At 45.0% G+C, this 144,179-nt stretch overlaps 1 protein-coding gene across 1 annotated transcript; it reads right to left on the bottom strand.

Moving 5' to 3' along the window:
• Nucleotides 1–25,977: 25,977 nt before the first annotated feature.
• LOC146782743 (extracellular calcium-sensing receptor-like) lies at nucleotides 25,978–96,204 on the bottom strand. The gene is made up of 7 exons (XM_085639979.1): nucleotides 96,059–96,204; nucleotides 91,090–91,431; nucleotides 84,311–84,602; nucleotides 72,396–73,220; nucleotides 44,027–44,248; nucleotides 27,690–27,813; nucleotides 25,978–27,600 (listed from the first exon to the last, which is right to left on the bottom strand). The coding sequence occupies exons 2-7, from the start codon at nucleotides 91,332–91,334 to the stop codon at nucleotides 26,684–26,686; spliced, it is 2,625 nt and encodes an 874-aa protein (XP_085496105.1). The 5' UTR covers nucleotides 91,335–91,431; nucleotides 96,059–96,204; the 3' UTR covers nucleotides 25,978–26,683.
• Nucleotides 96,205–144,179: the final 47,975 nt, after the last annotated feature.

Below are 144,179 nucleotides of genomic sequence, written 5' to 3'. Positions count from 1 at the left end.
TATAAAAAATGTAAAATAAAAACATATTGTAGAATTTTAAAAATTTAACCATAGTCTTTAAAAAAGGATAGAAAATTAAAATAAAAATATGTAAAAAAAAAAGAAGAAAAAAAAAAAAATTAGCATTTAAAAAACCTTGCAAATTCACTGAAAAAACCATGGGTTTCACACACGTTATAGTTAGGAATTAGCATTTAAAAAACCTTTGAAATTCACTGAAAAAACCATGGGTTTCACACACGTTATAGTTAGGAATTAGCATTTAAAAACCTTAGAAATTCAATGAAAAAACCAAAGGTTTCACACATGTTATAGTTAGCTGGACATTTCACTCGTAAAAAACCAATGAAATTCCCCCGTTATAGTTAGTTCAGCTAACTATAACTCGCGCGCCCGCAATGCAGTACTGATGACGTCACATATTACATCACTCATGACATGGTCAGTGACATCACTCATGACATCACTGATGACATCTCAAATGACATCACTGATGACATTATCCTTGTGACAGAGTGGTAGACCTCCTCTCACCCTAATATAACCTTTGATACAAACATTCAAAAATAGAGACTAAAATTTTCAAAAAAATGGACATACCAATAACAGTTACAACAACCTATTCAGTAATTCTAAGATCCACATACACATCCACTCATCCACCAACAATCCTATACAGTCACTCATACATGTACTCACACATCATATGTACTCATACACCTAAACATTCTGTAACACAATGCCACTCATTCATAGAGTTACTCACACATAGTCACTCATGCTTATAAAGAATCAAACATCCATTTACCTGCATATACAGTTATACACACACCACCACACTTACTTTTACAGAAACTTACACATACTTAGTCTTTTAAATAATCACTTATAGAAACACATACTTATTCATACAGGCACTCTTCCAATCTCTCACTCGCACATATACTTACTTATATACACCAATAGTCATATATACTAGTTTAAAAAATATGTAGTTACTCATAAAGACACTATTGAGACAGTCATTCACTCACTAACACACCCATACACACACTCATCCACCCATACGGTCCTACACACATGCTGTCTTCAACACATACAAACAGTGAGTCACTCATTCATGCACCTATGCACTACATAATAACCCCCACCGAACCATGAAGACACTCAGACACTCATACTGATACTCAAAAAACCAACTAATAACCTATATAGACACTCATGTAGCTACTCACCAACCCATACAGCCACTTATATACAAAGTGAGAGACTGATACAGGTATTTACACATTTAAACATTACTCACTTAGCCATGTATTCATAAAGATACACTTAATCAGTCAGTTACACAATCAATTTTCAAAAAACAAATCATCAATTTAGACACTTATATACTCATTTATTCTTCCATCGACCTTGAGATATACATATATTAAACTTTTTTAATTTTCAGAAAAACACACATTCACTGGATGATGTCATCAGTGATGTCATTTGAGATGTCATCAGTGATGTCATGAGTGATGTCACTGACCATGTTATGAGTGATGTAATATGTGACGTCATCAGTACTGCATTGCGGGCGCGCGAGTTATAGTTAGCTGAACTAACTATAACGGGGGAATTTCATTGGTTTTTTACGAGTGAAATGTCCAGCTAACTATAACATGTGTGAAACCTTTGGTTTTTTCATTGAATTTCTAAGGTTTTTTAAATGCTAATTCCTAACTATAACGTGTGTGAAACCCATGGTTTTTTCAGTGAATATATATATATATTAGCTCCAAACCAGGTTCCATGCATTCGAATCAGGCACCGACTCCGTGGGATGATTCTTAAAGAAATGCTTTATTTCAAAAAAGCTGTGGCTCAGACGTGTTTCGGCGAACGAGTCCGCCTTGCTCACTGTGTCAGACCCAGTTCACATACACTGCTTATAAGCTGATTACGTGCACATGATACACACACCCCGATTACTTGGCAACCAATCACAAAAAATTAACATGAAAGAAATACTGTTGTCAAACAAGTCTTTCCTCAGACAAGTGTCACTTTGAAAAATATAGCGATACAAAGTATTCAAAAAAGTGGCACATCAGTCCATCATTATTCGTATTGATGCGGGAAAAATTCCCAAAGAAACAGTGCATTATCAATAAACATTTGAAATAAAGCCCAAGTGGGCATTCATAAAGCACTGTATAGGAAATCTAGTATTGATGACCAAAAACAATGAAGCCACATGGTATTTATCTATAGTTGCCATGTATTAACATAGGGGGACTTACTGAGCACGTATTAAACAATTTAGCTAAACCAATAAACAAAAAAACTGGATTAAGACTCAAAGGATTGTTACAAGGATTTTTTGAAGAAGCAGTTTGGATTTTATAGATGAACACTTAATGCTTCGTCGGCATTCAAGCCATTAGGAATCTTACAATCTAATTGAATTATGTATCGTGACTCCAACTTTCTTAGTGCAAGTTGTCTATTTCCACCCCTGACATTTTTCTTAATACTGTCAGCCACAAAATATACCAAATCTTCTGCTTTACCATCATGTACTCTGTTGATATGTTGAGCAACTGGGTATGTCGGGTCTTTGTTATTAATTGCCCTTAAATGTTGCAGAATTCTGACATGTGCCGGGTGAATGGTGCTACCGACGTACATCTTGTTGCATGTACAGCGTAGTACGTACACCGCAAATTCAGTTTTGCACGTGAAGTGCTCCCTGATCTCAATGGGAGTTTTTCTTAGAGGGGTCACGATGGATTTAGTATTGATTCCGAACTGGCAGGCTTTGCACTTTGTGCATTTAAAGAATCCTCTTTGGGTTTTTAGCCAGCTGGTACCTTTGTCAGATACAGGAGCATTTGATACAAGTTCCTGTTTCATGGACTTAGCTCTCCTGAAAGTTAACTGGGGGAACTTAGCACATGAAGGACCTATAACAGGGTCACATCTTACTATCGGCCAATGTCTGTAAAGAATTTGTCTAAATCTCTGATGGAAACTGTTATAGCCAAAAATTAGCCTGGGTGTCTGTTGGGCTGTTTCCCCTAAGGTTAGTTTTGGGCCCTTGTTCTTGAAAAGAAGATCTTTTCCTTCGATATTTTGACACTTCTCTTTGTCTAGTTTAAGAGTCTTTTCATTGTAGCCTCTATTCTTGAGTCTTGTACACAAATTGTTTGTTGCTAAAGTAAGGCTCTCAGTGGTGCTACAGTTCCTCTTCATACGGAGGCATTCGGCAAAGGGAATGCTTTCAATGAGTTTTACAGGGTGAAAACTCTGAGCATGTAAGATGGCATTCCCTGATGTCGGTTTGCGGTGTGTACGTGTGTGTATACGGTTTCTCATGGTGTAAAGTTCTAAATCAAGAAACACAATGGACTGTTTATCTATAGTGCCTGTGAACTTAAGGTTTAAATCATTGGTATTGATCACATTCACAAAATCAATGGCACTCGACTCACTGCCCTTCCAAACGATAAAGATGTCATCAATATAACGTTGATATAAAACGACTTTTTCACACATTTGAGTATTGCACTGTGTCATGAGTACTTGCTCCTCCCACCAGCCCATATGCAAATTCGCATAGCTGGGGGCAAAGCAAGTACCCATGGCTGTACCTTGAACCTGTTTATATACAAGCCTATCAAACAAAAAAATGTTGTTGGTTAAACACCACTCCACCATATTTAACAACATCACTGTATGTTTGTGTAAACTTGAATCTCTTTTGTCCAAGTAATGTTTGGTAGCTCTCATGCCGTCCTGATGTCGTATACTAGTATACAAACTCTGTACATCTAGTGTAACAAACAAATAATCCTCTTGCCATTTAAAATCAAAAATCTTGGTAAGAAAATCGCCAGTATCTTTGATATAAGCTGGTAAAGTACGTACAAAAGGCTGCAGAAAAAAGTCTATGAACTTGCTGGTATTTTCAAATAAACTCCCAATGGCAGATATGATTGGCCTGCCGGGAGGACACTCTGCATTTTTATGAATTTTTGGTAGCAAATATAATTGCGGTGTCACAGGATGGTCATTCTTTAAAAAATCAAGTTCATTTTTAGTTATTAACCCATTCCGTTTCCATTCATATAAACATCCATGGAATCTTTCTTTAGTACTGATGATATTGGTGGCACTGGTCCGTACATAACAGTTCGTGTCTGAAAGTTGATTCAAAGCTTCCTTGTTGTACATATCAAGGGGCCAAAGTACGATATTCCCTCCTTTGTCGGACCAACGTACCACGATGTCAGAACGTGCTTTGATTTTTTGCATTGTCTTTGAATATCCAGCTGGTTCTTTGTTTTTCAACATGTTAAATGTATTGCTACTCTCAATTGCCAAAACTCTGAGTTCCTGTATCATTTTATCTGCAAAAATATCAATATTGTCCCTTGGCATAAGAGGATTAAAAATAGATTTGGGCCGAAAAGGTGTTGACACAGATGTAGATACATTGTAATCCAAAATTGCTCCTGTTATATCCGAGCTAGGTACCTGTGTTAAACATTCCTGCTCGAGTTCCGCCATGTCTTTGAAGAAGGCTGCATCTGCTACAGATAGATTCTCTGATTCTTGCTCAATACTTGCTCCTAGGTCTTGCGTAATCATTTTCTCCTTAGTATTAAAGAAATGTTTACGCAATTTCAATTTTCGTGTAAATTGATAAAGGTCTATTCTTGCTTGGGTGTAATCAAAATTGGTTGTCTTGCAATACGAGAATCCTAAAGCAAGAATGGTTTCTTCATCCGGAGTCAAAGCCATGTCGGTTAAATTTACAACTGTGTTTTCTGGTTCTCCTTTGTTATTTGTCATTTCCTCTTGTTCCGTCTGTATACGTTTTTTTGCTGAGTTTTGTTTGCCCCATCGGCGATTTTTCCTCCTTCTGTTCCTTGATTTTTAGCCCTGTTTGATGAGTACGTCTGTCTCTGGGGTCTTGGGCGTAGACTCATCAAACGCTCGACTCGTAAAAAACCGAGTTCTTGAATAGGTGTGGGCACCTGATGTCCTTGTTCTTTGGTGCCACTTGCTTCAGTTTCGGATTCGACTTCTGAACTCAAATCCGTATCACTCGGTACTCGTTGACTTGAAGGGCCCGCCAAGGTTTTCGATAACTCCTGGCGACGTATATTTTCGAAACGTCTCGAGAAAGTGTAAATTCTACCATGTAAGTAGTCGTTTCTGTCACGCCGAAACTTACTGGCTTTTCTTTCTTTGATTATTTGTTCATATTTCAAAACACGGTTTTTTAATTCCGCTAGACCTTTATTAACTTCATCTTGGTTGATTACCTCTTCAAGCTCTTTGTATATCTCGTTAATCCGTATGAGAATTTTCTCTCTGTCCGTTGTAGCGAATTTGATGAGGATTTGTAACATGTTGCGAGATGATTGAGCACTATTATCAGCCCACTCCTGTAGCATGGCGGGATCTGGATTTTCGTAAGTTGGCGCTACTAAAATCCTTAAACCCCTCGGAATACGATTCACTTCGAGGTATTTTTTCAATGATGTGCATTCCCACCATTTGGCTATTTCATGTCTCCGAAGCTTCTCTAATTCACTGAGTAATTTTTTCGTATTGTTCGCACCTGTCGGCGATTGCGTTTTGCCGCTAGTTGACGGCGTTTCATCTTGGCTTTCCTTTTCGCTAAAAATATCAAGAGCTGTCTCCTCGCGGTCCTTGATCCAATCCTCGGCCATTGCTTATTGAAATAATTGTTGTCTTTAACACCCACAGCCCGTAGATAACAACCTACAGGACTACCTTTCCCATCAGCCACCTGTGGGAGTCTGAGATACCGCAGTGAATCACACAATGGGCTTACCTGTATCCCGGTCCCGGTCTGCCCTCCGACATCCACGAGAAACAGGACACTCCCACTTAAGCAATCCAACCGCGTACCAAACTCCGAGATTCCGGCTGCGGGGGGCTCTCCGTTTTCCTTGCACACAAAGACACTCCAAACTTGACTCCGGCAACGGAAAGCGCCAAACAATGGTGGGTCAGTGTAAGAGGCACCGGAACGCCTCTAATATTAGCTCCAAACCAGGTTCCATGCATTCGAATCAGGCACCGACTCCGTGGGATGATTCTTAAAGAAATGCTTTATTTCAAAAAAGCTGTGGCTCAGACGCGTTTCGGCGAACGAGTCCGCCTTGCTCACTGTGTCAGACCCAGTTCACATACACTGCTTATAAGCTGATTACGTGCACATGATACACACCCCCCGATTACTTGGCAACCAATCACAAACAATTAACATGAAAGAAATACTGTTGTCAAACAAGTCTTTCCTCAGACAAGTGTCACTTTGAAAAATATAGCGATACAAAGTATTCAAAAAAGAGGCACATCAGTCCATCATTATTCGTATTGATGCGGAAAAAATTCCCAAAGAAACAGTGCATTATCAATAAACATTTGAAATAAAGCCCAAGTATATATATATATTACCTACTGGCAGTTGGTACTTATAGTTAGGACCTATTATCCATAGGAAATCCGCGACATTCTATTTGGAATAACTTTGGCGCCGGTTGACGAATCTTCGCGAAATGTTCAAAACTCGTGGCCTGCTCCGGTCCACTCCTATCCTGAAAGTCTCGGGGTGATTCGTCAAGTATAAGTATAAAGAAGTTTCTAAAGCGCTCTAATACCGGAGGTGTCTTGGCGCTGTGGTGTGTGTAGTGAGGCAGGAGAGCAAATCAAATTACGGTTGGGTTTTGAATAGGTGATGTTTTAGCATTTTCCTGAAGAGGGCATAATCAGGTTGAAGCCGTAGTTCCAGAGGCTGAAGGTTCCACAAACTGGCTGCACGCCTACCAAATGAGCGACCGCCCCATCTAGCCAATTTAAACCTGGAGATACAGATAAAGCCCTGATTGGCAGACCGCAGGGCACGGGACGGGAGATAAGGTTTAAATCTCTCTCTTCCATCATTGGCACCACCCCCAAAAAAAGCCCGGTGAACCAGACAGAGGGCCTTAAACTCTATCCTCTGCTGGACCAGAAGCCAGTGCAAGGATTTCCTCCCTTCAGAGGTAGGGCAGCCCCTAGGTAAATTAAGGATGACTCGAACAGCGGCGTTCTGTAGGGACTGGATCTTTCCCACCTGAAACTTGTCTATCCCCAAGAACATGGCATTGCAGTAGTCCAGTTTAGACATAAACAAAGCAGCCATCACAGTCTTTTGCAGCGTCTGAGGGATGTAAGGGAGAATTTTCCGGAGCGTTTTTAGCAAATAAAAACATGATGATGTTAGGCTGTTAATCTGGGCAGACATATCCAGTTTTTCGTCCAAAATCACACCCAGATTCCTTACCTTCGTGACTGGAAGGGGGCATTGTCCAGCCGCCGCTGGCCACCAAAGGGAGTTCCAGATAGAGGGACCCTTTCCAAACTCCATCACTTCGGTCTTTTCAGTATTAATTTTTAGGAAACTCCGGCGCATCCAATCCATCACGTCAATCAGGCAAGCATGAAACTTGGCTGCTGTTTGGTCGGGGTGATCAACAGTTGATATTACTAACTGCGAATCATCCGCATAAGATACCAGCGTGAAGCCGTGACGTCGGACCAGACTAGCCAGAGGTCTAACATAAATATTAAAAAGGGTCGGGGACAACGCTGACCCCTGCAGAACACCGCACGGAAGGGAGAAATTGGTCGAACGTAACCCTGACCATTGTAGGCTTTGTGTCCGATTGTCTAAGAAGGACGCGAAAAGGGCCACACACACGATCCACAATCCCAACTCCCTTCAGACGCTGGAGCAACACCTCATGATTGACGGTATCGAATGCAGCGGACAGGTCTAGGAGGACGAGCACCGCTCGTCCCCCTGCGTCCACTGCATCCCTAATCCCCTCGGCTGTGGTAATAAGAGCCGATTCCGTGGAATGTCTAGGACGGAAGCCATGCTGGGACCTATCCAATATATCGTTCTTATCGAGGTATTGCATCAGACTCTGATTTATGGCCTTCTCAGCGATTTTTGCCACTAAAGGAAGGCCGGAAATGGGACGATAACTAGAAAATTTTGCAGGATCAAGTGAGGATTTCTTCAAAAGGGGTTTTACGCTCGCCGTTTTCCACATGCTAGTGTAGTGTCCAGCGGCTAATACTTGATTGATCAGAACCGTAAGAGTAGGTATGATCTTATCAGCGGCCAGGAGTAGGATATGAGGTGGACAGGGGTCTGATGCGGCTCCCGATTTTATAGAGCCCAAAAAGGTCTCAACCTGAACACAAGACAAGGGAGGGATAGTTGACAGACTGCAACTGGATATCTCATGAGGGGGAGACGGGGGACCTACAGTGTTAAGTAGATCAGCATAGATGTTAGTAACCTTGTTTTTGAAGAAATCGGCTAGCTGATCACAAAACAACTGATCCGGTCTGAACTGGCTCGTCTGCTGGGAAAGCGCCAAGAAAGATACTGTTTTAAACAGTTCCTTGGACGAGTTGCCTGCCTCCGAGATTTTCCGAGAGAAGTACTCCCTCTTAGCATTCTGAATGGCGAGTTTGTAATTAGTCAATGCCAGACCATAGGCCTGCTTACAGATCCTGTCATAGCTTACTCTCCACAACCGTTCCTGCCGCCTACATTCCACCTTGAGTCGTTTCAGCTCTGGGCCGTACTAAGGGGCAGCCGAGGGACGTCTGTTCTGAGAAGCTACCTGAAGAGGGGCGACCTGATTAACAGCGTTCGTGATCCAATCAGTAAACTGCGCAGCGGCTGTGTCATTGTCAGTGTCCAGGGTAGGGGGAGGAGTACCTAAAGTCTCAAGAAGGAAAGAGTGTGTAATTCTATTCCATCTCCTGAACATAATTTTGGCAGGTCTCTGCGGACCTCCTCCAGATCTGACCTTAACTCCAACACTAAAAAGCACAGCCCGATGGTCGGTCCACGGAATTACTTCAGTTCCTAGATATAAAAGATCAGGATGGCTGGAAAAAAGACCATCCAACGTATGTCCCCCAATATGGGTCGGATCAGAGACCAACTGCCTGAGACCATATCCCTCCATACTATCCACTCTAGCAGTGTCCGAGAGATTCTTAGCCTCCAAATGAAAATTGAAGTCCCCAAGAATAATGTACGACCCGAACTTAGTGCAGGACTCCAGATGTTTTTGGAGGGCCCCCAAAAAGACGGCCCTTGGTCCAGGTGGTCTGTAGACTAATAGCCCATGGGAGACAATAATATCTTTGAAAAAAATACTAAATTGTAGTGCTTCCGCGTCCAAATTTTCAACCACCTCAACCTGTAACTTCAGGTGGTCCCTATAGATAATAGCTAAACCGCCCCCTCTGCCATCCTTCCTATCCTGGCAATGTAGCTCATAGCCTGGGGGTAGGGCCGAATTCCAATCCGGGCAGGAGGCCACATTGGTCCACGTTTCTGTGATAAACACCAGGTCAGGGGAGAGAGCCGTTAGCAGCAGTTCCAATTCTACCTGATGTTTAACCACAGAGCGTGCGTTAAGGAGAATCCCTAGCAGGTGATTATCTAGTTGTGCCTGTGAGGTGAGGATAAACGCTCGGCTCTGTGTGTCGTGTGGAGCAGTCTCCGATCCACCCTCCACCCTTGTTATATCCCCAATCGTACCTTGGTTCACACTCGTGCCTTTTGCTTAAATGGTGTAAATCCGTTCAGTAGTTCCTGAGAAAATCAAAAGTAAAATCATAGATATATCTATGGGCGCTGTGGATCCATGAACCCTGCCGAGCACGAGCTGTATGCTAATTGGCTGTCAACACTCCAAACCAGGAAGTGTTGGCAGCCATCTTGTGCCTTGGTAGAACCGAGGCACAAGAAAAGAGAATTAGGGGGATTAGGGACCACCCCCCACGGCCCCCAACAGAGAGGGACAACCCTGGGGGATGGGGTCCCCGGGGCTATTAGTGGTCCGGGAGGGGGGCCACATGGCCCCCCTCCCCAAAAAAAAGAAATAAAAAAAAATAAAAACATTAGAAAGGCAGGCCCCGGGGGATGGGGTCCCCGGGGCTGATTAAGGCCTCGGGAGGGGGGCTACGCGGCCCCTTCCCAAATTATTATTATTTTTTTTTAAATTAGGGAGCAGGACCTGGGGGATGAGGTCCCCAGGGCCAAAAAATAAGAAAAAGAAGGGGGCCCCCCTTTAAAAAAATAAATAAAAATAAATACCGGCATAGCACTCTGCAAACGCGCCCCCTGGTGTGTTTGCGGATGGAGAACGAATTCCCCTCGAATACTGGGGGTCCCTGGGGACCAACTGGCCCACCAGGACCTCTAGTACGCGCCAGGGGGCTGCGTTGCAGAGAGGTGTTCTGTCGCCATGCCCATTTTTACACCTCTCTGCAACGCAGCTCTGTGGCGCTTAATGGAGGTAGCTTGTGGGGTAGTTGCACCCCAGGGACCCTCAGGATTCAAGAGGGTGTAATCCCCCAACTTAAAACGCGCCACGGGGCGCGTTTGCACAGTGGTGAAGGGAGGGGGCGGGGCCTGTGGTGATATGTGTGCAAACACGCCCTGTGGCACGTTTTAAGTTCAGGAATTAATTCCTCTTCAACCCGGAGGGTTCCTTGGGGCCAACTAGCCCATCAGGTACCTCCAGTAAGTGCCACTGAGCTGCGTTGCAGAGTGTTCTGAAAAGGGGTGTGGCCTCTGAACACCTCTCTGCAAGGCAGCTCTCTGGCACATACTGGAGCTATCTGGTGGGTTGGTTGGCCCCCAGGGACCCTCAGGATTGAGGAGGAATTAATTCCCCAACTTAAACCGCGCCACAGGGTGTGTTTGCAGACATGTCACTTCGGGCCATGCAAACATCAACCGTTGACTGCAGTATATTTGTACATTTGAGAGAAGGTCAAGTAATGGGCCACATGAACAAGTTGCGCTGGTATGTTTGACTTACCTGACTGCAAGCAATACAGGCACTGCCTTTTCTCCAGGAGGCTGCGCCTGCCTCCCTAAAGTATGTGCTCGCTGGCACTACACCACCACTAGATCCTCAGCAAGCGGAGCGGAGTGAGAACTGGCACTCAAGGTTTTTAAGCTCGGGGAGACGCCACAGTTGCCAACCAAGATGGAGGTGGGGTCGAGGATGTTGGGGTCATCTGCAGTCTAACCCAAGGCTAATACTGGAGACAGAGTGGGGTGAAACTATGTCACACTCACTGTATGCATGCTTGCACTTCTGTCAATGTTTCAAAGTGGCCATCTCAAAGGCATTTGGGTATTTATTCCCTTGTGTTTCATAGTGTCTTTATTAGTCAATCAAAATACTTTGTTGCTGCAGCCGGGACCTTGATACAAAACTTGTGAACACCTTAGAGACAATTTAACATTTCCATGAAGTATACTTTAGACAATAGAATCTGAACACAGAGAAGTATTCCAAGGATACATTGTCATATTTGGAGAAATGTACTTTGATACATTGAAGTACTGAATCTGAACTATCTTGAAAAAATTAAAACCTTATTATCTGTTTATGTGGTTGCGGAACCACACGTGATTCAGCAACCAGTGCCTACAGCAAGTGGGGAGGGAACATCCCTGAGGATTACCTCTAAATTTCCTTATGGGACCAGTCATCCATTCTCAACAATAGCCTTGTTTAGCGTTATAATATGCAGAGTCAACTCTTCCATATAGTCTTCATAGATCTCAGAGGTGAGTCAGTCTGCATGGGCCGTATCCTTTTGGTGTGCTACGAATGACTTGTTTAATCTTTTTGGGAGACAGTGGCATTAGTAAGTAGTCTCTGTATTCATTATTCATCCATGTCATTGGTAGTTCTTCAAGATATGTATTCATATCCACATGCAGGGTTGTGCATTTAGAGGTATATAGTTCCTCATTAGATTGTCTGAAGTGTCAACTATGTGAGAGGAGTCTTACAATGGTTCAGCCTGTGAGATCTGTATACATATCACCATCCCATCAGTCCATTCGGAGTGCAAACGTCTGGCAAGGTTTCTAACAGGACATCCACCTTCTCCACATACCCTTGCCTCCACATATTTTCCAATCTGTAGACTTCTCATTCCGTGGTCTCACTGTCTTCAAAAAGCTTACTTTGTATAGAGTGTAACACTAGTGGATCATGTGTTCACTTATGTGCTTTTTGCAGCCACCTATCTTGCATTACAACTGTGTTAAGTTCTGGCGTATAGATTGCAGAACTCCCACATGCTTGGCTATGTTTCCTCCCCTTATATAAGGTATACATGCCTCCCAAATCATTCATTCAAACATACCTACATTGGTGTTAACATATTCTTCTATGGCCTCTGCTATCTCCATTCTAAATATCATAATAATAGCAACATTTTGAGGGAAACTGCCATGAGAAACTGGTAGGGTGTCGATTCAGAATATCCAGTTCTACCAATATTAGGTAGCGGTCTCCCACAATGCAGCGTTTCTGGACATCAATACATAGTTTATGTAAGAGTGCATGTTATGCACCACTAAATAGAAAGAAAAGCTGTGAATTGCAAGATTTCTGTCTTCCAGAAGTCAATCTATTGTTCTTCTTGCATTATTTTATTAATGGTATGTGCTTCAGGTTATAACTTCCTGGGAGGGTCAGGGGATCTTTCAAGTATCAGGTGTAGAATACACTTAAAATCAACTCTACAAATAATTATATCACATTGAAATCTGGTTATAGTATGCTGTAAGTGACTGAAAAATTGTGGGTTAGTATAACTAGGTCCATAGGTGTTCCCCAGTACCATCCTTCAGCTATCAATTGTACGCAGGAGCATTATATATCTACCATCTTCTGCAATGATTGAATCCAGTGTCCTCATGTCACAATCCCTACTGATCCAAATTAGGACACCTTTAACACGTGTACTAAATGAGGTGAGACTGCCAGCATCTATTTGTGACGGATGTATCTCCTGTGAAAGTCTTTTTAAATAGGCCTGTACCTTGCACGTTCTACAATGGTAATTTGGGAGTCAAACATCCCAGCTCATCAACTTAAGGGGAATTTTACAATCCTTATGTGATGTGCTCATCAGTAGAATTAATCCTCAATCTATCTTTTGGTTTTCAGGTACACAAATGTTGCCTAGAACATTTTACAATATGTCTTCCCTTCCCTGCCTCCTCCCTCACACTGAAGACCCCTTCTATCAGTGAGATACATCCCACCTTGTCCTTCCCCAACAAAAGAAAAATATACAAATGCTCAACCTATGGTGGAGTACACATGAAGTGGAACACAGTGTGCTTCAACAACCATCTAGGGAGGATAGTCGAGGTGGCCACTACTAGGTAATGGCAGCTCATATTTATCAGCTTTAAGCACACTACCACCTCTACTGTAGTACATGAAATGTTGGTATACAATTGAATTTAACTATGAAAGCAACATTATTGTGATTATTTATTGATAGCAGACAAATGATTGTATTCTAGTGTTCCGCTACTGGTCATATAGAGGGAAAGAAAATCACAAAACTGTAAGTCATGTTCCTCTATAGTAGAGCATGCTGTCACATCTTCTGCATCACAGCTCACCCAGGGCACTGTGATCCATATGATATGACAACACATTGATCTTGCTGTCAACTGTATGCAAGCTCAGTTGCATTTTCCTCAGTATGACACACAGGTCACCCTCCTCTGTGTAGAGCGCAGGCCTCTCTTTGTGTATGTGATGGGACTTCACTCTCTCTTAAGTTGTCATTTTTTGCAACAAAAGTGAGCTTCGATTGCGTGCAGTCCATCTTTCCCATCATGCACACTTGTACATTGTGCCAGGATAAGAAGAGTATCAGCAGGACTTAATTTGAGTCTATTTACACAAGCTAGGACATAGAACCACCATCACCCGATAAGTCATCTAGTCAAGAATCAAGGCAAGTCACTCTACAATCACTGTACAGCCAGCAGCACCATACATGCAGCACAGTGAGTACAGTTCTTATATATAAGTCCTCTGTAGTGAGATTAATATAGAGTGAGGATTCACAGTAATTGGCACAACTGGAAATCAGGGTGATGCATAACTCACCTCCAGAGAATCCAATGATAGTGTTGGAAAGAGCAATGGACAGAGGTAGTCCAGCCATCTTCAGTTCCGCACATCCAGCCAGGGGCGCACCTTGCTTTCAACTACATCGAGGTTGCCCCCATGGGGCTGGAGCACATTCATGGACCATTTAAAGGAGGTTAATAATTCCCTTCACAGGCATGCAGGGCCCCCGTCAATGTGGGCAACACTCTCCTCAGCTGACAGAGACCCGGTGGCCTCCAGTTAACTCCGCAACAGAAGTCCCTCAGGAGCAGCGGCCCCTCCTGGCCCAGGAAGATCATAGGGAACTGGAAAGGAGTACAGGGAGGCCACTACATGGAACCGCAGCATAGCCCACTGCCTTTCAGTGACCCACTCACTGACTGTCAGGCCCTCGGCTCTGTGTTGGCACAGCAGCTTCACTTCCCTCACCAAACAGTGCAGCAGCAGTCACCTATTGGGCACCAGTGGTGTAAAAAGAATTAGAGCCCCCCCCTGCAAAGTGTATGGAGGGGGCCCCAAGGTTCAGACACAGTATGGAGCTCTCAGGCTAGGGGCCCGCTGCCTGTGCGCAGTTTCGGAAGGGGGCGCCCAGGAGCTACAGACCTTACAAGGAGAAATATCTTTACTTCTTCTTCTTGTTTCCTTATTCTAAGAGTGCTGCATTCTGCAGCACTTATAGCAAGAGAAAAATGCCTCTGAGGATAGTTTTTGTGCACAAAGAAATCCTGCATCTAATGCAGGTACCCTTGCACCATTGCACACCAGTTCAGACAGAGAGCAGGACTGTGCCGTATAATGTTAAATATGGAGCATTCCTACCCTCTCCCTATCATGCAGCGCAGCAAGGTGGCTTGCTTCGCTGGGCGAAGGTTTCATAGCGACATTTTATGACAAAGTATGCCAATTATGCATTGCTTTTTGTTAATTTATTTTGATGTATAATTGCATCTTAGTATGTCACTTAAGTCTGAGGCCCTGTTGCAGGTAAGAATCAGAGTGAAAAAGTTGTCACCCTACAATAGAATATGTTCAACATTTGGTAAATGGTTAAATATTGACAGTTGAATAAAGGCTTGCAATCTAATTACTAACTGAAGTACAAATACATATTTGCTCCGTGACCCGCTGGATGTTCTTTACAATATACATTTATAGGGATTTCCTTCCAAAGGTCTTCCTTGATCTAGCCCCCCACCTCTATATAGGATTAAAATATCAGCATGACTAATTGCCCCTTGCTTTAGTATAATAATAATAATATATTTTCGTTTACTATTTCAGACCATTTTGTATTTATTTTGTATTAATGTTATCACAATACAATATGCCATCACATCATTATATTTATTTAAATACACAACTCAGTTCCTCAGTGATAAAATTAGATAAATGCCACATTAATCTAGTTCACTCTATGGTTAAAAAGTGGTTACTAGGTGGTTAGTAAAAATATGTTCCCATTCCAAAATAGATGAACTATTCCACCACATCCCGGAGGGTCTGGCAGAACAGCAGTGGTTGTGAGTAGCACAATGTAGCACATGGAGGGAAATCATTCCCAGTGAGTAAGTTTAGCCACAGAGATCAGGCTTTGTTCTGAATGCAGTGAAGGGAGCTCTCTGAGGGTGACCAGGTTATTGGGGTTACCAAGACATGAGGTAGCATTCTCAGTGTCAGAGAGCCACCAGCAGACAACATTGAAGAGTGCTCCTGCCAGAGAATGGTCAGGACTAGTAGTTGGAAAACGAGAAAGTGAAAGCATGACAATATGGAGTCTAGGGTGTGGAACCTGAGCAAAGGTTAGAAAGCAGTGCCATGGAGGACGTAAGTCAGTTTCTAAGATGGAGCCAACTGGCGGGGGCCAATGCAGGCCTTGAATGTTGGTGTTCATAAATGAGTAAAGTATGCAGGAAGGAGCTGACTGTCTAGAGCAGAGATGATCCTGGCGAATCTAGCACTTGGAGTCCCCAGGAACAGATGTTACTATGAATCTAGACAGTCTGCTGCAGCTCTGAGCTGGCTTTGTCTAACAACATAAGGGGCATTAAGGCCTTGATCCAGTACACTGTGGTTGTATGGGTAAAACAGTCAGAGTACCAATTACCTGATTTAGTAGAGTCTAATCAAGCTAACAATAGGTGTCAACCTAATGAAAATCTGCCTCATTTGTTCATCCATGAATAGCAGTTTCCTAGGATCTTATGGGTTGCTAAATTCCACAGGACACCATTTCATTAGATATTGTTGAGAAGGCGGAATGACCAACATGTTGGATTAAAAATGTTATGTGACATGAACATTGTGTCAAAAATATCATGATTTCCAAAACATCGTGGAACAGAACATCTATGGAAAGTATATTACTTTAAAAAAAATATAATGTCCTTTTTTGTAATACTGTTGTATTTAATACGGTTTACTTTCATGTAATGTAATGTAATTTATATTTATAGAGCGTGTTATCACCAACCGGTCTCTAAGCGCTTTCAGAGAGCGTACCTATCAGTGTAGTGGAGGAATGGCAGAGGTTACAAAATGCCCCATGCTTCTGAGAAGAGAACTGTTTTCAGCTTTTTCCTAAAAAGGAGGAGGTTCTCTTCCTTTTGTAGGTTTACCGGCAGACTATTCCACACCTGGGGGATGGATGTGGAGAAAGCTCTGCCTCCGACGGTGGATAGGTTGAAACAGGGACAGACTAAAAGACTGGCCTTTGCTGAACGGAGCACCCTACTAGGGACATAATTGGCTAGACGGTCATTGATGTACCTCGGTGCTTGGCCATACATAGATTTATGTACGATGCAGAGACCTTTGAACTTGATTCTCTGTTTAACCGGAAGCCAGTGTAGCTTGTGCAGCAAAGGGGTGGCGTCGGCTTGCCGCGGCAGTCTGTAGCTAAGTCTGGCCGTGTCGTTCATGACAACCGGTAGTCTGGCCAACAGTTGCTGTGGGAGGCCAGTATAAAGGGCGTTGCCATAGTCCAGACGCGACAGTATCATTGCCGTGACCGCCAGTCTAAGGGTAGGTGAGGTGAGGTGAGGAGGGGGGCCAGTTGATGCAATTGTCTCAACAGGCCCACACAGGTACCCACAACTGCCGATACCTGCTGAATCATGGATAGCTTGGCATCAATTTTGATGCCCAGGCTTTTCACCGCCCTGGCTGGTTCCGGAAAAGAACCAAGTTCTTGCGGCCAAAATAGATCATTCCAAGGATTGGACTCTGTGGTGACGGCCAGTACCTCTGTCTTGTCTGGACTGAATTTAAGAGAGTTGGCCGACATCCAATTAACAGTGAATTTTAAAATGTTTTGCATCCTTAGGTAGGTCATTGGTGAACTATCAATCTGGATGATGATCTGGGTGTCATCAGCACAGTTGTAGATCTGGCACTCCATCTGGTTTAGAGCAGATATTAAGGGCTGAAGGTAGGCATTAAAAAGGAGAGGTGATAGTGCCAAGCCCTGGGGTACCCCACATGAGAGAGAGCCTGGCTTGGACACCAAATGCGCTAATTGGATTCTTTGTGAGCGGTCTTTAAGAAAGGAAGTAATCCAGGCCAGGGCCGTGCCCTGGATTCCTAGATCCGAAATCCATGACAGTAGTCGGTCATGATTGAGTGTGTCGAATGCCGCGGACAGGTCCAACAAAACCAGGGCACATGGCATCTTCTTGTCTGCCCTCAATCTCAGTTCATCCAGCACGGAGAGCATGACAAGTTCTGTGCTGTGGTTAGCCCTAAACCCTGACTGATTCGGTTCCAAGAGGTTATTGTCTTCAAGGTGGCGCAAGAGGGAGAGCAGTAAATGCTGTTCCAGTACTTTTGCGAGGAACGGTAGCTGTGAGATTCGCCTAAAGTTTTTTAGATTCTTGACATCTGCCCCCAGTTTCTTTAGGAGCGGGATGACGCAGGCCTCCTTAAAGTTGGCCGGGACAAACCTAGTTTCCAAGGACTGGTTGAGAAGTGAAAGCACCTCGCCATCAATTAAAGGGAAGGCCATCTTAAAGATCTTTGGCGGACAAGGATCAGTCGGTGATCCAGATTTCACCCGGCCGATTAGGAGTGACAGGGACTCCTTTGTGAGTAGTGGCAAAGTGTTAAGAGGGTTGGCGAACGAGGGGGATGTAGAGGTAATTCCTGTGAAGTAGGGTAGGGTTGGGGTAGCATGTATTTCCGTCAGGAGGTCCTTTATTTTCTTGGTAAAAAAAGCCTGGAATTTGTGGCAGTCTTCCTGACAGAAAGAGGGTGTCTGACCCTTATTCTTTCTTAACTCGTTCAAGATCTGAAAGATCTCCTTCTGAGGATTTGCTGCCGCAGCAATTTTACCTTCGTAAAATTCTGCCTTCCTAGACAAAATGGACTTTTTATAGGAGGTAAACAGAGAGACGTAATCTGCCCGGGCACAGGGTTCATACTCTTTCCGCCAGGCTCTTTCGCACTGGCGGAGGGTTTGTTTCATTTTTCTAAGTGCGTCATTGAACCAGGGAGCCCCTTTGCCTTTGTCCTTAGTTCTTTTCCTGCGTGCAGGGGCAACCCTGTCCATTGCGTTTCTAAGCCTTGTCGATTGGAACTATCGGCATCCAGGTCTCCCAGAGGAGTTGTTGATGTGGCAGTGTGTAGAAGGGTTGTTACTAGATCGTCAGCATTGATCGAGTTCCAGCTCCGCAGTACTTTCCACTCCGGAGGCGGAGTTGCTATTAGGTTGGTAAGGGAAAGTCGGTCGCAAATTAAATAGTGGTCCGACCATATAGTTGTAATCTATATTGTTCTTTAATAATTCAATATATATTAATTAGTATATTACCTTTACTACTAGGATTATTACAATCATTGCAATTATTGTTTTAAATATAGTTTCTAATTTCAAATTTTTTTAAAAACTAATTAGTAATTTATAATTAAGGCTCCCTGTTTTCCATTTTTACTGATTTTTACAGATAAATAAAGGCAGAAAACCATTTATTTTCTTGTCTGTATTTATTTTGAGTGATTCTAAATACACTTTGCCATGACTGCCAGGCCAATAACTGTGGATTGATAGGTAAGAGGGTTAAAAAAGGAAGGATTTTTAGTAAAAATAATTTAACTGCAGTATATATGCACAAGGCTGATACTGAAATGTGCATATTTTCATGTAAGTGCATTGAGTTATCTTCTGCAGGTATTCATATCGCCAAAACCTGCCAGGCATTCAAGCGTGACTGCATATTTATTGGTTAAATAAATGCCGAAATATACCAGTTTCAGCTTTATTTTTTTCACAAAACCCATAATAAATATGAATAAATACAGATAAAGTTGACAAAAAATAAATATGGATAAATACAGAGGGAAATGTCAAAAAAATAAATACCATAAAACCGTTTATAATGTAGTAGTGAGTTGTTAGGTATAATATTTAATTGATTGATAATGTGTTATTTTATTTGTTTAAGTTTAATTTAATAATGTTAATTTTATTTTTAATTTTTTAATTTATGTTAATCATTTATATTTTAGAAGCAGGTTGCTGGGTTTCTAGTGGAACTGGGTGGGCAGGCAATTAAATTATCATTCATTTAATTTATATGTTAATTTAATTTGAATCTAAATTAAATATCTAATTGATTAATATATTTTAAATTGTTTAATTATTAAAGTTTGATTAAATGTATTCCTATGTAATTTATAAATTATAATATATATATTTTAATTTGTATACTTTTGCTAGTAATTTAATTTATATTTTAGTAGTGATTTGTATGGGAATAGGGTGGGAAATTGTTCAAAATATATATATATATATTTTTTTTAAATTATTTTTATATTTAATTTGTATTGATAATTACTTATACATATTTTCAATTGTCTATTTAATATTTAAATGATGTATTGTATTTGATTTATTGTTTAATGTATTGTTACTTGTGTTTAATATTAATATTTGTGACTTTTCTTACATTTGATAACGGATTTTATTTGTTTAATTCAAGTTATTTCATTTAGATATGTTTTTATTTTTTGTGGGTGTTTTGGTTTTTTGGAATTGTAGGAGGGTTGTGAATTTATTTTTCATTTTTACATTATAGTGCATTTTAATGTTTACAAGTTTATTTTGTGTACATTTGTTATATAAAATGTGATTAAAAAATGAATTTTTATTTTTTTTACATTTATAGAGCGCAGGAATCACTCCAGTCGGGGTATCTCCGCGCTGTAGCAGCCCTTGGGAACATCCATATTAGGTGGTTCAGAACAGTGAAGTTTTTAACATTTTTCTAAATGACAGGTAGTTGTTACAGAGTCGGATGTCCCTGGGTAGTTGGTTCCAGAGTTGGGAGGCTAGGTAAGTAAAGGATTTGCCTCCTAATCTGGTTTGTTTTATGCGTGGTACGACTAGGAGATCTTTGAACCCTGACCGGAGAATTCGGGGGGGGGGGTGTATCTAATCAACTTGTCTGACAGGTATCTGGGTCCCATATTATTTAAGGCTTGCAAACCTTGAATGTTATTCTTTTGCGTATGGGCAGCCAGTGTAGTTTGCGGAGAAGGGGGAGTAAAGCTGTTCTGGGGGGGAGCACTGATCACTAAGCGGGCAGCCGTATTCTGGACTACTTGCAGTCGTTTTCAGGGAGGTTTCTTTAGCTGAGATCAGCAGGGCATTACAGTAGTCCAGACGGCACAGGACCAGTGCTTGAACCAGGGTTTTACGTGTGGAGGATAAGAGTAGGGGGAAGACTCTGCGAAGCAGTCTTAATACATGGAAGCAGGCCCTAGAGTTGTAGTAGCATGCTCCTCCAGGCTTAGTTTGTGGTCGATTTGGACCCCTAGGTTCTTAACCACTTGTTTTAGGGATGGGGCTGGGCCCTGTTCATCGGGCCACCAGTTGGGTGACCATCTAGCTACTGCATCTTTGAATAACATAATTTCAGTTTGTTCTGCATTCAACTGAAGTAAGTTGCTTCTCATCCATTCGGTGATGGTTTTCATGCCCTCCGAGAAGGTGGCCTTAATGTTTGTGGAGCTTTTGTCGAAGGAGAGGAGTAGCTGCATGTCGTCAGCGTAGGATATTGGTATGAACCCTAAGTTTCTCAGTAGTGATGCGAGTGGGGTGACATAAATGTGAAACAGAGTGGGGCTTAAGCATGAGCCCTGGGGTACGCCCTTGGAAACCGTGGTGGTCTGAGATTTAAAAGGACCAAGGTTGACTGTTTGGGTTCTCTCCTTCAGAAAATCAGTCAACCATCTTAGTGCATTGTCCTGAATGCCTATGGCTCTTAGTCTCTCTAGCAGGATCTGGTGTGAGATGGTATCGAATGCTGCGGACAGGTCAGGCAGTATGAGAATCACTGCTCGGCCGCCGTCCGCAAGCAATCGGATGTTGTCTGTGACTGTTACCAGAGCCGATTCCATGCTATGTCTAGGGCGGAAGCCTTGCTGTGAATGGTCGAGGCAGTCGGAGGATTCAATGAATGTCGACAGGTGAGTGTTGATGTGTTTCTCAAGTAATTTGCTTTGGAGTGAGCAGTGAGATGGGTCGGTAGTTCGAAATAATGTCTGGGGGCAGGACCGGTTTTGCCCTAGCTGGAGCTCATCAGCAAGGTAAAGCTTGGTTCCAGTGGCACAGTGTGCATTGGACTCACATCTGGACATACCCATCCCACTTAGGGCAACACATTAAAGTAGGCAAAAAATGATGGACGGAATGCTTGAATTATTCTCAGCCACTGGTAATTACTCGGGCACATCCAAGTCTATTGTTATTTTGCACCCCACGCCATTTCAGTTTGGACCTATCCATATGCAAATAAGACTTGGCCCTGCTACACTGTGAACATTGCAACCCGAACTGTCAGGCCATAACCGGAACACCAACACTTTCCCTACTTTGCTTAGATTGGAATGGGAATTGAAAATACTAACCCCATCCGAAGTCCAACACTTTCCCTACTGTTGCTTAGACTGGAGTGGAAATAGTAACTCTACCCTTCTGAAGTTTAACTGTTTCCCTATGTTGCTTAGACTGAAGTGGGAATTGTACATCTAACCCTTCTGAAGTCCAACGCTTTGCCTACTGATGCTTTGACTAGAGTGTGAATAATAAACAAACCTCTCTGAAGTCCAACACTTTCCCAACTGTTTTTATGTTTTTATTTTACAGAGTTTTATATAGAGCGAACTTGACCTGAATCGGGTCTCAGAGCGCTTCACATAGCACCAGATGCGTTACATGAGGACACATTCATTTTTGTTAGGCACGGGGAGATTAAGTGATTTGCCCAGAATCACAGAATGTTCAGCGTCATTTTTTTTTTTTACACAAATTTTTTAGGCATTTAGGTGAACCATCAGTACATACGATATGGTAAATGTTCATAGTTGTTCATATATCAACAAATATTTTGTACGATCCGTTTCAAGCATCATAACTAGATATTGACCAATGTTACCATACATTCTTACATAGCAATTGTGTTTAATCCAAATATAAAGCAGTTGCAGAGCTGAAGATTATGTTGCCTGAAAGCCAGTCTGACCCACCCACCCCAACCCAACTGTACCAAACACATAACTTAAAAAAAAGAAAAACAAAAACAAAAAAAAACCGCCGCTGTGATGGAATCTTGATAGATCCCGGTGATATATGCCAGGTGTGAATCATAGCCAAAAGCCATTAGGGAGGAGAAGGGGGGCAAGAAGGGGGCAATAGGCAGGGGGAACAAGAGAGGGGAGAGGAGGAAACAAGCCCCCACCACTTAATATAAACATCTAGCATGGGTCCCACCATAATGGGGGTAGGAATCAAACCAGCGCCATGTCATCAGCCCGTGGAGTCTGAGAGCCCAACGAAGCTCCCTCTGTGTCGGGCCTAAGTAGTTCCACCAAGTGCGGAATGTTCAGCGTCCTTGCCGAGACTCAAACCCAGTTCCCCAGATTCGAGGTCGACTGCACTAGCCATTAGGCCAACTCCTCTCCCCAACTGTTACTTAGACTGGATTGGGAATAGTAAATCTAAACCCTCCGCTATCCAATACTTTCCCTTCTGTTGCTGGGACTGGAGTGTAAATAGTAAATCTAACTCCTCCGAAGTCTGACACTTTCCCTACTGTTGCTTAAACTGAAGTGGGAATTGTAAATCAAAAGCGTCAGAGCTCTAACAGCTTCCCTAAAGATGGTTAGATTGGATTCATATTATTTTTAATATTGCTGTTTAATTTTATTGCATTTTTGAATATTTAGTTTTTTAAAATGTTTACATTCTGTTTAGAAAAATGTTTTTAATTATTGTTGCATATTTATTGTATTACTGTAAATAATCTCTCTCTATACCTCTTGCCTCTCTCTATCTCTCGCTGTCTTTCTCCCTACTATATCAGTTTATTTTTTGTTTGTGCTAATGGTATTTTTGTTAATTGTTAAAATATTATCATGTTATGTTTTGAATAACTGTATGTGCTTTTATATCTATATTTAGTTTAGAGTAATAGATAAAACTATTTTTATGTTTTTATAATATTATATGAATTAGGTTAGATATTTTTGTTGATTGCATGTGTTTTTGCAAATTTTGGGGCTGATTAGCATGGCGGGCGGACATTGTCTGCCCGCCATAGCCCCGGGAAATGTGACCGCCCGCTATGCATGCGGCGGTCCCGCATGTGCAATTTGGATGCGCCCACCACACAGGTGGGCGCATCCCACATTTCTAACATTGCGGCGGGCGGTGCTGCCAGCAAGGTTAGAAATGCAAGTTGTGCATTTGAATGCTCAACATGACAGGCACCGTGCGGTGCCTGTCACCTTGTGCATGCAAATGCAGGGGGTACCCCCCATGTGCACCCCCCCCCCCCCGAACACCCTGGGGGCCCGCAACAGGTCCCCAAAGACAAAACTGCCTGCCTTTCCATGGCAGAGTCTCCGCCATGGAAAGGCAGTTCACTGCCATGATTATAATATGGATGGCGGTGCCTGCAAGGCACCGCCACCATATTCCTGGGCTTTTTCACCCGGTAGGCAATCGGGCAGATTGCATACCGGCGGAAAACCGGCGGATGGTCTTCCCATCTGTCGGGGTCCCACCCACCATCGTAATGTGGCGGGGGGGAAAGTCATGCGGGCGGTAGGTTTTGGCGGGTGGATCGCCACCGCCATACGGGCGGTGGCGATCCGCCCGCTATCATAATGACCCCCTTTGGTTTTTTTTAACTATTAATCTTTAAAATGAAGGCTCAGATTTATTAAGCCTTTGCATTGTCCATGCAAGGTAATGCAAGGACAATGCTAAGGCTTCACTAAAATTCACAAAGGCACACAAGGGGTTTGAATTTAAGCCTCAGATTTATCAATCCCTTAAATTGTCCTTGCTTCAAACAAGGTAATGCAAGGGCAACACTAAGGCTTCACTATTAGTCACAAAGCCACATGAGGTGTGATTTGCGCAGCCTTGCATGGCTTTGTAAAGAAATATGTTATGTTACATTTCAATTTGGGAGGCATTCCATGGCATTCTGCAGCACAAATGGAAAAAGGAATATGCCTCCAAGGATTTCTATTATGCAGGAAGGTATGCCTTCATGCACTAAAACGATTCTGCCTGTAACGGAAGGCCCTTGCACTATGGTGCAAGGGTGCCTGCATTGGCACTAGGCAGCCCACGGAGAGAGCCAAAATGCTCCCTATCTTTGTAAATATGGAGAATGTCTGCTCTCGCCGTTTCATGCAACTTGGCTTGCTGCCCTTCATTTCCATAGAAAATGGATTTTTTGTGATGCTAATAACTTTGGCATTAGTTGATGAATCACCAAGAAACTTTCCAAAAAAGTGCTCTTTGTTTGCCTAAATTTGTGCATGGAAAGTTTAGGGGTGGTCCGTCAAGCAGGGGCCAAGAAAAAATGGGGGTCCTAAAACATAAAATTCCCATTAATTTTCTTTAGGCAGGGCTACAGCAAAAACTGCTCAACAGGACGACACCAAATTTGGCAAGAAGCTAGATCTTGGTGTGCAGATTGTGCTTTGTGATGCTTTTTGTAATTTGGTGGAAATCCATTCAGTAGTTTTTGAGAAATGAAGGTACAAAACAAATTGTGTATCTGGTCAGTTTGGTCCGTGAGAGGTTCAAGAGACTCTTGCAGGAGCGCCAATTTAAAATTGGAGCATTCTGATTTGTCCAGGGAGCTTTGTTTCCATTGGGCCAATTTGCTCCCATGCCCAATTGCTAAACCCCCTGCTGTGCAGGGCCAATGGCAATGTGGGCTTGGCTGCCTGTAAAAATCCTAGAGATTCACTGAACAAATACAAAGATTAAAGTAACTTTATAGTTAGGTGTGATAAAAAGATCTGTTTTTGGTGCCATCAATGATGTAATTTGACATTTTATTAGTAATGTCATAAATTATGTCATTGATCATGTCATGAGAGTTGTAGTATGTGAGGTCATAAGCAGTGCATTGAGGAGCCCAAGTTATAGTTAACTCTGCTAACCATAAGTGGTAAATGTCTGTGACTCTTTTAATTAAAAAAGTTAATGTTGTCACTAACATATTCACCTAACTATACCATTACTTTAACCTTTGTTTAAAAAAAATGAAAACATATATTTTTCTCACACCTAATTAAAACGTTACTTTAACCTTTTTTTAGTGATATAAATACACAAATATATATGTTTTATATTTATATAATAAATATATATACCTAATATATATATATACATTTAATAAATAATTAAATCTCTTTATTTAACATCATGTTATTTTTAACTAATTAATTACTTTAAATAAATGACTTTAAAGTCTATATCTGGTAAAAAGCTATATGCTTAATTGTTTCTGGTGGATGTTCTCTCCCACAATACTTTTGCCACAATATTTTGGTTGTTCCCATTATAAGTGTAGGAACACAATATTTTGCTAGACAATATTTTTGACACAATCTTTTTGTCTTTCGATATTTTTATTCACAGTATTCTGTCAGACAGCCAACCAATACTCTATCATGGAAGTAAGTGAAACATTGGACTATGGAAGAGAATACATCATTTTAATGGGTTGATAAAGGAACAAAATGCATGTATTTCGCTTGAATGTGAGTCAGTGATGTGGAAGATCACTGCAGAGTAAATTGCTAACACAAAACAGTTTGCACATTGCTGATAGGCAAGTGTTTTTTATTTTGTTAGCATACAGGTGTATCAATGCTAGACAAAATGTATGTGGTTTGGTTGTATCAGAATTATATTGACTATTGTACTAGCAAAAACCCATACCCACCCAGCGTATGACACTTTCTAATGGTCATGATAAGTATTGCTGGTGCAAGAAATCCCAGAATATGTTTGAGAGATTAAACCTAGGGCCAGACTGAGATGCAAAAGGAGGCTTCCTGGAGTAAAGAGAAAATAATAACCAACAAAATGCCATGGTCAGGAGATTCAGTGTTGTCACTAACAGACTGGTAACTTGAACATAGTAACAATTAAAAAAAAATCATATAGACTCACACTCTTCTTAAGCCCACGCCATGTGCTATGTTCAAAAATCTAATTTTGTTCCACTTTTTTTGGTGCTGTATAAAGTTTTTTGTTCCACATCTTTATTCTATCTTATGGAGATGACAAAGAACCTAACATTAGCTTACTGAATTGCTTTATGTTTTTACCTGCTTCTGTGACCTGCCCCCCTACCTATTAAATGCTCCTTTGTATTCATCTCTGGTTTTAGAAGTATTATGTAACATTTTGGGAAAAATATACAGAAAAGCAAACCAAAACTAGATGACAAAATGGCAAATATCTCCATGGCTACCATGTACTTGCCTTTAGTGCTGAGATAAGCTGGAATAAATGAAAACCAGACACTGAGGAAGGCGAGCATGCTGAAGGTGATAAACTTTGCCTCATTAAAACTGTCCGGCAGTTTTCGGGACAGGAAAGCTACAATGAAACTTATGGTTGCTAGAAGCCCAAGATATCCTAACATGCACCAGAAAGCAAAAGGAGACCCTTCATTGCATTCAAATATTATCTTGCCAGGCTGTGAGTGGATGTTGTATACAGAAAATGGTGAAGAGATGCTTAGCCAAGAGATACACAGAATAAATTGGAGCAATGTACATACACTGATTAATGTATATGACAACTGGGGTCCCACCCATCTTCTTAAGATACTGTTGGGTTTGGTAGCATTGAAGGCGATAACCACCATGATGGTTTTTGCTAAGATGCAAGACACACAGAGAGCAAAACTGATACCAAAGGCAGCCTGACGCACAAGACATTTGTCTGCTGTCGGAAAACCAATGAAAGTCAAAGAGCAGAGGAAGCAGACGGTGAGCGAGATGAGCAGGAGGTAGCTGAGGGAGCGGTTGTTGGCCTTGACAATAGCTGTGTCTTTGTGACATATAAAGATCCCCAGGATTGCAATAGGAATAGATGAGGAAAGAACGCTGATTGTTGCCAACACTGCACCAAGAGGTTCTTTGTAGGACAGAAATTCAGTAGTCTTTGGTAGACATAAGTCTTGTTCTGCATTTGGCCATTGGTCCCAGGGGCACGTGAAACACTCAATAGAATCTGAAAGAGAAAATTTAGAGGGAGATTGAAGAGCTCATTTAACATTTTATTTGAATTATTTTTCAATGGATTTTTTTAGACTAACTCACCAGTGTGATTGGAAATTTCTCCTTGGGAACACATAACACATTGGAAGCAGCAGATAGGCTCTCCTTCTTTGGATGCTTTCCTAAAACCATATCGACAGCTAGAGCTGCACACAGAGGGCGGTACCTAGAGACAAGGGAAAATATAGATATGTGTGGGGTTTAATTTTCACAGTGATGTTTGCTTCAGACAAACATAAAGGGCTTTCTGGTTAAGTATTCTTAGATTGGACACTTTTTTATCCCACTACTTGCAACATTTTATAGCTCATGAATGGGAGGATAATTATGAAACATGTAAATAAACACCCAGAGGTTTTGGAACCAGTACTTCAGGAAATGTTTGGTTCGTTTAACTACTCAGTAGGCCAATTTTAATTAGTGTCAGTTAAAATCCATAACAAACCTTTAATACATACACTATAAATAAATTGTTATGAAAAAGAAGGATATATCAAACCATAACACTAATAACACAGAACAATATGCAATTAATACGAATCAACTTGAGATAAAAGTTTTCAGTTCATAAATTACATGTAATTAACATAAATATACTATTCTAAATTGAAATATTTTTTCTCATTTTGAACTAAAAAGTAAATTCCCACCTATAGTAAAAATATATTTTATTGATTATATATTAATATTTATTAAAAGTGATGTGTTAAATTATTTCAAAATTTCAGAATTTAAAAATCTTTTTACCTGTTTTTAACATTAAATTATATGTATGATTATTATATGTATTACTTAATTTAAATTAAAATTAATTCCTATGGGATTTACATTTAAGTCCCTGTCTCCATTATTTTCTATGGTGGTGCAGTAACAATGAATGGCCATGTGTGGTGTTGGACTTACTACTGTTTTTTTAGAAGCAACTTACATTTGTATATTTTGTACCACACCCTTTTTCAGGGAGTTGAAATGTGTACGTATAAACTTTTGAGTTACTTTATACTCCTATTTTGTGAATAGCCAAATGTAGTAAAGTTACTCAAAAGTGTAAGAGTAACGTTACATGTATAAATTGCTCACAAGTGTAAGTTCCCTTTGCAAATAGTCCTGTATATGTGCAAGTAACTTCCAAGTATAAAATTCGATCTCAGTAATCGTCGAGCGGCCAAGTTATAGGAGCTACCGTATACAATAAAAATGACACAAAGGTCCAATAATAAAGGTCTGAGGCATCAACATGCTGAAAAGGAGGATCAATCACTTCTTTTTTTTTGTTTTGATTTTTTTTTGGGATAATCAGGTATCAAGTTATTCATTTCTAAACATTCCGGTTAGCACATTGATTTGAATCAATTACAGGGCAAAAATGCATACGAGAAGTGCAAAGAGTTTGGTCGCTTGCCTTATTCTACCTCTTCAAGGGGGACAGGTTGGGGACCTTCAGGGAGAATTGATTTCAACTCATACATTATTCCAAATATCCTTGATTTTTTTCAGTGCACCCACACTTAGGGGCCTATTAGGATGGCGGGTGGATTTCGTCTGCCCGCCACCCTAGCGGTGTTGGGACCTGGCCCCCAGTGGTGCAGCGGTACTGCACCGGCAATTAGGATGCCACGTCACGGTGGCGGTGGCATCCCGCATACATTGCATTTTGGCGGGCGGTGCTGAAAGCAGCACCCGCCACAATGCAATATATGCATGTAACGCATTTGCATGCACAATGTGGCTGGCACATAGGTACTTAGGTACCCCCCATGTGCACCCCCCCAACCACCCAACACACTGGGGGCCCGCAACGGACCCCCAACTGAGAGGACCGCATACCTATCCGCGTGCTTCCCGCTGCCATAGTAATATGGATGGGGGTGACTAGCAGACACTGCCACCATATGGAACCCTTTTCCGCCTGGTCGACGAGTACCCGCAACAAAAGCATATCACCAATCTGGCTGGGAACATATGCTGCAAGCAGTTCGGGGTATAATAAAATCCCCATTTAGAATAGAAGGCCATTCTTTTGAAGTTTCAGTGACGGCTCCTCTGATCAAAATGAAAAATAAAATGATAATAACTATTGTTATTTTTCCTATAGCTGTCAGTGGCTCTTGGGCGGGCCAGGACTGACAGAGCAGGTAGAGGAGCGGTTTACACCCCTGAAGTGCGCACAACTGCTTGGCCGGCCCAAACAGTCATGTGCACGTTGCATGTTTCCCACCAGCCTGCATTACACAGCCTGGTGAGGAAAATGCATAGCCTCCCTATCCCTGTCTGAGCACCGATTGTGCTCGGTGATTGACTCAGGGAAGCTTGGGAGAAGGGTGCTTCATGCTGCTGGCTGGGAGTCTGCCGGAAGATGATGGAGGACGCAAGAGAGTCGGCGGCCGGCCAGCCGGCGGTTCCAGGTAAGTGGGTTTTTTATTTTTTATTTTTCCTTCTGTCCTTCGACCCCCCTTCAACCTCCCTCCTGCCCCATGACCCGGATCCCGTAGCAGCCACTACTGTGAAGTTTCCTCAGAACGTCTTGTGCACCATTAGATTGTAACAGCCCCAGAAAGTGAGATCCATTTTGCTCTCTATGCATTGTTAATTTGAGGCAAATGCTACTGGATTGACAGTTTCAAATAGGAAGAAATACAGTTCCGGAAACCAATTGCCAGTCCAGTGAGCTTACTCATTAAATGGTCTTGACTAATTTGCTCTTTAGCTACACTAGATACACTTGTATAAAAGTGTGCATAATTGCTCATTTGGAAATAGGAGAGTGCAACGCCAGAAAATATATTGGTATTACCCGCAGTCATCTGATACCAAGATTTTCTGTGCCTAGCAAATAAGAAATTGCTGAACTAAGAATACCCTGCTCTTTCCCATTTTTCGATAATACTCTGTTTAAAGGGTAAGCCTAAAAACCTGCACTCTCTCAATGGCATCGAAGGGTGTAGTAAGGGAAACTGATACTCATCTTGGAGTTGCACAAAATTACTAACCACCATATGCAGGAACTTATATCAAGAGAGTTTTCACAGTTTCAGTTTTTTTAAACAAGACTGGAAGCTGGACATCCACCTCACTAAGCATGCACTGCCACAGTACCATTTAACCAGTCCAGGAAGGTGGCTTGACAATACTTCCTTATATCTGGAAGGGCCAAACCTCCATCCTGTATGTTGACCTGGGTTGCAGTAAGTTTAGCCCGGGCCGTCCTCGCTTGCCATAAAAAATGGCACAAATTAGGTCAATCTCAATAAAAATGTTTACCGAATTTTGACCAAAAATTTGAAAAGACAAAGCTAAACAGGGTAAGGAATGATTTATGATTTAGGAGTTATTGTTAATCCCTGCACTGCGTGGCAGGCACTGCACGGTGCCTGCCACTCGGTGCAGGGATTGACAGTGGGGCACCATATGTGCCCCCCCCAGGCCTCTAACTAGATCCTGCTGTTGCAAGGGAGCCCTGCTAGAGGTCCCCAAAGTTGCTTTCCAACAGGCTTTTCATGTTAGAAAGCCCTACATGAAAAGCCTGCGGGAAACCGACATTGTAATCCCAACAGCGGAAACACTGTTCTTAAGGAACTACGTGCCAGCTCCGACTGGCCGACGGGCTCTGTGAGCCCATCAGAAGCCAGCCGGAATAACCAGCCGGTTTCAATTCCGACCGCCATGTTCATAATATGGCGGTCGAAATTGAAACCGATGATGTCGGTCGGAGGCTTTCCGACTAACATCAAACTCATGGCCTTAGTGTCATTGATCTCCCAGACAAGAATCCATTTGGTCACCGTGTACTCCCGAGAGTGCAGCATTAGCTACGCTTAACATCATAATTTTGGTGAACAGTTTGTAATTGCAATTTAAAAGGTTAATGGGACCTTACGAACCGAGTTGTTCAGGAGATGTGTCCTTTTTAAGGAAGCTTACAATAACTGCCTCAGTAAACTTCTTAAGGATTTTGCATCCTTCCAGTATTACATTGAATAGTACAGATAAAACGTTCACTAGCTACACTGCGAAATGTTTATAAATTTGGCCTGTAGGCTGTCATTGCAGAAGTCCTTTGCAGTGGACAAGAGTTTGATGGTGTCTTTGGTTTCTGTGGTCGTAATAGGGGCCCCCACCGTTTTTTGAAGCTCACTATTCGGTGAAGGTAGCTTTATCGGGTGTGCTCTAATTGACCTAGGCAAGGGGTTGATAGTAGAATCATTGAGATCTGCATAGTAATCTAAGAACACCCTGTCAATCTGATCAGCATCCGTCACAGTGCAATTCTGCTTCTCATCAAAGATTGCTTTAATGGCTCCCTGGTTCAGTTTCATTTTAGCCGACCATGCCAAGAAGCACCCTGCATTTCCCTCTCTTTGTAGAGTTCCTGGAAGCAGGACTTCTGTTGACCAAATCTCTGGAGGTGAAGAAGTCTTTGAGTCTTTGACTTGCTGACATAATATTAGCTTTGGACTCAGCAGTGTGAAAAACTGAGTCCTCCCTGCTAGCTTGCTCTAAATCCTGTTGCAAGCAGAGATTTCCTCTAGTCTCAATTTGTTAACTTGAGCTGTATGGTAGATCGATTGTCCCCAAATGATGGCCTTACAGGCCCCCCTAACAGTAAAGCTGAAGTCTGTGCCAATGTTTCTCTGTAAAGATCCCTCTAATGCCACACGCATGACTGCAATCCAACCCTCCTACATTAATAAGGATTTATCTAATGACCACCATGTTCACTCTTTTGAAGGGATGCTTAGTCTTAGATCTAAAAAAGGAACAGAGTGGTCAGAGAAGGGTTCAAGATTATATTGGATCTAGCTCTTCCCCAATTATGCTAAGAAAAAATAAATATGTGACACTGAATGAAGACGTCTGGAGAAACAGTTATATACTCACCCGTGGGGTGGTCAGTGTGCCAGGGATCTAACAAAGCAAGATCTCGTAACAGATTAGCCAGAGCCCAAACTAGTTTTGGCTTACTCTGATGCTTATTGTGATGGGAGTAGTGCCATATTACATCCTGGAGTACATCAAATTGTCTCTAATTAGGACACGTCCTGTAAGGAGCACAATAACATTGTAGACCTCCTCTAAGGGGGCCACCTTTTCCTCTATGAGTCGATAAAAGCTAACCAGATAAATGGTTTGATTATAAACCTGTAGGCTTAGCAGTATCCACCTAGCTTTGGGATCCAAAACCACCTGAATTATTTTGCCGGGAAAGTTATGAATCAACAAAATAGCCCCCTCGCCCGACCGCCAGGTTTGAAGATGCATAAAAAGCCTGAGAGACAAATTTGAACATTATTGGTTGCTTAGCAAAAGCTTTCAAATGCGTTTCCTGAAGCAAAATTATTTGAGCTCCGGCCGGCTTAAGCTATGATAAAATAGATCTAAACTTGCTATGGTTATTAATTCCATTTGTGTTACAGGAAATAACCCTAATAAGTTCAACTCTAGTCCCAGGGCAGATCATAATAGCTTATTCAATTGCATTGCCTTGGTGCCAGCTCCTGGCAATGAGCCAGAGATCTCAGATTCCCTGCCAATCTTGCATTGAGTAGACTGTACAAAGCATAGCATGACCCCTAGGTCCCTAGACTTTTGTAGTTGTGCTGATATCAGTAGAACTATGTGAAGAATTTCTACCTGATGAACATTTTGATGATTACCCCCTGCCCTAAACCCTAACCAAGTGCCACACTCTCACCCTCGAGCTCCCTCCATCCTTGGAGTCCACCCTGCCTGGGGCCCACCCAACAGCTCCATCTCCCACCACCCCTGTGCAATACCGCCCCGGTTCCTCATCCCCATAACCTATAAATGCCCCCAAGAAACCACTACATGGTACATGGTGCCTTGACATGGTATCTGGAGGTTGCCTGGGCCCCTGTGAGTGTTGTTGTGGACATACAAAGATTAACTTGGTAGAATTACTGAGAGCTATGGCAAACATTAAATATTTCAAGCTATTCTAGGATTACAATTGCTTGTCCTGGCCCCGCTCTCCCCACCCTTCCTCTGGGCTGATGGACAAAAAGTCCTGTGCTTGCTTCATCGACTGAAAGATATGTGACTGGACCTTGTCGAGAATGTTCAGTCTGAACTGCTGAACAATTCCAGCTGGGGCACAGAGATTCTGGAAGATACTGATCATGCCTTTAAACTCTTTGCATTGCCATGTAGAAAATACTGACATATCAGAAAACATCTTAAAAGAATAATTCTCTGAAGTCTGATATATTTTGTCTCTAATGGCATTGGCAAAAAATGCACTCCTTAATCTAACAGTCAACAAAGTTGACAAAGATCATCCGTGGATATTGTGCATTGGGAGAGTGGACCACCAGTATGAGAGGAGCTCACGTGAATTTTAAATCCATATTTTGAGCAGCAGCTTCAGGATACACGTGTTTGGAAATGACATCCGTTATGAAACTAACAACTGTCTGACCATTCTCGCACCCTTCAGGTATCCCAGTGAATCTTAGGATAGGCCGGTGAGATCCATTCTCAGTGTCAATGATCTTAATCTGGAGCTCTGCCAGTTCAGACTGTAACTTATCAGCTAGGGATTCCTAATGAGGTCTAGCATCTTCTAAATTGGAAACTCCTTTTCAACATTGGAGATCCTTGTAGTAAGCTGCTGTATTTCGGTGTGGATTAGTTTTACTTGCTGTTCCGTTCTTTTATGCGCCTTGTCCTTAAGTCACTGTCTTTAATTCACCTAAATCTGGTGAAGGAGCATGTTCATAGATGAAACCTGGGATTTCCCTGCCTCAAACGTTTGCGCTTGCACTTGTGTTTGTAGGGGCTCAGATGTCAAAGTCATTGTTCGTGGAGCACCACTATTAATCGCCTACAGACTTTCCCAAACCATGGGTGAAGCAGGGGCAATGGATGCTTGCTGACGATACACGGCACTTCACTGGATGCCTGTGGTTCAATTACAACTGTTGTGATCCATACTGGGTTAGTTATGCTCCAGTGTCGGGTGCCCCCCTTTTTTATTGCTCATCGATACCAGCGTTAGAGAACAAGGGGTACTTTTGCTGCTTCTTAATCCCTGAAGTACTGTTTGGCGGATAGCTTTGCCCTCTTTCGCCTACTTCAGAGGAATCCAGTGTTCTCTCAGCTGTAATCACACTAGGCCATTTACCCTTTGCTGCGTGGTTACGGTGCAGTGTTTCTGGGGTTAAGGATCCATTCTGTTTAGCTTCCATGGATAATGTGGGCTCTTTTTCCTGAACAGAATCACTCATTACGGGTTCGAGAACTGACCCGTCCTTTTCCTGAGCTACTTGGTCCGATAATCTATCTGGTGATATTGTCTGCAGCTCTATCCCAGGAAATCTAAGTCTGGCTCCCCTAGTAAAGGAGGTATGACTGCGAAGTTTAGTATTGGTAGAGGATCGGTCATTCTCCATGGTTGAGGCTGCTTGGGGAGGTCGGAGGGTGTTTCCATCATAGCATCTCTCAGCCCACTGGTTTGGTCTGGCCCATAAAAGGGATTCATTCCTGTAACCTGGTCCGTAGCAGCTGCAGCGGGGGTCTGATACCAGAGCAGGCAGATTCATACGCCAGCACTTCGTCCGGCATGGAATCTGGAACCGCAGGCTGCCTAGTGATTAGCTGAAGCTGTTGGGATCATAAGGCACCAGGCCGCCCTCTTCTCACTCTCTCATCTCCACTCCTACCTCCATACTAAAGCCTCTGCTGGTCTCTCGAGCCCCTAATCAGGCCAATTCAACTCAACAGAACTGGCAAACTGCTGCATTTGGGTAAGACTCACATGCACCGCAGTGCACATGCCATTTATTCCTGACTGTTTTTTTTAAAAAAAAATCTATTGTCTGTTGATGAAGTTTGCTCAAAAAAGGCCTCTCTGCGCAGTTCTGAATTGGAAGGCAGATGGGGCATCTCTCTCTTATGCACTTGGAGCAGAGCAGGAAGTCTGGCACTCAACACCACATTAGCCTTCACAGCTTGTCTAAGTACTTTCCAGTTAGATATTTGCAGCTGAGCTAAATAAGGACGACGTCTTCCACTGGGAAAAGGCAAGCAGTCAAGCATGCACAGAGACAGGGGAGAAAAGGGGATTCCAGACATTGCTGTGTCTTGAAGTGTTTTGCAGTGATATCCAGCCACACTTGGGGGCATATCAGCAACAAGACAATATCAAATTATCGCCGCTTTTGCGTCCGTTTTCGGGCGAAAAGCGGCGATAATTTTATCGCCCAATTAGCAAGGTCACGCTATCGCGTGAAACCTTGCATTAGCTCCCGGATTCTTAACGCCCATCTTTGCATCTCTAATGAGATGCAAAGTGGGCGTTCCTGACCTGACATGACTGGAGAAATGTCGCTAAGCGACACTTCTCCTATCATCAAGCCCCACGCTATGAAGCATAGCGGCAAGAAAAGTAGCGATAACCCCTGTTATCGCTACTTTCCTTACGCCTGCTTCAGGACTGACTTAGCCATGATATCCCATGGAAGGTGGATATCATAGCTAAGTGTGTGAGGCCCTATCATCAAGCTAACGCCAAACTTCGTGAGATAATCGCTGGGTTTCCAGCAATAATCTCACGTTTGGCAGTTAGCGCTAGGACTTTTATTGCTTTTGAGATAAGAGTTGCTAATAGCACGCTACCTCAGCGATAAAAATCCACGTTAGCCGGCGATAATTATCCTAGTGCAAATGCGCTTAGCGATAATTATCGCCGGTTGTTGCTGATATGCCCCTATGCCTGGCCAATACACGAAATTGAGAGCCTCAGAGCATGTTTTGCTGATCAGATATCTACAGCCGGCAGGTGGACTCGCAACTTAGGGAGTGCAATAGGCTTTCCTCTGGGTGGAGAAAGGTCACAGGACTGTTGCAGAGGTGGCTTATGCAGTGACTGATGTGGCTTGTAACTTCCACAGGCATTTTCCAGCGCTGGTCTTAAAGTACAATCTAGCGGCTCACAAGGGATCTTGGAACGAGAATTCAGTCTGCTACTAATCCCGTATGCAATACTAAACATTGGATCAATCACTTCTTGTGAATAGAAGTTTGTCATCTATATTATGTTTGTAGCTAAAATATATATAAAACAAAGATCCATACTAGATTGAATAGAGAAGTTTCCTTGTCCTGCTTAACTAAAAAGACACAATGGTGTAATGGAAGGACTATTTGCCTGATACAATGTCACATTTCTTTGGTTTTACATTCCAAAGATTAGAAAATGTTTACCACAAAGTACTTGTGAACATTATCAGGATTTTAAAGTTCACTGCCTCATTCTAACAAAACAACTGGAGTCACCGTTACTTCTTGAACCACCATGGAGTCCAACCCACTACAGTACTTCTCCGTAATTCAGCACAGGTGTGAAACCCAATTAGGATGGTACTCTGCTGCTTCATAAATGAGTCAACCAAAACAAACATTGATGCAAATAGAAACATACACAAATTTCAAGATTTGTAATATCAGGAGTCAAACAAAATACCCAGTCAGAAGGATCAACCAAGACCAAGCAAGCTAGTTGAACAGTATAATTGCCATTTAATTTAACCATGCAACACTCAGGCTCAGAAGACAACATCTTTCTTCAGGATCATGACCTCAATTAGGGTACCGACTCTGTATTCAACGATATGAGACTCATGAAAGTCAATGGTCCAACCTGACATTGCATCAAACCAACCAATTACGTAACTGTCATAAATCTTTTCCCTTCTAAATAATTCAGATATTTAAAATTAGGATCCATTCCTTGTTGATTCAGTCCACCTCTAAATTCCCTTCACTTTAGACATTTAACTATGAAACCCACAGGTCAACCCAAGGGACAAACACACTAGGTCAAACACTGAAGCAGACCTGCTAGAAAATCTTGTGGTGCTCACTCAGCAACCATGAACGACCACTAACCTGAGAAGGACTCCAATACTCAATATACTAATTAAACTGGTCCTATCAACATTGGCAAGGAAAAGGTAAAAACATCTATTGAAGGTTCTTAATCAATCAATCAATCATGACATTTGTAAAGTGCACTACATACCCGTGAGGGTCTCAAGGCACTGGGGGTTGGGGGATGCCGCTACTGCTTAAAGAGCCAGGTCTTGAGGAGTCTTCTGAAGGTCAGCAGGTCTTGGGTCTGCCGTAGGTGGGCGGGGAAAGTGTTCCAGGTCTTGGCGGCGAGGTGGGAGAACGATCTGCCGCCGGAGGTCGCTCTTCCGATGTGGGGGACTGTGGTGAGGGCGAGGTCGGCGGAGTGGAGCTGGCGGGTGGGGGTGTAGAAGCTGAGTCGTCTGTTGAGGTACGCTTGTCCGGTGTTGTGGAGTAGCTTTGTGTGCGTGTGTGAGGAGCTTGAAGGTTATCCTTTTGTTGACAGGGAGCCAGTGCAGGTCTCTCAGGTGGGGTGTGATGTGGCTGCGGCGAGGGATGTCGAGGATCAGGCGTGCAGAGGTGTTCTGGATGCGTTGCAGCCGTCTCAGGAGTTTGGCCGAGGCTCCTGCATAGAGGGCCTTTCCGTAGTCCAGTCTGCTGCTGATGAGGGCCTGGGTGACCGTTCTTCTCGTTTCGGTGGGGATCCACTTGTAGATCCTGCGAAGAATGCGGAGGGTGTTGAAGCATGAGGAAGAGACGGCGTTGACCTGTTTAGTCATGGAGAGGGTGGAGTCGAGGATGACCCCTAGGTTGTGTGCGTGGTCGGTGGGTGTCGGGGCTGTTCCCAGTGCGGTCAGCCACCAGGAGTCGTCCCAGGCCGAGGGGATGGTTCCGAGGATGAGGACCTCCGCCATGTCCGAGTTCAGCTTCAGTCGGCTGTTCCTCATCCATTCAGCGACAGCCTTCATTCTTTCGTGGAGGTTGGTTTTGGCGGTGTGGGGGTCTTTAGTGAGGGAGAGGATCAGATGGGCGCCATCTGCATAGGAGATGATGTTGAGGTCATGCAGTCGGTCGACGTGGGTGAGTGGTGCCATGTAGATGTTGAACAGCGTTGGGCTGAGGGATGAGCCCTGGGGTATGCCGCAGGTGATCTCAGTGGCTTCGGAGCAGAAGGGGGGAAGGCGAACGCTCTGTGTCCTGCCAGAGAGGAAGGAGGTGGTCCAGTCCAGGGCCTTCTCTTGGATCCCGGAGTCATGGAGGCGTGTTTGTAGTGTGTAGTGGCAGACCGTGTCGAAGGTGGCTGACAGGTCTAGAAGGATGAGGGCCACTGTTTCTCCGTTGTCTAGCAGGATCCTGATGTCATCGGCAGCGGCGATGAGGGCAGTTTCGGTGCTGTGGTTGCTGCGGAACCCAGACTGGGAAGGGTCCAGGATGCAGTTCTCCTCAAGGTAGAAGGTCAGTTGTTTGTTGTCGGTCTTCTCAATGACCTTCGCCAGGAACGGGAGCAGGGAGATGGGCCGTAAGTTCTTGAGGTCCTTGGGGTCCGCCTTGGGTTTCTTGAGTAAGGCGTTGATCTCGGCATGCTTCCAGCTCTCCGGTAAGGTTGCTGTCTCAAAGGAGATGTTGATGACTTTCCGGAGATGGGGTGTGATGGCTGTGCTGGCTTTGTTGAAGATGTGGTGTGGGCATGGGTCTGACGGAGATCCAGAGTGGATGGTGTTCATGATCTTGATGGTGTCGTCGTCAGTGATGTTGGTCCAGGCGAGCAGGCGGCTGGTGCGTAAGGTGGTCGTGGGGTCAAGGGTCTCGGTGGTTGTCGAGCGGTCGTGGCGTTGAAGCTGTCGTGAATGTCTGCGATCTTGCGGTGGAAGAAGGTGGCCAGCGAGTCACACAGGTCTTGCGAAGGTGGGATGTCATTGGTGTTGGAGCTGGGGTTGGAGAGTTCCTTCACGAAGTTGAAGAGCTCTTTGCTGTTGTGTGCGTTGTTGTCTAGGTGGTCTTTGAAGGAGGCCCTTTTGGTGGATCTGATGAGGTGATGGTGTCTGCAGGTGGCGTTTTTGTGGGCTGCGTAGCTGTCCGGTGTTTGTTCACGGATACCGTTCTTTTCCAGTTTTCGGCAAGTTTGCTTAGAGGCCTGGAGGTCTTCAGTGAACCAGCTGGCTTTCTTGCTGGTGCGACTGTTGGGGGGTCTCTTGAGCGGGGCGAGGGAGTTGGCGCAGTCGTCGATCCACTGTCTGAGGCTGTGGGCAGCGGTGTCTGGGTCGGTGGGGTCGGCGGGCAGGCTCTGGGCGAAGGAGGTGGTTAGCTGGTCTTCGGTGACTTTGCTCCAGCAGCGGTGGGGCATCTGTTGGGTGCGGTGGTGCGTGGTGGGCTTCTTGAAGGTGAAGTGGATGCAGCGATGGTCGGTCCAGTGGAGTTCAGTGGTGTGGTTGAAGGAGATGTGGGGGCTTGCGGAGAAGATGGGGTCAAGCGTGTGTCCGGCGGAGTGGGTGGGTGCTGTGATGAGTTGTCTGAATCCGAGGTTGGCTATAAGGGTGGGCGTAGTTCGCGAAGTAGCACTTCGCGAAGCTACGCAAAGTGAAGTTCGCACTACGCGAGCTACGCGTAGCACTTCGCGAACTGCGAAGTAACATGTTCGCACTGTGCAAGATGTTGTTTTCAATGATTGCACAGTGCGGACAAGCAACCGGCACTGTGCAATCATTGAAAATGGCATCTTGCACAGTGCGAGCTGTAGTTTTCTGCTGCTCGAGTAGATTTTTACTCGAGCTGCAGCTTTCTCAACGCGAACTGGTAGTTTCTCATCGCGAGCGGTCGCGAGCATACGCGACCCCTCGCAATGAGAAACCTTACCTTCTCGCGTTGGGAATCTCGCCGGGAGGTTTATTTTCCATGCTCGCGATCGCGAACAAGGAAAAAGTCTCGCCAGGATGTCATTTTGCTTGCTCGTGGTCGCGAGCAAGCAAAAAATGACCGCAGCACTACGCAACACTACGCTACGCGTGTTCGCACTGTGCTACGTGCAGTTCGCGTAGTGCGAAGTAGCGCGAACTTCGCAAACTACGCGAGCGTAGCGTAGTGCTTCGCCCAGGCCTAGTTGGCTAGGTTTTCAATCAGGGTGGTGGAGTTGGTGTCGTTGTTGTTCTCGAGGTGGAAGTTCAGGTCACCGAGAAGGATGTAGTCCGTGGAGGCGAGGGCGTGTGTGCTGACGATGCTGGTGAAGCCGCTGTTCCAGCAGGTAAAAGGTCGGTGGGTGCTCTTCAGGGTGGCCAGGACCAGGTGTGTGGTCTTCCGGGGTTGAGTGCCCGGAGGATGCTGGCATCGTAGCGGAGACGGTTGTCGTGGCGGTAGCGGGGGCCAGGGGTTCTGGCGCTGGGCACGGTCCAGGCGCGGACGGGCGCAGACGGGTTTGCCTTAGGCGTGCCAGCTGCGCGCCCGCTGCGCACAGCCGCTGCGCGGCCTGCATATAAGGGGAGTTGGGAGAGAGGAGTAGCTAGGAGGCGGGAGCGGGGCGGCGAATGAGTGAACAGGAGGGCGGGGCCACTAGGACGCAGCGGCGGGAAGAGCGGGAAAGAACGGGTGACGGGCAGAACAATCAGGCAGGGCACAAGGTTCTTAGAAGCAGTTAAACCTAAAGGACATGCATCCCAAAGGAGATGCATGCTCAAGAAATGTGCTTTCACCAAAACCCCCTCCATATCTCATCTTATCCACTGTTGATCCAGATGACTCATTGTCACTCACATTTCAGTCCAAACAAATGTCTAACTCTGCAATGTGTTCAAAGTGCTAGAGTATTACATGAATGTTCCCTTTCTCTGATAGTTTTGAGGATATCCTGGTAAAAAATTTGCCTAATACTCCTTGAGCTGCGCCTCCCTAGCAGCCATACTCAAGGGCTGGGCAATGCATTATAAGATGGTTCATGTCCTTGCCCAATGTCAGAGTTATAATGTATTGGCCAAACATCCAAAGCATTGCCCAAGTGCCGGGAAAGGTACATGGTAGGCGTTCTACTTGGCCTTGTCCAAGGGTTGGGCAGAGGCACCAGACCAACACATCCCAAGCCTGTAGAGAAATTGTCAGCTACCCTGCAGAGAACTGGCACATGTGGAATCTGTTAGCAATCAGGCTGCTCCAGTGCCAATGACGATGGAGTAGGAGACGCCATGTCACATTGCTAAAAATAATAGTATATAACCGAACTTACTCTTTATTATTGACACCACTGCTCAGTTATAGCATTAGGGATAGTTGTTTTTTTGTCTCTATTTTAGTAACAAGACACAGAACATCTTTGTCAGCAATCCGGCTGTCCTCTCCCACTAATTGCTGTGGGAGAAGGAGGACCGTGGCAGCTGCTGGCTAATGTGGGAGCAGAAATCCAGAGTGAAACATGTTAATTCTCCTCAAACATTTATTTAAGTAATTAGTGAGGCTGCTCTCTTCCACAGAGCTATATAAAAAAACATTCAAAGCAAGCACTGGAAAAGCCAATAGGTCTTGCCTATGTGGAATTTACAGACTTTGGCAATGTTTTCTCCTGCTTCTACTGCAAATAATTCAGGCAATTATCTCCCTGATATCTTGTGTGCATTGAGATTAATAATACAGGGAAGCAAATTATGCAGGAGAGGAAAGGGGAAAGCCAATGACATGAGATTGTGGTACTCTGGGGCAGACAGCATGGCGATGGACAGCGAGAGGTGGATTGGGCAGATGAAGACTCGGAGAGGGCACATTGTTTGAAAACACAAGTGCGTTAAAGAGAAGTGGGAGAGGAACGTCAAAAAGTAAAATATCAGCTGCCACAAAAGCAATGGTTTAAAGAGGGGGCTGGGTCACGCCGTAATGTTGGATGGGTTAAAGAGAAGGGAGAAGGGGGAGTACTGAAAGGTAAAATATGAAGAGAAGGGGGGGTCCCACCAAAAATTAAAAAAGAGTATCTGCAGGAGCCTGTGTCCAGTGTAAGGGCACAGGCCAGCGGAAGGAGTACTTGGTCCAAGCCCTACAGAGGAGGGCTCGACTTGAAGGCTAGGATGATACCGGAGTCCAGGAGGAGCTGCTGATCAACAGGAATACTGGAATGGAGAGTGTCATGGGAGTCAACCAATGGTAAGTATAGGTGAGTATTGGGTGGGCTCTAAACCCCTTTTAAGGTTTTTGTTTATTTACAAGAGATTTCACAAGCACAGCACAAGTGCTGTGCAGGAGAAACCTAAGAAGTAGGGCACCAGACCTTTTCTCTTTTTTTAAAACAAATGTCTCCTGCTGTTCTCAAACAACATCAGGACAGATTAAAAAAAACAGAAATGGGCATCGATCAGTGTTGAATACACTTGGTCGAATTCCACGTGAGGTTGGTTTGGATGCACGAAAACTGGCAAAGGGAATAGGCAAAGCTCACACCCTGTGCCTAGTGATAATTTCACACGGCCAATGGATGTGTGCTCTGGGTGTGGGCATAAGGACTATTTACAGCGTTTGGTCGACGGTCATGTAATGCACTGGCAGCCAACTGCGCAAAGGTTATTGCATAGAGTTATGGGATGTGAGTGGTGGGTGCAGAATTTTTTCAGTATGGATTTCACATACGCCTCGTGAATAACTGAAGATTTGTGTCGTGATTTTGTCGACATGAGTGGATATATTAGTTGTCTGAGGTCACACCATACACTCATGGTCCACTGAACATGGCCACAGGTGGTGCCCAGTAGGTTACGGGGTGTGGGTAGAGACACGGGCTGTGGCCAAAGGCCATATCCTGTGCTCAGTAGCCTCACATGGCCTTTATGAATGTGCTGCCTCTCTCCTAGAAATGTTCACATTGCCCTAGTTAGGGGATGCACCCACTGGCAGTGAAAGAGACTAGGATATGGATAGCAATGGTAGTGCTGCAAGAGAAGAACTCAGGAGACAGGTGATATTCTGCTCTTCCCATCCTATGTCTCATATGTGTTGTGGGTGCAATGGCTGAGAGAGTGAATGCGACTCCTGATATGAGCATGTGCATAGTCTACAGCTTCTGTCTGGAAAGGTCTGGGTGGGACCACAATGTACCCCCACCACTGGTTCCAGTATTGTGTTACCCGATGGGATTCCACCCCAATGCCCATGATTGAAACATCCCAATAAAGGAATGTGCAGCACATGTGTACCTGTGCATAGCCCAGGGAGCTCCAGCTTTTCTGCAATAACAGCTACTTACGTTCAATGAAAATCATCCCATGCTACTAATATTATAGAAGAGGTACCTCATTAAATAATTAGGTAAATGAGAGGGCACATGGGTCCTACACTGTACACAACCACTTTCAAGATCAGTAGCCCACTTCTCCTATGCAAGCACAATTCACAAGACCAGGATGAGTGATTTCTATTATAGTGGGACTCAAAATCGAGTTCCACAAAAGAAACAACTTTTCATCTCATTGCTGACAGAGCTGGATGTGTGGTCTGGCACACAAAAAAAACACAACGGTACCTTCTCATCCTGAAGCAGAACCTCTTACCTCTTTGCTTTCTGCAGCCCACAAGATGGCGCTATTGTTGATGATTAGGGTTGCTCCTGCTGGCGCACTAGAGTCATATTCTCCTACCTTCACCTGCTTGAAGGTGCCTTGGTGACTGCGCTGCCAGTTCACAACATCATACCGTGCCGGCGGATTGCCGTGCCTATCGAAAAAGGTCTTAGTGCTTCCATGCAGGCGGATGTTTTTGATGTAGTGAAGAAGCTGGACCAGAACAAAGGATTGAGACATTTTAGGTGACGGCATTATGATGGTTGCAGAGACACAACATGGGTAATGATGACCACTTTCCATAAGCCTCTCTACCAAGAGAAATGCCAAACAGAGGCAAGCGGAAGGGTATGAAAGATGACAGCTTTAGCATGGCACTAATATCCACAATTGTGACTGACCCGCTTTACACACTTCAAAGGCTATTGTGCTCTAATATGATAAACCTAAATATTAATCGTAAATTATAATACTAGCCTCTCTTTGGTTTTGATGATGAGTGGACTATTTCAGAGTAGAGCACTAATCAGACACTCAACATAAAAGAGGCATCTATCTCTCACCCCTTCTTCACCTGATTCCTTTAGAGGACAGAGTAAGGGATAATTCATTATGGTGGAGCCACAGCTGATGTCAACATTGAGAAGACTGTTCTATTGACTGCAATGCCGCCAGAAATGGTTCCAGGCAAGCTCCAGGATTTAGGGTGGGCAGCCTGCCACCATGTCGGTGGTGTAACTACTGTTCGCACGTGCCTTCTAATTCATAGCAGTCTTGCACAGAAAACCATGAAAATGTCTCTGGCGTGCAGGGAGGAAGTTTCAGGTACACGACGGACATTAATAACATGGATATTAAGACTTTACTCCCACTTTTCATGTACCTTTTTAGTTACCACATATGTGATGTTGAACCTTCTGCCACAGACACTTTTTCCAAAACAGTGAGGATTTGCTTGGGGAGGATGATGGACGGGATCTGTGTCTGAGCCAGGGATCTCAAAATCTGAGAGTTGCCCATATGGTGGAGGAGATGTGACCGGAGAGAGAGTGCAACACCCCAGCTATCAGCACAGAGACTGAGGGTTGATTTCATCACCCGGTTTTCCATCTGTGCATGCAGTGTTGTTCTGGGGTGGAGAGCATGAATGTACTGAGTGCAAGAGATATGATTGTTGAGTTGAGAGAAGTGTGAATGTATGTGGGGATGTGTTGAATTGTTTTGTTATTATTTCACTGTAGGTGATCTTAAAAGTACTAAAATTATTGAATGTACAGCATTACTTGACAAATGATGACAGTCACCGTGTTGTAATTGAAAAAATATTTATATATACAAAAAATAATGTTTAAGATGTGAAATACTAAAAGTTAAAAAAGGAAAAAAAGGAAATAAAACATGTGATAACTAGTAACTATTCTGTGTGGAGAACTGTGTCCATTATGCCCCGTGTTTGAGCTCTGAATAGCCGCTATTTAAAGAAATTGAGGTCTTGAGGGAACACTACTTGTGTAGTTTTGCTTGGAAGAGATGTCTTTGCCTCACTGATAGGTAGTTGGATGGGAAACTAAACTTTAATAAAGTCCAGTAGACTTTTCTGAATTGCAGCAGAAGTTTTAACATTAAGTTCTCTAGGTGGCAGGGATGGATGGTGTTTATGGGTGGTGATAGGTCAGCGAATTAAAAGAGCGACAGCCTCAGGCCCAGATACAGGAAACAAACCCTGTTTACCATGTTGTTGTATTGTAGATTATCAGTCATTTCTTTATCTACATCCATTTCATTTGACAAAGAAGTGGGCAATTTCAGGTTCTGCTCATGGTTGTTAAGTACTAGTAGCATATAAGGTTACTAGTAGCTTCTAAGGTTCAATCCTGGGACAGTGTACATCTATAACCAGCATATTTTCTTCCAATAGCTGTAGGGCCTGCTTCATTCTTTAGGGTAGCCATCCACAAATATATGTTTTGATCTTTTATCTGCGTTCATAAAAGGGCCAAGTCAGTGTTTTATTTGCAGGTCTCTCTGTGCTCTTGAAATATTTTCAGACCTAAGTGAGCCCTCACATACCTCAATCCTTAACCTCATGTGTCGGACTCAAAACTAGTAGGTGAAAACGTGCACTCTGCCAGCTGAGTTTTGCCCAAGCGGAATGCAGAGTTCTGGCAAATCTCCGCCAACTGCTGCGTGGCAGAGTTTTTTCTGGCGTGCGGCTCGCCATCGTTAAGTTGACAAGCACAATCAATCATTTGCATCCCTTCTTAGAACTGATCTTTGGGTGCTAGAATGCCTCCCTCATCGTGGGCAGTCGAGGCAGGTCGCGACTGTTTGCATTGTGAAAACTCTTCTGGAGTGGCAGATAGAAGCAGCGCCATCTGGTGCGCTGCATGGTGCCGCTCATGCTGTTTGCGTTGTGAAGGCACTCCTCGAGTGGCAGATAGAAGCAGCGCCATCTGGTGTGCTGCATGGTGCCGCTCGCGCTGTTTGCATTGTGAAGGCACTCCTCGAGTGGCAGATAGAAGCGGCGCAATCTGGTGCGCTGCATGGTGCCGCTCGCGCTGTTTGCATTATGAAGGCACTCCTCGAGTGGCAGATAGAAGCAGCGCCATCTGGTGCGCTGCATGGTGCCGCTCGCGCTGTTTGCATTGTGAAGGCACTCCTCGAGTGGCAGATAGAAGCAGCGCCATCTGGTGCGCTGCATGGTGCCGCTCGCGCTGTTTGCGTTGTGAAGGCACTCCTCGAGTGGCAGATAGAAGCAGCGCCATCTGGTGTGCTGCATGGTGCAGCTCGCGCTGTTTGCGTTGTGAAGGCACTCCTCGAGTGGCAGATAGAAGCAGCGCCATCTGGTGCGCTGCATGGTGCAGCTCACGCTGTTTGCGTTGTGAAGGCACTCCTCGAGTGGCAGATAGAAGCAGCGCCATCTGGTGCGCTGCATGGTGCCGCTTGCGCTGTTTGCGTTGAGAAGGCACTCCTCCAGTGGCAGATAGAAGCAGCGCCATCTGGTGCGCTGCATGGTGCCGCTCGCGCTGTTTGCGTTGTGAAGGCACTCCTCGAGTGGCAGATAGAAGCAGCGCCATCTGGTGCGCTGCATGGTGCCGCTCGCGCTGTTTGCGTTGTGAAGGCACTCCTCGAGTGGCAGATAGAAGCAGCGCCATCTGGTGCGCTGCATGGTGCCGCTCGCGCTGTTTGCGGTGTGAAGGCACTCCTCGAGTGGCAGATAGAAGCAGCGCCATCTGGTGCGCTGCGTGGTGCCGCTCGCGCTGTTTGCGTTGTGAAGGCACTCCTCGAGTGGCAGATAGAAGCAGCGCCATCTGGTGTGCTGCATGGTGCCGCTCGCGCTGAGTTTAAAAAAGAGCATGAGCAGTGCAATGTCCCAAATGTCACCCATGGAATCTCTGCAGAGTGAAACACCACGAGTTCTGCCCACCCCTGAAAATGAGTAGGCGTGGATACGTTCTGCCATTCACTTTGAACAGCAAAGTTCTGCCATTCTCCAGAAGACTTGCATAGTGGTTGCATTTGTGGGGAGAGAGGTACAGAGGTTATATGACAGGATGTCATCAGGTGTGTAGCTAAATCAATTATTTTAGAAGAGTGTGGGGCATATCATCAAGGACCGGCGATAATTATCGCAAAGCGCACTTAGCGCTAGGATAATTATCGCCGGCTAACGTGGATTTTTATCGCTGAGATAGCGTGCTATTAGCAACGCTTATCTCAAAAGCAATAAAAATCCTAGCGCTAACTGCCAAACATGAGATTATCGCTGGAAACCCAGATTATCGCTGGAAACCCAGATTATACACCCAAATTATCGCCGCTTTTCGCACGAAAACGGACGCAAAAGCGGCGATAACTTTTTATCGCCTTGTTGCCGATATGCCCCTGTGTGTCTAAAATTCCCTAGCATGCAATGAGGTGTACCCAACTAAATAGGATATGACGGGCTTGGGTGGGCACTAGACTGTAGTAATGGACACGGTTAGGGGTATTAGATATCAGTTATTTGGAAAAGTAAGGCTAGACAGCATAGGGCCTCAGTGATAAAGTCTTTACACTGTTTTGTCACTCTCATCTTCTGCACAAACTTCTGTTCATCTGCTCATTTCACCATCCTCCCCCACACACTCAACCCATCAACATTTTAGCAATCTATTTTATTTTCGTTTGGTGCTGTCAATATTTTAGTTGTGTACTTCCTTCGCACACACTACTTTAAAATCACATTTTCAATTGCCATACTCCTGTCTGTGCATCCTGCAGAGAGGTCAAGGGTTACACGAGCATGAAGTCTGAACACCTGTGTGCAACACTGATCGGCCCTGTGCGAAATTCACACAACCTTCACACTCTCAGTGTTACTTGAGCTCTGACTCACCCACAACTAGAACTCACCCAGACGCCCATAGCTGACTGTTCATCAAGTAAGGGACATACTACATGAGCAAACTGCAGATATCAACATATGGGAACACGAATGCTCTTGCAGAATGAAGTTTAACTGAAATGTAAACCCTGAGTGCATCGTTGTTACCTCAGGGCGTACTGTAGTCCTAGTTGGGAATTCAAGCGTTGCTTTTGCCAGGAAATGACTTACATTTAAGACAAACAGGGAGCCATTTCCAACACAGCTTTTCTTTATTGCTGCATGTGAGACCGGGCAGGACCCGTTCCTCTTAAAACCTGCAGTTTGCACACGGATGTAGGCAGGGGCCCAGTCAGATCTGTGCCCGCCGCCTTGCCTGCGTATCACTCTTATCTGCGTAGGTCGCTCTGCCATTCCTTGCCCAGTATTAGAGGCGGGTGAGCCTCTGTACAAGTGGAAGCTGCATGCCTGGCTCTGGTTCGGGGAACAACGTTTACAACGCAACTGTTACAACGCACTACATTTACAACGCATTTTTTACAACGCAACATCCACTACAACGCATTCCATTACATAGCATGACACTACAACGCATTTTTAAAAACTACCATTACAACGCATTCCATTACATCGCATACTACCTTTACAACGCATACCATTACAACGCATAATATTACACTACACTATCCAACACTTACCCTACTGTTGCACCCCCTGGAGTTAGAATAGTAATTTTTACCCCTATACTATCCAGCACTTACCCTACTGTTGCACCCCCTGGAGTTAGAACAGTAATTTTCACCCCTATACTATCCAACACTTACCCTACTGTTGCACCCCCTGGAGTTAGAATAGTAATTTTTACCCCTATACTATCCAACACTTACCCTACTGTTGCACCCCCTGGAGTTAGAATAGTAATTTTTACCCCTATACTATCCAACACTTACCCTACTGTTGCACCCCCTGGAGTTAGAATAGTCATTTTTACCCCTATACTATCCAACACTTTCCCTACTGTTGCACCCCCTGGAGTTAGAATAGTAATTTTTACCCCTATACTATCCAACACTTTCCCTACTGTTGCACCCCCTGGAGTTAGAATAGTAATTTTTACCCCTATACTATCCAACACTTACCCTACTGTTGCACCCCCTGGAGTTAGAATAGTAATTTTTACCCCTATACTATCCAACACTTACCCTACTGTTGCACCCCCTGGAGTTAGAATAGTAATTTTTACCCCTATACTATCCAACACTTTCCCTACTGTTGCACCCCCTGGAGTTAGAATAGTAATTTTTACCCCTATACTATCCAATACTTACCTTAAATGCAATTTAATATTATGCGTTGTAATGGTATGCGTTGTAAAGGTAGTGTGCGATGTAATGGAATGCGTTGTAAAGGTAGTTTTTAAAAATGCGTTGTAGTGTCATGCTATGTAATGGAATGCGTTGTAGTGGATGTTGCGTTGTAAAAAATGCGTTGTAAGTGCATGCGTTGTAAAAGTGTGCGTTGTAACGACATACATCCTCTGGTTCATCCCGAGGCGCTCTGAGACCCTCAAGCCCAAAACGAGATGAGCTTTCATGTGGCACCTGCCCGCCTCCACGCTCTAAACTCAGGTCCCAATACCACTGCATTAACCTTTGATGTGAAGCGGGTGAAACAAAGTGCTAGCCATCCAGTAGCTAAATTGAACAACGGGAAACCAGATAATTAGGATCAATCCCGGCTTCCTCCCTCGAACAAATTGTGTGATCTTAGGTACATCATTGATTTCATTGAGACTCCTTTTTCCTCATTATCACCTATGAGTGTAGTTTCAAATGTGTGAGCACATGAAATATGTTGTAGTGTACAAAACTATGCGTTTCTTTTAAATACCTATAATGTTGCTCAATTATAATAGGAATCCAGACTACGTGCCAGTTAAACATGGCAACTGACTTGCCTCCAGTTTCACAAGTGGCATTGTCATCAGGACGTGGGGGCAGAGGGGGGACACATGCATATTTCTAAATTATTGTTTTAAAACTATGGGGCATATCAACAACAACCGGCGATAATTATCGCTAAGCGCACTTAGCGCTAGGATAATTATCGCCGGCTAGCGTGGATTTTTATCGCTGAGATAGCGTGCACTAACTGCCTAACATGAGATTATCGCTGGAAACCCAGCGATAATCTCACGAAATGTGGCATTAGCTTGTTGATAGGGCACCACAAATTTAGCCATGATAATCACCTCCTAAGGATATCATGGCTAAGTCAGTCCTGAAGCAGGCGTAAGGAAAGTAGCGATAACAGGGGTTATCGCTACTTTTCTTGCGGCTATGCTTCATAGCGTGGGGCTTGATGATAGGAGAAATGTAGCTTAGCGACTTTTCTCCAGTCATGTCAGGTCAGGAACGCCCACTTTGCATCTCATTAGAGATGCAAAGCTGTGCGTTTTACGAATCCGGGCGCTAATGCAAGGTTTCACGCGATAGCGTGACCTTGCTAATTAGGCGATAAAATTATCGCCGCTTTTCGCCCGAAAACGGACGCAAAAGCGGCGATAATTTTATATATATACCCCTATCACTTTAATACATGTTGCTCAAATCATTGATAGATCCCGAAGTACCAGGGTGAAAGGTTTCTGCATGTTGAAGAAATAGACGTTTTGAAATGTAAAGGGGCTTCAACATATTTCCGCATGAAGTTTGTTGCTTGATTTACTTGCGAACTGTATTTATTTTCTTGGCTGGTCCGAATGTCATTGTCAGGCCAAGACCCGGCGAGGAAATAATTAGGGGGGTGTTCCACCCCATAGACCTCCTTGAAGCAGGGCTGTCTTAACAGCATTATTGGCCCCCGGGGAAAGCCGCGCACTGGGTCCTGCGTACACAACCACTCACAGGAATAAAAAAGTTTAACAGAAAATGTGTGTTAAATTCTGGCCTGCATGTGGGCAGCTGCCCAGCGTGCCCATGTGTTAATACAACACTGCCCTGAAGCTATGTTCCTGGATGTCCTCTGCATCCAGAAAAATGTAACTTTATTCACCTGTCTTGTGTGATGCCTGAACTATCCGTGCCTACCAGTCACTCACCACTCAAGAAGTATCGCCACCATAGCAATAAACGAGGGGAGGAGGGACAACCCTGCTGGGAATTTCACTTCCACAGGAATGAGTCAGCCATCACTTCATTAATACTCCCTCTCCATGACGTAGATATTGCCAAATTGTATTTAGACCCAGGATCTGCATTCTGGCCAAAACTCCATGTTTTGTACACTCAGTGCATAAAGTGCACTTGGGCAAGGCAAGTGCCGTTTGGTATCTACACCCTTGCTGTGGATCATGGCTAACATGATGTCAAGCAAATATGATGCAAGTTTGGTAAATATGATCCAACCGGGCGAAAACATGATTCTAAATATCATGTTTCAAGGACACAAGCACAGATTGTGACATCACTGGTACAAAGCACCTCAGTGGTAGATGGGGTCCCTTCATTTTTCATTTCCCTTTTCTAACTTTATTGAGCAGTAAAATACTGGTCAATTTTCAATAAGGTATTTTTTCCAATAAACAGTTCACTGATTTAATCACTATTTAATTTTAAATGAAAAGGTTTGAAATTGGAAATAATTAACACAAGGATTACTTATACAACAATTCTACTGGGCAGCGGTGGCCGACACAGGTAAGCACGGCAGGGCGCGGGAGACGGGAAGTCGACAGACAATGGAATAGGCATTATTTATTTCATTAATTATACCTATTCTGTTGTCCGTCGACTTTCGCCGCCTCCCACCCTGCCCCGCCCCACAGCACCACTGTGCTTTCCTGTGCCGGCCGCCGCTGCTACTGGGCTATACTGGATGAAACCCTGCAGAAGTGCTGCTTTTTCTGAATGCTATCTGACTGCTTTCTTCAAGGTCCACACCTGTAAAACATTCTATGCTGCTTTGTCTGAATGCTATCTGACTGCTTTATTCAAGGTCCACACCTGTAACACATTCTATGCAGCTTTGTCTGTATGCTATCTGACTTCTTTATTCAAGGTGCACACCTGTAGCACATTCTATGCTGCTTTGTATGAATGCTATCTGACTGCTTTATTCAAGGTCCACACCTGTAACACATTCTATGCAGCTTTGTCTGTATGCTATCTGACTTCTTTATTCAAGGTGCACACCTGTAGCACATTCTATGCTGCTTTGTATGAATGCTATCTGACTGCTTTATTCAAGGTCCACACCTGTAACACATTCTATGCTGCTTTGTCTGAATGCTATCTGACTGCTTTATTCAAGGTCCACACCTGTAGCACATTCTATGCTGCTTTGTATGAATGCTATCTGACTGCTTTATTCAAGGTCCACACCTGTAACACATTCTATGCTGCTTTGTCTGAATGCTATCTGACTGCTTTATTCAAGGTGCACACCTGTAGCACATTCTATGCAGCTTTGTCTGTATGCTATCTGACTTCTTTATTCAAGGTGCACACCTGTAGCACATTCTATGCTGCTTTGTCTGAATGCTATCTGACTGCTTTATTCAAGGTCCACACCTGTAACACATTCTATGCAGCTTTGTCTGTATGCTATCTGACTTCTTTATTCAAGGTGCACACCTGTAGCACATTCTATGCTGCTTTGTATGAATGCTATCTGACTGCTTTATTCAAGGTCCACACCTGTAACACATTCTATGCAGCTTTGTCTGTATGCTATCTGACTTCTTTATTCAAGGTGCACACCTGTAGCACATTCTATGCTGCTTTGTATGAATGCTATCTGACTGCTTTATTCAAGGTCCACACCTGTAGCACATTCTATGCTGCTTTGTATGAATGCTATCTGACTGCTTTATTCAAGGTCCACACCTGTAACACGTTCTGTGATGCTTGGTCTGTATGCTATCTGACTTCTTTATTCAAGGTGCACACCTGTAGCACATTCTATGCTGCTTTGTATGAATGCTATCTGACTGCTTTATTCAAGGTCCACACCTGTAACACATTCTATGCAGCTTTGTCTGTATGCTATCTGACTTCTTTATTCAAGGTGCACACCTGTAGCACATTCTATGCTGCTTTGTATGAATGCTATCTGACTGCTTTATTCAAGGTCCACACCTGTAGCACATTCTATGCTGCTTTGTATGAATGCTATCTGACTGCTTTATTCAAGGTCCACACCTGTAACACGTTCTGTGATGCTTGGTCTGTATGCTATCTGACTTCTTTATTCAAGGTGCACACCTGTAGCACATTCTATGCTGCTTTGTATGAATGCTATCTGACTGCTTTATTCAAGGTCCACACCTGTAACACGTTCTGTGATGCTTGGTCTGTATGCTATCTGACTTCTTTATTCAAGGTGCACACCTGTAGCACATTCTATGCTGCTTTGTATGAATGCTATCGGACTGCTTTATTCAAGGTCCACACCTGTAACACGTTCTGTGATGCTTGGTCTGTATGCTATCTGACTTCTTTATTCAAGGTGCACACCTGTAGCACATTCTGTGCTGCTTGTTCTGAAAACGCCATGCATTTGTGATCACGTTTTTGAAAGCTGCACCTTCTGGTGCCAGTGTTGTACACTGTGAGTTGTTGCTCTCTTGCTAGAACAGATTCTTTGATATTTTCCATTTGATTTGTTGTGCAGCATTCAAAATGAACACAGCTTTACAAGGAGAGAGCCCCCTGAAGGGCTTTCATGAAAGTGAAATGTCATCCATGGAGATTACCTCAGTGAAAAGTGAACAAGGATCACAAGTCATATATAGTCTGGCGGGAGGAGATAGATTTGCCGGAATTAACTTTTCTGTCTGGCATTCCTTGCATTTACAGCCAGCTATTGTGAGTTATTCCTCCGCGAATGGGTAATAACAACCAGGTATACCCAGAATTTTACTGCTAGATGAAGGTTGAAAATTAAATGAGAGGTACGCAGGCTACATGTACTGTGTTCCTATGGACCTCACTGTTTCTTTCTCAAAGTGCTAGAGAAGCCTCTGCTCATATCAGTGACAATGCCATTTATTTATTTATTGAGCGCAGCATTCATCCAGACGGATATCACGGCGCTATTTAGCGAGAGCTCATGGTAGGGCCGCCGATGGGTGTGGAGGGACTGTCAGAAATCTGGCCTTGGGAAACAGATCAGTTTTTAGTTTCTTTCTAAATGCTGTGTAGTCGGCCGTGAGGCGTAGGTCTTGGGGTAGTTCGTTCCACTGCGTAGCTGCCAGATATGAGAATGAATGTCCTCCTGTCCTCACTTTCCTTACATGTTTTATCCTGGCCTGCGCTTGGTGGCGTGACCTTAAGCATCTCGTAGTGACGTAGAATTCAATTTTATTCTGTGGAATTCTAGGGCCACAGTGGTGCAGGGCCTTGTGTGCATGGCTGAGCAACTTGAATAATGCTCTTTGGCGCATGGGTAGCCAATGGAGCTGTTTCATGCACATCGATGCTGAGCTGAGTCTGCTTTTATTGCACATCAGTTTGGCCGCGGCATTTTGTAGCACCTGCAGGCATGTGACGAGGTACTCTTCCATACCTACAAACAGTGCATTTCCATAAATCTAACTCGGTGATAATCAGGGCCTGCGTAACTTTTCTTCAGCATTCCAATGGGATCCAGGGGAAAAGTCTTCTTAGGAGCTTCAGGGTTGCAAAGCCTCTTCCACATAGGGCCCGCACATGGTCCTTCATGGAAAGGGTATTGTTGATGAGGATGCCAAGGTTTTTAGCACATTGCTTGGGTGCTGAGGCATCTCCCAGGGTTTGTGGCCACCAGGTAGCGTCCCAGATTAGGTTGGCTCCTCCAAAGAGCAGGATTTCTGATTTCCCTGCATTTAATTTCAAGCAATGTTCTGACATCCATAAAGCCATCTCTGAGAGGCAGTTGTTAAATTTTACCCTGGTGTCTTCGTGCCTTTCTTCAAGAGCTATCATCAGCTGTGTGTTGTCTGCATAGAAGCAAATACTGTGGGATGCCACAGCTGGTGGTTTGGGGTTTGGATGAGCACTGACCCATTTGTACTGTTTGTGTTCTATTGCTCAAGAACAAACTGAGCCACTGAAGGGCTTCAGCATGGATTCCTTTTCCATGCAGAATTTCCAGCAGGCGGTTGTGTGAGACCGCGTCGAACACTGCCGACAGGGCCAACAGGATCAGGGTTACAGCCGCCCCCCCCCCACGATTGGTCAGAGATCTTATGTTGTCCAGGACAGCCAGAAGAGTTGCCTCGGTGCTATTGGTGGCTATGAAGCCGGTTTGAGAGGGACCTAATAGTTTGTTAGACTCTATTTATCTGGATAATTGTCTATCTACCAACTTTTCCAGAACTTTGGAGAGGTATGGAAGTTGCGAGATCGGCCGATAGTTTTCAGGGTTGTGAACATCTGTTCCTGCTTTCTTCAACAGGGGGGTCACTACCGCCTGTTTTCAAGTTTCAGGGCAAGCTGAAGTATCGAGATATTTATTGAGTAGCTGGGTAACATACTTTGGCAGGTAAATTAATCTTTGAACAGGATAGCTAGCCCCCCTCCCTTCCGCCCTTGACTGTCTTGTTTTAGTATTTTGTAGTCAGCAGGTAGTGCATTGGAAATGTCAGGGGAGTTGTTTTCATCCAGCCAGGTTTCAGTTATGAAAACCAGGTCGGGGTTCCTCTCATTGAGAGTTAAATGGACTTTGAAATACAAGGCTACTCCCAAGGTTTTGCACCTACAAGTTATCTGGGCACTGTATTTTTTTTAATGTTTTGTCTTTAAAAATGTTGGTTTATTAGCTGGGCATTTTGCACCCAGCACTCTGCTACAGAATGCCCTAGCACCCAAAATGCAAAGCAATGTAAAACTGAAAACAATATCTGAATAATTACTCAGTGTGCAAGGCTTATACCATTATGAGTATTCGTTCTTCGATAGGCAGCATTAAACTGTTAAACCTGCATGGGGTTAATAAAGATGCTGGAATACATATTGCAGTTGTTAAAAATTGCTACCGCCTGAGTAGAACATGAGCCGAAGGTGCGAAGAGAAGTAGCCTCAGCCACAAACATTTCAAAAGAAGCCCTTAAGTTTCAACAAGCCACATTTAGGCATGGATGAAGCTTCCCAGTAGCTGTGCTGATACAAAATTGCTGCCTTTTCAACTTCATGGCAATAAATGCTTCAATTATTTACTGGTAATCTTCATTATCTACTGGTATTATCACTATAATGTGCGCTCATAGCTGCGAGAGCATTGACCACCCATGTATACATCACCAGGATATGCACCATTGCACAACAGCTGGTATCAGTAAATGGGGAGCTACCGGCAGAGAGAGGGAGACAATAGAGGTTGTGGGGCAGCCGACCAGGGGAAGGTATGCCCCCTGGGATGATTGGAGGAGTGGTGCCGTCTGCACGGCTGCTGTAGGTTTTTAAATTGTGTTTGGTGGGAAGTGGAGCAAAGGGGCTATGGCGCCAGTCTAATTGGACAATGTGCCTCCATTTTGGTGGTAGGTGACCTGGTGACTGGTACGGGTCTTGGAAGAGGGAAACATTTTTGAGAAGTAATTTGATGAGCATGGAGGAAGATAAAGTTTTGTAGGCAGTGCGTGGAGCTTCAGCACGGGTGGTGGCAGCTTTGTAAGCCTGATTGTCACCTCAAAAAAGCCAAAAATATGCCGGGTGAGGTGCTTCCAAGTAGCCAAATGCGATTGTGGTTGGCATCCCAAAAGCAGTTGTAGTTGTAATGGATGGCACAGGGGCTGGTACAGTGCCTGGCGGCATGCACATGGTGGGGGCCCGTAGTGGTTCCTCTTTGGGGCAGCGGCGAGTAGAGCACGGCAGAAGCCTTTATTGTAGGAGCCCGCAGCTCTTGGACTGCAGCAATAATGATGCTAATGAGGCACGAGGGGGGCTGGGTGAGGCAGAGGTAGGGCCGGGTGGAAATCCCGGAGGAGGTGCGATCATAAGGTCAGCAGTGAACGCATCTTCCTTAGGAATGGCTTCAGATAGTGGGCAGAGTATTAGAGGTAGTGAGAGGGGCTTGGCAATTCGTGCATGGAGTACTGACCACAATAAGAGTCAGCTGGCACCGGGGGGGGGCACTATAAGGCTGGAAGCTTCCCATGGGAAGAGGGACTGGTGATCTATGGCCCCACAGAGCCTCCTAGCTGAAGGGGAAGGTGTCACAAGATGGGGTAGGGAAGACAGCAGGGAGTGTTTCCTCACAAAAAGGGTGAGGGCAGAGTGAAATGCCAGCAACAAGATGTGGCCGTACTAGGAGAGGGGTGTCACTGGAGGGGCAGTCTGTAGGTTTGGTGAAGCTATAACTCAGGGTGGAGTACGCCAGACAGTAGTGCGGTCACAGGTAGGCAAAGACACACAGCATGGTAGGTGGCGTTAGGTGCCAGGGGTGAGGTCAAGTCTCGGGCCAGGGAATGAAGGAGCACATTGGAACTTATCAATTCCTTTTATTTAGGTAGCAGACTTGAGCGAGTGTGATGCGGCTCGGACACCCTTAGGGGAAGTAAAGCCTGGGCACAGAGCAGTCAGACAGACATAATTGTGGAACACAGCTTTCACTGACAGAAGAATTTCTGGTGAGGCCTCATCGGTGCTTAAGGTGGGAAGGTTAAGGCCAGCCTTCTGTGACCAAAAGTAAGGGTCATGTCAGCCTGCTATAGCAGAACACGCAAGATGGATCGCAAAGGCCGCAAGGGCCAGGGTGGAGCATAGTCCAGTAAAATTAAATAGGGTGAGACAGCAGTGGTGAGAGCAATAGGACCCCAGGTGGGCTGTGGAGGACAACGTTACGGAACACACAATGTTGGATCATGACAAAATACGGTTTAGAAGAAGGGGAGACAGTGGACACTGATTTGCCTTTGGAAGCAGAGGAGAGGTGATGACAGAAAAAATCAAGGGGGGTGGAGGTGATGCCAGATAACCTTTCTCTGCCAACTGTGTCACAGGGTGTGGTCGGCAACCAGGTGGTGTCCAACAGCATGCAACTGCAAAGGAGTGGTGGTCAGCTGTGTAGGTGGCAGGCTTCAGAGCGGGCACTGACCTTAACATCAAGTAAGATTGGGGGCAGTGTTAAATGACCCTACTATGGTGCTATTAGGTGTGGATGCATGAGTTTATCAGGAGAGTGAAGGCGCAAGGTTGTAAAAGTGCTGGTATGGGAAGGGCACAGGAGTTGGCACGAAGGAACACATGCAAAGTGGAATGGCAAAGGGAGGTTCACTGATAGAATATCGATAGTAAAAATATTGGTAGTAAAAGTATCGAAGTAAAAATATAGATGTAAAAAATACTGATTTAAAAATATAAATAAAATAAAATAATACATTAAAAATATAAAATGTTAATATCATCTTTAACAAAATAAATTTAATTTAATATACATTTTAACTAAATATAAAAAAGAATCTTGATTTCAAAAAATATAAACACACAAACATAATAATTTCTACATATACATATATTTACTTTAAAATAATTCATTAAATATTATTTTTATTTAATTTTTAAACTTTTAAATTATATAAAAAAATATATATACATATATCAATAATTTAAAATAAAATAAAACATTCTATAATTAATTAAAACTTTAAACCATCAAATCAAAAATAAAACATATATTTCGCATCACAATAAATACAACAGTAGGGAAAATGTTGGATAGCGGAGGGGTAAAAATTACTATTCCCACTCCAGTTAGTGCAACAGTAGCAAAAGTATTGGAAAGCGGAGGGGTAAACATTACTATTCCCACTCCAGTGAGAGCAGCAGTAAGGAAAGTGCTGGATAGTAAAGGGGTAAAAATTACTATTCCCACTCCAGTGAGTGCAACAGTAGGGAAAGTGCTGGATAGCGAAGGGGTAAAAATTACTTTTCCCACTCCAGTGAGTGCAACAGTAGAGACAGTGCTGGATAGCGGAAGGGTAAAAATTACTATTCCCACTCCAATGAGTGCAGCAGTAGGAAAAGTATTGGATAGGGAGGGGTATTACTATTCCCACTTCAATGAGTGTAACAGTAGGGAAGATATTGGATAGCAGAGGGGTAAAAATTACTATTCCCACTCCAGTGAGTGAAACAGTCGGGAAAGTGCTGGATTGCGCGGAGGTAAAAATTATTATTCCCACTCTAGTGTGCGCAACAGTAGGGAATGTGCTGGATAGCAGAAGGGTAAAAATTACTTTTCCCACTCCAATGAGTGCAACAGTAGGAAAAGTATTAGATAGGGAGGGGTAAAAAGTACTATTGCCACTCCAGTGAGTGCAACTGTAGGGAAAGAATTGGATAGCGGAGGGGTAAAAATTACTATTCCCACTCCAGTGAGTGCAACAGTAGGGAAAGTACTGGATAGCAGAAAATAAAAAATAAAAAAATAACATTTCAATCATTAAAAATATATATATATACATATATTCTTAAAAATAAATAAACAATATTTTGAAAATATACCATTTAACATATTAAACATATAAAAATAACACATATTATAATGTTAATTACATAAAATAAAAACCTACAAATATGATATTAAAAATAAAAAAATACATTTATAAACAATAGTTATTTAAGAGAAACAAATATTCACAAACAAACAAATTATTTAAACCATAAATGTCTCTATTTGAATTCCTATGCTATAACACCACACCAATACAAAAATGCATCAACATTTTTATTAAAATGTATTTCCATAATTAACATAATTAATAATACATTTAATATTTATTATTATTAAAAAAGATAATAAACATTCATTGATTACACATTCTTTAACACTATAATATCCACAACACACACGTAAAATTAATTACACAATTTCGATTAATAATTACTAATTAATTAATTTAATTAACAAACAATTAATAATTCATCAATAAAAAATAAATTACTTCCCACCCTAACCACCATTTATACCTATAAACACCACAACACACACCTAAAATTAATTACACAATTATCATAATCAAATAGTAAATATGTAATTTAAATTAATTAACAACTAATTAATAATTCATCAATACAGTTTACGTTATTTCCCATCCTTCCCGCCATTTACACCTATAAACACCATAAAACACACCTAAAATTAATTATACAATTACCATAATTAATTACGAATTAATTAATTTAAATTAATTAACAACTAATTATCAAACAATTATTAATAAATTAATTTATACATTTAACACTATAACATCACAATTATACAAATATTAATACATAAAAATTATTCAATACATGTTATATCATTAAATTATTTCCCACCATATTCACCTATAAATCTACAATCCGCTACGGAACTAAAAACGCAAAATGCAATTTAAAAAACTTTAATAGCTGCTATACATAATCAATAAAATATATATAATTAAATTACTTCCCACCCTATTCCCCTATAAAACCACAACCCTTTACGGAACTAAAAAAGCAAAATTCAATAAAAAAAGAATTATTAACTACTAACATTTTAACACATATAATAAAAATACAAACAATTCTTATACAAAAAAACAAATATCACACACATATAAAATATATACTAAAATACATAACATTAATAAAAAATCGATATTTTTAACAGCTATGGTGCCGATTCCGATCCGTTAAAAATATTCCCCGTACGAATCGTATCCAGATTTTTTTACGTACGAATCGTACAAGTCCCGTACAAACTGGCAAGTACGATTCCATACGAATCGCATTGGGAAAATTCCCCGACACGTCCTCGGGTCGGAAAAAGTGTCCGACACGTCCCCGGACAGTTTTACGTACGAATCGGGAAACTGAAGTCCGAGCGCGCAAGTACGATCCGTCCCGTCCGTCCGAATGCAAAACCGTATGGAAAAAACACCGTACGGAGCGAACTCCCATAGCAACCATGGAGACGTCCAAACATGTGCCCGCATATGCGCCGAACACCCCCCCAGCCCACCCCCCCAAGTACGTGCTGTACCCCCATGCCACCCCCGTAGGCACGGAGCATACCCCCAACCCGTGTAGGTATGGAGCGGACCCCCACCCCAGTAGGTACAGAGCGTACCCCCACCCCACCCTGTAGGTACGGAGCGTACCCCCACCCCATAGGTACGTAGCGTACCCCCACCCCCCCGTATGTACGGTGCATACCCCCAGCATGTAGTACATACGAGGGGTACGCACCATAAATACGGGGGGTGGGGGTACGCACCGTACATACGGGGGGTGGGGGTACGCACCGTACATACGGGGGTGGGGGTACGGTGCAGACATGGGGGGGGTGCTGGGGTACGGCACGGACATGGGGGGTGCTGGGGTACGGCGCGGACATGGGGGGGCTGGGGGATACGATGCGGATGTGTAGGGATGGGGGTACAGTGCGTACCGGGCCCCCTTTTCACCATGCATCGTGGCGTACTTAGCTTTTCCGGCACTTTTTGGGTCCCGTAAAAATATTACCGTGCGAAGTGCTGTGGGTACGAATCGTACTTGCTGGTCCGTAAAACACTGCCTGACTCCGTGCGAATGTCGCGTACGCGGTGTCCCGGATCGGAATTGTGGGTATATTTTAGCCGGTCGGTGTTTTTTACGATTCGTACGGAAATGGTGTTTCTGTACGAATCGTACTTGCGGGTTTGTAAGGTGGTTTTCCCGGGTACGAGTCGGACGGAGAAAATGCTCCGTCCGACGATTCGTACCCGGTTTTTCCAGGATCGGAATCGGCCCCTTAATTTTTACAAACGATATTTAACACTTCGATATTTTTTACATCGATATTACTTACCTAAAATTGATATTCTTGACCACGATATTTTTTCTGTTGACATTTCCGACTCACGATATTTTTACCTCGATATTTGTGCATATAGAAATTTTTACATTGATATTTTGTCTCTGCACTGCAAGGGGTAATGCACAAGGTGAGGAGGGACAGAAAGGGGTTCTAGAGTCTTTTGTGGGTACAGGGAAAGATGTATTGGTGGCAGGGAAAGGGCAGGGCTCCCCTGTGAAAAGCAAAGGGGATGCTGACAAGTTGGAGGGAGGACAAGGAGATAAGATGGAGGGAAAAGAGAGTAAGAAGCTGAAGAAAAAAAGCTGCCCTATATGGGCGTGAAATAGCCTTTGTGGGAGCATTTGATGCTATCTACAAAAGATAAGATATGGAAAGTGGAATATCAAGAAATGTTCAAATTGCTGCACACGGATCTACGGGCTAAGGAGGGGTAGAAAGAGAAGGAATATAAGTTGTCTAGGAGTCTCAGGGTACCAATGACCATTGAGAATTGGACTACGGCATTCTTGATATAAGCTAGTGATATTTGTGAATGGTTCCCGTAGTGGAGTGTCACTTTGTTAAAGTACATGGATGTGATTTGGAAGACACAATTAACAAATGGAGAGTCTGCATGGGCGCAATATGATGATGAGTTTCAGGCCCGTATGGTAATGGATTCTGAAGCAAAATGGGGGCGATTGATCCAGATTTGTGGCAGCACACGATGGGGTCTTCAAAGTTTGTAAAAAACATTTTTAGGGCCAGCAGTTTACCCATAGTGTATTGGTTCTTTCAAGGATGCCCCACCCACAGGTGGGTGGGGACAACAGCAAAAAGCCAGGGGAACATGATGGGGGTATGCTGGGACTCCCACAAAGGGCTCTGCATGAGAGAGTACTGTAAGTTTAGGCATGAGTGCTCAAAATGTGCTGGGAGACACAAGCACATTAATATGGTGGGAATGCGGGACGGTTTCAAGGGGCATACACAGGTCAGTGGCAAGAGCACGGGGCCAGAGGTCTCAGCAGTCCGCACAACAGGCAGGTTACAGAGGGGGTTGTGGTGCAGAAGTATTTGTGGGAAAGGGCTCACTCAAACCTGGTTAGCATGGAGAGGCTAGGGTACTGGTTACTGTTTTATGAGTGAGTGGATGTTGCCATGGTATTGCGTTGGGGCTTTAGACTGGGGTATGAAGGGCCATGGGCAAGAAGGGGAGAGGACAACATGAAATCAGTGTGGGATCGTAAAGAGGTAGCACATGACAAACTACAAAAGGAAATACGGGAAGGCAGAACAGAATAGCAGGCCCGTTTGACACTTGGGCAAAGGGCAATTTAATTGTATTACCAGGGAGCTGTTAGAAATTGAGCTCCTGGTTGAATGGGGTGTTAGCTCTGGTCAAGCAATCCTGTTCAAGATAAGGAACCAGTGATCCCCAGATTGACCTGTGCTCACCCTCTTATAGTTTGGTACAGAGCAGTCAGGTTTAACTTGAAGGCAATGTGTAAACCATTTGTGCAACACTTCAAACAGTAAAAACAATGAAACCACCACCCAAAGAAATCCCACACAAGTATAGGAAAATAGAAGATACTTTACAAAATAAAACAAGACCAACATTTTTAAAAAACAATACGCTTAATTTGAGAGGTTGATTTTTAAAGGATAAACTGTAAAATAACACCAAGGACCAATAAGCGCTTACTTGGAATATCTGGTTGTGCCAGATAGAGACAAAGTAAAAGTTCAGGCGAACTGCGAAGGCGCTAAGGCCGGCTGCAGGGACCATGGTTGGCCTGCTGAGCAAAAGTACCTTGATCATGGATTCGTCAATGTCGAAGGTTGCATGATGCAGTTAAAGCGATGTGTGATGTACAAGTTCTGATCCATACAGCGGTGACAATACACCTGTTTGGGGGAGGATACGTGGGTTTTGCTAAAGCAAGCACCTGAGGCCTCACTTCCAAGGGTCCAGGACTGGGGTGGCACCACTTTGCAGGGAAGACTCACAGATGGTTGAGTCAGGTGCAAAAGCAGGTTCAGTTGGAAGTCTCTTATGTCCCTGAGACTTTAGATCAGGAGGCTAGCCAGCTATCCTTTGGATTCACCCTGGGTTCTGGGTTTAAGTGATGCAGGTCCAGCCCTTCTCACCCAGGCAAGATGAGAGCATGCAGCAGGTCAGCAGAGCAAAGTGCCGAGTGGCAGTTCTTTCAGCAGCATAGCAGTCCTTCTTCCTGGCAGAGTATCCACAGGTCCAGAAGTGTACTGATGTGGTGGTGTCTCATATCCAGTTCTTATGCCCAGTGATGCCTTTGAAGTGGGAGAGACTTCAAAGAGACGTCTTTGATGGGCTAAGATGACCTGCCCTTCCTGTCCTGGCACCACACTCACTACAAGGGGTATGCAGCCCTTTGTGTGGGGACAGGACAAAGACTATTGAGGTGTTAGCAAGGATGGGTCCAGCTCCTCCCTAGTTGGCTCATCAGGTCACATCTAAGCTTACATTGTACGTGGGTGTCTAGGGAGAATGCACAAAGCCTAGCTGTCACCAAACCCGGACAGGTGATCAGAGACAGGCAGTAACCATAGAATGGCTAAATCAAGAAAATGAAACACACAAACGGTGATGGAGAGGCTGATTGCAATAAGTCTAACCACTGGCAATGGGTCGGGTTAGCACTCCAACCCATTGTTCTTTTACCCACCATACCACCTCATCATGGACCCAGCCATATACAAATTAGTCTTGGCCCTCCTCCCCATGGGAACAGTGCAGCCCGAACTGCCAGGTCAGATCCTCCCTGGACCATAAACAAGCATCCTAGGTACGATTTTACGGTATCACCCCTAATCAGCCAGGATATTTTGAATCCGGTGGCATGGTGAGAATGGGACCCACGTCGGGGCATACCTAGCCCACTTGGGGTGACAAATGCAAAACAAACAGTTGACGTACTGTATGCTGAACAACATCAAACACTTACCCCCAGTCAGAGATCTGGGCCTAAATCCATTGTTTTTTGGCTCACCACGCCATTCCAGTTTGGACCCAGACATATGCAAATCAGTCTTGACCCTGCATCCCACGAGAACAGTCCAGCCCAAACTGCCAGGCCAGGTGCTCCCTGGACCAGAAACAAGCATCCTATTACCGGTTTATGGGGGTTACCATGTTTTAGGGAAATAGCACAAGCAATTTAGCACTGGCCAGCAGTGTTAAAGTGTGCAGAATCCTGAGGCCAGCAAAAAGGAAGTCAGTAAAAACAGGAGGTCCGAAGGCAAAAAGTTGTGGGAAACCAGGGCAAGGATATCAGGTTCAACATGGTTAAGTAGGGGTAATTTTGCGGGGGGATCTGTAAATGACATTAGTTCTGAGAAGGTGGCCTTAGTACCTTACTCTTCGATGGATGTGGCAATAGCAAAGGTGGAAATGAGGATTAAAAGTGCACACCGTTAGAGTGAACGATCAATTTCCTCTTGGTTAGCGTTGAATTGTTCAAACTTGTGTGGTACAGTGCGATACACAGAGTTTGTGGGCTGCCCGTCCCACAACATATGAATGATATGTGAATGAATCAAGCGCAGAGATTGCTTGAAAGACTGTGCACTACACAAAAAATATATTTTGACAATTTAAACAGTTTCAACAAAAAATATTTTCAATTTGTAAGATGTGTACTCAAATAAACCGTCTGGACAAAAACTGTTTAACCCAATATTTTCATTGTTTTTTTCATACACATTGATTCAATCAAGAGGCAACTATAATTACAATTGTATTACATCATACAATCTTCATTGTATTATACATAATCCATGTTCATTAAATTAAATACAATGATCTTCAGTCTCAGGTCAAATGTGTGCTGACCTATGCATTTCAGGACACTTGGTCCCTTCTTCCGGGGCCGTGCCACACACAAGCAAAATCCTGTCCGAACACCTGATACAAGGACGTGAATTAACCTGGCTAAATCCGAATCAAGGGATGAAGCCGAAGAAAACATTTGGGCAATCCCTTAATGTCCAGATAGTACGGAATTCTGGCGCACTATGTGGACATTAAGGGATTGCCAAACATTTTTTCTTCGGCTTCGTCCCTTGATTTGGATTTAGCCAGGTTAATTCACGTCCTTGATTGAATTGTGTTAAACAGTTTTTGCCCAGAAGGTTTATTTGAGTATACATCTTTCAAATTTAAAATATTTTTTGTTGAAACTGTTTAAATTGTTAAAATATATTTTTGGTGTAGTGCGCACAGTCTTTCAAGCAATAGCAAAGGTGGACCAAGTGGGCAGCGGAGCGGAAACAGTAAAGAGAGACATTTAGTCAGAGTTTCAGCTGCTACTTGTACCTGATGATTTCCAATATCTGGGGCTTCAATTTATTGTACAGTGGAATGACGAGAGGGCATTAATGATGGGGTTCTCCATATCTCTTTTTGAGCGTTTCAGTTCATTTGTGCAGTGGCTATTGACGAGGTCCACCTGTCATGCTGCTGTGACACGCTAGTTGGATTTTTTCTTTGTGAGTAAACCTACCTCGGCAGGCTGCCAGCGGCTACAGGCAAGTTTTTAGGAGCTTGAAGTCCCACTGGTCTTGGATAAGGAATTGTGTCACAGTACATTACTGATGTTTCTACAGATCGAAATTGATTCGGTAGCCATGGAAGCATGGCTGCCAGGAGACAACAAGTTGAGAATGAATACAGGTGTTGTTGGATACAATGTTGACAAAAGAGAAAATACGAGTGAAAGAAGTGCATGTACTACTATGTCAATTGAAGTTTGCTTGTAGAAAGGTGTGGGCAGGCTCAACGATTTGCAGAAGGCTGGGTTTGTCGCTGTCAAGTCTGTTACTACCCCATCATCATTTGTATTTGTCAGATGGGGTTAGGGAGGACTTACAGATGTGGCTATTCCTTCTGGAACCATTCAGTGGCATTCCACTGCTCATTCTCTAGGCGAGACAGAGTGAGCTGTGCAGATTTTTTCTAATGCAGGAGGAATCATAAGTGTGTAATGGTGGGTGCATTAGTGTGCAGATGAGTGGCCAGCTGATTGGAAACATGGGGACTGTAGTATTGTCTTTTTGGAGTTTCTTCCACTGGTAGTGGCTATCACCCTATGGGTTGCTGAATTGGCTCATTAGAGAGTGCTTGTTAGAATTTAGAATTTTGCAGAAGGTCAGATTGTGAACAGGAAGTCAGCCAGAGATTCTCAGGCGTTGAAATTTTTCTGAGTTTTGTGCTGGGCTGTTTATAAACATGATGTTTTTTTTAAGGCACGCAATGTCCCAGGAGTGGACAATGACATTGCGGATGCTTTGTCTCATTGACAGTGGGAGAGATACTATGGCGAACAGAGACAAGACACCAATGTCAGTGGCACTTTGGACTACAGGGAAAAGAGGATGTTATAGTTGGTGGTAGGGTCGTTGGCTGAGTCCACAAGGAGGATGGATACATAGGCTTGTGCAGAATCCTTGGAATCAGGTGCACAGAGTAGGGTAAGCGGGTGACAGAGAGCAGAACATGTGGTACAGTTTATTTTGTTATTGACGGAAAAGGGGCTATTAAGGGTCAAATTTGCAGGAAAGATAGTGGGCATAGCATTTATGAGTAAGCTGCTATGGAGCTATGTGCCTTCCATCGGGGAGCTGGGAAAGAGGATTTAGGAATGTTGGGCCAGTGAAGTGAGCTGTTCAGGGCCTAGGAGAAAGCTGTTGACATGAACATTGTTAGACAAGGTTATACGGATTCTACCGGCAGTGTGCAAGAGTGCTGAGGAGACAGTGCTATTTACCACGCAAATGACATGGATTTTTTATGGGGCCATTAGAGTGTCTTAATTGTTGGGACTAGGGGATGTCCTGGGGTGCACTGTAACAGAGTTGTGAGAAGTGAGGCTGAATTGAAAATTTTGTTGCACAAGTCTAAGATATATCAGAGGTCAACAGGTAGGAGGGTTATTTTGTGGGCGTATCCTTTAAAAGATTTCTGCCCAGTCTACTGGGGGGACATGCTGCTGGCTAAAAGGGGGGAGAGTAACGGGGATAATTTGGTCTAAGTGTGATAGCATTTCAGCTGCTAGCGGTTTTGAGTAAGATGCTGGTTTCATTGGGGTAGGCAGCTGGGGAATACAGGACACACTCTTTTTAAATTGGGGTAGTAATAGAGGCAGGTAGGAGAGGTTGGAACTGAGTGGACATTTTGCAGCTGGGGAGATGGTCCTCTGATTGCTATATGAGGTATGTGGGAAATGACAGGGAGGGTTTGTAAGCTTGTGGTCAACTTTTGTTTGCTGTTTTATTGCAGGTTTGGTTATATGAGCCGAATTCAAGGACCTATCCATATGGATCGTGGCCCACTCTTTTGTAACATGGGAGAAACGTCAAGCAGTGCAGAGGGGCAATGAAGTCAATTTAGGTTTTGACACTCTGTGGTACTCTGTTATTTGGCAGGGAAAGAGAGGTATGTGATGGAAGGAATTGCTGCCAAGTTTGAACATGTTTCTGATGGGTAACCCATGCCCTGATGTGATGGTGATTCATCTTGGGGAAAAATGACTTGGCAGTTGAAAAAGGTTTGGCATTGCTGTGGTCAATTAAAAAGTATCTAAGGGAGATTAAGCAGCAGTGGGCAGGTTGTTTTGTCACTTGAACAGAGTTCATTCCCAGGTGGATATGGTGGGGTGCCCAGAGGCCGCAGCCATTGATAAAGCTTGAGGGAAGGTCAATAAACAGATGAGGAATTTTTGTAGGAATGAGGGGTTTGGCAGGATGGAGCACGCGTATTTCAAGTATGATAGTGCTGACTTTTTTCCTGGGGATGGTGTGCATCTTTCCCAATACTGTATGGATCTGTATCTGTTAAAATTAAGGGAGGTGTTGGCAGTTGGCGAGGATATTAAACATTTCTAGATAATGAGAGATGCTCTTCGCAGCAGAGTTAAGGGGCAGAAAAAGTCAGTGGTTCAGGCCTTTTTCTGAGTGGTGTTTGACAGAGACGTTTGCATGGATTTAGAAAATTTGATTGTTTTTGCCATCGGTGACCCAAGCTGAAAGGGAGGGTGTGAACAAGCTTACACCTCAGCTAGGTAGGGCGTGAAAGATTAAACGTTATGGCAGGATGTAGATAGTTACAGGGTTAGGTTTGGTGGGGGGCCATTTAGGGGGTGAGGGTAGGTTAACTTATAGGTGACTTTTTTGTATAGTGAGGCATTAGTTTTGCAAGGTGGAATACCTAGGAAAATGTGTGATGTGCAACTGTTTCAATAAAAGCATCCATTTTTACACAAAACTCTTGGTCAGCGGTCTGTTCTGTACCTCTCTCACCCGATAGGGATTTGAGGACAGTCAACCAGGGGGATGTATGCCCCCCAGGATGTTTAGGGAGTGCATCTGTCCGCGCGACTGCTAGAGGTTGTTGTGCCACTTTCAGTGGGGCGTAGAGCAAATAGGCTGTAGCACCAGTCTAATTGGGCTATGTGTCTCAGTTTTGATGTTAGGCGACTTGGTGACTGGTAGGGCCTTGGTAGATGCAAAACGTTTTGCCCCACTCCTTTTCCAATTTTTCTGCCAGTTTAGAGCCAATTCCTTGATATTTGGTTGCATAGCCTTGCGGGAGTGCTTTATATTGAAAGCGGTGCATAGGGGACAATAGGAAGTATCGTTGTCGCTTGGAGGTGAAGTTGGTGGTTGGTTGAGATTTTTGCATGGGTTTTGCAAATCTTATTGTTATTGATATTGGCAAACTAGGCTGAAATGGAGAGTATGAACAAGCTCACACCTGGATGAGGCAGGAAGTGAAAGATTAGATTATAGGAATTTATGTTGCAGATACGTTAATAGATGCAGTGCTAAGCAGCTGGAGAGGTTGTTTGATGAAGGAAGAAGTTAGTAAGTGGGTTATTGATTTGCTTTGGTGTTAGTCACTCACATAAAACCACACAGTGATCAGGAGTTACGACATACTGCTAGGGCATTATTTGAGTATTTCGCTTGTTCTATGCTCATTTAACGCGGTGCTTAAGGATAGCATTCGGGAACTTGTTTTTTTCTTTTCGCACTTCTGTTTGCTGATTATTTCCGATAAGATTTTTCAACTTTCAAGCATGAGGAATTCAAGATTGGGGGCCACATAGTGTAAGGCATCCACCATTATGCACTTTAAGCAGCATGGTTTTATTGTATTCATGGTCAAAGCATTGATGTTACACAAATAACAGCAGTAAATATAGATGTTAGTTGCGAATTCCTCTTTTTGTTTAGAGCACCCCCTGAAGAAGGGATTGAATCCCGAAATGCATTGGCCATATTGCTATATGAATGGAATATAACACAAGAATCCATTGTTTAATGTCATAAACAAGCAACAGGTTAGATCTCTGTATTAGATTAGAAAAATGTACTATTATGTTTTCAAAAAATGACTGAAGATAAGAAAATATTGAAAAATAAATTGAAAGGTACAATATAGATAAATTATTTTTTGAAAGTGAATCATATTGAATGATACATTCTTTCTAGCAGTGCTCACTGAGTCCAAGATATCAGTAATTCTTGGCTAATCTTGTAATTTTGATACACGTATGATAGCATACATTTCAATCAAGCACAAAACTTATAAGTTAATAACATTCGTTTTTACGAAATTGATAAGAAAAGAGTGCACAATACACTAATATGTATTATAGAAATAAAGAATTACATACAGCACAACACAGTCTATTTCTGCTGCAGTAAACTGTGCCTAATTGCCTTTCTATTTTTTCCATTTCTGTACTGGAATACAACCAGAAAATGCCATCATAGAGTGTGGTATCATGGGATTCTGAACAGCCTTTACAACAAACATCGGCCAAATATAAACCACAGCAAATTAGAGAGAAAACTTCTCATACATGCGATTCAGACAGTTTTTCCATATTGTTGTTTATTATGGACCCCCACAGCACATAACACCACCATACACCAAACAAACTCAGAGCAAACCAAAATAGGCTGACCACCTCACACATATCCATTCCCCAGACAGCTTGGTTACATCAACAGTGCTCAGCGTAATGGCGACATTCACAAATATGAGCACATATTAAACAAAACATCATATACCTACATCAGAAGCACTAAGGGGTTTATTAGGATGGCGGGCGGATGGCCGCCGCCGGTCCAGCGGTGCACTTGCCCTACCGGCGGCGGCCATCCGCCCGCCATCAAAACCTGGAAAACTGCCGGTCCGATTAGCATTGCGGTCGTGACTGCCGCGGTGTAATTTTCCGCCTGCCACTTTTCCGCCGGTTGCAGTCCGCCCGCTCACCTGGCAGGTGGAGCTGGACCGCTACAATTGTTGCAGATCAGGGCCAAGCCACGCCAGCACGATTATGATGCTGGCGGTAGCCAGCCTTTCCGCTGTGGTGGAACCGCCATGGAAAGGCATGCAGAGCCATGTTCCGGGGGCCCATTGCGGGCCCCCAATGTGTTGGGGGGAGTGTAGGTGCACTGGGGGGGTCCCCATGGTAGACCCCTACATGTCCCTGTACCAGGTGGCAGGCACTGTGCTGTGCCTACCACGCAGTGTAGTGACATGCATGACATGCTCCTTTTCACACGCGGCGGTGCTGCTGGCAGCAGCAACCGCCGCAATGTTAATTGCCAGAATCCGACCACTGCAGTCGGATTTCGACTGCGGAGCATCCTAAATGGACCGGCGGTTATGCCGCGGTCCTTGCGGGCGGTCTTTTCTTGCTACCATGGCGGTCGGGCGACCGCCATCCTAATAGACCCCTAAGACTCCATTTTACAGTACAATACATGTGCACCAAACACACTGCAATCATGCCACACAACTGGAAACACTAAATTTAGGCTACTTTGTATAGGTGGGCGCTGGACAAGTTACCAACCTGAGATATGCTTTCACTACATTCACTGACACCCTCAGTTCCTTGAATTACATATGAAACCCCAACCTAATGATAGACTAAAACCCAACACAAAACACATCATAACAAGATGACTTAGTATCAGTTCTGTGATGGACACCTAGGAAATGTATAGAAAGCATCCTGGACATTCACCCGTCTTTGGACTCGCGGAGTATGCAATATACATAGACGCTAATCTAACATTGCTGTTCACATGAACAAAATATTTGGTATTTACTGCAGTTAATATGAAAATACATATTGGTAAAATCCAAGTTCTTACCTGCCATGGCTGATAGTCTGTTATATCTGCACAGCTACCAAGATGGAAGGGTCCTTGACCCGGTATGCAGATGCTTAGGTCGTGTAACGCCAACGCAGTGGCATACACTGATCTGTATATGTTGTAGGACACTGTAAAGCTGGTGATATCATTTTGGTACATTTCAAGACTTTCCAAATTCTCTGCCCCAGTGCACTGTCCACTGCTCATATCAGTAGCATTAAAAGTGGTGTTGTGGTCCAGCCACTTGCAGCCAAATGCATCTTCCCAGAACTCTCTAATAAATCCCAAAGAGCGCAGTGGTTGGACACCAGTGAGATACTTTTTAAAGTCTGGCATCTCACCTCTAAAGGTGGCGAAGCCAATTGTGCCAGCGAGGATATCTGAATATTTTTCTGTGGAAAGGATTGTTGATGTTGACCACGCCTCACTGGCCACCCAGATTTTCCCGGTGACATTCTGTTTCAGCAGTTCATCCAGAACTACAGCCAGATCAGGGTCAAACGAGAAGACCACAATGGCATTTGCTGTTGATTTTTTGATCACTTGGGTGATGTGCAGGGCATTCTTGTCAGCTTTATTTGATATGATGTTTTCAGAGAATGCTATGCAAGCCCCTGCTTTCATAAGCTCATCCTGTAGTAGGTGTATCCCCTGTTGACCATAGTCGCTGTCTTCAGCCAAAAGGCCCACCCAGACCCATCCAAAATGCATGACTAACTGGGCGAGTCCATTGGATTGATAGTCATCACTGGGGACTGTCCTGAAGAAGGAAGGGAACTGGATCCGGTCACTTAGGATGGGATTTGATGCTGAGTAACTGATCTTTGAAAAAGAGAAGATATATTTGTAAGGCACTCGTTTTAGGCAACACGTGTCTTTGCAGTGTTTAACATTATTGACTAGTGAACCATTTGTGCAACAATTTTTTTAGTGTGTTCTCTCCTCTCATGGTGACTATTCTGCCAAAGGATTTTGTACTCTGAGTGTTCCAGTGTAGTAGACAATATGGAGCAAGGATGCTCCTGGTGTCACATGCATATTTTTCTAATATGCTAGGCTTATATGGCCTTCCACTATCTGACATACGTCTCTTGCTTTGCAAGATTTCTATATGTTACTACAATTTTATTATGGTGTTTTATTATACTAACTATAATAGTTTATCACTGTTTATATCTGTGTTGCATGTATTTTAGTAGGTCCAACTTCTACCTTTTAGGAGCGTTCAGTACTACACGTTTATTTTACAAACAAGATAATAGGCTTTGTAGAAAAGTGCTATGAAAATACATTTTCACATGGGACCATTCCCGCCACACGTTATGACAACAAGAGCGCCTTTCTCAGTCATTTCAGTATCAACCAATAGGTCATTGTCTGGTGGCTTCAGGCAGAAAAGATTGTTCCGTCCCAGGAGCAGATCCTCCAAGGCACTGGCACATGTCCCTGATATTCTGCTACAAATCATTGGTTGAGGTACAAGAATATTGCAGTCAGAAAATTGCCTGGCATACATTTTGTGTCCTAAATATAATTTACAAAAATACCAATGGAGAAAAAAATTGAAAATTTACACCCAATAGGATGATATCTTTGCAAATGATATTTAGGACACTAACATGTATGTATGTCAAACAATATTTCTGTATACAATATTCTGAAATTCAACAAACCTTGGCAATCAGGTATGAAAGTTATATGATTTCATCTTTCGCTGCAGCAGATCATGTAAATACTCGTAATTGGAATGAGCCTACATAAGAAGGAAAATATATCAACTAATATTATGCTCACTTTCTGTATATTGTGTATGTTTCCTATTTTGTATTGCCAATATATTTCTAGTATTAATTACCCTTTTTCTACATACGGTTTGCAAAATGTTGTATGATGCAAGACTTTATTATATAAATCCATGGGTTGTGGACCTCTTAGTTGTGAGCATCTCTGCAGTTCTAGTGCTGGGATGTCTAAGGGTGACAGATTGCGCTTGATAAATAAATATGGGGCATATTATCAAGAAACGGCGTTACAATTATCGCTGCTTTAGCGGCAGAAAACTGCCGCTAAAGCGGCGATAATGGGCTTGATAATATGCCATTGAGAATTCCCATAGAAGCCCATGTTCTGGTGTCAACATGGGCTTCTATTCAAATTCTCTGCGGCATATTATCAAGTCCATTACGCCGCTTCAGCGGCAGTTTGCTGCCGCTAAAGCGGCGATAATTTTAACGCTGTGCTTGATAATATGCCCCTATGTTTCTTTGTATGCACTGACCAGGTGGAAGGCTGAACGGAACTCCCCACCAATGTATTCATTCTCTGGCAGGACTGATTGCCAAGCCACGAATGAGCCCACCATCAGATAAAATATGGCTGGGATGGGTGATTGGACACCTGTCCATTTTTATTTCTCCACATGGCAGCTAGGAACACAGTTACTGCCTGGGGCCAAGAGGGATCTACAGGGTGTGGCAAAAACCTTTAGCATGCAACAATGGGAGCTACTGGGGCCATGGTCATCATTTGTGGAAGGCTTTTGAGTGCTCTCAGAAAACATGCAGAACAACAGGGTGAAGATCTTTGACTGGGCAAGGACTACTCAGGACGATATGTCTCAGCATGTGAGATATGTATTATTATTTTTAGTGTGTGCTGTCCTTTGCAAGGATAAATCAGAGAGCAGCGAGACCTACATTTATAGACCTTTGCACATTGGAAGTCCAAGTGTAATTCTGTGCAAGTGCTGCACTTTAAAGAGGACTGTAAAGTGTAGCGAGAAATTTGAATAGGATTCCCTCTATATAAAGTCCTAATTAGACATTTTTTGGCCGGGAGTGGAGGGTCTCAACCAGTGTCTAGCAGTGAACAATATAGATGACATGTAATGGGTTTTAAGATGTAAGTATGCAAAACCAACTTACTAGCATTAATTTTAGATTTTTGCAAAACTCAATCGGTTTACAATTTGGGTGCAGGATAACTTTAAGAAAAAACTGTTTTTATAGAGCATGTTATTGTAAGATATTGTTGAGTATTAATTGATATAAACAATCTTGGGTAGAAGGCTAATTTTTACTGTATTGAATGTAACTCAACAACTATGGTCCTCATTACGAAGCCGGTCGGATGCTCATGTTGTAAAAGGGCTGCCGGACATGTAGTGAGCAATCCCGCTTCCCAAATTACGATGCTACTGCCTTCACGGTAGTCAGAAAGTCTATTTTTCCTATTGTGGCTTGCGCAATAGGAAATGGACACTTTTTAAACATCCATGCAAAGTGTGGCAGGCAACAGGGGCATGGCGGGGCAGGGGCCCCACTAGGGACTCCAAAAGACCCTTTCCAACAGCCTTTTCATGGCGGAGGAACCAACATGAAAAGGCTGTTGGAAAGGTGCATCGTAATCCCCATGGCAGTGCACTGACTCCATTGTGGAGATTATGATCTGCCCGCCACCTCGGCGGGCTCCTTGAGCCTGTCGGAGGTGGAGCGGATCCCCTACAAGCATTGGTATTTGTATGATAATACGGTGGTCAGACTGATGCCTCAGATGTCTAGTGGACCTCCACCAACGAGCTGTCAGATGATCTTCCCCTCAACATCATAATATGGCCCTAAGGGCCTGATTTAGATGTTGGCGGATGGGTTACTCCATCACAAAGGTGACGGATATCCCGTCCGCCGAACTATATATCCCATTATATCCTACGGGATTTATAGTATATCCCATTATATCCTATGGGATTTATAGTTCGGCGGACAGGATATCCGTCACCGTTGTAACGGAGTAACCTGTTCACCAACATCTAAATCTGGCCCTAAGACACAATATTCTTCCTCTGGAAAGCCATGCTAAATTTGGTGCCTTATTTTGTTCATATTTAATTTAATTACATTTCAGTTTTTGTGACTATAAATTCAAAGTTTTTTTTCCCATCGAAACTGTTGTCATAAGTTGGTTTATTAATCATTTTTAGTAATGGTTTAATACTTAATATATTACATATCCAGAAATCAAGACAAATTGTTTAACTTTGTGGAGTACAGCAAGACTTAAAGACCCAGATTTGTAAATTGTTAACATTCAATTGTCTGCAAATAACTGAGTTTTAAATTTATCAGAGCAACGTAAACTAATTTTATATTAGTGTTAGTCTAACAGCAATTGCTTAAAGCTCCAGAACAAAGCTCAATAAAAGAGAAGATAGAGTGAAAACTTGCTTAATTCCTTATCCAAAGTAACACCAGTTGAGAGCAAGCTAGTTGTGTTGATGAAATCGCTGGAACTTTCCTCTTAGCAATTATTGCAGTTATCTCTAATATACATCATAAAAGGCTGTTTTTTCAACATTTAAAATCAGTAGCTGAGGTTCCCACCTATCGGAAGTAAACTTAATCAAATCAGAGACCTGCTCGGTTATTTTCTCCTCAGGAGTTTGTATACTACGTATTTAATTATTAATTCAAGCCTGGATGCTGCAATGTTTGTGAGTAGTTTTGTGTCAACATTATTTGAAGAGATGGATGCATAGCTACCACTTTCTAAGTGAGCTTTGCCTGACTTGGCAAGTAAAGCAACCTTTAATTTTATAAGCTTTTTATTAGCATAGTAACAACTTTATGAGGGAAGACAAGACTTTTTCCACAGCATACTTGCAGAGTAAGAGTGAGGAATACCAGGAAGGCTAAACGAGATGGTGGAGTCAATTTTCCTGACTTTTGGTTATGCCACAGGGCAGGGCCTTCTGTCTCCGACAAGCCGCTAGATGGCTTTCTTTGATGCAATTCTCATTTACCCCGTTAAGTTTGGACACTGAATATTCTTTTTTTCTCCTTTTATCCCTCGTGAAGTCATAGCCTTCTCAGCTAAAACCCCCATATCTCCTCTTCCCTTTTTAAACATACTTGCAAATTCTAAAAACAATTTACCACTTGCAGCCTGCAACTCGCGATTCATTTCGTCATTCCCCTCGCTGGTACAGCAAACTTGTTTTTATTAAAACAAACCGATTTTTTGGAAAAATTGGAGACAAAGAGGTATCATTTGGGTCAAGGACCTATTAGGTAATAGCGTTCCTCTACCTTTTCACAATTCCAACTCTTATTCAAATGTCCTCGCTCCTTTTTACCTACATTTCTTCTTCTTATAAACATTCTTCTTGATGTTCTTTACTCTTTACCTGACACTCTCCCTTCCTCTTCTTCTCATTCTTCCCTTGGTTCAGTTCTCACCTCTGTTCCTAATGCTTCACCTATTTATTAACTTCTTTGCTCTTCAGCTTATGCTAGATGCAAATCTAAGCTAAAATTGCAGTGGGAACTGGATTTGGGATGTACTTGGACTCTCCCATTTTGGAAAAAATTTTGGGGCAAACGCTTTAAAACCTCAGTAACTGCCTCCACTTCCAAATTCGTGTTTTTCCTTTATCAAAGACTTTACTTCACCCCGTCTCTGCTAGCAATATTCTCCATGGACTCTTCTCCCAAATGTTGGTCCTGTGATCACCAATCTGGCGACCTTATGCATATGTTGTTCCATTGTCCCCCTATCACTTCCTTCTGGGAAAAGGTTTGGTCTCAATTAACCCTATTATTCCATCTAAATTGTCCATTATCCCCCTTGACTCTTTTTGGGTAGTCTCTCTGAAGATATCCACTCACCACACAGTAATTTACGCTTGTTAGACTTTATGCTAACTCTTGCCTTTCAACAGATTGCTATTAATTGGAAATGTGCTTCAAATATCTCTTATGTAGGCTGGTGGAATATTGTTTTTCATTATCATAGATTAGATACTGCCTTCTCCTCTATATATTTTGCTTCTGCTAATAGAGTTTTATATTGGTTACCCTTGACCTCTTTTCTGGATGAGGTCGCTTATAAATATCCCAGTTGTACCTCATCCGAAAATTTGAAACCACATTGATTTTCTTTTTCTCTGCCATGAGTTCTAAATTTTGTTACTCCTTGTTTGGATTTTTTATATTACAGAATATTATTATCTCCTTTTTAACTGCTGTTAACATGGTCTCCCTGTTATTTATTCCCCTCCTACCCCTTCCTCCCTCTTCTCGGTATAGTTTAAAATTATTAAACAGCTTCAATTTGTATGCTCCTTATGATTTTAATTGAGTGTTTTATCTAATTCTTGTAACTGTTTTTGGTTATGTCATTATTTTGCTTAATAAAGCTGCTTTACCTTAAGAGTGAGGAATACCAGTTTCCAAAGACAGTGACTTTGTACTATATACACTAGGAAACTTAACAGTGTTGTTTCTAAACTCTAGTATTACAATGCACAGCAAAATACAGGTGCTATTAGTTCACAGTAGATTCAAAGTGGGGGATTGTCAGAAGGGTATAGAAAGTCATGGAAACTGATTTACACTTGGGCAAATAATGCATTCCTAATACACAGTGTTTGGTGGGGTTTGCTCAACATTTGTTCATGGAACTTTCTGTCACTTGTATGTCATTATGTCATTTATACATACGCAAGCAGGCAGCCAGTAAGTTCAACAGTGTGAATCAGTTCAGGAGTTTTCTTAAGTTTCATAGGAATATTATACTTAGTGGCCCTGTCTAGTTCAATGACTGATCCACAGGCACCACTTTCCTGGAATGCAGGTGCATTACTAACTTTCCATTTTTTCATTATCAAAGTGATTGGTAAAAAAATAAATGATTGTCGGTGTATATTGGATCCAATAAAAGGAAGCCAATGCACTTCTGTTTTCTTCTCTTTTCTGGGAGATGGGTGGGATCTTCCTACATTTCGTTATGGCCACCTGGGCCAAATATGAATCATGTGTCCATTATCACCACAACAACGACAAAACACAGTCTTATACCGCTGTTCCTTTTCATCCTTTTTCAAAGAGCCTCTTGCAGTCCTAACCAACATAAGTTCTTCTTGAAGCAATGGTTCTACCAGAACATCTTGGTGAAAAAATTGAGAAACTACAATAAAATTAAAATAAGCTTCCCCAGATCTTCCATTTTTCATATAATCAATTTTTAATTAATAGCCTTAACTCAATAAGTTCAGAAAATTAAATAGAATGCTGCAAAAGAATCAACTCATCCTTAATTTCGTCTTTCAAACCTCATTAAAAAATAGTCATTTGAGTTCTTTCCACTCACGTAGTTTTAGCTGCTAACTGATTAAATTAGCTCTCATAAGTCAAAACGTCCACTCCACCTAAATGAATATAATAAGGTACCACAAGTCTCTACCCAGGCACCCAAAATCATTATTAGAGGAGTTGCCTAGGCCTAAGCAGGTCTAGTGAGGTATCCAATCAGGTATCTCACCTTTACTATGTCTTTATAGAATTTTGCAAAATTGTGCAAAATGCTCTTAATTTCAATAGAATCCCAGAAAAATGTGGGACACTTGAAGGAACTACAGGGATGTCTGCTGATCTTGAAACCAAGATCTGTCTTAACACTGAGTTTTCATGGCGTAACTCAAACGCTAGTTCCGTTCAAGCATCCATGGCACAATGAAACCCATGGAGTCGGGGTCATAGTCTGTCAAGGACTAGCTGCTGTAAAGCCCATCAAGTTTCCTTCTTGATTGTTCGTAAAAAGGGAGATACCATCCATTAGTCACTGTCCCAATCTTCCCTTAATAGAACATGTGAAGGGTGTCATGGGTCTCCTTATGAGATCCCCAATTGGGAGGAAAACGCTAAAAGTGTAAAAATCCTTCTGGCAATCTTGTAGCTCTTGACTGAAGATGAAGAATAATGCAGAAGTAGACAAAACTTTATCTGACACCAAACTAGAGAAATGCGCCAAGCCAGGGCGTCCAAAAGAACATCAAAAGCAAATTCTGGCTGCAAGGAACAAAAATCTGAGACAAACATGTATCATGCCGGTGATAAATGCGAAGAAAAATAAGAGATTTGTTTTTTACGCCACTCCTATCACTCGGTAATTCCTCCTTAGTATATAGTTTACATTCTAACTAACATCACAAGAAATGTTTCAGTGCCATCTTATATTGGGAAGCTCGCACTGTAACCCCTGAATAGCCCACCATGTTAGAAAGGTAATTTCACAAGCTTTGTCTACGCCCCTTTCTTCCACACATATGATGCATTAGTTGCCTATTCGCAACGAATATAAGCATTTTAAAGGGATTTTTTCTGCTTCTCATTATTATCCAACCAATCCAATAAGTACTGTAACAGTGAGATGAGGAAGTATAGGTCACAACTAATAAGGCCCAATCCACCCTACTTTTAAGAGAGCTTGAACACCTCAAGCTTAGCTCTAGTAAGGGATCCATCTATTTCATTGAGAAGATAACAGGGTATCCAACTCTTCAAGTATTGAGCTAAGATGTAAAGCACACAGAAGAACAGATAAGGATCAATTTGGAGGGGCCCGTCCCAGAAACATGAGGCTGGAGAATGCTGTAGAACAAATGACCAAAGAGAAATTTATGCAAACCACCTTTCAGGTGCCCTCTAATTAATTGCAAATCTGCTTGTTTATCATTGTCACTGAACCATAGAAAGCCGACAGGCCTTGGCAGCTTACATTAAAGTTCCACTGGTGCCGTTTGTGTCAGATTTGGGTCTTGCACTGCTGTGTATGCAATGTTGATAGCCCAAGACTAGATCCTGAGGGTATTCCAGCAAAAACAAAATCCTAATGACTTACACCTGCTAAAATGCCATGGTAGATTCCCTGGAAGACGCTCTATAAAACATAATCTTGCCTTTGGTCATTCGGCTTGCCTCATTCACCACAAGGAGATTAGCATGCCCTTTTTGATCCAAATCTTTTACTGTCAAACACACTTTGATAAAGCATAAATGCATGCCAAAGAGTTCTTCAAGGTCTATTTGAAGCTAACAACCTCCTATACCACTCCTTCTCCCACGGCAATATTCCCATCATTATGTGGTGACCAAATGACCAAATATGATGACAAAATAGCTACCCTTAGCCCTCTTTCTTACTCTTCTGGATCCATTGGTTGCACCAACCTCATGTGCCAGCACCAGCTGCCCTCAACCTGTCAGTATCCACAGGGTGCCCTCCAGAACTGGCAGCAGTATCCGACAGAAATAGTAAATAGGGAAGCTGAAGGTGACGTTGGCTAGGAGGCCAGTGTTTCTGTTAATGTTCTCAACAGTGAACACTATGGATTGGAACCACAGGCAGTACTCATACACAAACCTCATGTGCCATCAAAACCTTTGAATGATCTTACATTCAAGAATCAAAAGTAAGCAAGATCATCAGTGTTCTTGTGCTGATAACTGAGAAAGCTGGAATGCTTAGTGTATCAAACTCTCCCACACATTTTCATCCCATCATAGCCAAAGTTACTAATTCCTCTCCTGAATATGGCAAAGTCTCACTGACACTCCAACACACCACAATTACTCCACTATCGAAGATGAGTGCAGATCCAAAACCTCTTAACAGCCAAAATCAGATATCTGCTCTTCCTTGCTGAACCCAATTATTGAAATTGGTGCCAGGATTGAGTTGTGAGCGTACTGGAACAGCACTATATTCCGTGCTTCTTTAAACCCAGATTCCACCCTTCTCAAAATACAGAGAGCACCATCCTCAGCATCCAAGAAACTCATTCATTGCTCTGGATCAAGACCATACTTTTCCTCTGTTTTTTAAATTAATTTTTAGTTGTGTTTGCCACAATAGTTTATGGCATATATTTCGATCACTTTTTAGACAACTGTGTTGTTGATGGAACTATCCTCATGTAGTTTTCTTCATTTCTATCTTAGTCTCGGCACATACAACTAGTCTCATTTCAATCCTAATCATTCACTATACCTGACCACCCAGGATCAGCACCTTTTTAATTGACCTGGGCAGAATATTAATTACACTGGACTGAGTCTGTTAATTCTGTGTTACTCTTTGATGTGGAATTGTGGATAACTATGCAATTACTCCTGCTCACATTATTAAGAGTGACTTGGGGGGATAACAATCCTACTAAGAGAACAAATTTAGGGAGATGTTTGATTTATCACTGTTTCTTGATGCAAAATACATGCTTGCGTTCATTTTGGATGCAAGGGTGCATTTTGCTCTAAGAAAAGAGGGCTAAATATTGGTAGTAAATTGGGGGAAAATCCTACCCCACAAACACACTTAGTGGGTGCAAGTGGCTGCTCGTGCTTGTTATTCATTTTCTGTTGCATTTAGCACAATTTTTTTAATATTTTGGATTCAAGGGGGCATTTTTGCGTAAAAGAATTTAACTAAATGCAGAATGACTCTTCTTGCACTAATCATATGGAATTATTAGGTAATTCCACATGATTACACTACTTGGAATTATGCGAGTTACGCCCACCACTACTTTTTTAACACCTACATGACCCCACATACAAATATCGTTAAGAACTACAGCTAGGGATACAACATGTAAGCGATGACACACAAATTAAATTCAAAGTCTCTGATGACCGAGGCCATTGTTTAAAAGTCATAGACTGTCTAGAGTGTCAAAACATTAATGCAATGGAATTAGATGTGTATCAACTTTTCCATGACTTAAGTACTAATTCATGGCCCAGTTGATCCACACTCAATGTCATTAAACTAGCATCACTTCAAGGGCTTGCCTCCACCACTCTCTCAACATGTCCTTCACCTGGGCATAACAATGATCTGCTAAGAGAACAATGTTGCTAGAAATCTTTGCCAGGCCAGTTTTCCATGGTCTGTAAAACTAAAAGACAATTAGGTAACCCTGGTGAAAGCTATTGCTAACCTTGTTTACACAGGAACCAGGAACAACTGCAAGAACTCTGAATAAGTAAGTAGCCCCTATTTGCTCTATGCCTTTCAAGGTTTAGAGATGTTGAAGAGTTAAAGCTGACTCTTGGAGGTCAATGTGAGATAGAACACCTGGATGATAAATCACATGTACTTAAAAAAAATGTAATGTCAAGTACTATTATTCATATGAAAAAGATATAAGATTGTTATTACTATTAAGGAAATATACTAGCTAGCTTTAGTAAGTTCTATGGCATCACCTGCACCACGGTTCTGTGGGCCGCACATCCCACAGGGGATAGCATGATCTGAACACATATTGTGGCCTTCGGTCAAGCCATGCATCAAGCACTAGTATTCCTAGAGCTAGCAGGGAATGGTTTTAGCCAATCCCAGCATATTCACACTGCAAAGCATAGCATAAGGAAAGTGTGCATATTTGTTTTTTAAGTTCTTGTGTAATACTTAGGAAGTTCAATATTTCTCAGTTATGTGATGTTTTATAGTGTACTGATATGTCATCAGATATCAAAAAATAATTAAATGTCTTTTAATATTAAAGATTTTCATCCTGTTTTTGCAAGCAGTTTGCTTCTTTATTCATAAGTACTGCCTTTTGATAGTTGGGCTTGGGCTCTGAGAAGCCAATTGTACCTCCTTGTTCATATTTGGTTTGACCCCCCCTGATTAATTTTATGAATCTCATACTTGTCTCTGAGATATGGGTAGCTCATGGAGACATATTGCTCTCTCTTATCCCCATTTTTATGAAGACCTTAAATTAATTTAAATAATGTGGATTTCTTTCCCTTTATTGTTCCCATCTGCCTGAGGTTAGTCGCTGCTAACTATGAATTGTGGGGCCCTGCCAGCTTGATACCTTCCATGTACCCAACAAGGGATGGCTAGCTGCTGCGCCACATAAAGGACAAGTACTAATCTGTTGAGGAGGGTGCTGCCAGAGTCCACCGTAGATCAGGGGATGCCCTGGAAGCTGATGGGCCTAGTGCGTCTATGCAAGGAAGTACTTTCTGTGTCCACCTCAAGGGAATGACCCTAAAGCTGCTGTGTATAGGATCTATACTATGAACATAATGTCACAATTGTCACACACCAGGTCCTCTTCTTACCTGGGGGTACCTGTACAAGCCCAGGATCCGTGCCATGAGGATTGAGCGCGATGACAGCGAGTCTCCAATGATGGCGGCTGGTTGTCGTTTCCCCCAGCACTGGTAGTTCAGCACCGGCTGCCCTTGTCCTGTGAGTATCCACAGGGTCCCCTCCAGCACTGGCCACAGCATCCGACAGGAGTTGTAAATGTGGAATCCCAGGGTGACATTGGCCAGGAGGCCAGAGTTTCTGTTGATGTTCTCAACGGAGAACACCATGGCTTGGAGCCACAGGTAGTAATCATACACAAACCTGCAACAAGCGGTCAACAATCACATACTGAAACTTCTAGCAGATGCATCCTGCTCAGCAATACTTCAGGCTTACCCTGCTCTGATCATCAGCCTCAGGTGTCCACATGGATGGCATGAGGGAAGCTTAAAAGTGTTGTAAAGATATTTGTTTATGTTACTGGATATTTGCTTAGCACAGGTTTGCCAGTTATCTGACCTTGTCTTGGCACTTTAGGGCGCAAACGTCAGCCTTCTGTTGTGAGCTTCTCTACTTGAAGTTCTCTGTATAGGGAGGAGTTTGAGTGCCTTGACTTGGTTTTGTGACATGGTATGGAGGGTTTGCTGATATCCTGGGGGTATCTTAGAAAGGGTGTCTTCGATATTCCAACCCAACCCATATGAGTGGTATTGATAGAGGATGGTCTTTGGGTGATAACACACCTTTCAGCATAGTGCAAGGGAGTGTGCCTTCGGTCAAGCATCATTCTGGCATTGGAAGGTACCCTTCCAGTACAGTGACTGTGTGTTAATGTTTTTCTTACTTTGCATAAAGCTGTACAGTGCAGCACACAAGGAAAGTTGGAAAAATGTGGAAAGTTTTGTAACTTGCTCCAACCTTATACCTCCCTAGAGGAGGCATAGGTTTTTGGCACAACTCTCTGTCTACCAATGTCAGTAGAAAAGGATTTGTGACAAAGCCCATGGGTTTATGCAAGGGAACACCGGGTTACCACCCGTGAAATGCCCCTTGATGAAATGTAGCGTTACTTTAGTCAACTTTTCAACACAAATGCGTTTAAAAGTAACTCAAGGCACGACATTTTGTGTTGGGTTTGCATCACTTTTGTGAAACACATCTGGCTGAAAGTGTTGTTGAATCTGGGCCCATGGATCTGAATATTTTTTAAAGAATCAGTTTAAAATATCTCTTATGCTAAGTGGTTGTTTCGTGGCCTTACAAAGCAGCCTGGGAAAACATGCCGAGGCAGTCCTATGGCAAGCCTTTCTAATTAAAAGGATGGACCGCCTTGTATTTTGTTTACCTGCTTAATGAATTTAAATGTCTAACTAATACACCCTTTATTTCTGCAACCAGCAAACATTTACATTTCTAATGTTCTCATTATAGGATGTATGGAGTAAGCCCAATGTCGGGTTAGCAGCCTGTTTCTGGACTTTCTCTTTTTGAAGGAGAAGCAACCTTCAGATCTGGACACCGCATTCTAAATGAGACCTCTGGAACTGAATGCCACACTCAAGATATGGCCTCCATAACTGGGCACAAATGTCTAGATCTTTGGATCCTGGCACAAGATTTCAAATGTGGGCTCGTGAGCTGGATGCAATGTCGTAGGCGAGACCCTTGGGCACAATACCACAGAAGGGTCCCTGAGAACCGGACACTTTACTCCAGCTTGGCCCTCAAATCTGTATGCACATCTTCTAGGTGTGGCCCCCAAAACTGGATCTAACTCTCCAAAAAAGACCATTGCCAACCATAGGTTCTAGAAGTAGGGGTCCTGGGGGAGATGCAGTTCACTCACAATAAACATACTGGAGTTTAGAAGGTGAATCTGCAATATAAATGTCTTTACATTTTGTTTTTAGCTTATCACGTTTGCTATGTGTTCAAAGACCGAGGTCTAATGTCAGGGTATGTCTACCGACAAATTACTGCTTTTTTAAAAATATGAAGCTCATTTTTTTGTAATTCTGAACTGTGATATAAATCTAGATTTTAACAGGACTAAAACAAATGAAGAAACATTCATTGGTAATGTGCAAATTAGAAATATTTACTGAAAGCTGATTTCCACATATTATCCTTTGCACACTATACAATTTTATCAGGAAAACTGCGTGCAAGTTCGAATTTTGATGCCTTTTGAAAGGAAAATGTGCAGCCTGTAAATAACAGTGCGCTGCCCAAACATGCTTTGGTAATATTTGTGCTTCAAAATGCACCCCCATCTACATGCCGCATCCTCACCCCTCGTCTGCTAGATTGGCGTGGCTCATTTGCTATACTTGTTGGTGAGACGCTTGCACTTTTCACAATCCCTGTGACTTCAGTGATGCAACATTGACGGCAGCGCCCCCTGTCTGAAAATTGTTCAGCAACACTGTTGCTAACTGGCACAATATTCTAAATGTGGCCTCCAGAACTGGGCACAATACTCAAGATGAGATCTTCGATGTAGTCACCATAAAGGGGGGCAGCCCCACAGGAGGGTCCTCCATCATTGTGTTAATTAATGTATTTATCGGTTTCGCATAGGGCCAGCACAGGGGGGTCTGAGAGCACTTTACAAAGAACAGGAATGACTCAGCAGTCTCACAGATGCGAGTCAAGCGGATACCATGACAGTGGAAGCATGTGTCGATCTTAGAGTAGGAAGTGGTTACAACAACTCGAGTGATGGGTGAAGGAGGAGAACAGGAGAGCAGGGGAGGAAGAGAAGAGGGGAAAGAGGAGAACAGGAGAGCAGGGGAGGAAGAGAAGAGGGGAAGGAGGAGAACAGGAGAGCAGGGGAGGAAGAGAAGAGGGGCAAGAGGAAAACAGGAGAGCAGGGGAGGAAGAGAAGAGGGGAAGGAGGAGAACAGGAGAGCAGGGGAGGAAGAGAAGAGGGGAAGGAGGAGAACAGGAGAGCAGGGGAGGAAGAGAAGAGGGGAAGGAGGAGAACAGGAGAGCAGGGGAGGAAGAGAAGAGGGGAAGGAGGAGAACAGGGAGAGCAGGGGAGGAAGAGAAGAGGGGAAGGAGGAGAACAGGAGAGCAGGGGAGGAAGAGAAGAGGGGAAGGAGGAGAACAGGAGAGCAGGGGAGGAAGAGAAGAGGGGAAGGAGGAGAACAGGAGAGCAGGGGAGGAAGAGAAGAGGGGAAGGAGGAGAACAGGAGAGCAGGGGAGGAAGAGAAGAGGGGAAGGAGGAGAACAGGAGAGCAGGGGAGGAAGAGAAGAGGGGCAAGAGGAAAACAGGAGAGCAAGGGAGGAAGAGAAGAGGGGAAAGAGGAGAACAGGAGAGCAGGGGAGGAAGAGAAGAGGGGAAAGGGGAGAACAGGAGAGCAGGGGAGGAAGAGAAGAGGGGAAGGAGGAGAACAGGAGAGCAGGGGAGGAAGAGAAGAGGGGAAAGAGGAGAACAGGAGAGCAGGGGAGGAAGAGAAGAGGGGAAGGAGGAGAACAGGAGAGCAGGGGAGGAAGAGAAGAGGGGAAGGAGGAGAACAGGAGAGCAGGGGAGGAAGAGAAGAGGGGAAAGAGGAGAACAGGAGAGCAGGGGAGGAAGAGAAGAGGGGAAGGAGGAGAACAGGAGAGCAGGGGAGGAAGAGAAGAGGGGAAGGAGGAGAACAGGAGAGCAGGGGAGGAAGAGAAGAGGGGAAGGAGGAGAACAGGAGAGCAGGGGAGGAAGAGAAGAGGGGAAGGAGGAGAACAGGAGAGCAGGGGAGGAAGAGAAGAGGGGAAGGAGGAGAACAGGAGAGCAGGGGAGGAAGAGAAGAGGGGAAGGAGGAGAACAGGAGAGCAGGGGAGGAAGAGAAGAGGGGAAGGAGGAGAACAGGAGAGCAGGGGAGGAAGAGAAGAGGGGAAGGAGGAGAACAGGAGAGCAGGGGAGGAAGAGAAGAGGGGAAGGAGGAAAACAGGAGAGCAGGGGAGGAAGAGAAGAGGGGCAAGAGGAGAACAGGAGAGCAGGGGAGGAAGAGAAGAGGGGCAAGAGGAGAACAGGAGAGCAGGGGAGGAAGAGAAGAGGGGCAAGAGGAAAACAGGAGAGCAGGGGAGGAAGAGAAGAGGGGCAAGAGGAAAACAGGAAGCGCAGCAAAGAGGAGAGAGCCACGGTGATCAAGAGGTGGAGGAAGAAGGACAAAGTCGGAATGGAGGTAGAGGGGGTGAGGGGAGACCTGCTGAGGAGGGAGTGGAGAATAGGGGAGTGAGGAAGAGGAAGGAAAGAGAGGATGGAGTGAGTAGGAGAGAGGACAGAAGAAGAGTGAACAGGTAAAGGGGGAAACCAGGTCGAGGAAGAGGACAAAGATTAAAGAAGGTAGCGTGAGGGTGAGGAGAAGAGGGAGAGAAGGGAAAGAACAAAGGATGGAGGATAGAGAACAGAGCAGGAGTGATCAAGAGGTGCAGGGAGGTCGGCGCTGGAATAGAGGGAGAAAGGGTGAAGAGAGAGGGAGCGAAAGGGAGGTGGTTCAGGTGGGATTGACAGCAGGAGAGGAAGTGAGGTAGGGGAAAGGAAGAGAGGACAAAGAGGGCTGGAAAGAGAGGACAGAGAAGGAATGAAACGGGCAGGAGGGGGTCGAGGAGGCTGCTGCAGGCGAGAGCTAGCATTACGCTTACAAGATTGCCAATAATTAAGCTGACACGTTTTAGTGAGAGACGACGAAGAGGGTAGGAGAGAGGGCCGAGGAGCAATGAGAGGGGGGTCGTGCAAGGTGATGTGGGAGAGTTTAAAGAGAGAGGAGACGGGAGGTGTGAGGAGGAGTGGTTGAAGGAAGGACTCCAGATTCGGAACACTGTTCCAGATGAGCTTTTTGAACTGAGCACAACCATCAGCTGTGCCCTCCAGGAACTAACACTCCAGAAGAGGCCTCAACATGTCAGCTGTGGCTCCCAAAAATTGGTACAAAAACTCAGATGTGGCACAAAGCTTCACCTAAGGCCTCACACGAGCCGTGTGCAGTGCCAAGGCTGTTTCCTTTTCTGGAAATAATACGCTTCCCTGTGTACCCCAACTTTCCTCTTGTCACTTCATGCACTTACCACTGGATATAACCTCAAGTTGCGTCCTGGGTGTGCGATTTTAAGCCTCTCCTCCCACGCTGCAGTCGTCCCAGCTCCATGAACATGCCTTTACACCAGCCTGCATTGAATATTCATGTCCCCCTTCTGGGGCACCCCAACAGCTTACTGTAAAAAATAAAAGTAAGCCCTGGTTCCCAAAAATCAGCTAGTGCGCCCCACAGGCCCCCAGAAGCTCATATTAAGCACTGCTTGTAGCACCCTCAGAAACTCAGTCCCTGAAATAAACACGAGGACCTTTCTATGGCCTGCAGCAATCTCTGTGGTTCCAGTACTGGGGCCCACACACAGCCCCTACAGTGTACCGGGGGCCCCCTCTGTGATTTCTGTGCTCAGATCCGCAATGCCCTTTCAATCTACCTCAGTCCTGACCTGTAGCCCCCTCTGTGATTCCTATATTATGATTGACACAAGACCCTCTCATTAATTCTCATTACTGACCTGTGGCAACAGCTCCCATGCCAGTACTGAGACCTTTACAGAACCCTTTGTGGCAGATTCTGTGTTTCCAGTGCTTAGAAGCACACAACCCAACCAGTCCCCCAACCCTGACCTCTGACACTTTCTGTGTCTCCATTACTGAGACCTACACACATCCCATTTAATGAACCCCACTTCTGTCATGCCGGCGCCCCTTGTTTAGAGATGGAAAAATAGGCAAATACCAGCCTTGGTCTAGAGATCATTAATCTCAATAAAAAAACATGTGTGTAAGGTGAGGAAATGGGAATATTCTTGGGGAGAAGGCAGAAGTGGGGTTGTGGCCAGGACACTCCTGTGAACACTAGGTGGACACTAGGGCCAACATTTATGAAGCCTTTGGGTTGGCCTGCATCGCTCAAGGGGACGCTTGGACAGTAATATTAATAAAGCCACAAGAGACTTGATTTGCGTGGGCTTGCATGGCTTTGCAAAGAGATGTAACGCAAGGCAGCTGCCTGCGCTGCGTTAGGTCACATTTCAACTAGCGTTCCGTTCCATCCAGGGCCGGACTGGCCGTAGCGGGCATCGGGCAATCCCCCGGTGCGCCGCATGGGTGGGGGGCGGTTTGGGGCCCCTGGGGGCCGTTTTTGTTGCAGGGCCGTTTTTGCAGCATAGGTGCAAAATCGGCCCTGTAACAAAACCGGCCGAAAACTGGCCCTGGCAAAGAGCTCGGTGGCACCCCCGAGCCCCAGGGGGGCCGGCCGAGGACTTTGCCAGGGCCGGTTTTGGTTCCCAGTCCGGCCCTGGTTCCATGGGTGCAGCATGAGCGTTCCAATGCATTGGACGATGGATTAAGGCAAACTCCCAGATTTATTTATAAACCTAGGAATGCATCATTATGCCACGGTTCCCAAGTGAGGCGTAACCAGGTGAAATGTATCGTGTGTGCTGCATTCTAAAGCACACATAGAAAGAGAAAAATGCTGCTAAGGCTTGTTTTTGTACAGAAAGGTGTCTATTCCTGCACAAAAAAATCCTGCCTGTTGCACAGTCACCCTTGCACTCTGGTGCACGGATACCTGGGTTGGCGCTAGGCTGCACACAGTGCGCCAGCGCAAGGAGGAACGCTGCATATCTTTGTAAATATGGAGCATTTCTGCTCTCTCCCTTTCACACAATGCAGCAACTTGCTGCCCCGCTTTGCGTGAATATTTAGTAAATGTTTCCCTTTGGTCTAATAATTGGAAATAAATAAGAGCACAAAATGCAGAACAGTACAGAAGACGGGTCTGCTTACGTCTGACACGTGGGCGGGGCAGGCTTCTCCTCGAAAGTGTTGTCGGGATAGATGCTGGGGTCATGGATGGGGAAGATTCCACCAATCAGGATATCCCCGTTCCTTGAGAACCCACTCACTTCCGCTGTCTGTAGCTGGCATTTGGGCATTGGGCTCAGGAAGGCAGACCAGGGTGCCAGGCTGACCACCAGGTACAAGACAACTCTGCGGCAGATGAGAGGTTTGTTGACCCTCGTGGCGGCCATCTTTTCTGCGGCCTGGAAAACGGACCGTCGTTTCACCGCCCCATCGTCCACTGCGGTCTCCGCTCTTTCTTGTCCTTGGTTTCGAATCCCGAGTTTTCTGCCCATGATTAAATAACGTAAAAAACAAAAATGTCTTGAGTTTGTGAGGGCATGTAAGTTACACAAATCTGTAAGTAGTCATTTAGTTCAACATATGCATTGTGACTTGAAGAAACCTGCAACTCGGGTTCTAACACTAGCTTCCCCATTTGACCACATGTGTGATCTTGGGCATGTCCATGAATATACCCGTTTTTCTAAACCTAGGTCCCACACTTGACATAAATGGGTGTTCTTGGACATATCACTTACTACACCCATTTTTCATATCCCTTATCTGCCAAAATAGAGAATCTTGAAACAGGCAGCGTGAAACGCTATATCCAATTGTTAGGGTTTTCTTGCTTTCTAGACAGTCTACCATAGCAAAACATTAAATAAAAAGCCCGTAAGTATTTCACAATAAAAATCAAATTGAATGTCACTTATATATTAATATCCACGAAACGCATACATTTAGGAATTACTGAACCAATACATCATACGGTTTCATTACAAAAATACTTGTTAATATGATGTAATATTACAATCTATACAAATGCAGATCCCGACTGCACCTACCTACCCAAACTAAAATCGACATCCCCTGCTTCAGTATTAGACGCTTTTGTCATCAACACGGCGCTTTTGGGCGTTCACCTCCATTTTTACTCAAAACTGATTGTAAAAATGTGTATGCGCCACTGGAAAATGACAAGGACAATTTACAATATTCTAACGAAAACATAGAATTTGGGTGCTTTTAATCACCCTCTCAATCCGCTAATGTAACTGTTTTCTTCCTTTACTGGAATAAAAAAAATACATTTTATTTTGACGTTTTTATGGCTTCAGCAGCCATGTGAGGAAATCTCTCATGTAAGTATGTTTGGCTGACCAATGACAAGCGTCCACTGTCTTCTGCACACGGGCTAACCCCGCAGATATTGGATGTCAGGGTGTGTTAGCATTGGCTGAAGACAGACTGTAAGATCGATATCTTTAACTGGAAATAGAGAGAAAAAAAGGCTGAAAAAATAAGTCGCCCTTTCAATTTCCAGTTGTCTCGTGTTTGTGAATGTTTATGTTATTGACATTACTTTCTTCATTTTACCCATTTAAAACATACCTGCAGCGCCACTTTTTGTCTGTCATGCTCTGTGTTCACGCCTACATTCCTCTGCGCAGCCGCCTTTTATTTGCACACCCACCAGATTTACCCTCCGGTTCTAGATTGCATCACCTGGGGGGAGACTTGTGAAATAAATGCTTCTTGGAGATTAGCAGATATTTTTCGAAAGGCTCTCAGACTTGTATTATTTTCTCACACTCTCCTTTCTGAGATGGGTGTTATTTTCTATTTCCTTTGTTTATTCTTCGGTTTCTCAGTGTCATTAAAGCAGTTTTTCTTAGCGTCGCGCTTTATTAAATGGATAGAGACAAATAAATGAGCATTTCATAATCCTGGTGGCCTTTCATTTTATTTAGGAGTTGATAAACCCTGGTTGGTGAACAAGAATTGGCTGGTGTATGGTAAGATACTGACTTACCCTTATTTATATCGTAAATATAAAGCTATAAAGGACCAAAAACATCAGTGACTCCTTCCTGGAACACAGCAACTTCAGTTAGCGATCTGGGGGTGGTGTTATGCTGTGATATATTGATATATAGCGCATTAATCACCCAAGAGGGTATCCAGGCGCTTGTTTGGTAACATGGATAGTCAGACCTTTGCCCATATTTAACATATTTAGGGTGCGTTATTGAAACCTGGCTGAATAAAAAATGCTGTGCGTAACTGTAAGGAGACAACTGCATTTCTTGGGGCAGAGACCACTAACTACTAAACCTTATTCTATTGTAATACGTTTCATCGAATTAGTTATCTGCAGTTTCAAAACGGCACGTGGCCGACTATAAAATAAGAACTATGGCGTTGTCCTGGAATCTGTCTGTAGAGACAGAGTGGGTCTAGAATTACGACTAGCCACACAGGCGATAATGATGGGTTTTAGGATTGACCCTAGCGCTGCACGTCGGGCATTTTTCGACATCTTATTAGTTACTGCAAGGCTCACCATTGCCAGGGCTCGGATCTCCCCTAAACTTAGTAGCTCAGTAGCATGGTGGTCCATGTTGGTTGACATTTATGTAAGGGAACTAGCTGTGGCAAAAACCAGAGGTACACGTGCTATCCGGAAATTCCAAACTATTTGGCATAAGGTATTTAAGAATTGATAATCTAAATATGATTTTTCCAGTTTTATATGTTTTTGATGTATTCATTTTGACTAATGAATAATATGCGATTCGATTGACACCCTGTTTTGTTTGGAGTCTTTTCCTTTTATCTGCATATACCATGATGATCTCCCTGTGCGTCAATAATAAAAAATGATTTAAAAAAATAAAGGAATCTGGTTGACTAATGGATGTGCATCAGAAATGATTATTTGTAGAAAGCTAGATTTGCCTTCGGAAAAATGTGACTACTTTAGTAACACACATTCCTTGCTCAGCGGGCCCAGAAGCCCCTCAAGGTAACCCCCATCCAGTTACTCCACGCATCGTCTCTGACCCGAACCCCCCCCCCCCCCCCACCCCCCTCCCCCCCCTGCGAATTGTCTCTGACCCCCTCACCTTTAGGAAGGAGCTAACATCTTACCCGTAGCATCTGCACCACGCAAAACCCTCCACCACCCATCCACCACCCATCCACTCTAACCTGTTCTCCACCCGAATGGACACGGTGCCCCCCCCCCCCCCCCAGTGCCCCTGCGCCCTCACTTCCCTACCACCTAGTTGCTCCTGCCTAGGGAAGTTAACGAAGCAAAAGAAAGAGGCAATTAATTGAAGGGGAAGAGATGTTCTCTTTGGAGCTGGGAAACGAGGGTCCAGTCTTGGCGTCGGCTCAAGATACTGTGACCCTGGGCAAATCAGTGCCTCGAGGCCTTCCTCCGACTATCAGTAACAGTGCCTGGCAGAACACTTCAGACTTTGAATCGAGCAGTGTCTACATCCAGTAATGCTGTAAACATAACAACACGTGAGGTGTGGGAATAATGGGGTGTATTAGCATATACAATGACCTGTGACAATACATGTAGATGATTTCCGCAAAGCCCCCTATATTCTCTATACTTGGCAGAGTGCCCGCGGCTTACATTTTCAGTGCTTTCAATGGGCCGGTACTGTCCGATACGGAGTACCGGCACTTTTTATTTTGAGAGGGAGAGGACCGACACTTCTCAAGGGCGACGTAATACTTTTAATTGGAGAGTACTGGCCCTTCTCAGAAACAAACAGGTACTCTGCTCCAGAGCGCCTCCACTGCTATTGTTCCATTTCAAGCACTGCATTTAATGCATAAGCACCGCGGGCTCGAGCTGCAGTCAGTACTGATATGGACACCCCCACGTAATGTGCCCCTAAACCATAAACGGGGGTGCGTAAAAGAAGTGGGAGTCACTGACGCAGAGGGTGTTCTGCAGCTTGTTTCAGCGGCTCAGGGCTGCTGATAAACTAGCAGCACATTTACAGGGATTGCTCGTGTCCAGCTGTGCTGAGATCTAAACCACTGCTGCAGTGCCACCGGAGCCCAGAGGCCGAAGGAGAGCATTCAACCTTGATCATTGTTGCATTTTACTACCCCAGGCGCGCAACACCCATTGGACTCACAGGGCTGCAGCCCCCCCGTCGTGTGTGGCAGCCCGGGATGAGACAGCTTCCCGGCGCACACACAGCCGCGCCCGAGTACTTCAAAGGTCTTTAAAAGACCATTTGCATGTTAATGAGGCCTCGCTGTTGTTTCACCCCCTCTAAGAGCCCCTGCAGCTCCACTCTGCCTATGGCTTAAAAGATTCAGCCCCCCGAAATGTTTTCTTAGCCCCCCGAAATTTGGCTCTAGTTGCGCCTCTGTACTACCCCAACAGCTGTCAGCCAAGCTGTTTTCTCTGCTTGCACCAGGGCCCCTGGTGGCATTCACAGCATCCTTGCTACACTAATGCATCAGGACCACTACAGGATTCCAAGATACATTCAAACTAGAGATGATCAGAGGACATCAGTGGGACAGAAACCCCTGACTGAGTCCCACAGGTCAGAGGTGGACAGCTTCCTCCCCGGTGTCCACTCTGCAGAGCACCTGTCTTCCTCCCAGGGTGGCCTGGATCTGTTTTCTGGGAATTGTGCAGTGAGATGCAGTAATGAGGGTGTAAGGGGCGTGCAGTGCCCATCCCCCTAGCTGGACTGAGCAGGCCTTAATGGTTGCCTCTTGTGAGTGCCCCTTGCAGCCCAGACTCTCCCACTCACCTCGAACGGGGCAGTATTGCCCCGCCTCCTCTGTGGCCCGGAAGGCTCTACCTGCTTGCGTAGAGGAGGCTTCAGTGTCTCCTCTGAGCGCCCCGTGCTCGCCGAACCTCTCAGGCCTCGGTCTCTGTGCCTCCTCTGAGCCGGACCCTCTACCTCCCACCCCTGAGGGCATCTCTCTGGAGAGTGGCCCCTCTACCGCCTGCAGTGTCCACCTGCCTCTGCGGCTCTAACGCTCTAGGATATCACCCCATAGCAGGCTCATGGACTCTGAACTCTCAGTTTGAGGGTCTTCATGGGCCCCTTGCAGGAGCAGGCACAGCCACCTTACTTACCTTCTAAGATCTGCACATGCTGAGCCCCCCCGACTCTTCCTCCGTGTCCTTCTGGACTCGGGAAGGTGTGTTTTCAGCCCCTCTGGATATCTGAGCGGGTCCTGGGCCTCTACCGCCGGATCCTTGTCACGCCCCACGCCCTCCCGGTGAAGAGCTCCTATCCAGCGGGCCGGGCCCTAATGTACTCTCCCGAGTCCCCCGGGGGCCGGAGTCAGAGTGAGCAGAAGGGCAGAGTAATTACGACTCCGGAAAACACCAAACGGGTTAATGAACAATCGAGGGACTTCTCCACTTACGTACGGAGCAAACACGTGCCCACCTTTGCAAGCCCCGTTTCCCATTATCAAGATTTTTTCTTCTTGTTTTGCAAGAATCTTAAAAAACAAAACCAGAACTGACAGTGCTCTTACGTGCACCCTTCATCCCACAACAGTAACACGTTCATGTACTCCAACTGAAGCTTCGAAATATTGGGGTTCACTCTGAAAAGAGGGCTTCGTGTTCTGAAGACATCTATTGAGGGTGGATGGACCAAGGCGGGTGCCATGTTGTGGACTGTATCATTTCAATGCTATGAAAATTGTTCACCATTATTTATTTTATTCTTTTCAGCATGAATCGTAACCACGGATAGCTTAAACACAATAAAACCATCAATAAAGATAGAAGTGTATATACAAATAAGAACCAAAAAAGGAATAGAAAAGGGGAGGCTATACAGGTCGATACTTAAATATCCATTTAAAACAATTCGTAAACGACACATCTCCCCAACTTGTTCATCAAGTCCTCCTGAAGCTCATCTCTTAGTTCTTCAATGAAGCTTAAAATGTAAAGTACAGATGCAGTGACTCGATACAGAACAGAACACGGCCAACCCCGGGGCCACGAGCCCTAGTCTAAAGCCTGGACGGGGCCACGCGCCCTAGTCTAAAGCCAGAACAGGGCCACGCGCCCTAGTCTAAAGCCAGAACAGGGCCACGCGCCCTAGTCTAAAGCCTGGACAGGGCCACGCGCCCTAGTCTAAAGCCTGGACGGGGCCACGCGCCCTAGTCTAAAGCCAGAACAGGGCCACGCGCCCCAGTCTAAAGCCTGGACGGGGCCACGCGCCCTAGTCTAAAGCCAGAACAGGGCCATGCGCCCCAGTCTAAAGCCTGGACAGGGCCACGCGCCCTAGTCTAAAGCCTGGACGGGGCCACGCGCCCTAGTCTAAAGCCTGGACGGGGCCACGCGCCCTAGTCTAACGCCTGGACTGGCCATGTCATAATCCAGGGGGATATAAATGAAGGGAAAGACCCAATATACCCTTGAGGGCTTGGGCAGACAAATTGGAAAGGTCAAAGTGCCAACAAGGGATTTTGTTTCAAAAAAACTATCTAGTTGTATAATTCAAAGGAAATTAATTGGCTAGTGTATTTCAAAGTTAACACCAATCAAAGATATCAATCAACTGATTCAATCATTAAATATAAAGAGCAAAACACACGGGAAATCTTTTTTTGTGAAATAAACACAAAATATTTTTATGTATAAATCAAGTTAAAAGGAGTACAGGAAAACCATTGGTTGAGCAATAGATCATGAAAAGAAGGTCAAATCATTTCCACATTTCATGAAAGAAACATCTATTCCAATACATTTAAACAGAGATATATCTCATTCTTGAGAAAATAATCAACTGTATATAGCAGATATTGTGAAAACAGATGATGGAGTCGACGTTTCGGTCTTGGGTAGCATCAATCCGTCAGACCATCTTCAGGACAGTAATTATTGCACATAAAAGACACTTCAAAAGTTATAGATCTCGCACGATACTTTTTATGCGATACTTATTCTATCATGGTACGTGCGTTTCTTGCTGTTGCAGATTTTCTTTCAATTTTCTGACAGCAAAACCATATAGAGGGGAGAGTCCTTCCTCATTTGTTTTCCAAAAGTGTCTTATTCCGAAATGGAAGCGCACAGGTCTATCCAGATGGAAAGAGAGCCTCTTTCTATCTGGATAGACCTGTGTGCTTCACATTGTGCAGTAACATACTAGTCTAGTTGAGGGGAGGTAGCGAGGAGGGTTCAGCACAAACAGCCTCAGCATCTTATGCAAAGCCAATCAAATAAAATTGCACAATGAACCAAATTCTAACATAAAATGAAACGGTGCAAATAAGGGGCTAGCACAATATTGTTTGACAGTCCTACACTTAGCACGGGTAATTTAAGCAAACTGACAATTTCTTCATAGGTAGGATAGGAATACCGTGACCCACTAGGCCACAACAATCCCACCGGAGGTACATAATGTTTAAAAAAAAAAATGTTTGCAGCTATTTCGGGAAGGATTGCGAATCTCCATCAAAAATGAAAAAAAACACAAGCACGGGTCCCGGGGGAACTTTTTTCCATAAACCTGGGGGAGGATGATGCACGCTGTCCCTCTCCTTGGGCTGGTTTCGGCCCCGCGGACTGCCATTCTCTTGGGGCTGGCTGTCTCTCAATATATTGGGAGGTAACACGCGGCCTCCAGCCCGGGCTAATTTTGGCCTGGGGCACCGCCACCCTCCAGAACCGGTCTAAGTAAAAAATGGAGATAGGGGGCTGCGTGGCCCCCCTCCATGGGCAGCGTTCGGCCCAAGGTTAACACATCCCGAGGCCCAGCCGTAAAAATCACAGGGTGAGGGTGGTCGTTTGGCCCCTCCTCCTGGAGGCACTAAAGGCCCTGAGGACCATATCTCCAGTTATGACCCAGGGTGCCCACCCCCAGGACATAGCATGTTTGCTCTTGCTTGGCAGGAGCCATTTTAAAGCTCCTGCCAAGCGAAGGCAAACACTGAGGGGTCGATTCCGATGTCAATCCGTTAGTTGACATCGGAATCGACTCCGAATCAGATTCGGGTCTGCCGAATCCAATTCGAATCCCATCTTTCCGATCGATTCGGAAAACTGTCTGAACAACCGATTGCGATGTTCAGAAAGCAAACAGACTTTCCAAGTCGATTCCGGATGACATTCAGAGGAACCAAGTTGTTCGGAGCCGACTCGTACAGGTCTACAGATCGCGTTTCCGACCAAGCGAATACGATGTTGGACTCGGACAGCCTTTCCAAATCGGTTATTCTGATACATATCGGTTGTCAGAATCTGACTTTGGAGGTCAACAGTGGGGCCCCCTTTACTCGGAGCCTTCTGAATGGGGCTGGTTGGGGTACCCAAGGGACTCCCCATTCAGACTATGCACAGTGATCCATGCACCAAAGGGTGCCTGCCACAGGGTGCATGATTTTCCCCACACACCCCGTTCTTCAATGGGAGCCTGTGTATTCGGTCGGAACACAGGCTCCCATTGAAGTCAATGGGAGTCCGACTGAATGGTATCCGGAACCATCGGACCGCGTCGGTACAGGCCAGCAACAGCGTGAACAGACTCGTTAACAGTACCTTTCTTCGTGCGGCTCACACGGGCGTGCGAGTCGGTCTTGGCATCCGTCTCAGTTGCGATGCAAAGTGGAAGCGGTGCAAGGCGCGATGTCCTCTCGATGTGGTGCGAGCAGCGGCTCAGTGACGATCGTCCAGATGGCGTCGGTGAGACCAAGGATTGCGGTGCAGGGTGAGACAGTGCTCGATGCGGTGCTGGCAGATTGCGGTGCAGGTGACAGAGCCGGTCCTGGCATCCTTTGCGGATACGGTGCAAAGTGGAAGCGGTCAGGGCGCGGTGTTCTCTCGATGCGGTGCAGGCAGCGGCTCGATGACGGTCGTGCAGAAGCGTCGGTGAGACCAGGGCTTGCGGTGCAGGGCGAGACGGTGCTCGATGCGGTGCTCGCAGGTTGCGATGCAAGCGACAGAGCCAGTTGGCGGGAATGGGCGCTGGCAGAGCCAGACAGCTGTGCGTGACGAGGCAGTCACGGGTGTCGAGCCAGCGGCAACCGTGTCCGTGAGACCAGGCCAGCGAAGTGATGCGAGGTGGTGCGGGCTGCGGTGTCTTCTCAGTGCGATGCAGGCAGCAGCTCGGTGACGATCATGCAGACGGCGTCGGTGAGACCAAGGCTTGCGGTGCAGGGCAAGATGGTGCATCCTGCGGTGTCTTCAGGACACAAGACCAGCGACGGAGTCGGTGACAGCGTCAGTCGCGGTTCCCTCTTCTCTGTGGCAACTGAAACAGCGGTCCCAAGAGCAGTACCCAGAGGATGGTGAAGTCTTTGCAGTCCCTGAGACTTCTTAACAGGAGGCCAGCTCGGTTTCAGGCCCTTGGAGATACTCAGCACAAGTATAGAAAGTTCAGTCCAGTCCTTCCACTGCCCAAGGCAGAAACAGCAGCTGCAGGCCCATCCAACAAAGCAACAACACAGCAAAGGGGCAGTACTCCTCCTGGCAGCTCTTCTAGCTCTTCTTCTTGGCAGGTTCCTTGATTCCAGCGAGTTCTATAGTTTTGGGGTTTGGGTCCACCTTTTTATCCTCGATTTCTCTTGGTTTTCTGAAGGCAGAGAGGCCTGTGTCTAGTCCAAACCAGTTCTGGTAAGTCCTGGAGCACTTTGTTGACAAGACTCCTTCTTACCTTTCACAGTGTAGGCCAGGGACATAAGACGCACCACAGGAGGTGGAGCCAGCATTGTGGAGGGAAGGCACAGTCCTATTCAGGTCCCAGATACAACTCCTCCCACCCATCTACATGTAGATCTTGCTATTCAGCCCTGTGCTGACTCACCCTGTCTCCTGGAATCCCCCAGCCCCTGTCACTCAAACTCCAGACAAGGAATACACAACCTAGCAGAGGCAGGCTTGGATGGTTAGACAAGAAAATACCTACTTTCTAAAAGTGGTATTTTCAAACACAGAATGTTAAAAGCAACTTCACTAAAAGATGTATTTTATCATTCTGAGTTAAGGCCTACTAAACTCGAATTTCTACCATGTTCCCTGGGTTAGGATCATAGGATGTAATAATCAAACTGCCCATTCGGGCCTATGGGGAACAGGTAGCCTTGCAATAGTGAACAACGAAGTAGGCTGTAATTCACTATCAGGACATGCCACACACACCAGGGCATGTCCTACCTTTCACATACAATGCACCCTGCCCATGGGGGTACCTTGGGCCTACCTTAGGGGTGACTAACATGTAGAAAAGGGAAGGTTTAGGGACTTGGAAGTGTGTGCACTTGCCAAGTCGACATGGCAGCCCCAGGCTGCGCACAGGCTCTGCAACGGCAGGCCAGAGTTACACTTTACGGGCTGTTTGCGTGGGTGGCACAATCAAGAGCTGCAGCCCACCAACAGCATTTCATTTATAGGCCCTGGCACTCGCAGTGCACTTTACTAGGGACTGACACATAAATCAAATATGCCAATCATGGAAACACCAATCCATAACACAGTTTATACAGGAGCACTTGCACTTTACCACTGGACAGCAGTGAGGAAAGTACGCAGAATCATTACACCAGCAAAACCTGAGTCAAAAACGGGAGGTCAGAATGCAAAAAGTCATGGGAAACATGCTAAAAGATGCCAAGTCTAACACATGTCCCCTCCAGCTGAAAGTAGGGAGAACTACCGAACCTCCTGGGAGTTCTCTTCACTAAGGCGGAAGAACCTGGACAGACCATCTGCGTTGGCGTGTTCTGTGCCAGGGCGGTGTTCCACCATAAAGTCCATTCCCTGTAGGGAGATGGACCACCTCAGCAGTTTTGGATTCTCACCTTTCATCTGCATCAACCATCTGAGGGGCCTGTGGTCTGACTGAACCCGGAACAGAAACAGGTATGGTCTCAGCTTCTTCAGTGCTCAGACCACAGCAAAAGCTTCCCTTTCTATGGCTCTCCACCTCCGTTCCCTGGGGAGGAGTCTCCTGCTAAGGAAGACTACAGGCTGATCCAGAACCTCTTCGTTCAGTTGTGAGAGCACCGCTCCCACACCATGGTCTGAAGCGTCAGTCTGCGCGACAAATTCTTTGGAGAAGTCAGGTGCCTTGAGCACAGGCGCCATGCACATGGCTGCCTTCAGGGCATCAAAAGCTTTCTGGCAGGACTCAGTCCAGATCACCTTCCTGGGCTGCTTCTTGGAAGTCAGCTCTGTTAAGGGGGCAACAATGGTGCCATAGTACCTTAACAAATCTCATATAGTAGCTGGTGAGACCTAAGAAGGCTCTCATCACCTCTGTCTGGGTCTTGGGGGGCTCCCAAGCAAGAATGGTGTCAATCTTGGGTTGTAGGGGTGCCACCTGGCCGCTTCCTACCTGGTGCCCCAAGTACACCACAGAACCCTGCCCGATCTGGCACTTACTGGCCTTGATCGTGAGGCCTGCACCTTGCAGAGCCCTCAACACTTTCTCAAGGTGCTGTAAATGTTCTTCCCAGCTGGAACTGAACTCAGCAATGTCATCCAGGTAGGCGGCACTGAAATTATCCAGTCCAGCCAATACCTGATTGACCATCCTCTGAAAGGTGGCAGGGGCATTCTTCAACCCAAAGGGCATCACCCGAAACTGGTAATGACATTCTGGGGTTGAGAATGCTGATCTCTCCTTGGCCCCATCGGTTAAGGCAATCTGCCAGTACCCAGACATGTAATCAAATGTGCTGAGGAACCGGGCAGCTCCCAACCGATCAATGAGCTCCTCAGCTCTGGGGATGGGGTGCGCGTCAGTCCTGGTGACGGCATTGAGCCCACGGTAGTCCACACAAAACCGGAGTTCTGGAGTAGCACCGGGTGCAGCAGCCTTTGGGACCAAGACCACTGGGCTGGCCCAAGGACTGTTGGAGGGCTCAATCACCCCTAACGCCAACATCTTAGAGACCTACTCCTTGATGCTGGCCCTGACCCGGTCAGTCAACCCGTACATTTTGTGCTTTACAGGAGGGCTGTCACCAGTGTCCACGTCATGGGTACACCAGTGAGTAACACCGGGAGTCAGAGATAACAGTGGGGCGAACTATCCCAACAAGTGGCGACATTCCCCCTGCTGCTCTTGAGTCAGTGTAGGGGAGAGGATCACACCTTCCACTGACCCATCATGCTCCTTGGTAGACAGGAGGTCAGGGAGAGGCTCACTCTCTCCACCAGACCGTTTCCTTGTGGGTGGTAAGGAGCGGTGAACTTGTAGGTTACACCACACTCCTTCCACAGGGATGTCATATACTTGGATATGAAATTGGTCCCCCTGTCAGAAACCACCTCTCTGGGGAAGCCCACACGGGAAAAGAACACCATTAACGCCCGGCCCACCACTGGTGCCGTCGTTGTCCTGAGAGGGATTGCCTCCGGGTACTGGGTGGCATGGTCCACCAAGACCAGGATGTACCTGTTGCCCATGGCTGTCTTGGGATCCCGTGGCCCCACAAAATCCATCCCTACCCTTTCAAAGGGTGTTCCAACAACAGGAAAAGGTTGGAGAGGAGCTTTGACCTTCCTCCCACTCTTACCACTTCCCTGACAAGTTTGGCAAGGCCTGCAGTGTGCATCTGACTGCCTTCGCATTTGGGGCCAAAAGAAAGAAATGGGTGACAAGCCTGTCAAAGGTCTTGTCCTGTCCCAAATGTCCTGCCAAAAGCACGTCATGAGCCAGACCCAGTAGGAAGGTCCTGAAGTGCTGGGGTACCACCAGCACACGGGCTTACCCAGGCTCAGCAACCTTAGGCTCAATGTATAGGAGACCATTCTCCCAGTAGATCAGATGTGACCCGGAATGATTACCAGCTGCCTGGTCTGCAGCCTGCCACCACAGACCCTTCAGAGTAGGGCACTTCTTCTGCTCCCCGCAGAATTCCTCCTTGGTGGGACCCCCTTCTTGCTGCCAATGGGTCAGCTCAGAGATGTCCCCCAGTTCGGCTACCTGCTCCCCTGTAGGCACCGGGGCATCCCCCTCGAGGTCCGCCTCCTCCCGGTCCGTGGGAACTTCAGGGGCCGGTTTCCTGCGCCCCCTGCCCTTTCTCTTAGCAGGGACTTGGGCCACTGTTTCAGGCTCCAAGTCCTCTTCATCACCCTTTCTGGCTGCCATTGACTGAGTAGACACGCATCCCCACTCTGGCAACCCAAGCATCTCCAAGTGAGACCTGAGCTCAACATCCTTCCATAAGGACTGCTCCAGGTCGTTACCTAGCAGACAATATACAGGCATGGTAGGGCTCACAACCACCCTCAAGGGACCTGAGACCCCCCATTCAAAGGGAACCTGCGCCACCATACACTGGCGCTCAGAGTTGTCTACTGCAACTACTTGCTGGAATGCCCCTGGGACTACCTGCTTCTCAGAGACCAGGTGACACCGGACTGAGGTCACACTGGCTCCAGTATCTCTGAGAGCCTCTACCCTTTTCCCATTAATGGTCACCCAGGTGCTTTATTTCTTTATGTTAGGGGGCACCTGGTTTCCTGGAACCATCTCACTGTCCCCTATTGAGATGAGGGTCATTTCTGAGGGATCCCCACCCTCCTGTGGGCACCCCTCCTCCCCAAGCACTACACTAGCCAACACCTTGGACTGTCCACCGGTGGGTGGCTGTGTCCCCTTTGGGCACCTGGGGACCCCCTTCAAATGACCCAACTGGTCACATGTAAAACACTTGTGGGGGCCGGTCTCAACAGGCTTTCCTATAGAGACCCCTTTCTTCTTATCACCTGGGGGATGGCAACCTTTACCCTGGGTACTAGTTTGGGGCCCTTTATAGAAGCCCTGTGTTTTACCCTTGTCCCCCCACTTTTCTGCTGGGGACCCTGCCCACCTTTGGCGGAGTCTCCCCCAAACGCTTTCTTGTGGACCCTGGTACTCACTCAGCGGTCCGCCTCCGTAGCAAGCTTCCTGGGGTCAGTCAGCTTACTATCAACTAGGTGCGGGCGCAGATCTGCAAAACATAGACTAGACAAGTGCTCCCACGCAATCAAATTGTAGAGCCCCTGAAAATTTGTTACATTACTGCCCTTCACCCAGCCATCCAGCGACCTACAGAACATATCTACACATTCCAACCAAGTGTTGGCCTCAGAATTTTTACTGGACCTAAACTTATCCCTGTAATTTTCAGAAGTGAGTCCATACCTAGTGAGGAGAGCGTCTTTCATGTCAGCATCGGTGAGGTCCTGTCCCTTACCCAAAGCTATCAGAGTATCCCTAGATTCTTCTGGAAAGAGAGGCCACAACCCTGCCCCCCAGTTCCTCTCAGGGACCCCATTCATATGAATAGATGACTCGTACCCTTGAAACCACCTTTGTATGTCCTCACCCTTTTTGTACTCTTTACCTACGTTCTTGGGGATGTGTACAATCCTGTCTGTGTGTGCTGAAGGGTTGCTGCCACCATCTGAGCCGGTTCTACTCTTTAGCTCCTGCTCCTTGATCATTCTCTCATGATCTAGTATCATCTTTCTTTCCTCCATGGCTATTCTCTTGTCTTCTCTCTCACTTTCTATTCTGAGGTTCTTCAACTCAAACTTCCTGGCTTCCCACCTGACCTCCAGCTCCTCTGCAGACAAGCTACTGCTGCCTTGCCTGGAGGGTTCCTCCCTCCCAAAAGCACATCCACCCTAGGAACAGGCTCCTCCACCTCTCCACTGAGAACACCAGATTGCCCACTGGCATGTCCGGCAGCTACCCAGGCCCTCAGTGCCTTTTATAGCTCATCCTTCCTGTTGAGGCCTCTGACCTGGACTTTCAGGTTCTTGCAAATCGATTTTAACTCCTTTACATTGTAGGCTTCCAATAGATCCTCCTCAAAGGCAATTTCCATTGATGCAATAGATGATGCAATTGATTGAGGCACGTTGAAGTAGCAAGTTCAAACTGGCAAGATAAAAAATAGGCCAAAAACAGAAAGAACCTGTATGTGGTACGTAATGGTCTGCGATATGGTAGTAGTGCACACCAATCACTGTAAGTCAAGTGCAAACACAAGTTTTATCCTCACCGATGACAACCAATGTTAAAAGTGGGGTCTCTAGTTGGCAAGGGCTTGCACCTTTCTCCAAGTAGGGACCCTTCTTCCTAGTCAGGATAAAGGATTTACACTCCTAAAATAACCCCTGCTCACCCCCTTGGTAGCTTGGCACGAGCAGTCAGGCTTTTCTTAGAGGCATTGTGTAAAGCATTTGCACAAAACCAACAGTGATACAATGTAAGCACTACAAAAGGATACCACACCAGTTTAGAAAAATAGCAAGGCCAAATACGATAAGGAATCCACAATACAGTACTTCAAAAATAGTTTCTTCTTAAGATGTCTTTAAATTGCAAAAATACGGTGAAAACACAGTTCGTGCAAGTCGGTAGCTCGTTCCCGCTGACCGCGTCGGTACGGGCCAGCAACAGCGTGAACAGACTCGTTAACAGTACCTTTCTTCGTGTGGCTCACACAGGCGTGCAAGTCGGTCTTGACATCTGTCACGGTTGCGATGCAAAGTGGAAGCGGGGCAAGGCGTGATGTCCTCTCGATGCGGTGTGAGGGGCGGCTCAGTGACGATTGTCCAGACGGCGTCGGTGAGACCAATGCTTGCGGTGCAGGGCGAGACGGTGCTTGATGCGGTGCTGGCAGGTTGCGGTGCAGGAGACAGAGCCGGTCGTGGCGTCCGTCGCGGTTACGGTGCAAAGTGGAAGCGGTGGAGGGCGTGGTGTCCTCTCTATGCAGTGGAGGCAGCGGCTCGGTGACGATCATGCAGACGGCGCCGGTGAAACCAAGGCTTGCGGTGCAGGGCGAGACAGTGCTCGATGCGGCACTGGCAGGTGGAGATGCAAGCGACAGTGCTGGTTGGCGGGAATGGGCGCTGGCAGAGCTGGACAGCTGTGCGTGACGAGGCAGTCACGGTGTCGAGCCAGCGGCGACCGTGTCAGTGAGACCAGGCCAGCGAAGTGAAGTGAGGTGGTGGGGACTGCGGTGTCTTCTCGATGCGGTGCAGGCAGTGGCTCAGTGATGATCGTGCAGACGGCGACGGTGAGACCAAGGCTTGCGGTGCAGGGTGAGACAGTGAGGCCTGCGGTGCCTTCGGGACACAAGGAGTCGGTGACAGAGTCGGTCGCGGTTCCCTCTTCTCTGTGGCAACTGAAACAGCGGTCCCAGGAGCGGTACCCAGAGGTTGGTGAATTCTTTGCAGACCCTGAGACTTCTTAACAGGAGGCCAGCTCGGTTTCAGGCCCTTGGAGATACTCAGCACAAGTAGAGAAAGTTCAGTCCAGTCCTTTCACTGCCCAAGGCAGAAGCAGCAGCTGCAGGCCAACCCAACAAAGCAACAACACAGCAAAGGGATGTATGTCGTTACAAGGCACACTTTTACAACGCATGCACTTACAACGCATTTTTTACAACGCATAATCCATTACAACGCATGACATTACAACGCATGACACTACAACGCATTTTTAAAAACTACCTTTACAACGCATTTCCATTACAACGCATACTACCTTTACAACGCATACCATTACAACGCATAATATTAAATTGCATTTAAGGTAAGTATTAGATAGTATAGGGGTAAAAGTTACTTTTCTAACTCCAGGGGGTGCAACACTAGGGTAAGTGTTGGATAGTATAGGGGTAAAAATTACTATTCTAACTCCAGGGGGTGCAACAGTAGGGTAAGTGTTGGATGGTATAGGGGTAAAAATTACTATTCTAACTCCAGGGGGTGCAACAGTAGGGTAGGTGTTGGATAGTATAGGAGTAAAAATTACTATTCTAACTCCAGGGGGTGCAACAGTAGGGTAAGTGCTGGATAGTATAGGGGTAAAAATTACTATTCTAACTCCAGGGGGTGCAACAGTAGGGTAAGTGTTGGATAGTATAGGGGTAAAAATTACTATTCTAACTCCAGGGGGTGCAACAGTAGGGTAAGTGTTGGATAGTATAGGGGTAAAAAGTACTATTCTAACTCCAGGGGGTGCAACAGTAGGGTAAGTGTTGGATAGTGTAGTGTAATATTATGCGTTGTAATGGTATGCGTTGTAATGGTAGTATGCGTTGTAATGGAATGCGTTGTAAAGGTAGTTTTTAAAAATGCGTTGTAGTGTCATGCGTTGTAATGTCATGCGTTGTAATGGATTATGCGTTGTAAAAAATGCGTTGTAAAGGTAGTGCGTTGTAAAAGTTGCGTTGTAAAGGTTTTTCCCCCAGCAAAGGGGCAGTACTCCTCCTGACAGCTCTTCCAGCTCTTCTTCTTGGCAGGTTCCTTGATTCCAGCGAGTTCCAAAGTTCTGGGGTTTGGGTCCCCCTTTTTACCCAGATCAGTTGACTGGGGTGAGTGTTTGATTTGCTCAAACGCTCCGTCCATCATCCCCTTTGGTATCGCTTTGTTTGCCCTAAGTTGGCAGGGTATGCCCAGACGTGGGTCCCTTGCTCACTTTGCCACTGGATTCAAGATAGCCTGGCTGATGAGGGTTATGAACCCGAAACCGGTGCCAGGATGCTGGTTTCCGGTCCAGGGAAGACATGACTTGGCAGTTCGGGCTGGACTGTTCCCATGAGGTACAGGGTCAGACTGATTTGCATATGGCCATGTCTGAACTGGGGTGGTGGAGTGAGCTAAAGAATGATGATGGATTAAACCCAGATCAGTTGATTGGGGGTGAGTGTTTGATTTGCTCAAACGCTCCGTCCATCATCCCCTTTGGTATTGCTTCCCTCTTTTTATCCACAATTTCTCTTTGTTCTCTGAAGGCAGAGAGGCCTTTGCCTAGTTCAAACCAGTTCTGGTCAGTCCTGGAGCACTTTGTTGACAAGACTCTTCTTTCCTTTCACAGTGTAGGCCAGGAACATCAGACGCACCACAGGAGGTGGAGCCAGCATTGTGGAGTGAACGCACAACCCTATTCAGGTCCCAGGTGCAACTCCTCCCACCCATCTACATGTAGAGCTTGATATTCAGCCCTGTGCTGACTCACCCTGTCTCCTGGAATCCCCCAGCCCTTGTCACTCAAACTCCAGACAAGGAATACACAACCTAGCAGAGGCCGGCTTGGATGGTTAGACAAGAAAATACCTACTTTCTAAAAGTGGTATTTTCAAACACAGAATGTTAAAACCAACTTCACTAAAAGATGTATTTTATCATTCTGAGTTCAGGCATACTAAACTCAAATTTCTACCATGTTCCCTGGGTTAGGATCATAGGATGTAATAATCAAACTGCCCATTCTGGCCTATGGGGAACAGGTAGCCTTGCAATAGTGAACAACGAAGTAGGCTGTAATTCACTATCAGGACATGTAACACACACCAGGGCATGTCCTACCTTTCACATACAATGCACCCTGCCCATGGGGGTACCTTGGGCCTACCTCAGGGGTGACTAACATGTAGAAAAGGGAAGGTTTAGGGACTTGGAAGTGTGTGCACTTGCCAAGTCGACATGGCAGCCCCAGGCTGCGCACAGGCTCTGCAACGGCAGGCCAGAGTTACACTTTATGGGCTGTTTGCGTGGGTGGCACAATCCAGTGCTGCAGCCCACCAACAGCATTTGATTTATAGGCCCTGGCACTCGCAGTGCACTTTACTAGGGACTGAAACATAAATCAAATAGGCCAATCATGGAAACACCAATCCATAACACAGTTTATACAGGAGCACTTGCACTTTATCACTGGACAGCAATTTTGAATTCAGTATGGGATTATTTGTGTAGATCCTTCAAGTTTTTCCTATAGAAAATAAGAATTGAAATTTGTCTCCATGCCTATCACTACCGCACTTGTGTGAATAGGGGGTGCTGGCGACACACCGCTGGGGCCAGGCGTTAGCTACTGTGATTTGGGTGGCGGAGCATGCCCACCGCCATTTGTGCATGTCTCCTTGCCTATTACTACCGCACTTGTGTGAATGGGGGTTGTTAGTTTCACACCGCTGGGGCCAGGCGGTATCTACCGCGAGATGGGTGTCATACAATGGCAATGGCCATCTGGCAAGCATCAACAGTGCACAGTGCCCACATGGTCAATGGTACATCATTGTGCACATGATCCCAATGTTCCATGTACTCCACTGGTGACTACACATGCCATGTTTGTGTATGTGATTTTGCAGATTGGCCTGTACTCCCTCACATGTCACTTATGAATTTGATGGATGTGTAGGCAGGACAGTGTTGTTCTGGACTCTACAATGTGTACACATGTCAATGTGTTGAGGTGCAATGACAATCACAGCAATGCTCATCTCAATGAATGATGATCTTTTTTGCATGGCCTCTTATGTCTGCTCATGCACACATTTGTCATTTCTGCACCAACTGTGGTCATTGTGTTGTGGATGTGTGCCAGGTTGAAATGACGCATGAGGTGTGACAGGTACAGCAGCTAGGTAGGAGACGTTAGGGTTGATTTGTTACACATATGCTGGATGTTATACTCCCAGGCGTGCCCATGTGAAATGTGGCCATATCCCTATGTGCATTCACATTGACCAAGGTGGTGTTTGAGGTACTTGTTTTGTGTAAGTTGACAGGTGTGCCCTTTGTGTAGCTGAAGGTTTCCCTACATGTAAGCTGGTCTGTAACTCAATTTTGATGGCAGTCATTGTTGTCGTTGTGTCATCCAGAATGTGAGATGCTGTGCCCATCTCATGATGTATTGCATTGACATGTGTCCACTTTCATCTCAACTAGGAGGAGGCCAAATCTGATTTGTCACTTGACAGTGCTGGAGGACATGAAGGATGTGGTGATCATCCGGAATTGCCGTCTGGATAGAGCCACCCTAAAAACCCTTTGTGATATGTTGGAGCCCCACCTGCAGCCCTGCCGGACATATCCAACAGCTTTCACCACAACTTATAAGGTGATGGCGGCCCTGCATTTATTTGCCACTGGATCGTTCCAAGAGACAGTGGCCAGCGCTGGTGGGATGTCACAACCGATCTTTAGCATGGTGCTGCGTGATGTTTTGTCCGCCATGATGATATATAAGGACAGATATATCCATTTCCCCAGGGGTGCTGAATTGCCAGCTGTGAAGGGAGGCGTCTATACACTTGAACACATCCCCAATGTTGTTGATGCCATTGATTGCACCCATGTCGAGCTTGTGCCACCACAGGCAAGTGAGCACATTTACAGGAATCGTTACCACTCCATAAATGTGCAAGTGGTGTGCCTGGCAGATATGATCATCTCCCACGTGTGTGCCAAATTCCCAGGCTCAGCCCATGACTCCTACATCCTGCGGAATGCCTAGTCGTATGGCGTGTTGGCTGTATGACCTGCTGCCTTCTGCCTCAGCGATATTGCAATGTCTATTTGTGTTTGTCATACCTAGGTGATTCTGCATAACCCAACCGTCCCTGGTTGCTGAGCCCACTGCGGAATCCCAGGACCCCGGCTGAAGTTCGCTACAATGAGGCCCATGGGAGGACACGTCGTGTGGTGGAGCGTACTTTTGGTCTGCTCAAGTCACGTTTCCGCTGCCTGGACAAGACCGGAGGTGCACTGGCATACTCACCCAGGAAGGTGTGTCAGATTGTAGTGGCATGCTGCATGCTCCACAACCTAGCCATTTGCATGGAGATTCCCCTGCTCCTGGATGATGATGAGGACCCAAGACCCCGCCTGCATACCAACCCGTGTCCAGTGATGAGGACAGTGGAGAGGAGGAAGGTGTTGACCTGCGTGTACAGCTCATCACCCGCTACTTCACTTGAAGGTGGGTGACAATGTACAACATACCCATTGTCTGCTGATATTGCTGTTGTCGTGAAGGGGTATGTGAGAATTGTAACAGCAGCCAGTTGTAGACTCAGCAGTGGTGGCAATGTTTCAGGGACAGGTCATTTGGGAACATCTACAGGATGTATATGTTGACACTTGTTGCCCATTGTGACATGTGCATGTTGGGTTATCTTGATGGTAGGTGGTGTGTGATGTCTGTGATGCCACACCCAGACCAGTGAATGTTGTTCTGTTGTGTTTCCCTAGGTGCCTTCAACTTCTCCTTGCCTACATACAGTCCATAAACCTGGTACATTGTAATCATGTTGAAGACTGTACATCCTGCTAGAAAGACGGAGCAGACACGACAACATGTGTGTAAGGATTTTTTATTTACAATGGTGACATGTGAGGGGGGTGTACATTTCCATTGAGGTGGTGGTGGAGCAGTGAGTTGACAGTTATGGTAAATGATTTAATCAAGTAGTCACCACATTGATGTGGTGACCCAGTCCAACAGACATATGCCATTCACAAGGCAGTGTGGAGAAGGACAGTCCAAAAGGTCAATGCAGTGGTGAAGAGGGTTGCCATCAGGGCTGGCTCCGTGACTGGCGTTTGGCAGGTGCTTTGCCTCCAGATACTCCCAGGGTCTTCTTAGGATGGCCCCTTCATCGCTTAGCAGGGGGGGACCTGCTGCAGGGCCAGTGGGGTCTGAGGACTCACCCCTCTCTGTGGGCGCAGGGGAGGATGGTGAACATTCATCCTGCGGCACACCAGAGGGAGGTGGACGTGTTGTTTGTGGTGCAGGCCTGTCCCTAAGTACTGCCACTTGCTGGCCCAAGAGGTTCACAATTTGTCCCATGCGGGTGTCGATGGACCTCATCAGGAGGATGAGCTCGCGTAACAGTTTGTCCAACCAGCCCATTTGTCCCTGGGCCTGTTCATATGCGCCAAGGACTCTGGTGATGTGGTCCAGGGATTGGATCCCGGCCTCCTGGTGTCTGTGGATGACCCTGCCCCTCCCACCTACCCTGCTGTCATGGACCTGTTGCCTCACCACTGTGGGCACCCGCATCCTCTCCCTGCCCTCCTCAGTCAGTGGTGTAGGGTGGTCATCCTCTGGGACAGGAAGGGTGTTGCAGGCAGCACTGGTGGTGGTGGTGGTAGTTGCAGTGGATTCACAGGCCATGACAGCAGGGGTCTGCAGTGAAGTTGTTATTGGAGCAGATGTGGTGGGGGGGACGATGGGTTCCTGGGACCTGTTGCTCCCTGGCACACCAGATGGGCCCGCTTCGAGCTCATCGTCCAGAGGATCCTGGGAGTCAACATCCGAGAGTCCATGTACCGGGGAAGGAGACTGGCTCTGCAGGTTGCCGGTGTTGTCCTCTGCAGTGAGTTCTTGGTCACTTGTGGATCAAATGGGAAATGGTCATTGTAGTGCACCCCCCAAGCGTTGTGTTAGCTGTGTGTCATTCTCTACACAATTACTGATCATCACATTGTGTTCTATGTGCACTACTGTGCCTCCTGACATGATGCAGTGGTACATGCATTACTTGTCCATGGTGTGAGGTGTCAATGCATACCATGCGACCCGTGCATAATTTATGATTTCAGGGACCTGTTGCCATCTAGGGACTGGCCCAACATGTTTTTCATTGAGGCCTCTGGCAGACGTCACATGTGGCCATGGACTGGCCATTGTCATCTCCTGCATACCTTTGTCCTGTCATGTGCATATCTTGATTTATACCACCACACATGCTTTTTTTTTTCCAATGCTCCTTGTTGCACTGGCCCCATGACGATGCACGTGTCAATAGGTGCTGTGCATGAATGTGCCCTGACTTTCTTCTACATGTGCATTGGTGTGTCACACTTTGGTAGCTGTGACAGTTTCCTTTGCTTATCTCTGTGCACACTGTGCGTGGCAATGGGGTCGGTGTACATATTTGTGCAATGAGAGGGCTGGTGTTGTCATATAGCATGATTTCTTTTGTGACAAATGTGTGGGACACATACTGGCTACTTGCCTGTAACGTGCTCACATTTACCTTTGTAATGCGACACATCTGTGTGTGCATGGTGGAGGCTTACATCCTGCTCTGTGGTGTCATAAGACAGAATATTATATCTACCTACCTGTGAGTTTGTTTGGTGTACTGCAATGGCTTCCAACTGCTTCTGGGTGGGAGAGAGCTCCATCCTGCTGAGGTGTGGGCCAGAGTGCATGGTGGGAGTATTGGTACAGGCCTCCCACACCCAGACACCCTCACTGTGAAGATGGCTACCTACCTGTTAGTTTGATGAGGGTAATGTAATGGCTGACACATGCTTCTGGGTGGGGTGGGGTGTGTGCTCCATCTTGCTGAGGTGGGGTCAGGGGGCATGGTGGGAGTGGTAGGGCAGGCCTCCCACCCACATACACCCTCCCAGGGAAGATGGCTACCTACCTGTAAGTTTGTTTGGTGCACTGCAATGGCTTCCAACTGCTTCGGGTGGGGTGGGGGAGGGGTCCATCTTGCTAGGCTGTGGGACAGGGGGCATGGTGGGAGTGGTAGTGTAGGCCTCCCACCCACATACACCCTCCCAGGGAAGATGGCTACCTACCTGTAAGTTTGTTAGGTGTACTGCAATGGCTTCCAACTGCTTCTGGGTGGGGGAGTGCTCCATCCTGCTGAGGTGTGGGCCAGGGTGCATGATGGGAATAGTGGTACAGGCCTCCCACCCACAGACACTCTCCCAGAGAAGATGGCTACCTACCTGTTAGTTTGATGAGGGTAATGTAATGGCTGACACATGTTTCTGGGTGGGGTGGGGGAGTGCTCCATCCTGCTGAGGTGGGGGCAGGGGGCATGGTGAGAGTAGTGGTACTGGCCTCCCATACCCAGACACCCTCACTGTGAAGATGGCTACCTACCTGTAAGTTTGTTTGGTGCACTGCAATGGCTTCCAACTACTTCTGGTTGGGGTGGGGGAGGGGTCCATCTTGCTAGGCTGTGGGACAGGGGGCATGGTGTGAGTGGTAGTGCAGGCATCTCACCCACATACACCCTCCCAGGGAAGATGGCTACCTACCTGTTAGTTTGATGAAGGTAATGTAATGGCTGACACATGCTTCTGGGTGTGGTGGGGGAGTGCTCCATCCTGCTGAGGTGGGGGGCAGGGGACATGGTGGGAGTAGTGGTACAGGCCTCCCACACCCAGACACCCTCACTGTGAAGATGGCTACCTACATGTACGTTTGGTGTACTGCAATGGCTTCCAACTGCTTCTGGGTGGGGTGGGGGAGGGCTCCATCTTGCTGATGCTGTGGGACAAGGGGGCCTGATGGGAGTTGTAGTGCTGGCTGCCTGTGCACATGCCCCCATGGTAACGTTGCTAGCTATGTTTGGGGAGAATGGGAGTGAATGAATGCAGGATCTGTGAGACATGTTTTTGTGAGTGTGTGGTGCAGATGAATGGAATTTGTCCTAGGTGGTGTAGCTTTGTAGTTGTGCAAGACAGTACATGGCAGTGTGGTCGTAGTCATTTGTTTGTACTTACCAGCCTCCACTCCCCCGGCTACTGCTGTGAGACTCTCTGGATGCAGTATGGCAAGCACCTTCTCCTCCCATGGTGTGCATGGTTTTGGTGGAATGAGAGGGCTACCACCAGTCCTCTCAGCCAGCTCACGGTTCTTGCTTCTCCTCTCTTTGACAACCCTCTTCAGATCATGCCACCCCTTCATGATCTCCTTTTTGGATCTTGGGGTGGTCCCTACTGCATTGACCCGTTGGACTATCCTTGCCCACATTTGTGTCCTTGTGGCTAATGGTGTCTGTTGGACCAGGCTACCTAACAGCTGTGGTTCCACTCTGGCTATCTCATTTACCATGACTGTCAACTCACTCTCTGTGAATTTGGGCATTTTATGTGTTGACATGGTGTGTGGTGTGCAAAGTGGTTGTGGGTGCAGGGGTGTCAATGGTGAGTGTGGTTGTGATGTGTATGGTGTGTGATGTGTGGGGGTTTAGTGGTGCAGGTGTGGAAGTGGTGGTGGTGCTGTGTGAGTGATGCTGGTGTGTTGCTTTGCCTATCTTTTGTTGTGAGGGTTGGTGGCCTTCAGTCTTGGAATGTTGCAAAGGATTGTGGTCAAGGAAGGGGCTGGTTTTATACTCAGCTATGTGGGTGTGTCCAAATGGGGTATTGCTGTCAGGTGTGTTGTGTGTGTTGTCCTGGGAATTGTATTTTTCTTTTTGCCATGTGGTTGTGTCATTGTGGTGTGTTTTCTGTATTTGGGGGGCATGGCTAGTTTGCTGTGTGCACTTTTTGGCCTTATTGTGGGATTTTTGCTTCTTCCGCCATATTTGTAATGGATCATTCGCAGCGGTGGCTATGCTGCAGCTCTTCCGCTGACTCTCCCACTCATCCCAGTGTGCGACCGCGGTGGTCGGAAACAGAGGAAAGTACCGCGGGATCATCGGGGATATCCTAATTTCCCGTGTGGTGTCTCCGCTATGCTTGCGGCGGGTTGGTGTTTTTCCGCTGCGTATCCGACCGCCGTGGATGGATTTTGAACATCCCCGCCCGCTACAGGCGGTTTTTCTTGGCCCCGTTCTGCCGCGGTCTCTGTTTCTAATTTGGCTGCCGGTTTTTCCACAGTACAGGCGGGCGGGCGGTTGTTTTCCGCTTTCATGGTGGTCGGGGTGGTTTTTCAACCGCCATCCTACTAGACCCCTTAGTCTCATTGTCTAGGAGGGCAATGAACTGGTAATTATTGGGCTGTTGTGGGTCACCTCCTTTAATGATCGGGTTATTTATAGAACACTTCCAAGATTAAGCAATAATTTAAGGTTGCAAGGCATTGTAGGAAAACCCCCACTATTTCATTAGCTCAGAAAGTGGGGTTAACTTTATACAGTTCCTATGGGATGCCATTTGGCCCTGGAGCTTCATCATGTCGACCCTCCTGTATCCCTTTGCGCATTTGCACTTGAGTGAAGATGAGTGCATCATCCCCGTTGAATTGCCTTATATTGGTTGCTGAGGTTACACTCACTAATGCAACTTCAAGATGTGCATTTTCTTCTGCATCCTGTGGTGGTTCAGCAGCAGGAGTGAAGGAGTGATTCACACTGTGCCACTATTTACCCAGTTGCAACTCAGAAGCTGACCAGTGATGCTTTATATGCTAGGAAGTCTTTTGAGGTATTTTTACTTCAGAGATAGTGCAGATGTGACCTATATTAACTGTTCTTAGTTGCACCTGATCTTGTTTTACTATTGCTATCTTGTCAGGGACAGGTTGTATTTTGGTAGACAGCCTCAGAGCTATTCCTGTCCCAGGGTTATAGGTAGTGGCCTCCTGTTGTTAAACTAATATGCACAGCTAAGTAGTGGACCCATCTTGGTTTGGAATGTTTGAATTGGTAATTGCATTTGGTGCTGTATTTAGGCCATTCACCAGTTTCCAAAAGTTCCTTGAGTTTGTCTTCCTGATACAATATAAAGAATTTGCCCGGAACGCCTGTTCTGACAACCATCTTTCCTCACACAAAAGCTTCCTCGATTTCTTTTAGCACTTCACAGGTTTATTTTTTAACTCAGCATTATTTGGGTGGTGCTGCAACATTCTCAGCGCTTTGTTGAGTTTCCCCTTTGCTAGTAAACATGAGCCAGACCTTGAAAGTCAATGGAAGGTTTAGATGGAGTGGGCCGATTGTTGGACAAATATTTATCTAATAAAAGACTAGTGGACGGTTCCCAGTTAGAGATTGGGGATAGAAAGAGACTTTTGCTTTTATTCATTTCAGGATGGCTTGGATGGTAGTTTACCAATCTAAAGCTGCAGTACTGTGCCTGGAGTGGTAAAATGCTTTTATCATTTTATAGCTCGGCGTGGATGGCACTGTGCTAATCCTATGCTTACAGACTTTGCTGTAGAAATGGGAACAGCCATTGTCCCTTTCTATCTCGGTGTGGACGGTACTGTGCTAATCCTATGCTTAAAAACGTTGATAGAAAAGCAGACATTTGAAGTGAGCAAATTTAGAGTGTCACTGGTGTTGTAGGGTGCTCTATATAGGAGCTGCTATTCACCTAAACTTGGGAACTAGCCAGAGCTCTCTGCTTCTTTTTTGCATAATGTTTACATCACTCTATGCCTGAAAAAATATTGTTTTGATTTATACTGGGTGTTCTCTTGTGTCTGCACAAAGCTAAAATTCTCAGAAGAGCTGCAATGAATATAATGAGCTATAATTATAGTGAAACACTTGTCAGGGTTTTATTTATTCATTTCAGGTTGGCTTGGTATTTTACCAATCCAAAGCCGTAGTACTGTGTCTTGAGTGGTAAAAGGCATTTGTCATTTTAAAAACTTGCTTAAGAGTGTTTCCTTTTTGCATAATTTATGCATCACTCTATTCCTGAAATATATATATATATATATATTATATATATATATATATATATATATATATATATATATATATATATATATATATATATATATATATATATATATATATATATATATTCACTGAAAAAACCATAGGTTTCACACACGTTATAGTTAGCGGACATTTCACTCATAAAAAACCAACAGTGGCATTCGGAGCAGCGAGTGACTGTGCTTACGGGGGAAAAGTTCAGGTGGTGAAACCATGATGTTTTAGAACTTTATCAGTGCGAGAGACCGGCAGCCCACCTGGGTGTCATGTAAGGACTTCCATCCCCAGAATGCTTTGCTATCTTGCTCACTTGATTGATATGCAAATAAAAGGAGGTGGGAATTGTATGGAAGCTCTGTTGCTGGTCATTCGCGCTGCAGTTTGCCTATGATTAAGGGCGTCAGGCCCGAAACGCGTCAGGACTACTGAGGTGTGGTTTGCCAACGGACTTTCCCTGCTTTGACCGGCTTGCTGCGAGTGCGTCCCGCAATGTGGTAAACCCTTTTCTTCCATATATATATATATATATATATATATATATATATATATATATTCACTGAAAAAACCATAGGTTTCACACACGTTATAGTTAGCGGACATTTCACTCATAAAAAACCAATGAAATTCCCCCGTTATAGTTAGTGCAGGCAACTATAACTCACGCAACCGCAATCCTCTGCTGATGACGTCAGATATTACATCACTGTATTTAGACCCTTATTTACCCATGTCTTCTTCCATTAATCTTTAGCTATACATATATTACAAATATTTATTTTTCTGAAAGACATATATGTCTTCAGTGATGTAACATCTGACGTCATCAGCAGAGGATTGCGGTCGCGTGAGTTATAGTTGCCTGCACTAACTATAACGGGGGAATTTCAATGGTTTTTCACGAGTGAAATGTCCAGCTAACTATAACATGTGTGAAACCTATGGTTTTTTAAGTGAATTTGCAAGGTTTTTTAAATGCTAATTCCTAACTATAACGTGTGTGAAACCTATGGTTTTTTCAGTGAATTTGTGAAGCCTATGAAGAAGGGTGAATACTCGAAACGCGTCAGGTAACTGCTGACGTTGGAGGTGCTGGGCTCTTCCTTGTCATCACAGACGCCAACCAGTGAGTGCACCCCGCCCTGTGGGTGTTTGTGGAACTGAATAAAATACGGCCGGCCCGGCCGTGGGGCGCACCGCCGCGGATAGGTGCGGCTCTGCTGCTGGATGTATTTTCAGCAGAGCAGAACGAACTGGCAAAAGACTACACTGGGGTAGAGGTTCAAGGCACCCCCACAATTGTTTGTAATTTACAATTTGACTGTCACCAGCCCACTGGGGTTTGATTTTATGGACTGCCAGTCCCAAGATGCATCAGTAGCTTTATTCACCTGTTACTGATGTTGAACCGAATAAAGGGAGATCGCTGGGAGACCATTGTGTTGACAGTCATTTGTAGCAGTGAAGCCTATTAAGAAGGGTGAATACTCGAAACGCGTCAGGTAACTGCTGACGTTGGAGGTGCTGGGCTCTTCCTTGTCATCACAGACGCCAACCAGTGAGTGTGCCCCACCCTGTGGGTGTTTGTGGAACTGAATAAATTACAGCCGGCCAGGCCGTGGGGCGCAAAGCCGCGGATAGGTGCGGCTCTGCTGCTGGATGTATTTTCAGCGGAGCAGAACGAACTGGCGAAAGACTACACTGGGGTAGAGGTTCAAGGCACCCCCGCAATTGTTTGTAATTTACAATTTGGCTGTCACCAGCCCACTGGGGTTTGATTTTATGGACTGCCAGTCCCAAGATGCATCAGTAGCTTTTCTCACCTGTTACTGATTTTGAACCGAATAAAGGGAGATCGCTGGGAGACCATTGTGTTGACAGTCATTTGTAGCAGTGAAGCCTATGAAGAAGGGTGAATACTCGAAACGCGTCAGGTAACTGCTGACGTTGGAGGTGCTGGGCTCTTCCTTGTCATCACAGACGCCAACCAGTGAGTGCGCCCACGCCCTGTGGGTGTTTGTAGAACTGAATATATATATATATATATTTATATATATATACACATATATATATATACATATATATTTATATACATATATATGTATACATATGTACGCCCCCCTTTCTCACTACTAAACATGGGTCCTGGTGCACTACTGGTTGGGGGATGAAGTCCACTTTACTCCTGAGGGACCTTGGGGGCCAAGAAGCCCTCTTGGTACCTCCTGTGAGTCCTACACTGTGGAATTTCAGAGAGCTGGTCGGAGACCCCGCCCCCTTTCTCCATGACTCTGCAAACAAGACTACCACTTAAAAACCATAGAAATTCACTGAAAAAAACAAAGGTTACAGGGACGTTATAGTTAGGAATTAACATTTAAAAAACCTTAAAAATTCACAGAAAAAAACAAAGATTACAGGGAACTTATTGTTAGGTTCAGATTTCTACAAAACCAGTGAAATTCAGCGGTTATAGTTAGCTGAGCCAACCATAACCTGTGTCCCTCACAATGCACTGCTTATGACCTCACATATTACATCAGTCATGACATGGTCAGTGACACCTCTGATGACATCTCAAATGACATCACTATTGACATCATCCACAGAATCACTGACGCACCGACTCACACCCCCATAGAACATTTCATACATCCACTCCTACTCCCACACAACCATTCACAAACCCATTCTCAGACCCTTACCAGTACTTACTCATCCACTCACCCGTTCATAGATCTACACAAACATTCACTCACTCACCCATACAGTCTCTCATATACCCACTCGGTCACTAATTTAGCCACTGACATATCCACTCATACATCCATACAGCCACTCACATACTGAGTCATCATCCAAGAGCTACTCACATACCTAGTCCCTCACACATATAGTCAATCACACAGCCGTTTACTCACCCATACAGATACACACACAACCACTTACTTACTCATACAGATACGAACATGTACTCACTCACCTATACAGTCACTGACACAAGCACCCACCCACCTATACAGCCACTCTCATATTCACTCACTCAACCATACAGTCACTCATACACCACGTCATTCACCTATACTGCCTTTTACATACCCAGTTACCCATATACCACTGACACATCCACTTACTCACCTACACATCCATACAAACACCCACCAGTACAGCCCCTCATACACACACTCACTAACAGACACTAACTCACCTACTCACTCATCCATACAGGCAGTCACACACCCTCTCACCCACCCACACAGACACTCAGACAACATACAGGTACTCAGACAACCAATCACTCACAATACAAACACTCACATACCCACTCACATACCCATACAGCCACTTAGACACTAGCTGACAGACTGATACCAACATTCACATAACCAGTCACTCAGCCATACATTCACTGAGACACCTAATCACTCACTTATACATTCAGTCACGCACCCAATGAATTATCCATAGAGACAATCATACACCCACTGATTCACCAATACACCTTGGTATATATATGTAACACATAATCCTTTTAAAAACACTCACAGTCACTGGATGATGTTATCAGTGATGTCACTGACCATGTCATTAGTGATGTGTTATGTGAGGTTATAAGCAGTGCATTGTGAAGGGAATGAGTTACAGTTAGCTCATCTAACTATAACTGCTGAATTTCACTGGTTTTTATGAGTGAAATCTGAGCCTAACTATAAAGTCCCAGTAACCTTTGTTTTTTACGCTGAATTGCTAAGGTTTTTTAAATGCTAATTCCTTACTATTACGTCCTTGTAACCTTTGGTTTTTCTATTAATGTACATATATATATTTTTTCACAAGAACGGTTCACGCTTAAGGTGCACTCTCAAACAAGAAGACTTTAATGGCAAAAGAACAGCTTCAGTACAAAGCAATGTACAGTAGAGCATTACCGTTGAAGCGTTTCAGGCCTCGCACCCTTCTTCATAGGCTGAATATGTGAGATGGTGGTAATACTCACAAATTGTATCTCTTTATTTGGCATCCCGTCCTCGGTAGGTATAATGCATCCTGAGATTGGTAGTCCAAAGTCATACCCCTGTGGGTTTGCCAAAACCACACACATGTGCAGTTCTTGTACTTCTGCCCCTCTCTGTCTGTACAAAGTTATTCAAAGATTACTGCCTCTGTGTCATTCCATATGCAGTTGCTGGATAAGCTTGCCACAGGACCTGCTGTCATTCACACTGAGATGCGTCTCCTGATCGGTCTGACTGTATTTATGTACTGGTCGACTGTAAACCTTAAAAGGAAGATTAGGACCATGTGGGTATGATTAAAAAGATTGGATCTCCAGGCAAATCATGCATGTAAGGCTGTTTTTTATAAGGCACAAGATGAATTTTTGGTGTCAGAGAGAAACTCGATCAATACCTTGGTTGGTAAATGACTAATGCTTTGGCAACATATTTGAGGTCCCACTCTCTATTGAATAGTTTTAATGCTGATAGCCATCTTAGTTGGTATTGCACATTATTGGCTACATAATTAGCCATAGTCTATCAAAATGGTCTTTGGAAATATTGTGAGGCACAAATACTGTGTCAAAAATATTATGATGTCAAATATTTTGTGGCACAGAAGTTAAAAATATTGTTTTTTAAGTTGTTTATATCTATTGTTTACATATGTATTACATAATATTAGTTTTAAATATTTAGTCAAGTTTTATTAGTTTTACTGTTATTAGTTGTTATTGCTTTGATGTTAAATATGGTTATTTTCCTTTAGTGTGGTTTATATATGTTTTTGGTAATATATTTTAAGGTTTTTGTTTATTTTATGTCAATATTTATGAAGGTCATTGGGTTTGTAGGAGAATAGTGTTGACTTATTTTAAATATAAATTTTTAATTGATTATAAGTTTTGATTTAATTTGCAAATTCATTCTACAGATTTGTTTTTCACTATTGTGAAAATTAGGTAATTTTTGTGTTTGTTAGTTGCTTTATCAGATAACTGATTATTTAAATTTGTAATCGTTTGGGTGCACAATTAATAACATTATTAATCTAGATTTAGTTTTGGTTGTATACATATTTTCTAGTGTTATAATTTTATTTTTAAATATGTGTTATTATATCTGTTATAAATTGTATTTATTTTTTTGGTTTTTGGAATTTTAGGGTGATAGAGTCCGAAGTATATTTAATCTATTTTTTATTTTATTCAATTGTTCAATATAAATTTATGTATACGTCTATATATGAATTTTGTGTTTATACATTTAATTATTTACATTAATGATATGTAATGTTTTTATCTAGAAATGCACTTAATTATAATTTATTTATATATATCTTTAATTTATTTTGTATAGATTTTAGGTAGTGAAAATTAAATGTGAGGTTTCTAAAGTTTTGCTTACTGTGGAGCAGGAATAGTTAATATGACACCTCAAAGTCCAACACTTACCCTACTGGTGGTCAGGTTGAAGTGAGGGGTAGTGCATTTGACCCCTTCAAATGCATTATTATATGAGTCCTTCATCCCCTTTGGTTTTGCTTTGTTTGCCCTAAGTTGGCAGAGTATGCCCAGACGTGGATCCCTTGCTCCCTTTGCCACTGGATTCAAGCTAGCCTGGCAGATGGCGGCTGATTAGCCAGAAACCGATCCCAGGATGCTTGGGTCCGGTCCAGGGAAGACATGGCTTGGCAGTTCGGGCTGGACTGTTCCCATGAGGCACAGGGACAGACTGATTTGCATCTGGCCATGTCTGAACTGGGGTGGCGGAGTGAGCTAACGAATGATGATGGATTAAACCCAGATCAGTTGACTGGGAGGGAGTGCTTGCAATGTTCAACACTCCGTCCATCATCCCCTTTGGTTTTGCTTTGTTCGCCCTAAGTTGGCAGGGTATGCCCAGACGTGGGTCCGTTGCCCACTTTGCCACTGGATTCAAGCTAGCCTGGCTGATGACGGCTGATTAGCCAGAAACCGGTCCCAGGATGCTTGTTTCCGGTCCAGGGAAGACATGGCTTGGCAGCTCGGGCTGGACTGTTCCCATGAGGCACAGGTCAGACTGATTTGCATATGGCCATGTCTGAACTGGAGTGGCGGAGTGAGCTACAGAATAATGATGGATTAAACCCAGATCAGTTGACTGGGTGTGAGTGCTTGCAATGTTCAACACTCCGTCCATCATCCCCTTTGGTTTTGCTTTGTTTGCCCTAAGTTGGCAGGGTATGCCCAGACGTGGGTCCCTTGCTCACTTTGCCACTGGATTCAAGCTAGCCTGGCTGATGACGGCTGATTAGCCAGAAACCGGTCCCAGGATGCTTGTTTCCGGTCCAGGGAAGACATGGCTTGGCAGTTCGGGCTGGACTGTTCCCATGAGGCACAGGGTCAGACTGATTTGCACATGGCCATGTCTGAACTGGGGTGGTGGAGTGAGCTAAATAATGATGATGGATTAAACCCAGATCAGTTAACTGGGGGTGAGTGCTTGCAGTGTTCAACACTCCGTCCATCATCCCCTTTGGTTTTGCTTTGTTTGCCCTAAGTTGGCAGGGTATGCCCAGACGTGGGTCCCTTGCTCACTTTGCCACTGGATTCAAGCAAGCCTGGCTGAAGACGGCTGAAATGCCAGAAACCGGTCCCAGGATGCTTGTTTCCGGTCCAGGGAAGACATGGCTTGGCAGTTCGGGCTGGACTGTTCCCATGAGGCACAGGGTCAGACTGATTTGCACATGGCCATGTCTGAACTGGGGTGGTGGAGTGAGCTAAATAATGATGATGGATTAAACCCAGATCAGTTAACTGGGGGTGAGTGCTTGCAGTGTTCAACACTCCGTCCATCATCCCCTTTGGTTTTGCTTTGTTTGCCCTAAGTTGGCAGGGTATGCCCAGACGTGGGTCCCTTGCTCACTTTGCCACTGGATTCAAGCAAGCCTGGCTGAAGACGGCTGAAATGCCAGAAACCGGTCCCAGGATGCTTGTTTCCGGTCCAGGGAAGACATGGCTTGGCAGTTCGGGCTGGACTGTTCCCATGAGGCACAGGGTCAGACTGATTTGCACATGGCCATGTCTGAACTGGGGTGGAGTGAGCTAAATAATGATGATGGATTAAACCCAGATCAGTTGACTGGGGGTGAGTGCTTGCAGTGTTCAACACTCCATCCATCATCCCCTTTGGTTTTGCTATGAGTTTTTTTAGAACATTGTGTTAATGTATATTGGCTGGTTTCCATTTTAACAGTCAGTTAATTAAAAAAGAGTTATTTATTTTCCTGTGGTAATTGTCGCAGAAATTAACCATATATACTAAGATATGTCGTACTTTTGGTCTCTCATAGCACTAGCACACTTCAGGAAGCCAAGAGCTAATGCACACTACCTTACACTGTGGTGCAAGGGTGCCTGTGTTACAGGTAGGGTTTTTATTTAGCAGGAAGGGATATACGGGTCTCCTGTGCCATTGAATGAACAATACATGCTATTTTACTTCATGTTTCTTAAAATCCTATAATAATATAAATGTTAGAGTCCACTGTCTTCCCAAAAAAAGTTCAGTTATCATAATACTCCTACACTGGACACAGATGAACAGGCTGGTTTAAGAGGAGGGCATAGCTTGAGCTCCCATGAACTTTTATACGTCATCATAGTTTCTATTGACTGCTTAGTATCAAGTCATTTTAATTTATATCCCTTTGATTTCACTTAATATTGACCAATTTGGCTTCTTAGAGCTGAATCTATGTTCAAATGAACTAATGAAAACAGTGATAAGACCACTTGTAGAATGGTGTGGGAGAAGATACATGGTGAGACAGAAGCATAGGTGAGGTTTGCTAGAGAGGGTGTGATGGTAAAAGAGTAAAAAGTGAATGCAATAGAAAGAAGGAATGTTTTTTAGAAAAGGATGAGAGATCAAGAAGGAGAAATGGTAGACATAGAAGGAAAACATGTGAGAGGGATAAAGAGCAAATTGCTGCATTTAGAGGGGAAACAATGAAGACAGAGAAAGCAAACAGTAACATAGATGGGAACATCAGAAACAGAAGATAAAATATGCAGAAGGGGATGGTTGGAAAAGGTGTGCATTGAAGTAAAAGGAAGAGGAAAAGAGTAAGGAATGAATGGGATGGAGAGAAAGAGAGACAACAGTACAACATTTATAGGCAAATGAATTGAAGAGGCAAGACAAAGGCAAGGAGAGAGAGTAAAGGAGTAAGCATATACAGAGAAATACAGGGCAGAGGGTTGTAGGGCCAAATATGCACAGGGAAGAGTATGTGTGATGAATAGAGACTGGAAAGCAAGTTAAGGCATTTTTTATGTGGATCATTATTGCAGGTCCAACATGCTTTAAAACACACAATTGTTCACTACTTTCCAAAAATTATTGGGGTGGGAGGGATACCAAGAGACCACAACTTTTCTCACAAAAGAATTTTTAAAAATGTCAATCTTTTTGGACTGTCTTTAGCCAAAGCAATTGTTTATCATGTGTTGACCAATGTTACAGACACAGTATGTTTTCAACTTACAATATAGTAGTGATTTCCTAAACATATAATTGGGAAACCATTCTCGTGCAAAGTGATCTTCACAAACCTCTTAATGTATGAGCAGTGTTGTCGGTCAATCAATCAATCAATCAAACACTTGTATAGCGCGCTACTCACCCGGAAGGGTCTCAAGGCGCTTGGGGGAGGGGTCTGCTACTGCTCAAACAGCCAGGTCTTGAGTTGTCTCCTGAAGGCGAGGTGGTCTTGGGTCAGCCGAAGGTGGATGGGGAGGGAGTTCCATGTCTTGGCCGCCAGGTAGGAGAAGGATCTTCCTCCGGCGGTGGCCCTTCGAATGCGTGGTACGGCGGCGAGGGCGAGGCTAGCAGACCGTAGCTTGCGGGTGGGCGTGTGGAAGGTCAGGCGGTCGTTGAGGTACTTTGGGCCCAGGTCGTGAAGAGACTTGTGTGCGTGGGTGAGGAGCCTGAAGGTGATCCTTTTGTTGACGGGGAGCCAGTGCAGGTCCCTCAGGTGGCTGGAGATGTGGCTGCGTCGGGGGATGTCCAGGATGAGTCGGGCGGAGGTGTTCTGGATGCGTTGGAGTCTATTCTGTAGCTTGGCTGTGGTTCCAGCGTAGAGGGTGTTTCCGTAGTCCAGTCGGCTGGTGACGAGGGCCTGGGTGACCGTCTTCCTGGTTTCGGTCGGGATCCATCGGAAGATTTTGCGGAGCATGCGGAGGGTGTGAAAGCATGAAGAGGAGACGGCGTTGACTTGTCTGTTCATCGAGAGGGAGGAGTCCAGGATGAAGCCCAGGTTGCGTGCGTGGTCTGTTGGCTTGGGGGCGGTGCCCAGGGCTGGGGGCCACCAGGAGTCGTCCCAGGCGGAGGGTGATGGTCCCAAGATGAGGACTTCCGTCTTGTCTGAGTTCCGTTTCAGGCGGCTGTTCTTCATCCACTCGGCGACGTCTTTCATCCCTTCGTGGAGGCTGGTTCTGGCGGTGTCGGGGTCTCTGGTGAGGGAGAGGATCAGCTGGGTGTTGTAGGCGTAGGAGATGATGTTGAGGTTGTGTTGGCGTGCGATGATCACGAGGGGTCTCATGTAGACGTTGAAGAGGGTGGGGCTGAGTGATGATCCCTGCGCGACGCCGCAGATGACTTCGGTGGCCTCCAATCGGAACGGGGGGAGGCGGACTCTCTGTGTTCTTCCGGCGAGAAACAAGATGATCCACTTCAGTGCCTTTTCTTGGATGCCGGTGTTGCTGAGGCATTGGACAAGGGTGCGGTGGCAGACAGTGTCGAACGCTGCGGAGAGGTCCAGGAGGATGAGTGCCGCTGTTTCCCCGTTGTCGAGCAGGGCTCGGATGTCGTCGGTGGCTGCGATGAGGGCGGTCTCGGTGCTGTGGTTGGCTCTGAAACCAGACTGCGAGGGGTCGAGGGATCCATTCGTCTCGAGGAAGGCAGCAAGCTGTCTGTTGGCGATCTTCTCGATGACTTTGGCCGGAAAAGGGAGGAGCGAGATGGGGCGGAAGTTCTTGAGATCAGTGGGGTCTGCTGTTGGTTTCTTCAGTAGGGCGTTGAGCTCGGCGTGCTTCCAGCTCTCCGGGTAGGTGGCGGTGTTGAAGGAGGTGTTGATGACGTCTCGGAGTTGGGGTGCGATGGTGGAGGCAGCCTTGTTGAAGACGTGGTGGGGGAAGGGGTCAGTCGGAGATCCGGAGTGGATGGTATTCATCGTGCGGGCTGTGTCTTCGGTGGACACCGTGGTCCAGGTGCGGAGGGTGGCGGTGGGGGGCGTTTGTTCGACGGTTGGGTGCGAGGGTGGTGTGCTGAAGCTGTTGTGGATGTCTGCAATCTTGCGGTGGAAGAACGAGGCGAGGGAGTTGCAGAGATCTTGTGAGGGGGTGATGTCGTTGTTGCCGGTGCTGGGGTTGGAGAACTCCTTGACGATGCTGAAGAGTTCCTTGCTGTCGTGGGCGTTGTTGTCCAGTCGATCCTTCAGTGATTTCTTCTTGGTGGCGCGAATGAGCTGGTGGTGCTTGCGGGTGGCGTGTTTGAGGGTGGTCATGTTGTCAGCGGTCTGGTCGAGGAGCCAGGCTTTCTCGAGAGTGCGGCAGGTCTTCTTGGAGTCCTTGAGTTCGCTGGTGAACCAGGGGGCCTTCTTGCTTCTGGGTTTGCTGGGAGGGTTCTTTAGTGGTGCGAGGTTGTCGGCGCAGGCGGTCAGTCACTGCGTGAAGTTGCGGGTTGCCGCGTTGGGGTCCGGTGTGCTGGCAGGTGGGTTCTGGCTGAGGGAGGTGGTGAGCTGGTCGGTGGTGATCTTGCTCCAGCTTCTGTGGGGGACCTGTTGCGGGTGGTGGTGGGTAGTTTTTTTTCTGAAGCTGAAGTGGACGCAGCTGTGGTCGGTCCAGTGAAGTCCGGTGGAGTGGCTGAAGGCGATGTGTTTGCTGGATGAGAAGACGGGATCGAGCGTGTGGCCGGCGTAGTGGGTGGGGGTGTTGACCAGTTGCTTGAGTCCGAGGTTGGCGAGGTTGTCCAGCAGGGTGACGGTGTTGCGGTCCTTGTTGTTCTCCAGGTGGAAGTTAAGGTCCCCTAGGAGGATGTAGTCGGCGGAGGGGAGGGCGTGGGGGCTGTTGAAGTCCGCGAAGTCCTCGCTAAATTGTGTGCGTGGTTCCGGGGGTCTGTAGATGAGGGTGCCTCTGAGGGTCGTCTTTGGGTTGGTGTGGATCTGGAAGTGGAGGTGTTCGGCGGTGGCGTAGGTGTCGTCGGCGTTGGTCGTGATGCGGATGGTGTTCTTGTGGACTATGGCGATGCCTCCTCCGGTTTGGTTGACGTGGTCCCTCCTGATGATCTTGTATCCATCCGGGATGGCGATGGCGATGTCGGGGGCTGAGGAGGCGTTCATCCATGTTTCAGTGAGGAAGGCGATGTCTGGTGAGGTTGTGTCGCGGAGGTCCCATAGTTCGACGGCGTGTCTGTGGACGGAGCGGGTGTTGAGCAGGATGCACTTGAGGTTGCTGCTGCAGTTTGGCTTGGCGGGCGCGGTGCGTGTTCGGAGGCAGGTGAACTTGCAAGTTGTGCAGGTGAAGGGTCCGTGGAAGTGTTTCGGGGCGGCCCGGCAGCAGGGTTCCGGCCAGTATTGAGTGCGTTGAGGGTTGCGGCGTCGTTGATCCGTCGTGTGGGCTGGCGTTGGCGGGGGCCAGGGGTCCTGGCGCTGGGCGTGGTCCAGGCGCGGACGGGCGCAGACGGGCTTGCCTTTGGCGCGCCTTTGGCGCGTCCGCTGCGCGGCCGCTGCGCGGCCTCCATATGAGGGCCGAGGGAGGGAGGAGGAGCTGGGAGGTGGGAGCGGGGTGGCCAATGGCGTCAAGGGGGGCGGGGCCGCGGGCCAGCGGCGGCAAAAATCGGCGGGAAAAACGGAGGCAGGGGGGGCAAAATCGGTGGAAAAACGGGGGCAGAGGGGGGCAAGGGGGAGGGGGCACAAGGGTACAGAAGGCAGAGGAGCAATCACAGGGGAACAGGCAACAGCAATTCAGGCAGGGTACAGAAGGCAACACGGGGAAAGGCACGGGGATCGAGCGGGGAGACAGTCAGGGACACACCAGTGCGGGCACAGTGATCACCTGGTAAGCGGAGTGGAGCGCGAGTCTTCACAGGGGCTGTGCAGCGGTGAGGGGAGTGACCTGCCTGGTGACAGGGTCAGAGGTCGCTCTCTCTACCGCTGCGCGGCCTCCATATGAGGGCCAAGGGAGGGAGGAGGAGCTGGGAGGTGGGAGCGGGGTGGCCAATGGGGTCAAGGGGGGCGGATCCGCGGGCCAGCGGCGGCGAAAATCGGCGGGAAAAACGGAGGCAGGGGGGGCAAAATCGGCAGAAAAACGGGGGCAGAGGGGGGCAAGGTGGAGGGGGCACAAGGGTACAGAAGGCAGAGGAGCAATCACAGGGGAACAGGCAACAGCAATTCAGGCAGGGTACAGAGGGCAAAACGGGGAAAGGCACGGGGATCGAGCGGGGAGACAGTCAGGGACACACCAGTGCGGGCACAGTGATCACCTGGTAAGCGGAGCGCGAGTCTTCACAGGGGCTGTGCAGCGGTGAGGGGAGCGACCTGCCTGGTGACAGGGTCAGTGTTTGGTGGCACATTACTTGTTGGGTAATCTCTTAACTATGGCATTCTGTTCCCCACCCCATCAGTAGTTAACATACTGTCTTACTGAGAAGTGTTGATATTGTTTCTATTAAAAAAAATATGGCAGCCCAGGCCAGAAATTATGTTTCTCTTACCAAAAGTACAACGTATTGAAAAATGATTATTTTATTGAGGGGGTTGACAGGACAACTGTCCAATGCATATTTCCATTTGGAAGTGTGTCACATACCATGAAGACAAGTCCGTGCTGCTAGAACACTCCATCAGGTCACCCCTCCAAGTATATTCTTTCCATTTTCAATAATGGCAGTAGGCACCATTGCCTTCTAGAGTAACAGTGAAGATGAGGGGGTGCATGTGTATGTCTGCCAAATCAAGGTTAACTGAACTGAGGATGCAAGCCTTTGGTGGAAATGCATAAGGCTTGCTACATGTCAAAGAGAGGAGGCATTCTGTTTATTTTCTGGACAGTTGGACCCTCATCATAACTTAACTGGGAATACCCATGCAAGAAGAGGCTTGGCTTAGAGCAGGATCATAGGTCTGACCTGTGAAACAAACACTCAGTGGCAAACATTGGGGCATGGCTTTTGCCTAGTTGGCTCCTGCTTTCGTGACTGCAAATTGAACAAAGGTCCACTAGTTACCAAGCTTTTTATTCACAATTTGTTAAAGGATCACAGTCTCTTCTCCCCTCTCTGTAAAATTGCAATACATCGAATTTCATTTTCAATTTTGCAGACATATGGCTCTATCCAAGTGGTTAGAAAGGGTTAGAGTTTTCTGCTTGAGTTGGAGTTTTCCCCAGGTAAATGTCAGCTGTTCAACCTATTAATATTTACCAGAAAAAGATTTCCCTGTAACAGCGGGCCATGCAGATAAAATGAAATCCACATGTTATTCTTCAATTCAATGGAGAAAGCTCATAATAAATGTCATTTATCTATCTCAATATTAAATACTGGAGTCCATGGTATAGGTATTTAATAGCAGCGATAAATAATACACTAATACTGTGGTACTCGTATTCATAGCCTGAATGTGCTTGAATAAAACTATTTGCCTTTCACCTTCCATAAATTCACTTGTGGATTCTGTACGTCCCCTCTCAGAAGTTGTTCTGAAACGCCATTAGTTGTGTATAAAGTTCATGTTGTGTGTTTTTAAAAGGTGCCATTTCTTACACTCAATTCCTTAGAGAAAACAGAGTACCAATAATAAAACAAAAACACCAAAGTGTATTGCATGCTTTAAAACTCCAACAACAACAACACACTATTTTCTGTTCAATTTACAGTGAGAGAATCCACCCTCCATGCAACTCTTCTAGGGTATTACTAGGGGCCATGCCCCTCTATTTACTTATGCCTGCTCTGACTACTACGAAAACATGTAACAAAATATCTGTCTATAGCCTGTAACACAATGCAATAGCAATCAACTCTAAAAGGCTTATTGGCTTTAACCTAGCTTTTTCACAATTAACCATCCATAGACCAACCATCCTTGTCATAATGTTTCAAAAGGAGAAGATCCGACATATGGTATCTGACATAACGTTTTCAAGTGCACCAAAGAGGCATTTATCGTGGCATTATAACTATCTCAGGCCTACTGTTTTAAGTTAAGCTTTTCCACAAGTCAACCATCAGACTCAAAGTCATAAAAATAGAATGGCATACAAAAATACACTTGGCTAAATAAAATGCTATCTTTCCTGAGACTGCCTAGCAAGGATTTTCACAGAGCAAACCCTCTATATCCATAGATTGCCACTAGGTGAAAAGCACCAAAACCACTGTCTGGAATCTGTGACATTCCATGGAACAAAATACTTATTATCAATCTTTCAGAGAAGGTAATGAAACACAGTGATTTCAAAAGGATTATGTTTTACCTTTACCTCTCTTTACCTCTACCCACCCTTATACCCTCATGCCACCCTTTCCTCGCTTTACCTCTTCTCACCCCTGAACTCTCAAGATACCCTCATGGTGTAAGGCTCAACAGGGCTCGCACACACAAATCTCCACTTTAGCTACACGTTTAAACTTGATATCTTTTACTGAAAGGTGACTTTGTACATGCTTTGTACATATATCATAGCATACTCAGACATCATTCTGCATGCAGTATATTTCTAAGTAAACATATTATCAAGTTGCCTAGTATACTGTGTCCATGGCTAGGAACATTGAGCATGATGCCCTTTCATTTGGTTGTCTGGTTGGAGACAGCTCTGAATCGCAAGACAAACAATCCCATGCTGTACCTCTGACACAGTGTAATTGGAACAGTGCTTTTATTATATAAACCAACTTTGAGCCAAGTTTGGCAGAGGAGCACTTCTATGGATTCTCCTGAAACGCTATGCTTGTGACTGAGATGCAGCCCTGCTGACTCTAATATCTATTCTGCAAATGATGGTAGGTTGTTCTACACCAGATCTGCATCCTGATCCATCATGTACAGGTATTGGGGATTGGATTGTCCCCAGAGATCTTGCAGAGGGTACTCCCACTATGCTCTCAAAAGTGTAGGTAGTATTAGGTAGGAGAATAAGTATATGCTTAATAATATATTCATATAATCACACAAGCCTGTCATAATGGTTGAACTGTTTGTATTTTTCACCTTTCTTGTAAAGTTGGTTACAATGCTTAGTTTCATTCCACTAATAATTGCAGCTCCTGTTTTTAACAGTAAGAATAGAATTTCTTTCAATAAATGTTTAAAAAGCCAATTTGCATATTTCTTATGTCTCCCTTTGGGCATGCCTTGAGTAACAACAAAAGGGTAGATTTGCTTCCACTATTTCCTTAGGGAATTAGAGTGGTTGTGTTCTGAGGTTGCAGATATCATCTGGTACCCTGGAAGGTTAGGGCTTTTGATGAGGCACTGTGAGCTACCTAGTAATTGAGCCAACATACTCTGATGATATGTGTGTTGTCTGGGTACACAGTCCTGCTTAATTTGTAGGAACCGTATAACACTCACCTCCCTTTCCCTCTACCAAATCTTGAGCCCACAAGTCACCCTGAGCTCCCCTTACCTCTACCCACCCCTGAACCCTCAAGTTACCCTCCCCTCTCTTTACATCTATCTACCCATAAGCCCTCAAGTCACTCTTAGCTCTATTTACCTCTACCTTCCCCATAACCCTTAACTCAGCCTCACCTCCCCTTACCTCCTCCCACCCAGAACCCTCAAGCAATTCCTGTCTACCCTTACTTCTACACACTCCTGAGCCCTCATGTCACCCTCACCTCCCTTTACATCATCCCATACTTGAGCCCTCAAAACACCCTCCCCTTGTTTTAGCTCTATCCACGAGGCCTCAGTCACCCTCACTTCCTTTATCTCTACCCACCCTGAAGCCTCAAGTAATCCTCACCTCCCTTTAGCCTCTACCCATCCCCAAACCCTCAGTGACACTCACCTCTGTTTATCACTATCCATCCCTAGTCCTCAATCTCACCCTCACCTCGCTTTGACCCTAAATACCATACCCTTAAGTCATATTCACCTCCTTTACTGATACCAATCCCAAACCCTAAAGTTACCCTCACCTCCCTTTACCTCCAGCCACCCCAAACCCTCAAGTGACCCCACCACCCTTGACCTCTACCCATCCCTAGTCCTAAAGTCACCCTCACCTCCCTTTTCCTCTACCAACCCTGTGCCCTCAAGTCACCCTCATCAGTCTTTACCCATCCTTAAGCACTTAAGTCACTGTAAGAAAAGAGGTTACTGGTTGAGGGGGGTGGACCCCTACTCAAGCAGCAACGACAAGCCATATCAAGGTGAAGCCATAAGCAAAGCCTAAATTAACCTGTGCTTAACTGTCTGGTAGTTTGTCAGAAAACCATACAGGCTTAACTTAGAGGCAATGTGTAAAGTATTTATGTGACACTTCATACAGTAATGAAGTAAAAACACAACACAAAACAATCCCACACCAATTTAGAAACATATAGGAAAATGTAATTAATAACATTGCACACTGCCCTAAGAGCTGTTTGGGTCTAACATAGGGGTGACTTACATGTATTAGAAAGAAAGGTTAGGCCTAGCAAAAGGTTTTCCAGGTCGAAATGGCAGTTTACAACTGCACACACAGGCTGCAATGCAAGACCGGAGACATATTTAAAGGGCTACTTAAGTTGGTGGCACAATCAGTGCTGCAGACCCACTAGTGGCATTTAATTTACAGGTCCTGGGTGCCAGCAGTACCCCTTCACTCTAGTCTAAAAAGTTAATCAAATATGCCAATTTGGTATACTCCTATTCTATCATCCATTCCCAAATCAAGTTCCCCCTCATCCAGCTCCTCTACATTAGGATCCTCATCCTAACAGAGCTCAGGTTGGGATTCAATCAATCAATCAATAAATCAAGCAATACATTTGTAGCGTGCACTACTCACCTGTGAGGGTCTCAAGGCGCTTAGGGGGGGGGGGGGAGCTGCTACTGCTTGAACAACCAGGTCTTGAGAAGTCTCCTGAAGGTCAGTAGGTCCTGGGTCTGTCGCAGGTGGATGGGGAGGGTGTTCCATGTCTTGGCGGCGAGGTGGGAGAAAGACCTGCCACCAGTGGTGGTTCGGTGGATGCGTGGGATGGTGGCGAGGGAGAGGTCAGCGGAGGGAAGCTGGCGGTTGGGAGTGTAGAAGGTGAGTTGTTTGTTGAGGTATGTTGCAACTCAACTATGGGCAGCTCAAGAACAAAGTGGTCAACTGGTTGGCGTCTAGAAGATGTTTTCAGGTGACAGTTTTATAGTCAATTTTAACAACACTATGCAGGCAGAACGTATCCTCCACACTCTTGGGCTCAAAGGTTCTACCAAGGACCGTATCTCAGTGCTCCCACTGGGCTTCTTCTATACATCTCATAGTGTAAGACCATTGGAAAGGGGAGGAGTGCAGTCTGGTCAGTATTGGCCACACGATGGACTGGTCAATTACTTATGCCAAAGTAAAATCACAAGTATAGCACTCAGTAATTGTTTTAAACCCCTGAGTCAGTTGGAAGATCTTAATTGACTGGGTCCAGTCCATGATGAAGAGGACCTGTCTAAGTCTATGGTACCCAGTAGACCGATGGAGCTAATGGTTCTTAGTTGGAATATTGCTGGGGTTTGGGAAGGGCTAACCAATGCTGGCTGGATTAGAATGTTGGCTACCTTTGGTGTTGTCTGCAGGAGACATGGGATGCTAAGGGTTGCCTACATCTGGATGGCTTTGTTTCATTTACTGCGCCAGCCATTTTGTCTCCCAGTGGACATGCTAGTGGAGGCCTTGTCACACTAGTAAATTTGAATCTTAACTTAAAAATTTAACTTATCAGGTCCAAGTCAAAGGAGGTCCTGGGTACCCTCCTAACCTTCAGAAATAAATGCAGACTGCTGGTTATAATTTTTTTTAATGCGGCCACATCCAGGAATGAAATAGATGCCGTTTCCAGCTTAAAAGTTATTAAAGAGGATTGTTTTCACTTAGAATCTCAATTATGTTATTGGGGGATTTTAATTTGCACCCTTGTCTGTCCTGTCAAGCCAATGATGCATCTGAGAATCAAACCCAGGCACTGACCAGGTGCACCTCCTGCACACACCGCAAGGCGACAATGTCTATAGCCTAATTGCGGAGTATAATCTGGTCAATTTAATAATTCCAAGACAAGAGGGGTCAGTTGAGAGAATTCCCACTTTCAAAGGGAGAAGTTTTAGCACATCCATAGACTATATTTTTGTATCTTTTTGTTTATCCATAGCTCTTGTAGATTTTAAGGTTGTGTGGCATACTCTAAGTGACCATAATCCTTTGACAGCCACCTTCTTGTGGGACAAAAAGCCTATTGGTGTGACCAATTCCTGCAAGGAGCCAGTGTTCTCTGTTGACCAGGGCAGGAGAATGCGGTGGGCCACAGTTGTCCCACTGGGTTTCATCTCTAACCTGGTTGCCTCCTGCATTGCTGATTTCTTTTTATGTCTCACTGAGGATGCCATGGCTCATAGCATTATGCTGTCCTCTTTGAACATTTGCAGGTTCATTTAATTGGCTCTTATTAAACCAGGTGTCCTTTCCATGCCTCGCCTTGCTAGATGGTTTGATAAAAAGTGCTCAAATGCACAGAAGGACCTGTTGAAATCCCTGCATGAAACACCTCAGTGTCAGTAAAAGGTGAAGAGAGCCAGGGTGGTTACCGTATGACTTGCAAGGAGCGTAAGATCCAGCTGAAAGATGAGGCCTGGGATATCGCTAGTATGCTGTGGGATGGTGCTGCCTTTTGGCGAGTGGTTAACCACCCCCTGTTTAATAGTGACCAAATTTCTAACCAGGCGTCAACTATCACATCACAAGCTTGGGTTAAGGACTTTAAGGCCATTTACAATCAAGAGGAAGAGGCCGTCTTGATAGGTGGTAGCAAGGAGGATCATATAATTACATTTCAACTGGTTGAGGTGACCTCAGCGATCTCCTATCTCCCCTCCAACAAGGCCCCAGTGCCTGATGGAGTCTCTGGGGACCTTTTTAAATCCTCTGTCAATCTGTGGGCCCCCTTAATAACCCAGCACTGAAATGCAGCAGCCAGGGGCCCACTACTACCGACTTGGCATCAATCGGTTATAGTCCCAATTTTCAAAAAGGGAAATAGGTCAGACCCAGCTTGCTACCAACCCATATCTCTTAACGACTCGGAGGTGAAAATCATTGTCCGGGTCCTGTTGGAGCGGCTCTCAACCTGGGCAGAGGAGCACAGTATTTTGTCTGACCAGTAATGTGGGTTTAGGCCAGGCTGGGCGCTATTGAGCAAAATCTGACTCTTTATTTGTTGATCTGTAAGTACACAGAGGCCAAGAAGGGGGCAATCCATCGGGCCTTCATGGACCTTAGTTCAGCTTTCAATAAAGTTAACCGTTCCAAGCTGTGGGCCATTATGGCTCAGATGTGTATGGAGTTCGCTCTAGTTAATTATTTGTGTGATTCGCACGGGGACCTTTCGGTATCTGTTAGATATGGCCCAAACAAGGAATGCACACTGCACTTTAATTTGAAGCGTGCGGTTTGCCAGGCTGGCGTATTAGCGCAATTTTTTAAAAATATGAGTCAAATAGAATCAGTTCTGATGGATTCTCATTTGGATGTCCCCAGCGCTGTAAGTCGTCCAATCCCTGCTTTGCTTCATTCAGACAACATGTTATGAATCGATCGGACTGCCAGGGGGCTTCAGGAACTTTAAGATCTATTTATTGATTTTATGAATGTCCTTGACTTGTCCAGCAATGACTATAAATCACATGCGATGAAGTTTGGCCTGCCCAAGACAAAAACCATGAAATTCATAGAAGAAGAATACCATATCAAACGGTTTGATAAGTTTTTTATCTGGGTGTTCAACTGGACGCTGCCTTAACTGGCACTCTAATAATCATAACTTGGCGGCTTTCAATGGGGCAATGTTTAGCATAGGAGACTTCTCTCAGCAGTTGGGGCGCACCCACGTAAAAACAGTTTTGGATATATTCAAGGCTAAGTGCATCCTAATAGCTAGCTATGGGTGTGGTATTTGGAGATACGGGCCAGTCAACCAGATTAAAATAGCGGAAAATAAATTCCTCAGGGGTCTTCTAGGGGTCTCACAAAGCCCACCCTTTGAGGTTGTTCACGAAGAGCCATGTTATCGACTATATCCGAAGCTTCCCCTGACTCTCTGGCTCTCATTTTGGACCAATAGGGAGCTAGGCCTTCATAGATTGAGCATGCAAGATTGCACAAACTTGGATAACTTATCTTTGATACCATTGGTTGGCCTACATCTCTTCCACAATGAAAAATTTAGCGAGACCTGAACTTTATATCTATCCAAATGGTATTGTCCAAACTGACAACAGGTAGGTCAAAGAAGCGTTTAGAGAAAAAATGGCAGCAGATCGAGAGGCATTAGCATTGAATAAGCTTCTAGCCACGTCATGCAATTTTAGTGAAAACTGTAAGTAGCTTGGAGTCTTATCTTACCTTGGACATGCCCCGCCACCAGCGATGATTGCTGACATTTAGGTTTACCTTATTCCCGCGGTTACTGCCCTCTAATCATGGTTGATTTGAGGACTCGAGGTTGCAGCTGTGTGAATGTCATAACGTATCCTTTATTGATATTTTGCACATAGTCATGATCCGCCCGAAATATGATTATCTGAGTTTTAAATTTATACGACCACTCCTGAAGCCCATGAATTTTCACCAAGTGAGACATGCACTATTGATTCTAAAGTTTTGAACTACTCCCACACAATGCTGTTTTTTTATCTTGATATCTTTCGGGTGTTTTAAAGCAAGCTAAAATGTAATATATGGTGAAGATGATATTTATGAAATGTATCGTACTGTGATTGACTTTTGTGATTGTTTTTTTTAATCGAATAAAGAATATATTGATTCATTGATTGACCGAATCTCAACGCAAAGGCTGAAAGAGGCTGGTCAAACAAAAATAGTGGACGAAAGGGAGAACCTAAATATCACTCGAAGGTTCTCATTCCGAGACGTTATTCCTGTTTCTAAAGGAAATGCTTTCAGATGCACTCCTCGGGTAACTATGTTTTTTTTGTTTTCGGTACTGGGTAGTATCAAAGGCTTGTAGCACACATAGCAATTTATTTGCACTCTGTTTCTCATATCTTTAGATGCACTGCAAGACCATTTTGGTAATTGGTCTGAGTTTTTCACTTTCTGGACAAGCCAATCTGAACTAACACAGATTTATTCACCTTTTACAGCTGTGTTTGTTATGCATTCCTGGAGGTCATCTGATTTTTTAGGGTTCTGCTATGGTTCAGATTGTAGTTTTGCCTGTACATACAGATGGATGACATCACAGGATGTTGTGCACTCCCATTTGTAAGACTGCATGACTATTGAATACAGGAGTTTCTCCTGTTTTATCATATTTTCTCCCTTGAGTGACTACTTTCCCTTCCATTTTTCTTTCACATGGAATGAAGACAACTGTTCATCTTGTTTGCTTTCTCCTTGATCCAGACGTTCTAATATTTCCCTTCCACCAGTCTCATTTGTGAGACATAACCTCCAGCTAAGTCAGGTGAGCTGACAACTGCTACACTTTTATGTGTTTCTCATTCTGAGCCACTTTCTTCACTCTGACAGTTCCAACTTTCCTTCAGGATGCTACGTTGGTCCTGAGGAAGACCCTGTCAAAATGTTGTCTACAAGGGTCGAAATGTTTACTAATATATCTCAACCCCATATTCATTTGGTGAAAGTACCCTTCCCAAAAACTATGTTTTGATGAGATTGTATATACTTGTATATTGAAATCTTGTCCTGTTGGTTGAGCTCTTCAATTGTGCTATGCGCACTGTATACATCTATGCACAACACTTCACTTGACTTCACTTGCACTGCACCATCACATGTAGCATCTTGTTACTTTGTTTTTAATTGCCTAATGAAACACTTTCCATAATAAAGGTTTATATACCTTAGTTCCTTGGGAGTACAGGGTTTGTGTCCCCTTTTTCTTTTTGATCTAATTTTGAGTCAGGCATAGCTTCATTCTCTTAGGGAATTTCCCTCTGCCTAATCACTAATAGCTTGGTGTGTTCACAATTGGTTTTCCTATGTGCAAGAACACCTGGTGTATTTTATTGGCTGGAAAAAAACGAGTAAAAACAGGTTAGGTATTATCAACAATACCAACCAGACATCATCCCCTATCTCCACCAGACCTTTTCTGGCACTGCTTCCCCTCCCCCAACCTCCTTGCCCCAGGACCTGCAGAGCAGCCCCTGCACTCACCTACCACATGCTGGGAGCAGCTGGTAAATGGGAGAACAAGCCCCTATATAACTGGGAATTTGGTACAACCTTCTCCCTGATCAAACCTGGTCGGCACAGTTATTGTGCATTTTGTAGGGTTTAGCTTGTATTTACTTGGTCCTGGCGGAGTGCTTCCTCATGCTATCGCTAATTACAGGAAGGGACTTCTATTGAATGACTACGTATATTTGAAACAATAGACACGAAAAGAACACAAAAGGAAAACACAGACATAAATAATTCTTGTAGGCTTTAGAACCTAAATTAAAAGCTATAAAAACGCAAATTAAAAGTAACATATGACATCATAACAGGGGGGGGGGGGGGTCAGAGCAAATAAGACTAAAAAGTGCCAGGTACATTTTTCTTCCCTAAAAATATTGTGATGAAAGAAAAACAACTTTGTTGTGATAAAGCTGAAGGAGGGAAACAAAATAGAAATAACATAACTATTTTACCTCTTTTTGAAACTTTCCATAAATTATCATCAAATATGGCACTAGAACCATTCTATCTTCTAATTTCTGCAGATTTGGCTTCATTCTCTGCTGGGTTTGTCTTGAATGTGAAATAAAGCGGGTTAGCATATAGCAGACAAAATATACCTTGACCATAATATTGCACCCGCTGCGTGAACCTAATGGAAGTGCTATTCTAAACTCCATTTTTACTTGAGTTCCATAATAATTTTGTGGAGTTAAGAGTAGTCATTACCTATTATATTCCTTGTGAGATTGGAAGGTGTGTTGATAGAATCACTTTTCACTCTACCTTGATTATTGCTTTAGTACACATGTGCAGTCACACACACATACACACACACACGTGCGCGCACACAGACACACACACACATATATTACCTACTGGTGGTCACCAGTAGGTAGTTATAGTTAGGACCTAGTTTCCATAGGAAAGACATTTTTTGAGTTACCTATAACTTTAGCGTCGTTTTACCAATCTTCGTGAAATTTTCCCCAGATAGTGTCATTGAAAATTTGGGGGTGATCCGTGCAGTGGAAATTGAGAAATAGGGGAGCAAATTAAGGGTGCATTTGTCATGTTAATTCCTATAGGAACATGAATTTTACCAAATTGAGAAGAAAGGTAGATGTTGCTACACAAATTGTGCTTTTTGTTATTTGGTGTAAATCGGTCAAGTAGTTTTTGTGAAATTAAAATATAGTGATATCTCTGGCCGCAGGTATTTGTGATGGTTTCATGGTGATTGCGGTTAAATCGTGACAATTTTGTGGTACTTCACAAATGTGCATAGCAGTGGGGATGCTCTGATTGGCTGTATACAACCCTAACAGAAAGTTGTGACTGCCATTTTATCGATCGGGAACGGTTCCCGGGGCTTAAAATTATTGTCAAAGCTAAGATAAGGGCTCATGGTGGAGATACTCTAAACTCATGTTTGAGAAAGGGAGTTATTAGTGACACAAGTTATGTGTCCAAAATTGATATTTTAATCACTTGTGATATTCACAATGACACCGCGATCACCAGCGCGCCCCGTGTACCATTGCAGGGACAACGCGAATATCGCAGTGACACCGCATGCGAACATTGGTGGAAATATAAAATATATATATATTTGTAAACACTCACCGGTTACTGTCACAGACTCATGTACTTATTCACAAACTCACTCAGACACTTATGCACCCATTCTCATACTCACTCACACACTTACACATTCAGTCATATACCCACTCACATACTCATTCAAGTACTCATGCACCCACTTACAGACATACTCGGAGAGTGACAAACTCATCTACAGATCTACTCAGAGACTCACGCTCCTACTTAGATACCCACTCGTAGACTCATGTGCATACTCTCATACCCACTTAGAGACTCTTATTCCCACTTACAGACCCACCTGGGCACTAATGCACCCGCTTACAGACTCACCCAGAGAGTCATACACCCATGTACAGATCCAGTAAGAGATTTATGCACCTACTTACAGACCACTCACAAAAATACGTATGTACTCTCAGATCCACAGAGACACTCATACACCCACCCACTGACAGACCCAGTAAGACGCTCATACTCCCACTCACAGATCTCCTAAAATACTCATACACCCACTCACACACACACTCAGTCACAGATCCTCTCAGAGAGTTATGCAGTCACTCACTCATATACTCAGAGACTCACACACCCACTCACAGACTCACTCAGATGTACATTCACCCACTCACTCACCCACTTAAAGACTCATGCATCTACTCACAGACCCACTCAGACACTTGCCTTCCCAGCCACAGACCCACTCAGACACTCATGCATGCACCCATTCACTCATCCACTCAGAGACTTATGCCCTCACTCACAGACCCATTGAGACACTCATACACCCAGTCACATATCTACTCAGATACTCAGTCACAGACCCACTCAGACACTCACACACACATACAGTCACTCACAGACCCACTCAAAGACCCACTGAGAGACTTATGAACCCAGTCACTCATACACTCAGAGGTCCATGCACCCACCCACAACTGTACTTAGAGATCCACTCACCCACTCACAGAACCACCCAGACACTCCTGCTTCCAGTCATAGATCCAGTGAGAGACTAATGAACCACATGAATATCTGAGACTCACTAAGATACTCATACACCCACTGACTCACCCACTTAGACATGCACTTAGACACTATGTATCCACTCACAGATTCAGTCAGATAGTTATATACATACTTACAAATGCACAAAGGCACTCATGCACCTACTCACAGATTGACTGAGAGACTCATGCAATGAATCACAGACCCATTGAGACACTTATGCACCCATTCATAGATGCACTGAGACAGTCACACAGTTCATTACAGAACAACTGATAGACTGATGCACCATCTCACAGATCCACTCAAAATCGTATACAGTGAATGAGAGACTTACTGATACAGTGAGGCATGAAGTCATAGATTCCACTGGACGAGTGATGCACTGTGCTATAGAAATATTAAGGAAGATATAGATGCTATTATAGAGTCATTTAGATAGTAATTTGTTTAGTGTGTTGTTTGTAATCCATTTTACAGGTATAAGTATTGAATGTGGCGATGGCTATTGAATGTTTGCTTTTGCCTAGTGTCTAAAATGCTGTAAATGTTTACATATATTTGTTTTGCACTTTACAAAAAACACTCTGTATTGGCGACCACGATGTTATTGCTACTTCCGGTGTTACCGCAAACAAGGGAAATGCATTTAAGATGTACTTTTTTGACAAATGTATACAAAGGCTAAAGTTAAATCAATATCTTACTAAATTGTTAGACTCAAACTTTAAATAAAACATGTCTATATATGTGTTTACAACTTTGTCAAAAACATGCGGTGTTCGCCACTACTGACATCATTGCCACTTCCGGTGGCTCTGCGAACAAGGAAAATGCTTTTTTTATGCTGTTTTTTGACAAATGAATACACCAATAGCTTACTAAACAGCTAGATGCAAGCTTTATGCCTATATATGTGTTTTACACTTTGTCAAAAACATGCGGTATTCGCTGTGTGTCCTAGGCAATCATGACGTTGTCGGGAAAGCAAAAAATGTCTTGAAATAAGATGATTGATGTA

This window comes from Triturus cristatus, chromosome 12, assembly GCF_964204655.1.
Source record: "Triturus cristatus chromosome 12, aTriCri1.1, whole genome shotgun sequence".
Lineage (NCBI taxonomy): Eukaryota > Metazoa > Chordata > Amphibia > Caudata > Salamandridae > Triturus > Triturus cristatus.
The sequence above is the reverse complement of the archived record's forward strand: the minus strand, read 5'-3'. Positions and strand labels throughout refer to the sequence as shown.

What these genes read in the sequence shown, in the direction of transcription:
- LOC146782743 (XM_085639979.1), bottom strand. Translation starts at nt 91,334, where the DNA reads ATGGCCGCCACGAGGGTCAACAAACCTCTCATCTGCCGCAGAGTTGTC. An exon ending in GCCCCGCCCACGTGTCAGAC is followed by an intron (nt 84,603 to 91,089) that starts GTAAGCAGACCC and finishes CGCTTGTTGCAG; the next exon opens with GTTTGTGTATGATTACTACC. An exon ending in AGAAATTTCCAATCACACTG is followed by an intron (nt 27,601 to 27,689) that starts GTGAGTTAGTCT and finishes TTTCTCTTTCAG; the next exon opens with ATTCTATTGAGTGTTTCACG.